This window comes from Aythya marila (genome assembly GCF_965140915.1).
Source record: "Aythya marila genome assembly, chromosome: 17".
Classification (NCBI taxonomy): Eukaryota; Metazoa; Chordata; class Aves; order Anseriformes; family Anatidae; genus Aythya; species Aythya marila.
In genome coordinates this window covers 9,171,380-9,292,868 of record NC_139058.1, presented here as the reverse complement: position 1 = coordinate 9,292,868, position 121,489 = coordinate 9,171,380, and the positions used below count along the sequence as shown (strand labels likewise).

The following is a 121,489-nucleotide window of genomic DNA, read 5'->3' as shown; positions in this document are numbered from 1 at the left end:
CTGAATGGGCAAGTCCTAAAATTTTCCTCACTGCATCTCTGCTATGCAGCAGTGGTTTCCCTACCCCTGGCACAATTATTACAGAAAAGTAATTACTGTGTGGAAAAATACCACGTAGGCAGTAGCACTGTATGAATTCATGGTTACCGTGGCTCAAGATCATCCCTTAATAATGAGATTATGTCTTTCTGTAAATTGACCCTGAAATCTAACAGCTTTCCTGGGGTATTTCTGCTGCTGCTTTCCTGGGTTTCAGGGGAGCTTCTGTGCCAGCAGCCATCCCCTGCCGGCTGCCATGCCCCCTCTCCGTTCTGCCTCTCTTTCTGCAGTCAGTCTCTCCTGGAAATCCGAGTCCAACCTTCCTGCTGGCTGCTTCACTCGCTGCTCCCCATGCCAGTATTGTCCTCGCTGGCAGCACTGAAGGCCAAACAATTCCCCCGGCAAGGCGAGCAGCTCTACCAGTTTTCATTAGGGTTGTCGGTAGCTGTGGAAAATGGAAAAAAATCCCGTCATACAGGGCCAACCTTCACCACAGGGCTGTACCTCGACACCATGACTTGGTAGCCAAGGCGGCTCGTAACTTTTTGCTGTAAACCATCACAAGGAGCCTCCCGGCACAGCACCTCAGCTTGTGAGAAGCCCGAGTCCGGTGCCAGGGGCACTTCTGCCAACTTCGGAGCTCAAATCCCAACGTGGGGGCGACGATATTTATACGGGACGAGACAAGAAACCCTGCAGCTCCCATTTCTTGGGGGCGGGACGGGGAGGAGCGGGACGGCGGCGGGGAGGAGCCGCTGCCCGCTTCCCCGCTCCCCGTGCCCGGCTGCCGGCGCTGAGGGCTGTGTCGCCATGCCGTTCGTGGAGCTGGACACCAACCTGGCGGCCGAGCGCCTGCCGCCGGAGCTGCCTCAGAAGCTGTGCGCCGCCAGCGCCGCCATCTTAGGCAAGCCCGCTGAGGTGAGTGCGGGGCCGGGGGGCGGCCGGGAGCGGCACCGGGACCGGGACCGGGACCGGGATCGGGACCGTGACCGTGTGTGTGCCGGCAGCGGGTGAACGTGACGGTGCGCAGCGGGCTGCCCATGGTGGTGTCGGGCTCGGCCGAGCCCTGCGCCCAGCTGCTCGTCTCCTCCATCGGCGTGGTGGGCTCGGCGGAGCAGAACAAGGCGCACAGCGCCCGCTTCTTCGACTTCCTGACGGCGGAGCTGGGCCTCGGCACCGAGCGGTGAGTGCGGGCTGTCCCCAAGCTGTCCCCAAGCTGTCCCCAAGCTGTCCCCGGGCTGTCCCGGCCCATGGGACCGCTCTGGGCCCCGGGACATGGGGCTGGAGGCTCGGCCCCTTGCCCCGTCCCCACATGGAAAGGAACATTCCCCTGGCCCTGGGGTGCCGTCAGGATGAACACCCGACAGGATGAGAGCTGCTCGGGTGCTTCTGAAATGGACGAGACTCTCGTAGGAGTTCAGTCTGTGTTTGGGTCTGTGCGGGTGAACTCTGGCACCTGTTTGTACTCTGCCCGCACGCAGCCTGCCTGTGCTTCTGTTAAATTAATGCCTGGGGTGGGAGCCTGCTGGAGCTTAGCGGAGATTTTCTAGCTTGCTGCAATCCGGGCAGGGATAACAACTCATTGTAAAATAATATTTTTTTCTGTCTGATGTGTTTTTGCTCTTATGCCTGATAAGGATTGTCATCCGCTTTTACCCACTGGAGCCCTGGCAGATCGGCAAGAACAGGACGGTGATGACTTTCCTGTGATCCCTCGAGCAACCTGTGGGAACGAAGCAATGATGAAGACAACCTAGAGGTGACCAGCTCCACTTAACTTGTCTCCTCTTGTAGCTCTAGTAGTCCGGCACTCTCACCTGTGTGATTCAATTCTGTCTTTGCAGCCTGTGCCTACAAAGCTGAAGACTGGTGCAATCAGCTGTACTGATGTTATTAGAATAATTTGAGGTCTTTATCTCAAGCCTGTCCTGTAGCCCAAAGGCTCTCCAGCTGTCTGTTGCTAACCCCGTGGTTTTGCCATTAGCAGTGTGGTGATGGCCATGCTTACCAGACCTAGACAAAGCTCCTAGTAGCAGTGCAAAGCTTGTTTAAATCCAGAACACATCTGGTTGTGTTGAGAATCACAGAGGTTCTCCAGTTTATCCAGATTTCCTCATACTTAGCAATGCAGAAAGATCCTACTTTCTGTTTCCCTGTGGCAGCAGAAGGCTCTCAGGCTGGCTGAGGAGACCTGGGACATCCCTTCAAGTTCTTCTATTTTTGGGCTTCCCAGAAGCCCTTTCCAGAAAGAGATGTGATTACTGGGAGGGAGATTTTTGCATTTATTTCATTGTTTATATAAGGCTCACATCAGATCTTGTGGTCTGCCACTGCCAGCTGCCAGTGACTGCTCCCACAAAGTTTCATTTGTCCACAGAATTTTCATGGCTGAATGTTTGTGTGGCAATGGCAGTGTGCAGAGGATGCAGCTGCTTGTGAAGAACTGCACTGTGCCACGGGAAAATGTTTTGAAGGTTCTGCTACCATTAGATTTAATCCCTGTCATTTACTCAGCTGTTCAAAATACTTTTCCTTGCCCCACTGTTACAGGGAGTTTAGGGAAGGTACAGCATCTCACTGTGCCCTGTGGCTGAAGTTTTCAGCCCGCTGTCCTCTGTGGAGGGGCTGCTGTAGCTGTACACAGGTGACAGCACAGTGACAGCGCTCTGCCTATTGGGCCTGGGCCCTTACAACTTCAGCTGTTGTTACACTTCTCTCTGAATGGAAGCGTTTTGGTTTGTAGGACCTGCATGCTCCATCACTCTATAACTGGAATGTGCATAGTATTTTATTAAAACAAAAGCACAGTACTTTTCATGTATAATGTTATCTTGGCCATCCACTGATAATGAAAACTTTAATCGGTTTCCCTTCCGCTTTGTGACTTTGTCAGGTACCAGACATGGAGCCACAGAGGAGCTAAGAGTGTGGAGGTCTGTGGAAACACAAGGCTGAAGAGTACTTCTGCATTCCTTCATAATTCTGAATAGATTTTTATTTGTTTATGTCTCAAGATAGTTGAAAATATCCTCTTTAATTACGATTAGAGGTTAGCTATTCCCTATGCAGCTTAAATACCTTCTATGTTTGCAAAATCTCATTCAGGGCCACTGGGGGGCCCACACCTCTGATTAATAAAATTTATCAGAACCTCTTTTGGTAAGCAGCAGTTATTGGCTTAGCGTTGCTTTCGTTTTCATATCTCTTAGTGCTTAGAGATAGATACTTGGCTGCCCAGGTCTCTGCATTTTCTCAGGTCTCTTCAACTAAATGTTTTTGAAACTAGGTAATAAACAGGTGAACTGAATATGAAATACACGTAACTCAGATGTACTTTGTTGCAGGGAAGAAGGTGGGCAGCCCTGGTTATGCCACTATGGTGTAAAAGAGCTTGACCAGCTTTAGGTGAATACTCTGAAATGCAGAGAACTATGCAGCTTTAATCCTGATCCGCAAACGCAAACTGTTTGTTTCCTGGAGGTACTTCTGTGCCTTGAAGGAGCAAGCAGAAATTCTTGCGAAAGCCTTAATTTTCATAACAGAAACTTGTTCTGACCTGTACCCCAGCTCTGCTTGTTTGGGCAGTGTTGACCACGTTGATTACTGCAGGCTTTGTGCCTTCCTCTCACCGTCCACTGTGCCCCGTGTTAGCTGTTGCCCTGGGACTTGTCTTTCCCAGCACTGCGGAACTGACCAGGCAGAGAGAGATAGAGGGAAAACTTGGAAGAGTACACCATGTAAAGATGTCTCAATAAAAGGATCCTCAGAGATTAAATGTGACTTTCCTACCTGTTTACATGTCATAGCTGCATTCTGGCATGTCTGACAAAACATCCTGGAAAGATGTAAAATCACAGTGGAAGTGCTGGGTTAATAACCAGCTTGACAATTTTACATTTCATAGAGCTTTTTTTTATGAGAGCAGTTAAAATATTAATCAAGGGAACAACTTTGGTTACAATTTTTTTTTTGTCTTGGCCTGAGCCAATTTAATACTTCTGGTGCTGGGGACTGTCAGTGCAGAAAGAGATGCTGATAGTCTATAAACTTGCTACTGGCTGTTTTCTTTCATGAGCTGTTGGTACTGAGTATAGTTCTTATGTTCATGTTGATGTAAATAGGTGGGCTATTTTTCTTACACTGAGCTAATTTTAGATTAGCTTAGTGTATTATTTTAGGCCTTTAAAGATACGCTGAGGGGAGTTATGTGGGCTAGAGTATGCACACAAGCCTCTAGAAGCAGGAAACATTTTCTCACATCTCTGTTGCTTATGTTTGTTGGTTAGAGTAAATTAGATATACCACTCTTATCCATCATTCAAAATTAATGTTATAAAATCCCCTTCCCTTGAATGCTACGTGCAGATTGTCCTGCTTCCATGGTATGGAATCTGCCTGTCATCTGGATTTAATATCTCCCAGCCATAGTAAGTTTTTTTTACCGTTGTACTGACATCTGTAACTTCCCAGGCTTAACCTTCTAAAACTGATAAATATCTCTGCTCCCAGAAATGGCCTCCGTTGGTTTGTTTGAGATCACTGTGTAGGCATGTTTGCATATTCAAAGGTAATGACCTGGTTTTGAAGACTGTGTAACTATTTCTTAGCATCAAGGCCTTTGAAGCAAGGACAACCTTTCTGTGTATTTACACAAGACAGAGGACCAGTGACACCCTGAAGGGCACTTCTGTCAGAAAAGTATTACAAAATCATGATAGCTGTTGAAATTACTCTGCAAACACAATGGCGTGGTACTGCAATGTATGTGGATGGCAACCCCATTCTTAGATGGAAAGATGGCCAGTATTTTCTCCCACAATGCATATTTCAAGTATATTTACATACTCCTGTATGTAAAATTTCACCCCAGCCCTGAGGTGTTTCTTTACAAAAAGGGAGATTACAGTACAAAAACTTGTGAAATGCTTCAGTCTGAACTGTGTCAAGCCAACACACAGCTTCTTCTTATGTTATGTGCATATTATGGGTTTCCCCAAACTGATTTTCCTGCTTATGCAGTTTGTAGCTAAAATTAATGATGCTAACCACCCTGCCAGACGTCTAATGAAAACCAAGGGAGGTGCTAATTCAGTGAAACGCTTGAGATCGTGTTTAACTTGAGCAGTGTGGGGTGGACTCATTTTAACAATCAGTGACTTTAGACGTGATTATATGCCACTAATTGTGTGAGGCTTGAGCGTGTTCTTCACAGCCTGTGCGTGCTCAGGTGCTTTCCTCACAAGGAGCCTTCGTGAGTGCTGTAGGTAATACACCTGCTCTCTGAAATTGATAGCAATATCATAATATTACTTCTAAATATTTTTTTCCACAAGCAATTGGCTTAGCAAACTGTTTGCCTGAAATCACTGCTTCACATCATCATCATGCTATCGTACAGGAAAACCTCCCCTATCTCAGCCACGTAAAAGCACGCTCCCATCTCTAGCTATCCCCACACGGAATCTGAGGCAAAACCGGGCACTTTGGGCGGTTTTCTAAACCCCCTAACGGCCGCAGCGCCCCTCAGCCCGTTCCCGCCCGCCTTCTCCCCCCCTTCCCATTGGTCGGCTGAGGGAACGCTCCCTGGCCCAATGAGCAGCCGCTTTGTTGGCGACGGGTTCCGGGGCGGTTGCTGTGGAGATCGCTGAGGAGGCGGCGGCTGCCGCTGTCCTGAGGGAGCCGCTCCGGGAGCCCCGCGGCGGCTGCGGCCCGACGGCTGCTCGGGGCAGCGGGGCGGCCCTGCCAGGTGAGTGTCCCCTCCGCCACAGCCCCCGGGGGCCGTGAGGGGCTGCCCTGCCGTGCCCTGCCCTGCCCAGCCCGGCGCTGAGGGCGGCTGAGCCGAGCCTGGCCTGGCCCGGCGCGGCGGGGCCTCTCCTGCCCCGCTCCCTGAGGGCACCCTGAAGGTAAACGGGGTCTCCTCCCCTCCCCCGGCCGCCTCCCAGCCCTTCCTGGGCCACCCTGCGGGCAGGGGAGTGTGGCGAGCAGTGGGAGAGGTGTCCCCGCTCCGGTTTGCGGAGAGTTACCGCGTTTCAGTGAAAGCGGCTGTCGCTAAAATGCGGCAGAGGTGAGCTTTGCGGTGTTAAAACAAACAGAAAACAAAAAATCACCAAAACCCCAAGCCTTCTTTAAACAAACACGTATTTACAGTGTATAATTTTGTGTACAGCAACAATAAAAGATGCCAGGAAATACCAGGTTACTCCCTTTGTTTCTGGTTTCGAAATAAATAATCACCCAAAGGATGTTACAGATAACTGGGAACGAGAGTCGCTTGAAATTTTTACCTAAGTTTTAACCTACTAAGGGAAAAAGAGAAGATTTTAAAGTCAAGGGGCTTTAATGGCTATTGTTGCCTTTTAGAAATGCGTTCACTTGTAATAACCACAGTTTAATAGCAAAGACACTCTTGCAACTGAAAGATTTCAAACGGATTGTAAAGTTTTGTAGTTTGGACTGATTGTTTTTCCCCGCCTAACTGATGCCGCTGTCTTGCTCCGAAAGTTCTTATTGTGACTTAAGTTTATTCTGAGATATTCTGAGGCTGTTGTAACTCAGTCCGCAGTCAGGATAACATGCACATCCAGTGCCTGGCTTAAAAAGCCCCAAACCCACTTGCCTAGCATAGCAGTGTAAAAGCTGTGTGAAGGTTGCGTCTTTGTCCTGTTTCCAGCGGCATTGCACTCTGTTTGGTTTTGTGGTCTCAATTTGTGACCACCAGAGAGAAGAGCTGCTAAATATTTGTCACAAACGTCTCATTTAAACTAAAGTAGGATTAAAATTGTTTCCTCGCCTTTTCCGTAGTTGCAGTCTCATTGGCAATCCAGCCGTGGAAGTAAACTACTGATTGTAGACTTTCCTGTTGACTTTGGTACAGTCTTAAACAAGACTATGTGATTCAGCAAAGGCATCGAATGCGTTTCTGCAGATGGGCGTATTTGTAAGTGAACTTAAAAATCCTCAGTTTAAATATCTAATTGATTTGATCGTACAGCCTTATTTGCCTAGATGTCATGTCTGCACTTTCTGTCAAAACCTGGGGCGTTCAATACTTTTGAAAAGAGATACCATTAGTCTCTGCATGTATTTTCTACATGTGCAATATAGACAAGGGATTATTGTCTTTGATGTTTTATTAATGTTCAGTGAGTGACTTAAAAGGAAAAATGCTTTATTGCTGTGTAGTTGTCAGTCTGATTTAGCTGCAGGTAAAGTAAATAGTGTGTGAGCAAACAAAGTACCTGCTGAACTGATGAAATTAATGAAAAAGCACATTTTTTTCTACAAGCAGAACTAATCATGATAATGTATGAATTCAATTTATACTTCAAAACTCCCACTACTTCCTGCTGCGGTTAATTTTGGAATTATTCTTCTATTAATGTGGTCTCCAATATTAAAGACAGTTTTTAGCCTGTTCTGCATGTGTCATCTCTGTTTCAGTTGATGGAAAGGCTTTATACATAAGAGTGAAGCTTTTTTTTCTTTAAAAAAAAGCCACACAAAACTCCATAGTGTTTTGCTTTTGCTAACATGTTTCAAGCAGTTTATAGAATATAAATTTGGGTTTAATTCTGTGGAAAAACAACTTTCACACTTATAATCTGTATTTTCCCTTTCAAGCTTCTTATCAATGGTAAAAAGACTGAAAATATTAGTAGCTCTCCTGCAGAATGAAGAAATACTAGTTAGTAAAAGTTCAATTTCTAGAAATGGATAAAAATAAAAGGTCTAAGTGCGTATGCAGTGGCTGTGACTTGTAACAGGGATAGCAGTAATAAAAACATTTTAAATCAGAATAATTTCTAGGTGCAGACAGTATTTCGAGTAATGAGTAGCCACTGTGATCTGCTGCAAAGTCAACAGGACTTGGGTGGCTTTTCCATTTTTTCATTTCCTGTTCTAGAAACCATGGCACTTGCTGATTCTTAGAGACTTGAGAGAGCACTGTGCTTTGTGTTGCAGATGAAAGGTACAGGAAAAGTTCTACGTTTTTATTTTAATTAATGGGAGAGAAATTTCATAAGCTGTAATGATTCATGCTCATGTAATGCCAGTGTACACAAGAAGCTTTTCCTTTGTGAGTTTTTTGTCATTTCAGGGATTCATGTTTTAATGTTGCTATAATGTGGGTTAATTCAATATATGCTAACCAAATAACCTTACAGCTTTAACTACGTTGCCAATGCTTCCCCTACCCCATCACCACTAGGAAAGCCATCCTGAAGTAATGAGCATGCTTAACTTTGTAGTTTATTCTCTGTCCTCAGTTAATTTTAACTTTAATGTTGTTTTTACATGGTAGGGCAATTTGTCTCTTGGCATGGGGGGGCAGGGTGACGTAGGACAGTTAATTGGTTATTGCTTAAAGTAAATCTAGCCTGTCTTTTACTTCTGAATGCTTCCTTTATGGATCGAATAAATATTCTAATCCAATTTGCTTTCCAGACTTTCTAGTGTTTAGCACTCCCTGCTAATCCTGGAGAAGGACAGTGTGAATATTTACAAACATGGTAAGGGCTTATTTGACATGGTGTTCAAGATGTTTTGGAACTTGAAAACTTTCTCTTTCTGAGAAATAAGAAAGAATAAATTGTTATAATAAGAATGTTGGTTTCAGAGTGATTGTAGCAATTTATAAATTTAAGAAATTGAAAAGCATCCCTGTAATATATTTTGTGCTTTCTAGGGAAGCTATTACTCGAAAGACATTTGAAATTTTAACTTTGTTTTTAGCTGACTTTGGGGAAGAGATTTTGATGTATTATCATTTGTATATATTGTATTAGTGACGCCTAAATTCATTGCAGCTCTTGTAGCATTATGCAGGGACCTCACAATATAGTGTGTTTGCCAAGTAAAGTGTTTTTTAAAAACCAACCAACCAAACAAACAGTTTGCAAGAGAAACTGAGACTCGTGTAGATGTAACGGTTCTTGTGGAATCTCAACTGTCATTCTAGATTAGAATTGCAGCACTAAACGCAAGCTCCACAATTGAGGATGACTATGAAGGTACCTTCAAAAGTCATAAAACACAGACAAAGGAAGCACAAGTAAGTAAACGCACAGTTTTCTGAAGTGACATAATGGGTGGGAATTTTGTCCTCTCTTGTTGAAGAGGTTGTTTATCCATAATTTTTTGTTCTTAAGAAAGTTTTGTTAATAACTTACCTCTTCAACCTTCCTTTATCAACCTAAATTCATTTGAGTTGTACTGAATTAGTAAGGCTAGTGTTCTTTTGGGTGAAGACTTAATATGCAGTAGTAAGTACTATTAAAGGCACCGTATCTTTTCAGAAGCTAGTCTGAAAAATGGTGAAATAAAAGCATGAAATAATCCAATTTTGCTTAAAAATAATAATGTTGTTGTTATATTTGATAAAATTACCCACAGAATATGTTCTAACTTTTTAAACTACAGGAAGCAGAAGCTTTTGCTTTGTATCACAAAGCTTTGGACCTTCAGAAACATGACCGGTTTGAAGAGTCTGCTAAAGCTTATCACGAACTGCTTGAGATTCGTCTTTTGCGAGAGGTCAGTGACCTTCAGAGAATGAAACTCTATAAACTGTTATTATATTTTGTATGACTTAATTTCTTACTGGCTAATTACAAATGTCAGTGTTCTCACTTGGCAAGTTTTTTGTTGCTATTTTTAATTTGACTAATTCCTAATGCCCATGTTGCATTTATTTTACTGTTTCTAGGCAGTTCTTTCTGGTGACGAGAAAGAAGGGCTGAAACATCCAGGCTTGATGTTAAAATATTCCACCTATAAAAACCTAGCACAACTGGCAGCACAGAGGGATGACTTAGAGACAGCCATGGAGTTTTATTTGGAGGTACAGTACAGCTGAAATAAAATACTGGTGCCTTGATGTTTGCAACAACTTGCCAAAATACAAGTGTACCCGTCTCAGCACACCTCGTTTGTATATAGGTCTGAGTTCTGTGTGCTTTCTGACTTTATATGCTCACCATTCAGTCCCCAAGCCAGTAGTGCCTCAGTGTAAAACTAAAGCAGGGACAGTCTCTGTAAACAAGCAGTTATGCATGTGACCAATGTCACATCTGAAATGTGACCAATATTGTCTGTTCTGCTTTCTAGGCTGTAATGCTAGACTCTACTGATGTCAACCTATGGTATAAAATTGGTCGTGTGGCAATAAAACTCATCCGCCTACCTTTGGCTCGTCATGCTTTCGAAGAAGGTCTCAGGTGTAATCCTGATCACTGGCCTTGTTTAGATAACCTTATCACAGTCTTGTACACACTCAGTGACTACACAAGTAAGTACAATAGAAATCCTTTAAAAAAAAATCTGAAGAAACGTGTAATTTCATGTTAAAATATTGTAACACAATGCAATTGTAAATGAGAAAAATATATCTCTCATAGGCATGCAGTATGTTAGGATGTGGTGAAGATTTTTACTTCATGATAAGTGATGATTTGTATGAATTCTGGTTGTCCTACAAATAAATGCCCGGTATGGTGTTTATCAAGAAATATGAGTGGATCTGCATTTTGGTGTTGGATCTCTGCTTTTGGTGTTAAAATATCTTTCTTTAAAACAAAAACAAACTCCACCTCCAAAAACCAACAACAAAAACAAACAAAAAACAACAGCAACAAATACCTAACTAGCATGTTTGTTAGTTCAGTAGAGAAAATCACGAGTGGTGTATAAGAGGAAGAGGAAGGGGAATGAAAACTGTCAGACCTCTGTGTTCCATCAGGTGTCAAGTGGGCTATTTTTCACCAAAGGATGTGCTGTTGACATGTTAAGTGTTTGATATGGACTGCAGAACATATTGTCAATAATAAATGAGGTCTGAATTAAGGGTATTTGAATTTTCTACTCCAGAGTCCGTCAGCTGTTAGGTCTTCTGTGACTTGCTTGGCTAACGGGATTTGATCCTTAGCAAGTCATGTTTTGACTTTGAGCTTTGGACTGTGTCTTCTGTAGCCCAGACCAGTCAATAAATAGTCTTTCAGTTCTTAGAAAGAATCACTTCACTGTTTTCAGAGTAACTGTATTGTAAATTCACTTTTGCTCCAGAAGAGCTGTCTGTCAGTCTGGAAGCTGTAAAACCGAATTCTCTTTATGTAGTTTCACATGTGAGCAAAAGCCTGGGAGGGATTCACTGCTTATTGCAGTAGTGGAAGACATTTGATAACCATGAACATGGTAAACATTTGTGATTCCATTTTACAAAATTCTAATACTCTTTGTGCAGGACTGGGAGTCTTAAAAGTAAACAAAAAATGTACAGCAAGTGTTTAAACAAAATTAATGTGCTTTTTTTCCTAGATGTAATACTTGAGAAGAGGTAATAGGTTGTTTTAACTGTATTTTCATGGATGTCGTTATCTGACATGTTACAAAGCTATTGGTTTCTCTAAACGTCATGTTCAGATGGAGTTTAGTGGTATATATGAAGCCCAGAAATGGGATCGTTTGAGTGAGCCAAAGTAGCAATTGACCATTCAATTTTCATTTCTCTGTCAGCATGTTTGTACTTTATCTGCAAAGCCTTGGAAAAAGATTGTCTGTACAGCAAAGGATTGGTTCTGAAGGAGAAGATCTTTGAGGAGCAACCTTGCCTCCGGAAAGATTCTTTAAGGATGTTCCTCAAATGGTGGGTGTCATCTTAGAGTCAGTGCTGAGTTTGGAGTGTGAATTTTAGGCTCAGGTAGTTCAGAAAAGCCGGTGTGATATAATGCTTTAAGCTATAACAGTGTCTTGCTGACACTTTTAAACACTTATCTTTTAAATTAAACAAAAAACAACAACAGCAACAACAAAAAAAAGCTAAATGTTGCAGGTACGGACAGGATGTCAGAGAGAAAGTAGAGGCCCATAAAACTTATGGGATCTGCCCAAGGTAACTGAACTTTTATATTCTAACATCTGAAATGTGAAAACAGAGTATTTAGAGTGAAGATTTAGAAGAGAATGCATAACTTCACAGAAGGTTCTGTTTACTTAAAGAGATCCTGATTTATTAAGCTATCTTACGTCTGGCTATTAAAATTAATTGCATGCTGAATTAAGCCAAGGCTTTCAGCCACTTGGCTTTTGTTTCTGGATTGTGGTATCTCTGAGAGAGTGGACTATTTTTAACTTTCAAAAATTCATTCCTAGACTTGCAATATACAAGATGATTTTCAACTCCAATTTTTTTGTGGTTACGTGAATTGTTCAGAGTAGCACTTTGGAACGAAAGGAGTTTCTCAGAAGTACATTTTTTTTTCTGAACCATGAATTTCTAAGTTATCACTGTTCAAGAAAGAAAACAGTACCTACCGCTTTCCTTTCATTTCTCAGTATTTGGGAAACAGAGTAGGACAATCTAAACTTATTTCTTAATTTTTAACAGAGCAGAGATTTCTGGTGGTGAACACTTTTACTGTAGGCTATAAAGTTTGCAAAATAATGTTTCTTTAATGCATGTTTTAACCCTTTATTTTTGTTACATTATAGGAAAATATAAAATGAATCTGTGTTTTAAAAAATCAAACCCTTTTCTTCATTTCTTAATATTTCCTAGTGACATGTCTATCCATAATGTAAATGTGAGTACAGCTGAAACAGGAAGAATCATAGATGAAGCACTGGAGCTACGTAAGAAAAGACAGGCTTTGCTAGTGCGAGACAGAGAACCAGACCTCAGACTGGTCCAGCCAATTCCCTTCTTCACGTAGGTCTTCATATTTTCTGTTTCTAACAGGTTTATCAGAAGCTACTTATGCTGACATCTGTGTTGCACTTTAAGCTTATTCAGAAGGCTTTTATTGCTTAAAAAAAAAAAAAAAAAAGAAGAATACTTCCATATGTTACGAGTCTGTAGGTTGTTTTGGTCTGCTTACAATTTTATTGTAAGCCACATATCTATCAACTTTCAACCTTTGAATTAGAACTTCGGACTGATGTTAAAAAATCTTAACTGAGAATGATTTTGCAATCATTCCAGCTGTATTACTGGATTTTATGTTTGACTAGTTTGAACAAGAACTTCAAAGTAAGTTTAGGTTTTAAAAAAACATTTTTTACTATTGGTATGCTGAAAACTTGTGAACAAATTGCTGTTCTTTATTTGCAGCAAGATATAAGGATACTATTAAGTTGTTAAATACTTCTTTATTGAGGTATAAAGGGTTATTTTTTATTGCACATTTTCATGGAACATTGATGGACTCTGCATGTAGGTTGTCTTGCAGAGAAGCTATGTCTACTTGTAGATAAGGGTGATTTTTTACTGTTGTTGATTAAATGCAGAATCTGAAAATGTTTCTTTTGACACTGCTTTCTTTTTTTCACAGTTCAGTACAGAGTAATTTAATTTCTTCAGCAACTACTGCATAGATCTTTTATTCATGAAAGACATTTTCTGAGACTAGGCACACTGACTGACATTTCCTTCCTACTTCAGCTGATGCACCAGTTTCCTCTGAAAACTTTTCTCTGTTGCCATATTTTGTTCTTTGTTTTATAGTGGTGCATTCAAGAAGCAAAGATATTAAGGACCTCTCTTCCAGGCCTGGAACAGTCAATAGTCCATATGACAAGAATACTGGAAGATATTCTCCAGCCTCTCTAGCTGTGTAACAGATTTTGACTCTCAGATTACATGTATTCTTCTGAAAAAGCTGTTCTTGCTACCTCTAATTATTAGGGAAAGACAATGTTGAATGCTATTAGGCTTGTAAATACAATTTAAGAAATAATGTGACAGGAACTAATGAAGTTATGATACCGTTGTGTTTTCATGTGCAGATGGAAGTGTTTAGGAGAAGCTTTACTTGCCATGTATCACCACCTCACAACATGTGATCCTCCACGACCCAGTCTGGGAAAGAGAATTGATCTGTCAGAGTACCGAGACCCGGTTCAACATTTGATTGTTTCTCCTACCTCTACTCCTGTCAGTGTTATTCAGCCAACTCCTGTCAGCACTAGTGCAGTGGTGACAGTTGCAGACCCTGTGTTATCTTATACTCCAGCAACAACTAATTTTCCAAGCCACAGTCAGAATGTATTGGAACCAGGAGCTACTGTAGGTGAGCAAGGTACTTCAGTTTAAGATTCGTGATTTTTCCTACTTATCTGGGTACTAGAAGCGCTACAGAAAAGCACTACAGAATACACTGGGAAATACTGTCTCTGAACTGCTTGTTGGTGGATTCAGAAACTTTTTAGCATGTGTATAGCATAGAACACAACTTCACTTTTTTTCTACCATATAAAGTTATCTGTTATCTGTTTGAACTGGAAAAGGTAAGCCACCTAAACTGTCTGAAAATCACTGACTGGCAACTCAGACATGGGATGGGTGTTCAGGGCAGTGGACTTCTTTCCTATCTAATGGATCTGGGAGTCAGGTTGGTTTATTTTTAATTGTTACACCAGTGCAGGAGTATCTAACCCCTCCTGTTTTTGTTCTATTGACTTATGCTTCTAATCTCAGACTGAAAAAAGGAAGAATCATATCTCCTTTCCAGCAGTGTTGCATATCAAACTGCTGATGGTGTAGAGTCTTGGATTCCTTAGAAATGAATGAGCAGTTGCATAAAAAGATAAGACTTGGTTATTCTGCTTTTATGTGTAACTTTAAGGACCTGAGAGAACCAAGCTGTCAGCTATATTTATTTGAAACTTGTAGCAAGAGGTTTGAATATTTTATTGTGTAGTTGTATTATGTATTTACATATCTAAAACTCTCAGGGAATTACCAGTATTGATATTCATGGGAATTTACAAGTGGTGTTGGAGGTAAAGGCAGACTCCTCTGATTCTCATTGCAGAAGCTTCTTGAGACTAAAATAATAATTTCTAATGAATAATGAAATGCAGAGTTTTCAGTAAGAAGTCTGCTTTTTGCTTCAGAACAGCATTTTTAAGCAAAATACCATAGCCAATTTATATTCTGTTGTTTTTTAAAAAAATTTATGCTGTTTTCAGAAGGAAAATAGAGTATTCTATTCTAGAGTACCTTCTCATTATTTTTTTCTAAAATGGTTATCCACTTCTTTGTCAGTTTAATCTGTCAGTATTTATTTATTTATTTATTTAATTTCTGTTTTTAGGTGATATATCTGCAGGAGATAAATCCAAGAAAGGGGTGAAGAGAAGGAGAATTACAGAAGATAGTGGTGAAACAGCAAAACGGAGATCTGCTAGAGTCCGAAACACTAAGTGTAAAAAAGAGGAGAAGGTTGACTTTCAGGAACTATTGGTGAAATTCCTTCCTTCCAGGTATGGTACAGAAATAACTTACATCTTGGGAGTATCAAGAGCTAATTAGAGGAGGCTGTTTGGGCTTCAGGTTGGTTGATATGGCTCAACCTTAAAACCACTATATCCATGCTATTTTTTAAAGGACATGTAATGCAGTTTTTCATAAATTTAATAACACTGTTTTTAGTGAAAACTACTACAACCTAATTTACAAACTAGAAAGCTTTTGTTAATGTGAAACAATTAGAAAACAATGCAGACAATGGTTTAGAAGACAATTAGAAGACAATGTCAAATTGGGCAAGATGAACAAACAAGTTGTTCTTGGTTTGGACAAAATTTGGGAACTGGATGTAAATCTGAGTGTGCTTCGGTTACTGTGCTTTCACAATTAAAATATGCACAATGTGCCACGCTTATGTTTGATTTATTCGTGAAATAAAGAACGATGACTTTGTTGGTATAGTGTTTTTTGCCCCACGCTTTTATACAGGTTAAGAAAATTAGATCCAGAGGAGGAGGAAGACCCTTTTAATAACTATGAGGTGCAGTCAGAGATCAAAGAAGAGAATTTCCAGCATGTTGGACCACATAGAATGTCATTTGATTCTACAACTTTCATGGAATCTGGTAAGGATTTCATTATAACAACCTTTTCTCTGTTGTTTCTTTCATCTTGTATGCTTTATTTTCTGTATTTTCCTATCTTACATCTAGAAGATGCAAATAAATATGCTATTTAAAAAGTATAACTTCATGGCGAGGAGCTATCTTGGTTGGTAATGTAATTTTATTGAAGTCTTGGAGACTCTTTATTTACTGTGTGCAAGAGCTGTATTGCATGGAGTCTCCCACTTAAGCATATTAGGATACTTAGTTTTGCATTTATGCAGTGCAGGAGGACTGCTGTGGCCTTTTTGTAAGCTTAGTGCAAAATATGCTGTTGAAACTAATTTGTTTCAAATCATGGTTTGTCTTGACCTTAATCATGTTTGGCTTTGTGTTTATGTGCTTTCTAGAGAAACAGGATGTTCATGAATTCTTGCTGGATAACCTAAACAATGGTGGGATCTTGGAACTCATGATGAGATATTTGAAAGTCATTAGCCAAAAGTTCCTGGTGAAGTGGCCTCCTGGCTTGTCTGAGGTGGTCCTTAGCATCTATAATAGCTGGAGAAAGCACAGCAGTAGTCTTCCCAATCCATTACTGAGGGACTCAAGTAATCAGCATATCAAGGTAATGAAACATTTTTCTGTATTACATTTTCTGTTTCGTTGCCACTATGTTTCTCTCTGTGCACTGAAAGTACCTAACCAAAATCCAGCAATTAGCTGCAGGCTTTCCTTAGCTCTTTCTGGGGAGCTGCTTGTGCTCGCTGTTGCATCTTCCATAAACTGTGGTATACCTACTGCAGCTCATGTAACTGTTTGTTCCTGAGCTCCTGAACATATCTGTGTGATACTGCATGTATGAATACTCTGTATATAGACAGCATGTGCGTATATAAGCATATAGATGTAATTTGTATGTTAGATACTTAAATAGTTTTTATTCCTTTATTCTGTTGTAGATCTTTCTTTTCCTTCCCTCCCTTTGCTTCTGATATGACAGAATTTTGTTTTGTTCACATTGTTTGAGGGTCAGCATTTCTGCTCTAAATAAAGTTAAAAAAAAAAAATAAAATGCAGGCTATATTAGAAGCAAGCTACAGTGACAAATGGAAGTAAAATAAATATATATTTAATATCAAGTGTTTCTACTGATTTTTCTGAAAACTGTGCTCCACTGATTTAGTTTAAAAAAACAAACAAAAACGTATTATTTAGCAGATGTTAAAATTTGTATACATCTGGTATGTAACTATTGTATTTCTGTGTATTTTCATGTATACATACCCTTTTACTGAACAAATTTAAATGTTTATAAATGTGTTTATTGGGTTGTCACTATGATTGCATAACATCTTGCTAGTATGTAACGCTTCGTGTTATGCCATTTAAAAGAAGAGAAAGCATGAGGACAGTGACTTTAATCCTTGGATGTATTTTAAACTCATTCTCTAAACTATCCTGAGTGAGTTTGGGGTTTTTAAGGCTACAAAGGGCTATTCTGGTAACATGCACTATGGACCTTTGAAACTTTTCGTAAGCATCTAGATTTTACAGACAGATCTGTAGCCCTGTGAATGTAATCAGCAAATAGTGTATTCTTCACTGCACAAAACCACCTGGTAGATATCCATGGTGACATGATTTTTATCATACTTCTGAACTTTATCCATCAAGCATTAATAAGCTGGTAAGACTAGAATACATATTCAATCTCATGGAGATGATGACTTTTTACATCTCAAATGTCAGTGCTGCTACCATATTCTGAATTATTTGTTTAATATCTTCGCACTTCTTTTGCAGGATATGATGTTGATGAGCCTTTCCTGCATGGAACTGCAATTAGATCAGTGGCTACTGACAAAAGGAAAGAGCTCTACAGGTGAGAGCCAGGTGTTTCTTTCTTCAGAATAAAAATGCTATAGGTAAATGAAGAAATTTTTCTAGGAATTCACTGGATTTGGGAGTTATCTTTTCTTAAAATACAGAACTGAAAGGTGCGTATTATAGGTCTATCAATTGTTTGCCTTCAAGTAGTACTTTTGAAACATTTGTATGTGGGACTCTTTTCATGGGATGCTAGTAACCTTATCATAAAACAATTGATTTGCAGTTGCTCCCCGAAATTGCCCTGCTGCCTCTGTCAATGGAAAGTTTGGTCCTGACTTCCCAGGAATTCATTTCTTGGGAGACCTGCTTCAGCTGTCATTCGCATCCTCACAGCGAGATTTATTTGAGGAAGGCTGGATGGAGTTTGTCACTCGGGTGTATTGGCTGAAAGCTCGCTTTCTAGCACTTCAGGTTTGTTTTACGTGTGATTTAAAAAATAAAACTTCTCCCAGCAATTAAAAAGTAATGTTGTCCAGAAATGCTGCAGTTGATTTGGAAAATGAGAGTTATTTTAGGGCTATTGCAGTCTTTTCTTCAGATACACTGAGTTATCTTCTGCCTGTGCAGCTTGCATTTCATTTCATTTGTGACCACTCAACTTCAGTATGTACTTCAGTTGGACAGAGCAAACGGAGTGCATTCACCTTGCAGAATAAAAGAATGTTTCTTGACTCAGTGTTTTGATTTGTACAAATGGAAGGATTATTTCCACTGTTTTATGCTTCTGTGTTCTTAAAAGAACGGTATTTTAGTCAATCTAAATTAATCTTTCATATTCATGCAACTTGAATTCTGTTTCTCTGATTTGTTTTAACTCCTATGAAAGTCACTGCTAAGATGCATTTTTTTCGGTTTGGTTTGGATTTGTTTTCATGTGGGAGGATATGCAATAATCAAACTGGCAGTGCCTGCACTGAATTTATACACTTTGTACGTGTTTGGAAAACCTTGCTGCAGACAAAACTGTTGAGGTTCATTGTGTGTTTTCTCTTTTTTTCTCTCCCCACTGTACTGCTTCTGTAGGGAGACATGGAACAGGCACTTGAAAACTATGATATCTGCACTGAAATGCTACAGAGCTCCACTGCAATGCAAGCTAAGGCTGACAATGAATGCATCACAATACGGTTACCTAATCTACATGTTGATTCTGTTGTTTCTTTAGAAGAGGTAAGAATTGACTTGCAGTGTTCTACCCCTTCCAGTTTCAAAGGTCATCTATGAATTAGCTCTTTTGTTATGGAAATTTTACCATATCTGTTCTAGATTTTTTTCTAAGAGTGAAGGAACAGGTTCATAGTTTAATGATGATGTTATGGCCAACATCTTTTCAAGCAGATGCCTTTTGGAGCTGTTTATCCTGTACAAATTAAAATTGATTATATGCAACATATTTCTATTAGAGCAACTGTTAGGTGCAGCAAAAAAATATTAAACCAATGTTTTATTTTCTGTTCTACGAACACAACTTTCACTGATGGCTAAATGAGCTTCTTACTTCAGCAGTCAATTTTTTCCACATAATAATTTGCATATATATTTAAATAAAAGGTTGTCCATCTTCTGTTCTTTCTGTTGCTGTTTTGGGAGATAAACTCCAACCCAGGTTATGCCAACTTCACTTTGAAGTCCATTTGATGGATGTGTATTTGCAGTGTAGAAATGCATGATTTGGGAATTTGAAACAAAAAAATATAGTCATTATAGCACTATAGTCATGTACTAAGTAATAATTTAAAATATGTGGAACAGCTTAAGTGTTACACAGTAGGTGTTTTCTTCCTGTTTTATGTTCCTGGATGTAACTGTAGAGTTAACATAACTTTACAGCTAAACTGCTAGGTAAAATGCCACTAGTCAAATGTACGTAAAGACAAAGGTTGGATTGTGCTATCTGTGATGTTTACAGATTGATAAGAACCTAAAATCTCTGGAGAGATGCCAGTCTTTGGAAGAGATCCAGCGACTGTATGAGGCAGGGGATTATAATGCAGTGGTGCATCTGCTTCATCCAACTTTATGTTTTAATGGTTTTGGAAGAGCAAAACATCTGGAATTTGTAACATCCATACCAGAGAGACCAGCACAGCTGCTTCTCCTACAGGTTTGTTTTGTCCTGGGAACAGGATGAAAGGATTTCTAGAGTGGATGTTAATGGTTAATGAGTCTTATTTACAAAGCAGAACGTGGAACCAAATCTGTAAATGGTCAGAACAGCATAGTTTTATCAACATCATTAGAAGTATGTCAGTTTTTGCTAACTGCAGATACAAGACATCTGATGTCTATTTGAAATGGCCAGAAAAATTCTAAATTCAAATAAACTTGAATCATTTGCAGAAACATCTAGTGTCTGGATTCATGTTATCTACATCTGCTGTGAATACTTGCAGCTTTTGTTATTGTTGACTGTTGGTGATTTACAGCTGTTCTGAACCTGAAACTTAAAAAGCTATGTAGCATATAAATGATTTTTATGATCTAGTGTACCTGTCCTGCATGAATGACAAAGTGTTAATACATATATCCAGTATAATGGCTATAGATTCAGTTCATGTGACACTGAAAATAAGTGTATGAGTGACCTCAGCTATTGGAATAGTTTGAGCCTGTCAGGTTTTCAAGGGGGGGGAAAAAAAGGCTGCACAAAAAAAAAAAGGACTGATTTTTAGCTGGACTGAGCCAAATCTGACAGTTTCCATGCCATCTCATTTACCCAAACTTGGCAGAGTATAAAGAAGCAGGAGGATGTTGATACAATGCTGGCCTTGTAGTTGCCGCTTTGATATTTATAAAGTTATGGTAAAATGGTTGCCCAAGATCATAAACTGTATATGGTTAGAATTCATTAAGCCTGTAGACATCACCTTCTTGAAAATTTGTATTTCATGCCTCTCTTATTCTAGCAGAAAGATTCAGTGATGATATTCAGAAATTTAGATCATGTTTGTATATTTATTGTCCAGGGCCCGTGCACCTCCTGTTGTCCTTTAATGTGAAGGTGTTTTCTTAAACTTAGTAGAGTAAGCACCTTACTTTTATACAGCGTATTGCTTTTCTCTGCTGTGTGTTCATGTTTTAAAATAAACCCTTCATCCTTACAATAGACTTCTTCATATTTACATTCCCTAGGACTCCCTACTCAAACTGAAAGATTACAAGCAATGTTTTGAATGCTCAGAAGTTGCCTTGAATGAAGCAATTCAGCAGATGATGAATATGACAGCAGCCTCTGCTAAAGAAGAGTGGGTTGCTACGGTAACACAACTGCTCACAGGAATAGATGGTTCATTGTCGTCAGACAGCAGCATCCTGAAAGATCCTTCTATAACGCCAAGCCTCGTTCGATTAACAACCAACCTGATTCAGGTAACCTGTTCACCTGTACTTGGAAAGAGGCACTGCATGATACAGGCCTTAGATGTGATTGTAGCTTCTGTCTTAATTGCCACCTGTTCACAGTGACATTTTGAGTTATGTTTTTGTTGGGGTAGAAAGGAAGATGAACATTATCTTCAGTCTTCATTTTCATTTCAGTGTGTTAGGCACTGAGCACACCTGTTCTAGAATCTGTAGCAGTAGGTACTTTCAAATGCAAAGCTGACTAAAGTAATCAGCAAGTGGTAGTAAAATAACCCAGGGAACAACAATTTTCATATGCTCTGTTTGTAATGGTGATTTAGCTGTCTTGGTTGCAGTTTGTAAGTTATGGTGTTATCTTGGCTGTACATGTTTTGGGCTAGAAAACAAGATCTCATGAGCCTTAGGAACATGGTAGAGTTGCTTGCAAGTGCTGGCCAATCTAAGGGTTTTTCAAGAAAAAAAAAAAAAAGATGCAAGAGAATGTCAAGGTAGGGGGGATTCATATTCTACCCTCCCCCATGCCAGCTGGTCTTATTTATAGGACTTCTTACTCCTATTCACTGCAAAAAACTGAGATTTAATTTTAGATTATTTCCTTAGGATAGAATGCGTTACCATCTTTGGGTTGTTTGAGAAGGACTCACACCTGACTCTTAATTTGTATCATTTTGTGTGTGAAATGCATGCTTCTTTATTAGATCATCGACTGCAGCATGGCAGTCCAGGAAGAACCAAAAGAGCCATACGTCTCCTCAGTGCTTCCGTGGATTATCCTACACAGGATCATCCAGCATGAGGAAGATGCTTTTCGGTCCCTTTGCCAACAGCAGCAGCAGAACCAGGGAGAAGAAGGTAATGTAGTTATTCACTTTTACATATTGGAGCTGATCTTCTCACTGTCTAGCTCTGGAGTGTAAATAGAAAACCCGTAAGTTACCTTGCTGACTGATGGGAGTAGAGGGATATACAAATGTCACTTTCTTATCTCAGATGAAACTTTTTTTTTTTTTGCCAGATGAAGCCTTGGCTAGTTGGTTTGAACTCAGTTCTGTTCTACTAAAATATTTACTAACTCCTCTCTTCCAGCGAGTCCTGATACACCTATGCTGCCTTCTTCGCTCATGCTGCTGAACACTGCTCATGAGTATTTGGGAAGAAGATCCTGGTGTTGCAACTCCGATGGTGCTCTTCTCAAATTCTATGTAAGTGTTAGCATTGTAGGATACTTTAGCCTGGAAAGAAGCTTTCTAAATCATCTGGCCAACACCCATCTCAAAACAGGGAACAACTTCAAAGTTTATTAGATTAAGGTGTTTTTTTTTCCGCTTGCTAGTGTCTTCATGTTAAAAATACACTTTAGATTCCACTTTACTTCTAGCTGCCAAACACATGAACATTTTAGTAGGTTTAATCTGAATAGCTAAGGCTTGCTTCCCCAACCCCAGTACATTTATATTCTTTCTATACAGGAATTATTGTCAGGCAAGAGATGGCTTTGTCAACCACCTTTGTACTATAAAAAACATCTTAAATGAGAATTAGTAAATGGTCTAAGCTCTGACATACCTTGTACGTGTTATCAAAGATGTCAAAATGGATGTGGATAGCTGGCAGCAAAGCTGAGCAACTTAGTTCATGTAAACTCAGTAAAGTAACACTTGCAGTGTTACTTTACAGATGCTGCTTTAAAAAAAAAGTAGGATTCCGTGTTCATCATAGTGATCTTAAAAAGTTGTTACTAAATTTACAGTTGCTCACATCACAGAACCAATATGTAAAGTTTGCACGCTTTTCAATATAGGTAAATACTCTTTAGTATTTAAAAGAATGTCTTGGATGAAAATTCAGTTTTGAATTTTGCAGTTAAACTTGGTTATTTGTTTCTTCTAAATCACAAGAGTAAAGATTTGTAGGGTGTGGTCTATCCCCAGTTATGCTTCTGGAGTGCTAGTGGTCCCTTGAAAGGCAGAGGTGTTACCTGAATTTGGTCCTGGAGCTATGACGTTTTGGCTGTTTTGTTATTGATAAATTTGAGTATTTTGATTTATACCTGCTTTGATTTATTTACTGCAGACAGAGAAAAGTAGTAATTCTATTGTCTTCATGTTATGAAATAAATATAAATTCAGCTTATGCAAATAGATCTAATTTATTGAACAAAGACGATGGAATGAAGAGCTAATTCAGTCCTTCTCCTTGTGTCTGAAGGCTATTTTCTGCTCTGTTGTTTAGATGAGTGCATTATAAAATCTAATGTGCTTGAGAAACGTGTGTCTGGGCAGTAATGCTTTAGCATTATTAGATGAAAGGAGTTACTCATTCATTGACTTTTTCAAGAAAATTCCTTGAGAAGTTTCCCATGGTTGAAGCAGAATATTTCTGTGTATTGCTATTTCCTTACTTTTTCCCTTAGCTTAGAAACTGAATCGCAGTCAGCTTTTCACCATCCAGAGTAGCAGTCTGGGATACCCTGGTTGTTGGCAAAACCCAGATAATACAGTACTGTGCCATTCATTGGGTAGTGCTCTACAGGGGTATTTCAACTGCACTTCACAGATTCAGCTTGACTTCACTGAGCCTTATTACCTTCAGCCAAGAGAAGACAGTTATTAGTTCTGCATAGAGCTACTCTGGAATCTCTTTGTTTCCCTCCTCAGCACTCCCTGGACCTTATTAGCTGCAGCCTAGTGCCAGACTCCATCTACCTCTGCGTCTGAGCAGTGCTGTGGCCAGGCCAGTAATTTAGACAGCTAGGAAGGATGGTTTGGAGAGCCTGAGGGGTTCTGCAGGAGAGAGTTCACCCCAGCAGGGCTGGAGCTAATGAACAGTGTTTGAGCTGAGACTGATTCAGTGTAGAACTATTAGATTATCTCTGCATCCTGCTCTCCTCAGTCTTCCTGGTATTAGGAGCATAATGCTGATACACCTGAGTTGACTGTGCATGGATTTGCCTCTGGGGCCAGGGGGCTTGTTAGCTCAGGCACTGTACTTCATGAAAATAGATAACCTATTTCCAGACTCAGCCTTACCCTGAGTGTAGTACAGGTGCAGTGCTCCTAGGTGCTGAATCTAAATCATGTTTGAATGGTGTGCCCGTATCCATAGCCTGATGAATCTGATAGTATAGCCTGGGTAAACTACAGATAATTAACTGAGAGTTCTGAATGTATTTACAGGTAGATTTTTGCAAATGTCATCAGGTACACTGAATGAAATCTTCAAATTTCAGTCTCAGAATCACCCACTTCTATAGCTAAAATAGGATATGGTATTATTTAGCACAGGTATTTAGTTTTCAGAGATGAGAGGGTGTCAGAAAGGTAAGGAATGACAAAGATAAAATGGGACAAATAGTTGAAGGCACCTTCAAGAACATTTTACAGAAGTGCTTTTTATATACTGGTGTTAAATGGTATTAAATGATTGCCTTGTATAGGTGAACTGTCTGTTGAAGCTTCTTTTATTGCTTGTAGATCAAGGAGTGCAAGAAAAAACATTGATACATAATTAACTCCTTTGGTGGTAGTCTTAAGTCTGAACTATTAAAATCCAGTTCCAGGTTACTGCTTAACAATTTGAAAGCCACTCAGGTTGTTCTGAACACTGATCAAGCAATAATTATGTTACAGGTGTTAGATCTGATTTTGCTTGCAGCAGTAGGAGCACCATGCTTCTGTTAGTGTTCTGTGAGGTTTGCATCTGCCTTTCAACTTATTTACCTCCACTTTATTAAACTTCAGAAGCTGCTCGAAACTTCCACAGGAAAAATAGTGGAAATAAGGACAGCTGTGATTCAGAGTTGATTGCTGTCACTTGAAATTTCGTTGAAGTGCCTTCTAACAATCATCCTTGCTCTACTCTTATTTTTTCAGGGTTCTGGGTCTTAAAGCAAACAGTGGTACCTGGGCTCTGGCACAGATCTCCTTTTTCTGACAAAAAAAAAAATACAAGAGCAAAACAACAACAACAAACTCAGATTGCTGTTGAATGTATAAGATGTTATAAATGTAATTTCCACATACACCTTTCATTTTTTAATTTAAGTTTCATAGTATAACATTATTGGAATTGATTTTTAAACCTCTGATTGTGTTTGGTGTTTTTTTGAAGCAAAGATTCAGAAACCTGGTGTACAGATTACTCTTGATGAACATGTTTCTATTAACGGTGAAATATTGAGATTCTTCTGGAATGTCGTCTTTTTGTTTTGCTTTTTCAGGAAGCATGGTGAAAAATTTTCAGTAATTACCTTCTGTCTTCTAACAGCATTTTCCAAAGTGTGCCACTGATGGGTACTTTTTCTTGTAATGTTGAAGTTAAAGTAGCAACTTGGTACTGTGTTTAGTCATTTGAGATTCATACAGCCACTCTTTAGGTTTAGCCATTGCTCATACTCTGCGATAGTGTCCCTTGTAGGCTGATCTTCATTAGCTGATGCTTCTTTTTCTGCAAAGGCCTCACCATTCCACATTTTCCATACAGAGAAAACTGATTTTTGTGAATTAGTGTAGGTGTTCTTCCATGCATTCTCCTTGTGGTAGCTGGCTTATTCAAAGGACTGACAAACTATAATGATTATATTTACAGAATTCACTTGGTGTGTAGTGGGAAACTTCGATCAATCTTAAGTCTAAAACATGAAGTTTTAATCACAGAATCAGAAAGTTGATTAACAAGAGTTCATGAGTTAATGACAAAAAAAGTAAAAACACTTTATTGCAGTTAGTGCTACTTAAATGACTTGTGTGAGACTAGTTTACAGAAATATGGGGAAAATTTGGTTATAATTTGGGAAAAATGTGTAGCTCCGTATGCTGTTTTCATCACAACTCCAGACAACTAGATGACTTTTTTTTTTTTTTTAATATTTGTGCTGGTGTAGGTTCAGGTACTAGAAAAAGAACTTGCAGCATCCACTTCTGAAGATACTCATCCATACAAAGAAGAGCTGGAAACAGCCTTGGAACAATGTTTTTATTGTTTATACGGCTTTCCTAGCAAAAAAAGCAAAGCGAGGTACCTAGAAGAACATTCGGTACAACAGGTAAGATCTGTATTGTTTATTGTTAGTAAAATATTCTGAGGTGATGAAAGATGTACCCTTGTTTGATTTTAATGGACCTTAAGATATTTATGAAGAAGATTTTTTCATTTATTTCCCTGTAAATGTTATGTATTTTACATATCGTAAAAAAATAACCTGTTAAAGGGTTCCGCTTTTCTATGAATATAGAGAGTAAAATGTTTGAAATGAAGTGTTAGTATAGTCTTATGCATAGTTTGAAACTATCTACAAACTGATTTTTATTGAGCCATGACTTTCCTGTTTTTAACAGAGGAGGAGAAGTTCGAGGTTGAGAGCAATAGAGAGGAAAAAGTCAGCTTGTGAGAAGAAAAGATTTAGCAACCAGTCTTGCAGTTATTGAATATGAAAAGTGGCACTGTTAAAAATGATGCAAGTAAATTACACTATAGATTATTCTATGAAATTCATGATGAATGGTAGCTGTTTATTAGAAATGTGTGATTCAGTTGAGTTTGGGAAGAGAAAAATACTTCCATGGGAAAGAGGGCTGTAGTATTAAGGGACAGAAAAATCAGGTCAGCAATCCTCCACCTGAAAGACTTTTTGTTTACAAACCCCATTACCAAATGCAAGTGATATTAAATCATAAATGAAAAAGTTTCATACAAGCAAAAAGTTATCTTGCTACTTTGAAAGGACCTTTAAAATACACAAATACTGTTACTTTGTTAGTTATTGAGTATTTGTGAATTTTCTCTATCAAACTTACCTATTAGAAAATTGAGATAATGAGAAGATGGGAATAATTAAGAAAAAGGAAAAGAAGGGTAAGGAAAGTACCTTCTCCCCAAAACACCTGTTACATTTGTGCAATTCAGGATGAAAAAATTCTTACTGAAATTATTTTTAAAATTGTCTTTTTTAGTAATGCAAATTACCTGTTTTCAGTACAGACGCAAAATTTACTGTAGGAATAAGTAGAGCAATAAAAGGAAAAAAAATCTTGGTCTAACAAGAAGGAAATGGGGAAAAGTAAAACCGAAAAAAACAATAAACAAAACAAAGAACAATTTTATTTAAGGAAGTAGAATGACTTTACTTCTCAGTAACATACACTAAGTTACAGACCTATATGGTAGTCTTTTAATCACTGAGCAGTATGCTGCATTTGGGAACACCATATAATAATGGTGCCTTTAATTGCTCTTTTTCTTGAGAGGTTTAATCTGTTTCCTGCTAGAGTAGTATAGAAAAGTCATAGAAACTCACTTCTAGTAGGTACTTTAGTTTTGGAATTTGAGCTAATTTTTTCCCCTTTCATCTGCCTCCCTCTTCAGGTGGATCTAACGTGGGAAGATGCTTTGTTCATGTTTGAGTATTTTAAGCCTAAAACTCTTCCAGAATTTGATAGTTACAAAACCAGTACTGTTTCTGCTGATTTGGCCAACCTTTTAAAGAAGACTGCTACAATTGTTCCTCGAACAGACAAGCCTATGCTGAGCCTAGATACTGTTTCTGCCTATATTGAAGGAACATGCAGCAAGGTATAAGTAGTTGCTTTAAAAAAAAAATAAAAAATAAAAAATTACTGTTTTCTTTGTTGACTTTCAAATAGTTAAGGGAATGATTTATTCAATAATACTGTATTTCCTCGGATAATTGCATTTAAATGAAATAAGAATGATACCACCGAAGTTTCTGGTATTGAAATGGCAAGATGTAATGTCGATTAATATGGAATTCATATGTGATGTTCATTAGTGCTTCTCAGTGCTCTGTAAATCTGTGGAATACTTTCACTATCTTCATATTCAATCCTTCATATTCTGTGATAAAAAAGACTACTTTCACTACAAGGAAGAAGCAAACGTTCATCTCATTTAACATGTACATTTTATTCATTTCCAGGCACCATCTCTCCCAGATGGGGCAGACTATTCTCCACCGGTGGTGACTGAGTTGTATTACCTTCTGGCAGACTATCATTTCAAGAATAAAGAACAGTCTAAGGCCATCAAATTTTACATGCACGACATTTGTATTTGCCCAAACAGGTCAGTGATTGTTTTGAAAGTAAAACCAAAAAATGAAAGAGCGAGGTGAGGAGAGGGGTAAAGCGAAGTTAAAATCAAGATTGACTAAGAGGGGTGGGGGCTGAACCAGTCATGCTCTTTTACACCTTTTAGTCTTTGGTTTTGATGTGTTCATACATGTCAAAGAATAAAAGACTTCACTGTTCAGAGGTGTAAGGGATACAAATAGCAGTCTCTGCTGGATTAGCTGTTTAGGCTGACCTCTTCTGGAAATTGTTTATCTTGCTTAAATAGTTTATGTTTAAACTAGTTTCTTGATAATTTATAGTGTACTGAAATACCACCAAGGTTAAGCTCTTTCATCTTAAAAATTAAGTATGTTTTGAATGAATTTTCTAAAATGAACTGAAGCAATCTTTAAGCTTATGGATTAAATTTAGGGCTTGTGTGTTGGATGTTAGCAATCATTTCAATTCTCATTGAAGTTGATAGACCAATGTCAGTGACAAAAACCCTAGTGTAAACGTCTTGAGAAAGAAAGCTATTTCTAAATCAGGTCACATAATAGACAAAATGGAAGGTGAAGGCACAAAGCAATTTAGCATGTGAAATCTACAGAGGAAATAGACGTATTTCCGTGTTATTGAATCTTCTAGCCTGGGAACTGATTAGCAGATTGCTAGAACTTTAGTTTGGAGCCTGATAAATTACAAAAAAATAAAATAAAATAAAAATTCTCTAGAGAATTTTTATAGATATCAAATGATAGTGCACTTTGAATTTATTATGTGTAGTTCTGTTGTTCTGAAGAACATACTTTGTATGGTAGCATAGTATTTTTACCCTAGTCATCTTAGATATTACTTCTTCAAATGTCTGTATTATCGTTTCCTTAGGGAATCTTTCTATTTCACTTGACCCAGAAATGAGGTTTCAATTGAAATTAGCAAGAAATTAACAAGCGAAACTGTGAGGATATTATTTTTCCTTTGGAGTTATAATTGTGGTTAAAAAAAAAAATTGAGAACTATTGACTTCAGATGTTAGTATGAAATTAAGAAATAGGGAAGCCACTCTTCAGACTGTGTTGTCAGTGATCTAACTGGATGCTGAACATTTCCCTCAGAAAGCAATCTTTTTGTTTATCAGAATTTTCTTATATGAATGCACTGTTTTTTGTGATTTTTATGTTGGAAAATAATAGTGATGATAAAGACCATTCACAGTTCAGCCCAGTAATACAAAATGCCACGATAGCTGCTGGGCTACAGAAGTCAAGGGTGACAGTGTTTGGACAGGATGTGATGGCTACTAAGAAAAGAAATCAATGGGAATGCAGCCATTAGATATTGTACTTTTGTGTAGCAAATAAATCCAGATATTTCCCGTTTTTTCAAGTGAGAGAATTATTGGGCGTGGTGTTTTATGAGGAAACAATTTTTAATCAGTGTGATTTAGGTTTATACAGAGTCTTTTTGACTATAAGAGGAGGAGATGCACAAATCTGTTTTGAGAGAGCACATGACGAAAGAAAGAAGAAGTTGTGAATATAATGAAGTGGATCTTGTCTTTGCCATTCAGTGTTACGTGTGTGGGGGAGATTACTGATGTGTTTTTTTCTTGCTTGCATAGGTTTGATTCATGGGCTGGCATGGCTCTGGCTCGAGCAAGTCGTATTCAGGACAAATTAAACTCTAATGAACTGAAAAGTGATGGCCCCATCTGGAAACACTCTACTCCTGTCTTGAATTGCTTTAAGCGAGCCCTAGAGATTGACAGCTCTAATCTCTCCTTGTGGATAGAATATGGCACCATTTCCTATGCCCTGCATTCTTTTGCATCCCGACAGCTTAAGCAGTGGAAAACAGAACTCCCCCCTGAAGTTGTGCAGCAGGTGGGATTTAACTTAGAGCAGTGTGAACTTTTAAAATGTTTTAAGTGGCCTTTCCTAACATAACTTCTTTAAAATTAAATATTTAAATGCTATACACCACCTATTAGACTGTATAGCTACTTAGTAGTATTGGAAATTCTAATTTTCATCCATATAAGCATCTGGCATCAAACACTGTTTAAAGGGGTTTGTTTGTGTTTTCCCTGCATAAGATTAATTTCAGCCTGATCTTTGAATAATCTTTCAAAGATTATACAAAATGATGATAACCTTTTGGAAAGGGAATTATTTTTTACCTTACCTTTCTGTAAATGTCATACAATGTTTCCAGGAAAAGTTGAAATGTATACATGTTTAAGTAGTGAAAAGATTAAGTATTACTCTGGTATCTGCTGTTCATGAGTCATCTCTTGAATCTAAAGGTATCTGTTTTCTATGTTTTAGCGCTATTTACTTAAACAAAATATCAGAATAAGGAACTTAATATACTTCCATAGACAAAAGTTGTTATAAAATTGTTAGTCTTTCATATGTAATAGCTATAACATATATATAAAATGAAATTTATTGCTGAATCAAAATGAGCAATTCCTGATACTCTCTCTGACCTTAGAGTTGCTGGGAGAAATGTTTCATCTTTTTTGACCAGTAAACTCAAGTTCTGACTTAGTATTTCTGAGTCAGTTATGTAGTTCTGTACTTCATAGTTATGTAGTGCAGAACTAGAAGCAGAATGAAAAAAAAAAAAAAAGTGCTGCAGTGCTGCTAGTGAGGGACTGTTGTGATTTATAGAACTTAACAAGTGTTCAAAATACAGACAATGGTAATGGTAATTCAACTTGCTGAAGAATTCCAGGGATAATGCTGAAGTTATTTCACATTGTCAGACAAAAAGTACAATAGGGGCTTCATCTTAAGTTGTGGATTAAATCAGAATTGTTATTTGTTTTGTCTTCTTGAACCTGCTTTTTTCAAGCAAATTTATTAAAAAGGCATACTTTGTTAACAAAAGTTCTATTATATTACAAGATAAATTTGAACAATGTAATCTTCCTTCTGTGAATATATCTGTTTGGGAATGTGTTCCTCATACACAAAAGATTGAAAACATTTTAAATGAGGTACCTCATTTCTGTGCTTTTTTGTGCAGAAGTGTATTTTTAGCATTTTTTCTCTCAGCCACAGTGAACTCATGTATTCTCAACACTTCACTCCATCACAGATGGAAGAACGTCGAGACAGTATGCTGGAGACAGCCAAACTGTGCTTTACGTCAGCATCTCGCTGTGAGGGAGATGGCGATGAAGAAGAGTGGCTTATTCACTATATGCTGGGAAAGATTGCGGAGAAACAGAAACAGCCTCCTGTTGTCTATCTGCTTCATTACAAACAGGCAGCTCATTACCTTCATGAGGAGGCTGCCCGATATCCAAAGAAGATTCACTACCATAATCCACCAGAACTTGCCATGGAAGCATTGGAGGTAAAAGAAGAAAGTGAAATACCTAGACTTGAAAGCATTGTGTTCTCTACAGATAGCGTAATACCAGTTATTATTGATTTATATTATGAAGCATGCAGAGCATATATGGTGCTCTGCATTTGGCAACATTTACAAGATCAACTCGGAGAATTAAGTGAAGTCTTCTACTCAGGTTGTTCCTGTTTTCAAGACAGCTTACGTATATGTTGGACAGAATTTCCACTTCTGGATTTTTCTGCACGCAGCCCCTTAGGCAGTTTTTACAGAAATCAAGTGTGGGTAGATTTCACAAGTTTCTCGTACCTATGAGAGTATAAGTTTATGCATGAGAATTAGAACAGTAGTCATAACACCTTTGCTTTTACTGTGTTGTCTGGTTTAAAAAAAAAAAAAGTTTATCTGGATCATACCCAGTGGTGACTAGTCCATGTCTGCTTTCACTGTTGTATTCCATAGGTTGCAGTTATAAATTTTTTACAGTTTTCAGATTCTGTTATTTGCAAGCAACTTACAAAGGCAAGAAAGATCCTTTCAAGGTAAGTTTTAGGTACCAGATGCCTGTCTATACTAACTCATGCAGTTTCTACAGAGAATGGTCTATTTGTAATTATTTGCAGAGCTGTGTGTTCTCTATTGACTAAATGGACTTCGGTGTTTTTTAGGTGTACTTTCGACTTCATGCTTCTATTTTGAAACTTGTGGGGAAACCAGACTCTGGAGTAGATGCAGAGATACTAGTTAGTTTCATGAAAGAAGCTTCTGAGGGACCATTTGCCAGGGGTGAGGAGAAGAACACCCCAAAAGCTGCAGAAAAGTGAGTGCTGATTTCCAGGAATACCATCTGAAAGCAAATTTCCAAACTACTGAATAATAACCTGTTACAATGGGTTTGAATGAAGTATAGGCCAATAAAGTGACTAGAATTAGTTCTAGTGTTTGCAATTCTCAGCTACTGTGTACAGTTAAAGCTCGGTTAATTGTCACAACACGGACGGGAAGGGAACAAATGCAACAATTTTGTTCTTAAGATCCATTTTGAAACAGCTATTTTACTTATTAATAAAATTGCATTTGCATTTTTGATAGTTGATTAAAAAAAAAAATGCTTTCATTTGGAAAGTTAAGAGACTTTAGTCCTCATAATTTGTCATCTTAACAACTGTAAGATGAATGTTTTACTTCCAAACAGTGGGGTGGGCATGTGCTCAAAGTCCATCATTTAGAATTTGTTAGTAAGATTTGATTACTGTATTGGAGACGCCATAAGAACGTGTCATCTCTTTTCATTCTGTGTATATGTTACTAGCATATTAAAGTGTTTTTTTCTCCCCCCCCCTCCCAGAGAAAAAGCTTGCATGATTGATGAAGACTCTCACTCTTCAGCTGGAACAGTGCCAGGCCCTGGGACTTCCCTCCCCTCCTCCTCCGGTCCAGGTCTGACATCCCCACCTTACACAGCCACTCCAGTTGACCACGATTACGTCAAATGTAAAAAACCCCGTCAGCAGGCAACGCCGGACGGTACAGTCCCTGTTCTCAATACTGGCAGCACAGGGAGGTGCTCTAATCATGGGGGGTTTGACCAGGAATGATCAAACTGCTCATTTCAAGGAGGGTGATGGGTCTGTGGTAACACGGGCAATATTGATGCTTTTTAAATTTCAGTGCTTTAAATAGAATCAATGTACAGTTGGTGCTTTAAATACAAAATTGAGTTGTCACCTGCCACCATTGGCACTTGTCACTTAATCAAAATGGGAATACTGAGGGGAAAAATATGCAGTTAATTGGATTTTCGGGGAGCTTTTTTATTTTCTTCAAAGCTAAATGTCTGAGCTTATTAGGAAAGATGTGGATTCAGACTTCAGAACACCGGACACTGTTTCAGTGCCTGTGTGAACTGACCAGGTGAAAATTTGAACTGTGGCTGAAACAAAACAAATTGTTTAAAAAGCAAAACAAAAGTGTTATTCATTTTAGGAGGAGGCAGGTGGCAACTATTTTGAATATATTGTGTATCAGCACGAAATGATTTGCATGACAGTCCAGTAGACTTCATCTTTTGAGTTTTCTTTATCATTGACAATGACAGACTATGAACTCATCTTTGTAGGCTCTAGACTGATATAAAGAATTGGCTTATAACAGTAGAAGGTAGGGTGGTATCATGACATAACTGAAGATTTCGCAATGTGTAGAATGTAATAGAAACAGAATTACTGTTCAAGTAACTTGACGCTATTATTGGACAAGAAATTTTATTCTTATTCTACTCCTCTGGCCATTTGTTTATCTGTAGCTCTCAAGAAGATGTAAAATAACCTCAATGTATAGCTTAGTGTTGGTATAATGTGGCAGGACCCCATAGAAGTGCTCTGCTTGATATGAATTTGTTTGGGGAGAGTGGGCTTCTTCCTGTTGTCAATTTCTGAAGAACAGTAATTTGTAAATACCTTTGACACAATTTTGAAACAAATGTTCACCTGCCTAGAAACTCTGCAAGGTGAATTTCTTTTCCCACAGAATAATTCTTGGTGAAACTGACAGAAGTTCCTTCATTTCTTCCCCTAAATTGAATGTAGAAATGATAATTTTATCCAAGCTTACATTTAAATGTGAAGTAATTCGTTTGGCTGTTTTGATCTCATATGTAATGTGTTAGTATACTGGTCAACTAACATTTGATGTCTTTCTGAAACAGTAAAAACAGAAGGGTGCAAATATTTCCTAACAGTATTCCCTGTGAGCAGCAGTTCTGCCTAAGACTACATCTGCCTAGTTGCTGCAGACAGTTGAAATGTTCCCAGAAGGCAGACAAGTTAAATGAATCTTCCAGTACATGTCATTAGTACGTTCACTCAGAATAAGATATTATGAACTTCGGCAGGCTAACTGCCCAATGGGGGCAAAGCTGGCTGCTGAGCAAAGCCTGGAGGTGCAAGCTAAGGAATGGCTGCACCTGTCAGGGCTGAAGCAGCACTTCTAGGCTCTGCCAGCTTAACCTAGCTGGGACTTAGCTTTGCTGCTGTCACAGAAATTCAAAATATTATCTTCTGAAAGAAGCAGAGTTAGGGTGATCTTTAGGAAGGCGGTGTACATTTATGACAAGTAGAATTGGGAAGTATGGCATCATTCATAATGTTTTGTAAGTTGCTGGCAAAACTAAACTCTGGATACAGCATGTTGAAGAGCCCCAGGAAACTGAAATATTTGCCTTGGGGCTGTTGCAGATGGAAGGAGAGCTAACAGGCTGAGCAGCGCTTGGAAGTCCTCTACTCTTATATTACTACATGTGCTGTGCTCCTCTGCATGCATTTGCATTTTACTTACATTAAAATACATACTTGTGAAGTAAAATGCTCTTGACAGCTTACACATAATCACATCACTGAAGAAAACTGGTGCCAGCATTTCCATTGTACTGTTCCTAAAAATAGCAAGAAAATATCCATCATTTGACTACTTATAGAATTTTTTTACCTGTTCTGACAGCAATTGGAACTGTCTTTATTATTGTTCACCCATTGGATAATTTGGTCTAAACTCAACCCAGATATTTATTCTTCCTGAGGCCTCACAATACTCTTATTTACTTTTATTTTTCTATTGGTATCATTGATCATATTTGACAAACACAGTGGGAGCGTTATACAGATTTTTACCTACAAAATTTTCTTCATATGTTACAAGCAAACGTACTTAGTTCAGCAATGATAGGGATCCTGTGAGACCTCCCTTTACCATTTTTGGGTGCTACACATGAGCCATGAGGAAAGAGAGAAAGAACTGGGATGGTTAGTCTTGGGACTCTTCAATCTGGACACATAAAAAAAAAAAGTTAATATTTGGAAATAGTAATAAAATAAAATAAAATTAAAACACTTTATGTTCCTGGGGATCATGTAACATTGCAACACTTCAACACTGATGTCTTGAAAAAGTGGTGATAGAGACATCTGCCAGGAATGGTGGTTTAATTTATCCTGAGGGAAAAGGAATGGACTAGCTGAATTTTTGAGGTTCCTTCCAATCTTTATTTTTCTATGAGTTTTATGTTCGTAGTTTTTTTTTCCTTAAATGATAGATCCAACAACATGCCTTCTAGTGCAGTGAATTCTCATTACAAGCGCAACAGAATTACTGTACAGCCAGACATCCTTTCTTGAAAATGTTGGGACTCAGATCTCCAAGCATTTATCTGTAGATAGGTGAAGTTGTGAGGGCAGGCTTGTTTTAGATGTGTGATACTTAAATGTGTCATTATACTTCTGAAGCTCTCCAGCACATTTTGATGGTGGAAAAAGGTGGTCGTGATATGCAGAAATCGCTGTTACAATTGAGTGCATTGAAGTGCTTTACATCTGATGGTGGCTTAAAGGTAGATTTAATGGAAATGGGAGAAAGGAACCTGCAAGTACAGCCTGTGAAGTAACTGAACTTTTTTCCTCATGGCAGCTGCTAGCACAGATCTTCAAGGAGATAAGTATTGTTCAGTTGCAGCTTTTATTTGCTGGCTGACTAGCTGCTGTCATGTGTAAAGTAGGCAGCTTCCTTTCTACTTTCTTGTCCTTTTTTTTCTTGCTCCATTCAGGAGCATCTTTTCCTTCCATCTGTTAATCCTGTCTTTTCTGTCATCACCTCTACCTGTTGCTGTTTTATAACTCTCCAGAATGAAAACTTACATTTGATAGTAGAAGCCTGAGATTTAGACTTCTTTTTTATCCAAGAGCAAACTAGGAAGCAAGAAGAACTCAGCAAGGGCCTAGGCTCAGTGTGTTTACAGAGCTAAAAGGCCAGTGTTATATATCAAAACAGACATGCTCATGGCCCTCATTTATGTGGCCTGGATGTGTGCAGTCATTAAAGACCTGTCACAGTACAGACTTGAAACAGTTTAGTGAGATTTTGTGCTAAACATAAGTTAGTTAAGAAAGCAATAAAAACAAACAACCCAAAAAAAACAACCAAACAAAAATGAAAGAGAACTCAGGTTCCAAAATGTGCACTAGAATTTGTGTGGTCTGTCTTGCTGTAATATGCCGTTGTGGTGTTGATATTCAGTTACAAATAATTGTGGTGGTATGCAGATGATGTATTCAGTACCCATTGCTACTGCAGTGTTAAAATGTCTTATTGTTTAAGTCTTCATCCATGCCATGTAGTATGTTACGTGTAGTTAGATGTAATCATCTTTTTTGTGTTTGTCTTTGCCTGATTGCTTTTGCAACCAATATTGCCCGTGCTGCCTCTAACCTTTATACAAATCTCTGTTCCCCAGGCATTCTCTTCCTGCTTTTACCTGTCACGGCTTGCTTTTAATAATTGGCAAATCCTGCATGATAAACTCACTGGGAAAGGCTACTTGCTTCATGCTGTGGGAGAAGTCTCCCTTCATAGTTCGTTGGTCCTTTAATTCTGCGAATGTTATGAAGATGCACAGTTTTTTGTAAACGGGGCTTCTCAACATCCTGATGAGACAAAGGTGATCTGAGAAACATTTTGCACCAGGTTGTCACTCATGTCAAAGTAAAATGAGCTTCAAAGATGGAGTGGTTATTTCTGTGCAAAAAAGAACGTACGTAACATTACAACAATCTAACCCTTAATTCAATCTCTCCTAAATGAGATCTTCAGGTCTGCAGTACATACCCTATCCCAGCACATGGTGCTGGATGTTTGTGGGGACTGCATACTGGACTACATGAATAATGAATCAGATCCAGTTTATTGCAGTATGCTCCATTTTTACTTTGCTTCAATGTGACCTCTCTCTGATGAGTACAAGTAGGGCACTGACATTCAGTGTGACATTGTGTAAAGAGGATTTGACGGAAGGAATGGGACACTGATGTTTTGCTCTGCACTTGAAGAGAAAACAGCAATATGGAACGCAAGTTACTGCAACACATTCACTGATCAGTGTAGATGAATGAAAAGAACGTACTCTCATCTTTGACTCATTTTATAAGAGAACTCCCTTTATAACTTCAGAGGATTTGCTGTCCTCAAGAAATTAACCTGCCCTCATGCAAATCTTTGCAAGTCTTTTGTTTTTAGTAACGTGCAAATGCCTTTGCTGCAGAGCTCAATGTTGTCTTCCATATGCGTGGAAACTGTGTCAAGAATTGAAATGGTATGATACATCACGTTTCTGACCACGGACTGATAAAGAAAAATGTTCATACATGCAAGTGAAGAGAGCACAGGAGATACAGTGTCAATATCCATAGTCAGGCAGGATAAGGAAAGCATGTATAGCCACAGCCTTTGGAGAACCCACATGTGTTTTTTTCATGAGAAAATAGATATATTTTTAATACATAGTCAATTATCTATAAGGCATGAATTCTGCTGCAGGATTTTTCTTTACTGTAAACTGAGTTAGTTCATATATATATATACATATATACACACGCATGTAGCTTTTCAAAAAAAAATTTCTCTGCCACTTGTTTCTGACTTGACTTGCAGCTGACGTTTTGGATACCTTCATTATAATAAGTGGGCATACTTATTCCTTCAGATATTTCAGACAATGTTATTCAGAAAAAGTGCATTATACCCTCTTGGGTTTCTAAGCCTGTTACCTTCCCCCACATACGGATGCTTCAGAGGTCCTCTCCCTGCTTATTTTAATTTCAGAGAAGTTTCAAGGGATGGAGGACAGGCAAAACAAGTACAGAGCTGCATAGTAATTAATCAGCAAGGGTAGAATACCTTATTTATATTTGCAAAATAAAGCTGTACTTCAGCTTCTGAGAATAAATTATGTAAGTTTGTACCATGAGCAGATTTTATCTGGTTAGCATACTTGGAAGAGCTGTGTCATTAGGACTATATGTCTACCAGTTCAGGTCACACGATAACACATTACTGCCTCGTCTTTTCATTCTCTCAGCCATGTGAGTGGACACAGTTTAGGTAACAAGGTGTGTGGTGTGTAATCCTTAGGGCTAATGATACATGTGGGAGAATGCTGGCACAGAATAATGGCTAGCAAAGTACTGAGCCTTTTTCCTATTGTATTTTTAATTTAAAACCAAACAAATGACCAAAACAAACAAACAAACAAACAAACAAACAAAAACCACCACCACCAACAGGCTCCACCCCCTTGAGATTCCCCAAAATTTAACACAACTTTTCATGGTTGATTGGTAGGCATGCAGATGTTGTGCCTGAATGTTAATAGTGCAAAGTGATGAATACTTTTTGTGGTATGGAGGAATAGCACAGAATAGGGGCTTAGAAGTCAGCCTGGTAACTCTATTTCATTCAGGATAAAATTAGCCTTAAAATGCTCTTAAGAATAGAACTAAATCAAATGACAAAAATATTTTTTCAAATATCTTAGCTGTGTTTCAGGGGTTATAGCTACTTTGTTAGCCAAGTGACTAAAAGGATTTCACTGTGATACCATGAAGTTCTTGACAGTGCAGGTGAAAAAACAAATTCTTTTTTTTCCCATTTTCCCAGTAATGTTTTCCTAGTTAAAACATACAGTAATCTCTTGGAAAGTTACCAGAAGGTCCCTTCTCTTCCTTTTGACCTTTTCACATCTTCTGTCCAGTACTGCTCTCTTTTACCTGTTGACACACTGGATGCCATAGTCTGAGATAGAAATCACTGAAACGTCACAAGTTGAGCTCCTGAGAACGATATATTGTTAGTCTTTAGAAATAAGCATACAACACAAGGTTACATGAGATAGGTAATTCAGTTGGTCAGATTGTTGGATCACACCTAAGTTTTAGAAAGATTTCAGAGTAATAAAACGAAATATATTAATACCAAAGAGAGAATCCGGTATCAGGATGTATTTTAATGCAACTCAGTGTTTCATTAAGTTGTCTTTAATTATAGCAATAATTATTAAAAAGTAATAATGCTCTTCTTGAATGTGCATCTTTCAAATGGACAGATAGCAGCAGCAGTTGGGAATTAGCAATTACTTGTCATGTCTCAAAGACTGATGGTTGGACTTGATGATCCCAAGGGTCTTTTTCAACCTAAATGAATCTATGACTGCAATGGCTTTTGGCTTGTAGGTTGATAACACTAGTGAATATCTCTCAACTACAGGCAACTTTTACAAGATGAAGGAAAAGGTTTATAACACAATGGTTTTAAAACTATATATGCTAGACAGACATACAGCATATATGAGATTTTTGAGTTATCTTAGAAGAGCACTGATGTATGAAAAATAGTTTTGTTTTTAAGGCAGTTGCTACTAGGTGCAATTGCTGTGAGTTCTGCATTATAAACTGTAGCATTTAGGTTATCGTCAGAGCTTTTTTTTTTTTTTTTCCTGTTATAAGAAGGTGCATCTTGGGTAACCTGGCTCTTTGTCCACCTGTCATTGAAATCTGTAGCAATTCTGTAGGTTCCCTATGCTATTTTTTAACTGTATGTAACAGTTAAGTTTGAGATTAGGGAAAAATATAACTTTCTTGTTACCTATTGCCTTTTTCTCTGTACTCAGTGAATAGGAGGAGCAATTATTTTGATTTTGCCTAATTTTATGCATTTGAAAATTCTCCCCTAATTCTCTTCACACAGAGAAAAATTTCCCTGTCGTGCACGCATTTGAAATATTCCATGCTAAGTCAAAATCACAGTCCATCTTTGCGTGCTGAAAAGTTAGTGTAATCTCCTAGCGATCTGCTATTGCTCTTGAGTATTGGTCTAGCAGTTCTTGGTTTACATTCCGATGCTTCATTTATCACAATCCACACGTTAGAACTGACCTACATGCTTATGGCAGTATTTGGAAATCTGCAATTATTTTTTCCTTCCCTAATGAGTAATTAAGCCTCCTTGCCATAGATGCAGAAACTTCCTTTAAAAAAAAAAAAAATCAACATTATCAACTGTAAATGTTTGTCTGATACCAGCTGGGAGTTCAATAGTGCCACAGAATGTTATTAAAGCTTTATAAATGAGTCATTGAAGGCTTGACTGACCTCTCCTCAGAATCATTCTTTTCCTATTCTTCCTAATTATATCTTTTCTGTATAAAACTTGTCATCATCAACCAACCATAAAGCTTCCAATTAAGAAGCAAATACGCTTCCCCCATTCTTTTTCAATATACAGTTATATTAATATCCCTTAATTGAAAGGGAAGGATTTCTTTGTGTTTTAGTGAAAAGCCTGAGGATTGCATCAAATATGGTTTAAAGTTGTTGGAATCCTAATAAGCAGAACCTGATCTACAAGCTAAAGGTCTGCAGAGGGATTTATATTGATAAAGTACATTTGTAGGAGGCCCTTAGCTCTCTCCTGAACGTGTGCAAGTTGGATGGAACAGAAGAAATTTAATTAAATAATCAGCTCATCTCAAGGGCCTTTTTTTTTTCTTTCTTGATTATATCAAGAAACTTAATGAATAAGAATGCCATGGAACTACCTAGATAATGTATATAACTTGCCTCTTGGTTAAGCTATCCCTTTATCTTAGGCAGGAAATTAATCTTTTGGGCTATAGATTTAAAGAGAATTGCCTGTATCAGAATTTTGTGTAGGACACAATTATTACAGAAAAATGCCAGTTTCCCATCTCAGTAGAAACGTGTGCATCTTTCTGCCGGAGATAAGAAGTTGCCTTTTTTCAGTCAGGCAGGGTTGTCTCTGATAACCCCTGATGTACAACAACTTGGATTGTATCAGGCTGGTTTCAGACATGGGTGGAAGGTTTTCTCTTGCCTGCTCATTCTGAGGTGTGAATTTTATCCCGCACAGTTGTGATATTGTATAACTTGTCTTGTGCTGTAACAGCTATAAGCAGATAAACAACTTAATTCTGACCCTAATGTGGTCAGTAGTCACCATACACTCCGCTCAGGTATAATCTGTCAAGGCAAAGTTGCTTCTGTTCTTGAAGTCTAAGAAGTTTGTCTGCTGCCTTGAAGTCTAAGCGTTTTCCTGTCTGAGACCTAGCTCTTTGATGGGTTGTTTATGTGCCATATCAAATCACCTTTCAGAGCGTTTGGTGAACAGCATCTAACACCTGCAGGATAGATGGCACCACTGATCATTCCTGTAAGTCTTTGCCCACGCTAATGGTGTACTGGATTTTTTGTCCTTCACAAGTAATTTTTATCATTATTGTTGTTCGTAGTTTTCTTTTATCAACTGGGTTTTGGTTGTGTCAGACTAAATCCTTCTGGGTGCTTCTCAAGGCACATAGCGAAGTAAAACTGCAAAATTTTGTGGGACCATACAGCAATTAAAATCTTTTGTTCAAACTAACTGCTTGTCACAATTAAGCATAATTTCTTTTGAACCAAATTTCAGGGTTATATTCTAGGAAGAAATGTGGTGGGGCAGGGAGCTCTCTATTACATTAGTGTTAAATATTACCTAGTGAAAGAACGCTGGGGTTTTCATTTCTTTGCACAAAGAGGTGAGATGAAAATGATAAGTTGAAGTAGACAAGTTAAGAGAAAATAAATACCTTTTAGACAACAGAATTGATGGTTGTTAAGGATTCTGTATTGCATTTGAAAGAAGTTTGCAGAGTGGCTGCAGTTTTATGTTACTGTTACTAACGTGCAAGTAGCAGCTTGATGGGTATGTAATACTGTATTCCTTCTTCATCTCTTTTGCAGAGAGGAGTCAGGATAGCACTGCAGCAGTGCTGTCTGATTCCAGTTCCACGCAGGATATGTTTAATGAGCCTGCCAGTTCTCAAGACAGCCTGAGGAAGACTTACACAGAGAAGAGGATTTCTACTGCCTGTGCTGATGCACTGATGCCCAGCAAAGAGACCCTGGGATCTACAGAGGAAAAGAGTATGCTCATTTTAATAGATAATGTCAGCTGGTACATTCTCATTAAAATGTTTCTTCTGGCATGCAGAAGCACTGAAATATGCTGCACTGTGGCTGAGAATGTTAACTAGGCATTATTGCTGCATATATGTGTGTAGTTTAAAATTAGAACCGTGCTTTGCCCATGTGGCCATCATCCCAAATCGTAATGCCTGTTAGACTTCATAAATCAGAGAATCGTGATAAACTGCCATCCGCGGTGGCCCTGTGACTGGTTTGCCTTCTCTTAGGTTATTACTTAGAGATATGAAACACCGAAGAAAGACTAGGTAGTTGAGAGTTGTTATTTTAAGGTAACCTCGATCACAGGATTTTCTCTTTTCCCCAGATGTAGACGCCCTTTCTGTTCTGGCCCAGTAACAGCTTTATATTCAGTATTTTAAAGAGTACAAGTAGTAGAATTAGATGTTTTATTCCATTGGATACTTTATTTTGGTGGAGAGTGGAATTGCTTTCTACTACATTTTTCCATATATAATAGAACTAAGTCTTTTGTATTCCACTGGAAAAACTGTTTCAGATTTTTTTTAGTCTTTATCCAGAAGCTGGAATTTCCTTCTCTGTTGTTTTGCACAGTTGGATATGGCAGTAGAGAGGCTGGACTTCACTAGGGAAAGAGACAAACCGGATGTATTAATTTTGCCCACCTTTCCGGGTTGTAGGCCCTTTGTGTGTGAAGTCTTTGCCAGTTCAGACCGTGCTGTACTCTCTTCCAGTTTCACAGACCCGCATAGCGTGGGATGTGGATATCCCTAATTCACTTGACTGATCTCACTCGGAGCAAGTGCCCTCAAGCCATCTTTATGTTCACAGACTTTGATATCTTGCTTTCTTGTTTTTAATAATATTTTACTTCAGTCTTGCTTGAGCTAGGGAAGTCTGCGGTGATGCTTGCATCAATGTGAAGTAGATGTCAGTTCCTGGTTTTGTAAAATAGCACTTATGCAATCACTAAATCCAGTAACCTTTTGAGTGTTGGACTAAAACCATGACTCTTCTTCAGGCTTGCAGTGAGTTAGTTGTGTTATTGTCATCAGTTGTCTTTCAGGAAAACTATTGAATCAATTCTTGCGTGAATCAATTCTTGCATTACTGACATTTATTAGAACAAATGTTGTAACTGTAAAGTAGCTTCCTGACTTACTCTCTCCCAAGTCCTATTCAATATCAAGGTTTCTTAAGGCTTTCTAAACATAAATGATACTTCTATGGTTTTTATTCATAATGTGTGTTTTACTTGCACTAGATGGAACATGCTTTCATTCCCTATGCTGTATGAGCTAATATTTTTCCAGTTATTTGAATCATCCTCAGCTTAATTAAACAAAATACAAAACCAAAGCAAGCTCTTTTTAAGTGAAAGGTCCATAGACATGCCACATAAAAAGTATTTGAAAAAAACACTGCCAAGAAATGCTTGAGAAAATGCACCATAAAGCTATTTTTATATGAAAATCATGATGGATACATACGTTATCCAAATAAATTGTGAAAAAATTCTGTTCTGGAAAACAGACTTGACTTGACGTTCAGCTCTATTGGAGAAAAAGGAGCAGCTTCATACTTGAGTACGAAGTATACTTTAGTAAATCTCTAGGCTAGAGATGAGATATAATGCAAGAGGCTCTTTATCTTAGGAAAGGTAAGAGAGTAAAATTGCAAGCTCCTGTTGTCACAGATCTTTTCTGAAGTAAGATTTGATATCCTTCATGAAAAGATAGACCAATTATGAGTTACCAAGTTGACTACAAAAATATTTGGGTAAAACTGTAGGTCATGCAATATCCAAAAGGCCAGATTAGCTGCTGCTAATTGTTCTTTTTGTATTTTTAGTGGGGACTGCTAGCGTTAGGTCAGAGGTTGGACTCGATGATCTTGAGGTCTCTTCCAACCTAGAAATTCTGTGTCTGTGTGTCTGTGTCTATTTTGGAATTGTGTTCTTCTAGATAGATTGTTAAGAATAATACGTTTCACTTGGCAGGGTGGCTTTAATTTTCTGTTCCTTTCTTTGCAATAGAATTTCACTGAATTTAGTCTTACTGTCTTCCTCTGCCACCACCCCTCCCTCCCCAGTTACCTTCCAACACAGTATACACTGCACTGTGTAAGGTATGCTGAATTCTTACTACTGCACAGGTAAAAGGCCCAACTAAGACTATTGAGAGATCAGTATGTAGCTCTGTTAACAAGCTGAAGATGTCTATTCTTAATGTTTAATAAGTCGTCATCTTTTTTCACTTGCTAATTCTGTCTGTGCTGTAATGAAGAAAAGGAGTGTCATTTGTTGTAGTTCATTTTTGTCATTTTGCATAGGTCATTTGCCATTTTATCATTTTCATTGTCATTTTTTCTTCTTTTAATATTTCAGTGGCAGGAAAATCAGAAGAGCTGCTGGAAAGCTCAGAATCTTACCATCCTGCTGAGCCTACTGGCCAGAAAATTCTGTTAGATCCTCAGCCTGCTTCTGGCAATCCCACCAAAGCTGCAGTCCTCCTACCATCACAGTGGGACTGCAAGAAGAAAGCTGAACCTTGTGGAGATTCATCTGAATTTCCTCAGGGTCTTCCAGCAGACCTTGAGGAGCAGCGGAAGTTCCTGACAGAGCAGTGCATCGCCTCCTTCTGTTTGTGCCTCAGCCGCTTTCCTCAGCACTACAAGAGTCTCTACAGATTGGCTTATCTGTACACATACAGCAAAACACACAAGGTGAGCAGGCCACTGATAGAATAGCTGACTAGCTGCATTTGTTGTAAAATTTGTGAATACCGTAAATAATCTGTGTTACTGTTTGTACTGATTCAGAAGTCAGTGTTAAAATGTAGCAGGTAAGTTTAGTTCAGTTTGGACCGGAACTGTACTTCGGGAAGTCTTTGATTCCTAGATTGTTTTATTCGTGTGTGTGAGGCCATATGAGTACAACGTGCCTTTTTCATTGATGAACTAAGTTACTTTGTGTCATTCACCAGAAAATTACCTTTTAGATATGTCACATAAATGAAGATGTTCTTTTAAAATTGAAGATACTTGCTGCTTTTACTGAGTAACTGGACTGAAAAGTTACTTGGAAGCAGAAATTCATGAGTGTTGGTGTAAACACATCACATGACAAAGATAAACTTTCTGGGTATCCTAGGTCTTTGTAGAATGAAAGTTTTCCCAGTGTCGGAGCGTGGAGATCGCTAGCAGTTTGGGTCCATGTTCTGAACAGCACATATACAATTTTTTTCTCCAGCTCCTTTACTTTGTATTTACATCCCATTTAGTTCAACAAAATTATTTGCTGTTTAGAAATCATTGAATAAAATTCAGCTGGAGATCCTACTGATCATTAGCTGATGATTTTGGGTTAAATGGGCATAACAATGTCTTGGTCACTGTAGTATTACCAGTTTCAGTTTAAAGTGAGGGTAAAATAACTTCCTTCCAATATCTTTGCATGTTCTTCATAGTAAAATTAATTTTGAAAGCCTTGAGCTACAAGTCACCACTATTTTGATTTAAAATTTTATCTTACTTCTGCATGTTTCTGTTATTACATACTTTTGTTATTATAATCCTTTGTCTTTCTGAAGTATGCTAGTAAAACATGCATGAAAAGTAAGCAGAAATTATGAGAGCTGTTTCACTAATTGTCAGAATGAAGGTTTGAGCTCACAAATTTTGTATTTGGAAAACTTGTGCAAATGCTGCAGTGCATCGCTTCCCAAATTATCTTTCCCACCACTGAAGCTTTTGTGAATTGAATTTCCAATGTGTTGTCTAATAGGGGCAGGAAGGTAATGGAAACAACTAATACTGTTTTCTTCGTAGCAGAACACCCGTTTACAGTACTGCTGCAAATTGAGCAGTAGCATGTATTAGCAGTCTATTGAAAGGTGATGAATATTTCATTTGGCTGTAGAGTGATTATCCAGAAAAATATGACCGTTTTTTAAAGATAATATGTTTTGAAAACATTCTTATGCTGTTTGTATGTGACAGTTGTTAATTTTTTTATGGAGCTAATCATTAAGAGGAGCTGCAGATTCATGCAATCTGTCATTACTGTTGCTGACAAATGATTTTATATCAACATTCAACAGTGAAAGGCTGCCTGTTTTCAATTCATTGGTTCTAGTAGCATGTCCTTGCCTGAGGAACTACTTGCCAAAATATCTTTTTTTTTCCCCAGTGATGATGCCTCTTCTTCTGCTCTTTGTATCTCTATATAAAATAACAGCTCAGTGATTTTGGATGTTTTTCTGTATGAAATGCACAGTGTTGTCTAAATTTATCTTGTCTTGGAACTCAGAAAAATTGAATCTTGCCTGTTTGAGCCTGGTAGGTATCAGGTTGGTTTCAGCTAGTATTGTTGCGTTTTACTATCTGTATTTATTTTTTTAACAAACAACTACTCAACACTGGAAGAAAAAAATCTTCCTACTAGTGTATTTAATCTACATACTTTCAGGAGATGGTAATTTTTTCTTAGACACCTCATGTGAATTCTTCTGTAGAACAATGTCAAATATCTGTGTGTTAATGGTACGCTACTGCATTTCTAGTGGAAGTTTTACTCCTGAGCAAATGTAAAACACAAAATGTATCTATGCATTTGCAGCAGCAATTGGAGTAAGGAATATGCTTAGATATCCTGGTGATGAGCCTGATTTAAAAAAAAATAGGTAAATTAGATCAGGTTGAGTTGTTGTGGGGGCAGACTAGGTTACTGGTAAATTTTTAGAAACATGAGGTTAATTTTAAGTATATAACCATCTTGGAAAATTCAGCAATTGTGTGCCAGTGCCAGAAATATGTATGAAAATTTAGACTGATGGCCAAAATTCATGTTTGGCCAGGAAAGGAGCAGATTGGCAGGCCTCCATAGTGCACAGAAAAACAAATTTTCCATATGCAATCTGTTTTCTCCCATTTTACAGTATTACTGGCTTTGCTGTTGCAAGATTAGTAAAAATAGTTGAGTGTGTTTTTTTTAACATCCTTTTCAAAATCTTTCAACATTATTTGGCTATGTAGTCTATTGTTTTTTCCTGCAAAATTCCTGTTTACTCTTTGGAGGCTATTTATTTTATTATGTTATCACAGCAAATTTTTACATAGATGTTTTTTATTGGAACAAATAGACAGGAACTTAAGGGTGAATTTTCAAAAGTTACTTCATTGCCAGTTTGGGCAATAGTTTTAGTTTCCCGTTTGCATTGTGTCTCTCTTGAAGAGAAGTTTTCATCCTTTGTGATGTTAGGATTTTACCTCCACTGTGGCTGTTGGCACAGTTGGGAAGGGCAGGAAGACAGAACTTGGCAAGAGATTGTTCATCACTGTAACTAAAACACTTTGTGGACAGTGAGTAGCTGCGTTATGGTGTCAGGGTTCAGTGTGCAGAAGTGGCGTTCTGCAACCAGTAGATTGTCAGAAAATAAAAACACATGCTTTTTTATCCTGCATTAAAAAATCCTTGGTCTGCTCACAGATGCTGTTTGTATAACTTTAGATTTTTTAATATCTTCTATTATGTCCGTTATTAACAGATCTTGTAATGCTTTTTGACAAACGTTTGCTACCATCATGGTGAACACTGTATATAAAATACTATTAGTAATTTAAAGCTGGGATACTTGACAAACTGTTGCAGTTCAGTACCTGATCCTCTGTGTATTCACTGAGGAAGTGTGAAAGTCCACTTGTTTTGTGAAAGATACTTTTTTAAAAAAATATTAGCACAGCTCCAGTGTCATGGTATGCATTTACGACTGGCTTAGATTATTTCTAGTGAAATGTCCTCTGCTACATTTTCGGGATGAGGTTATGAATTTTTGTTCAGGAAGACTATGAATTCACTGTCATATTGTTCTATCCCATAGATTTTATAATATTACTCATCCATCAACTGGGTAGAGACATAGTAATTTATGTACTCTAAGGCTAGTAATACCGAGTCCTTGCTGAGATCCAATAACCATGATCCATTTCACAACAGAGACAATGCGGTCTGCCTGAATGTACTGATGAGTTGTGTTTTATGTTCTTTCTGGGAAGGTAACGGTGGATGTGCTAATAATTAGAATTGTTTGAGTGTCTTTCTGATTTAGGTGTCGACTGAAGAAATTAATGTCAGATATTGTCGTATGTTACCAACGTGATAGTCAAAACAGGCATAATAAATATATGCATGTATAAATTACAAGATTATATGTAGGTTTAACATACAGACAGGCATAATCTGTAAGTTTAATATATCTAAGCCTTTCAAGTAGCAACGGTTTGTAAAAGTTTGTTTAAAATGCTATCCTGCAAGGATAGCATTTTAAAATAGTCTTTTTATTTTTCTTCTATTTGATGCAGTGACGCTATGGTGTGTGTTTGGTGTTGTTTTGTTTTTTTTTTAAACAGAGGGAAGGATTAAAGCGTAGTAGGATGTTCTGTACACCTCTCAGCAACACTTCATGGAGTTTCCAAGTTAGGAATTAGTGGTTTTTGACACCCTTGAGCTAAAGGGTATCTGTCTCTGAAGCGCCTCAGATTTCCAGTTGGTTGACCATAAACGATTTTTCTTTCCCTCTTGAACAATGCGGTAAACTTTTCTGCAAGTTATTGTACCCTGTCAGTCATCTTGGCTTTGAATCTTGGGGTGATGAAGATGTGGGAGGCAACAGCTGAACCGGAAAGAATGCTTTGTAATTTCCCTGAGTCAGAAAGCTAAATCCAGCATTTCAGACCAGCAAGCAGTGTGCCAGGAGGAATAAATCTCTTTTGCTATGTCCTGAATCCCTTTACCCACTCCTAATAACTTCATCAGCCAAAAACAAAGCAGAGAAGAGTCTGTGAAATCTAATGAGTTAAGACCTGTTCAGGCATATTTGCTGGGAATCACTGATCATGATGATTTAAGAAGAAGGGTAGTGGAGAGTCTGTAACTACATCTTTTATTCCCATTAGTTTTGATTGTGTGAAGTTACCGTATAATTGCACCATTTGTCTGAATGATCTTTTTTGCTCCTTGCTAGGTTACTGTCATCATATTCAATAAAAGCCTGTGAATTATATGTCCCATATACATGCCTGTGAATGGTCAGTATAATGTGCATAGCAGATCACCAGGGCATGACACTGCACTTAATGATCTCTTTCCATTTTCAGTATAAAACTAAGATTCAGGATACATCTATAGCTAAAATTTGTTTAGACTGGGATTTGGATTTTGTTTTCCTTTGTTTTTTATGCAGTGGTTTTAACAGTAAGATCACACGGCTAAAAAATTAGGCAATTTTTTCTTTTGTTTTTCACACTTTGAATATTCTTATGCATATGATGACTATGATTGACATAAAATAAAACATTTATGTGCCTGGCTCATGAGAGTTACGGTAGGCTTATTTTTGCTGGATTCTGATTTCATTCAAAACAGGATGGCTTTCGTGGAAGACCAAGCTTTTGTAGGTTCTTTTTTTGTTGTATTTTCTTCTTTATGTATCTCAGAGTATTTTATAGTCATAGGTCAATAGAATTACAGAAAGACATAGTACAAAAGCAGTATGGTTTAAAAAAAAAAAAAAAAAAAAGAAAGAAAGAAAAGGTCAGGTTTATATACTTTGCTTTCTTCAATCTTAAATTTGACATTATTAAATTGAGTGGTCACCCTGACTAGCCAGGAAGTACCTTGTGATATTTGTGAATGAATGTGTATTCGTCCCTTACCAGAGGGAAAGCTACACAAACCCTTGACAGTTGTATGTTGCAATTAGGAAGGTCCTGTGTAAGTACTCTATATCCATTCTCTGAATGAAGTATTTTTGACATCCGTAAATATCTGGTTAATATTTCCAATGTTCAGCTCTCTTGCACATGAATCCATAACAATCCCTTTAGCATTTTGCTAAAATGGATGCTTCAGTTCTGTAAGATGTTGGAGGTTTCTGCATGACTACTGTCATTAGGACCAAGTGCTTATGATTAGGCACGGCTTTTACTGTTTCACCAGAATCTTATAAAGAAAACCATCTGGAAAACAAGCTAAGATTTTTGTTAACAACAACAACAAAGTATTGAGGCAATTTTACAAGTGGAATATACTTGTTGGATGGGCATGATTAAATCAAATTTATGATTCACAGAAGCGTATCTCCAGCCCACTGACAACAAATCAGAATTCACCATTATAACTTGCCTCTATAGAACCAAACAGCTTCCTCTTTCAGTTGTTTGCTCTGTTAAGTTGTAAGGAAAACAAACAAACAAAAAACCACCACCACCAAAACAAGACAAAGCACAGCCTAATACTATTTTCTAATACCGAAAGAAATAAAATGAAGTAAAACAAACCTCTGTCAGTAAAGCCTTATGATTAATAATTGTCTCATCTGTTTGTAATCCTAAATACCATGTTATGCCTGGAGCCAACAGCTGTCCCTAGTTCTCCACTACACAAGAGATGTTCATGCATTGAACTAGTGCTTTTATGAATTTTTGATTGTTGTCTATCATTTATTCTCCTCCCAATGCTTTCTTCATGAACTCCTTGAGCACTTTTAACTAAATTCAATGACAAGCATGGAATTTTTCAAAGAGATTAAGTAAAATTACATGGAGGGCAATGGCTGATTAGAAAGATAAAAGGCCTGAATTAACCACCCCAGTAAAAGAAGGCTGCAGTTTGGGCTTACTAGTTACCTCTTCTGTTTGGTGGTAGAGCTGGCGTGTACTCTTAGCTGGTGGCTAGCCCTGGGGAAGGGCTAAGGGAGGTGACTTTGAGAGTGTGGTGGGGCAAACTGGAGGGTCAGAGGGTCAGAGAAGAATGGCAGGGGTGGTGGGGTGGGCACAAAGAGCCTGGAGGAAGGCTGTGAGATATCCAGGACACTGAGCTCCACAGTTTGGTGAGAAACTGTATTTTATGTATAAATTATTTCATATTGTGCTTTAATTCATCTTTTAACAAAATTTTAGGTGTTCTAAATATGCTTATAGTGCAGTTTTCTGTAGGTGACAGGAGACAGCAAGTGGATCTCAATAAACGAAGACAATTTAAAAGAAATAAAACAAAGCAAGAAAACAAAACTTGTTGGTATGAAGCTGGATTCAGCAGCTGTAGGGAACTGACTAATCCTCTACTGGGGCTGATCAGTCCTCAGTGCTTGCTCTGAGAAGCAAGCTGGCTTCTGCTTCCCAAGGGATGTCATCCCCAAGTCCCATGTTTCTACAAATACTGCTGGAACAGCAGCTATCTGGGAAATGAGAAATCACAATACAGGGTATTCAATAAAAGCAAGTGAGCACTTTTTGTACTTCTACCCACAAGGACATTATCTGCCCCTGCCTGCAACTCACCTGCCCCATTTCTTCCACAGAACCTGCAGTGGGCCCGCGACGTGCTGCTGGGCAGCACTGTCCCCTGGCAGCAGCTGAAGCACATGCCTGCACAGGGCCTCTTCTGCGAGAGGAACAAGACGAATTTCTTCAATGTAAGTTTATACCATTGATAAACAGATCTTTACTTTCTCAGCCATTGTTTTAACACCTGTTTCTCATTTGAAAGGCTTGCAAAAGGCTGTAAAATTCAGCAAAGGCACATTAAATGAGCCACACAATTAGCGAAAGGAAAACTAGAGTTCTATTATGGAGATATTTTTTGCTTGGGTTTTTTCCTCTTGGAGGGAAACACATTAGAGGGTTTATTTCTGATGAGCTTGAAAACACGGGAAGGCATCAATGCTTCCCAGTTACACATCATTTACCATATAATTGGTGCTTGAGACCTTTATAAAATTTATAATGCTGTTCGTCTAAATCATGCTGCTGTTTAATCTTTCTCAGCTGGACTAGTAGTTCTCTTAAACTAGTTGCCCTAAGAAATGTCAGGATTTGGAAGGAGTTTCCTTGTATTCAGCTTCTGTAGTATGGCTCAGCAGAAAGTTTTTCCAAGTCACACAGTAATAGCAACACTGTCTTGTAGGCTGTCCCTGTGTCTGTGATATCTTTTAGGCCACAGGATTGTCTGTGCCCCTCTCAGTAACGTGGGACACAATACTTTCAATACTTAGATGAGCGCTTATTAAATTCCCTGCTGTGACTGAGACTTAAGTGCATTGCTGTTGTCTTCAGTATCTTTGGCTTCTCTGTGATATGTTCTAGTTTTTTGTGCCTTCTCTTTCATGAATGAATTCTGTAGCTGTTTTGTGGCTTATGATGTGTGAGAAGGACCTAGAGATGTTTTGTTTCTTTCTGGATGATGTATATGTGATATGGTTGCCCGTGACTACAGTGACAGAATTTAGTCTCTGTTTCCCCATCCAGTGCTATGTCCTAGCTCTGTTTTAATATCGTAATTCTTCTGTGTTGTTTTTTATTATTTTGTATCTGTTAACATCTGTCTTCATCTTTGTTGTATGTTGTATTAATTAGTACTTCTGTGCATACTTCTCGGTAAGGATACAGTTAGTGCTTTCCTCTGATTATAATCCCTCAGCTGGGCTGAACAGCCAAGGAACACTGACTGGTTCAAAATTGTGTCATGGATCTGTTTGCAAAAAGAGCGATGTCCTTCCATCTTTCTGGAAACAAGTCTTGATTAACCAATACCATCAGCCTGGCAGGGTGTAGACCAAAAAATTGTGACCTGGTTGATGATTACAGGGCTTTGTTCTGGTTATTTCCCTTTAATACTTGTCTGCATTCTCCCTTAAGAATCCTGCAGTGTGATTAACTCTTCAAGCTGGTGAATGCCTTGGCTGTGGTCCAGCTAACCAAGTATCCTCATAGATGTTAATGAAATTATTCAGCATGCTTAAAGTCAAGTGTGCGCTTTGCATGATCAAAGCCGACTTGTTCATCATCGCAGGGTTAAGCGTCAAGAGCATCCTGTATTTTCATGTATGGAGATGTGCAGTGGGCAACTGAGCAACATGGATAAGGGAATGTTTCTACTTGAAAATGGGAATTACCACATTCAGAGAGATCACTGGCTGACCTAAATCGTGTCTAGTGTCTGAATGCTAATGCCAGATAATTTAATTGAAAGGTAGATTCCATTGTATCCCTAGGTGGATGTTCTCCAGTGTTGTTTTATAAAACAATCATTCCTTACTTCACATATTGATCCTTTTGTATGCTGAAGGATGGAAAGTGCTTGTATAGATACTAGATAGCTGCGTAATAATTCTGTTTTGTAAAACAACAACTTAATTTGCATAATTTAGTGTTATTAATTTTATTTAATAACAAATTAAACACTTTGAAATAAAAGGTAATCTTAATGAAAGGTATATGCTTGTACTGTCCCAGCAATACTGTTAGAACAGGGAGCAGATGTGTGAGAATGATGACCTCAGCTTGGATTTAGGTTTGCCAACAGAGGAGGACAATGTTAGTCTGCAGTCATCCAGGTAGAACACTGCCTCCAGGCTGGAGACGTTTCAGTTTGGGTCTCAAACATTGCAGTGCATCTCAGCTGTGATGACATTGTAACCACAGAGTGCCTCAGATGGACAAAACTACTTGTGGAGGCCTTTGTAAATCTTTGCTAATGTCCTGACTTATTCCTGCGGGCATGTAGGTTAGACTCGCTGCTAGCAGGTACAATATACGTGATAAGCTAAGCATGATTAAATATTTGGTGATGTCATTTTCTACCAGCTATATTTTCAAAATTCTCTTCAAGTAGCACTCTGTGTAGAACGTGTGGCAGTAATCCAGTACAGATGACACAAACATAGCATGGTGAGAAAATCCAGATCCAAGAGAGAAATGGCTACAAGTACCATGGAAAAAAAAAAAAAAAAAAAAAAAGAAGCCTGTTAGTGCCTCTAACGTTCCAGAATTGGACAAACCGAAATCTGTGAACAGCTTGGAAAAAACCTCTCTGCCACTGCATTGATTTTGTCTGGGTTAAACCTCAGCTAACTAGCTTGTTCTCATGCAGAGCTCCTAGCCAGGCAGCGGGTAAGCACATGGGCTGCACCATCTGGGTCAGCGCTCAGAATGCAGACTCGTGTGTCATCCCTTGCGTACAGATGGTGTACAGCCCACTGTCCCAGCTAGTGTCTTCACAGAGAGTCAGGTGATAAAGCAGAACTCTGTGGAGCTCTATGCAAGTAAGCAACTACGTGTAATCTTAGAAATTAAATGGCCAACCTTAAGATTTCCTAAGCTTGGTAATGCCCTCTGGGGTAATTTCAACAAAAACACTTTGCTGAGGGTGTTTGTTTACTTCCATATAACATGCTTGGTTTTGTTTTTGAGAACTCTTTAGCCTGTGGTAGAAAAGAATTAATGTCTGAGTGGCTTTCTGTATATATTTTACCGTTGAAATACCTTTTTCCTGTGGAGCAAGTAGCGATAGTTTTTAATCTTTTGTACAGAAGATTCAGGGTTGTTGAAATTATAGCTGACTCAGTTTTACAAGTACAAACAACAGTGGGCAAGGGAGAAAGCTGAGCAGCTCAAAGACAAGTAGGGACTGTGCCAGCCGGTTCCTCCCAGACGTTTTATAAATCATGCATACTCCTAGTAGAATTATTTATGAAATGTTTATGAGAGCACTGTATGAAAAGAAAGAAACCTGGGTAAAGCTGCCTCCCGTTAAATTTTACTGGGGGTTTGCAGGTCTGAATCTGTGTGTCACAGTCTGTTGGCTAATTTGTTAACTGTCACTCAGCTGCGTCTGAAATCTCTTTGAATTTATTTTTTGCTGTCTTCAGAATGAGCAAAAAAGGCACATTTTGCTTAGCCCTGGTTTCCTCATCTGGCATATTAGGAGAGTGTCAGGATGCAGAGAACTCGCCTTTCTATGTTTTATGTAAAGCATGCTCACTGTGTTGTTGTACTTTGCTGCTTCCCAAACAGAAGAGAACAGCCCTGATGTTCTAGGGTCGGTGCAGTGATTGTTGCAGTTAGACTTGCAGGAGCTTTAGCAGTGTTTCCATAAATGAATGTCCTAGTCTTTTTTGTTGTACTTTTCTCTGGAACCTGTGTATAAAGGTTTGCTCCAGCTTTCCTCTTCTATGTGTGTGTATGTGTGTAAATATATAGCAAGACTCTTCTTGTTTTAATTTAGAGGGCTCCAGAATGGTTTCTATAGTAACTAAATTAGAAATTAATTCACCGGAGAAAAAAAACAAACATAACATGGCTTTATATAGTAGGGTACTTTTTTATTTATTCAGATTTCATAGCACTATTAATAAAACAAAGTTAAACTTTGTGCGCAGATGATGGGTATTCATCAGTCTGTGGGTGGGTGGTGATTGTGGAAGAAGCATTTTGATGGTTGGGCTCGGTGTTTCAGTAACTTCTCCATATGGCTTAATGTACAGTATTTGTATTTTCCTGACACGCTTTCCTGTAATAAAGGTCTTGATGTCCATCTTTGGTAACTGGTCCCCATGTAAGGTATATATGGAAACCATGCATGTGCACAATTTTACTATAATGCAGACATTCGTGTGCATTAAGCCTTGCAGGGCTGCAAACCGGTAAGGCTAATTGCTCTATTTCAAATTCCAGAAGAAATGCAGTATTTTTATTCACTTCTGTATCCCCAAAGCTCTTTGTTCTGTGGTCTGAGTGAGCAGGGTCAAAGTAAGGTAGAGTCCACTGGGAGCCAGAAGCTGAGAGAGAGCAGTGGTTTCACTTTAATTGCCATTGTCCTACTGGGTGAGAGCAGGCGCTGCAGTAGACGTGTGCTGTACAGAGCTGCAAGATCTGGATGCTAAGCAGCTGAAGAATAAAGCCTTAAAGTTTGGTACTGCAAGTTTCTAGGGGCGGGGCAATAACCAGCAGGCACATTGTTAATTTCTTGTAGCAGGTTCTTTCCCAGGCTGTGTTTCAGGTTCTGGGGGTTACATCTCTGTCTTTCCAGAGGAAAATTGATTCTGCAAAGTGGGCAAGCTGCAAGGACTGACTCTGCTTTGGAGTTCTGTACAACGCAAGCCATGTGGGCGAATTTAAGATGTAGGAAATAGAGATTTCATAATAGCCTTCAATATAAAATCATGGAGGTAAAGTTGATCAGGATTATTGGAGGGGAAAAAAAAAAAAGGCAACATGCCTCAGCTTTCCTAGAAGCTGGGAAGTTCTATCAAGGAAGTTTCATTGTATGCCTCAGTTGTTTGTGTATCTTCCCTTAGTCGTATATTACTGGTCACTGTCAGAAATATGGCACTCAGTATATGGGCTTTTCTTTTGATCTGATGCAGACCTTCTTTTGTTTTTAACCCATCTCCTGAAGTATGACCTCAGCATTAATTTATATTCCCATAACTTGAATTAAAATGCAACATTTGCTACAGAATTTAATGCCTGTTGGCCGTGTGATGTGATAGAGATAACTGTGTGTATATCATCCAAGGGAAGAGTGAAATCTGTTAGGGTGCTCTCCATTATGAAATGAGATCTGTTTGGTCTCCCAGGCATTGTTCTATCCAGCCTGAGTTTGCTACTGATATTGACCTGAGGGACACCAATGGGCCAAGGGCAGCTCTCCAAGGCTGATTGTGGAGCTTGACTGGAGCCTCAGGTTGCTTGTTTCTTACTGTGCATTGGAAAACCCTGAAACTGGAGGCAACAGCTGACTCAAATCACTGGCCCAGAACTTTAACTGCTCTGCTTTCCTTCCTGTCCTTGGCTGGTGATAGATCTGGGTTACTCTTCTCCTGCTCATCAGTTGTGTGTGTGTCTTTTCAGTTGGCAAGTGTGCTTCCAGCTCCTAGACATCTGCTGTGTGGAAAATGAGTCTCCTTAAGAGAACTGGTACCGTTTGAATTAGATTGGGAGGAAAGGGAAAGAGCTTGAAGAAATGTACCGTACATCCATGTGAGTTGAGACTGTGCCTCAGCATGGTGGGATTTTGTGCCCAGTTATTTATGGGGGCTGTAGGAGAATTTATCATTATATTTGAGCTTATTTGTGATTGCTTGCAATTTTTTGAAAAAATGTTGGTCTTTTTAGCACTTCTAACACCTCATGTGAGTATGAGAAGATGCCAATTCAGTTTTTTAGAAGTCACAAGTGACATGCCAGAAATCACAAGGTCTTAGTTACTTGATTTTGCTTGTCTTGCTTCTGAGTGTTTTGGATGCCATTTTTAGTGTTTTGTATGTCATTTTTATGCAACCACAAGGAAACAAATCATAAAGGAATCAAGGTTTAATTTTAAAAAAACTTCTGATTCCAGCAGCTAGCTAACACTCTAATTAGAGTTAGTACCATTTAATAGGTGCTACACAGAAAAAGTGTCTAGAAAAGACGACCTCCACCATTAGCACTGACCTTCTATACAGCTGGATAAAACAAAATAATGATAGTATAACAACAACAGATATTAATAGTACAATATATTTATTCTTCTTTATGGGGTGGGCAGATAGAGATATCTGGTTAAAGGATGGATAAGTCCCTATGTACTTTAAAAGACGGAGTTGTTCTTAATCTTTTCAGGAGATGGCCATATTCTATCTGTGCAATATCTGTTTTCACTCTGCAGGCCCTAATACACCCTAAGGGAGAGTTTTTCTACTCTGTACAAGTGCCGTTCAGTAAATGCAAATTCTTAATGCCAGCTTTCTGCTGATTATGAAGTATTCAGATGTTAAGTTCAGTAAAAGACACACAGTTTCTTCCCCTGCTAGGAGAGCCAGCTACTTGATGAAATGGTTGACAAGTTAGAAACGAGGACTGTCAGCAGTGCCCTGGAGTGCTGTTAGCAGACTCAGTGCTGCAGGGAAGCTTTGCTGCGAAGGTGCTCGTGTGAGCCAGGGCTGCTGGGCTCAGCCAGCACCCCTCCCTAAGACGAGACAACTGGTGGCCTTGCTGTACCGTGCTGGGGATGCAGATGAGCCACCATGCTGCCTGCCCAGCTTGCTTCCCCTGAAATTTTAACAAGTACTTCATTGCTTTGCCTGCATTCCTGCCTAATGTCATTACAAAGCTATTGTTCTTCAGCTGCGTGAGAAAACCATTTCTGGTGTGGGTGAGGAGATATTTGTGTAGAAAGCTTCCTCGGAGTAAATAAATAAACCCTCCAGGAGTCCCTTCTGAAGCAAACAATTCCATAATCCTATGACTTAATTTGTAAATGAAATCAGCTATATAAATGTCAGTTGTTTTGTCATTATGGTAGAAGCTAAAGTGTGGAAGATGGAAGAGTGAAACCAAATCGGTGTTTTTCCCATCCTTTGTTCCTTGATTTTCTTCCTTTTTGGTCTTTGTTAGTTTCCTCAGTTTTCCTTCAGGGTACCCTCTGGGGAGCAGTACCATGGCACAGAAGTGGACGCTCAGTTCTGAGCACCGGTTGTTTGAATGTCCACTGAATCACAAGGTAGAGGAACTCGTGCTAACAAATCATTGTGCAGGTGCAGGAAGGCATGTTTGCATCAGTTAAATATGATTCATATTTCTGAGGTTATTTTTGCATCAAGCCTATAAACTTTTTTTAATGAAAGCTTGGATTTCATATAGTTTCATTAATTAAAATGCATAATGAGGTGGCAACCTACCCTTTTCTGAGACTAGGACTGAAAGTCAATTTTGTAAAGTGTCTGTGTGGAAGAAAATCACTGTTTTCTCTTACTCTTTTTAAAATTTACTGTTGTTATTGTCTATATCAAAAGCAGGCAGATCTTTTCTACGTAGAAAAGGTACCTTTTAGAAAATCGACATTTTAGTCAAATAAGCATATTAATTTCCTTTTTTTTTTTTTGTCTAGCATGACAGATGGGTTCTACTGGGGAAGGGGAGAGTGCGAAACTGATACTAGTTGCCTCCATAACGAGAGTTAAGATTTCACAATTTCTTTTCTGACAGTTGTTCTGCCAGTAGCTAGCCATTTTCCTTCTTTCCCCCATGTTTTTTTTTTTCAGTTGTAAAGTTAATGTGATTCTACTCATACGCCTCCTGCCCAGATTTTCTAACATTTTAATTGGAAGAATGCTTTTAGTGGGTGCAAAGGAGTATTTTCTCTTGTTCTCTCTTGCTTGCTCTTCTGCGTGCTCGCTCTCTCTTGTGCAATCTTAATACCAACTCTGCAAACAAAGGTAAGCAAAGAGTTAACTGTGCAAGTGAAACTTTCGTAGTGATTGGACTAAGACCAGAAAGCCAGTAAGCAATGAAGTCTTAAAGTTGCCTATAAAAAGCTAGATAACTTTTTCAACCTCTGCCCAACATGTTATTTACAGTTCTTCACTCCATCCTCTTGGAAAAACAGAACTCATCAGTGAAAAATGTCCGTCGTTCACAAGGTTTTCTGTCTCAATATATACACACTGTTCTTTCTGGCTAGCTTTGCAGGCTTCCAAAACCTCGCTAGCACAGATGCCAATAAATCTAAATCCCTGGAGATACAGGCACGGGGTTTTAAACTGTCGTTTGTGCCAGTGGATATTAAACAGGGTGGGTTTCTTGTTTTTTGTTTTTTGTTTTTCCTATTTTGTTTCCCTAGGAAAAGTTTCCTTTACTGACTAGATGAATTTTTAGACGAAGGTGAGCTGGAAAACAAACAACCCTGAAAAAGTGAAGATAGGGCTTTATAGCAGAGCAGTTGTCGTGGAGGTTGTAGTGTGTTACAGGACATAAAGCAGTTAGTTTTTAAGCTGGGTCCTAAAAGTTTAACAGCAACCATTTTACCCTGTCTAAACAGCATTTGAAGGGTGGGTGCTGGTTTGCTGGGATAATGTGTGATGAGTGTCCTTTTACATATGTGCAAGGAATAAATCCATAATTTGATTTTGCCATCTGTCAGCTTTGTATCAGATATGGATGGGAGAGTGACCTTTAGACGCTTAACAGGGTTTGTTTTAAAGTAGTGCTAGGTTCTTTCCCTTAAAAGAAATATATATATGTATGTATTAAAAAATCTATTGAGGATTTATGAATACAGTAGGACATGTAAAAAAGAGTTTTAAGGCAATGAACCATGAAAGGTCTTTAAAATGCATGGTTTTATATGTCTAATACCTGCTTATTAGACTAGTTCTTGTGGCTTCTTACTGTCAGTCATTTATCCTACTTTTATCATAGAAATAAATGGCAAGAACTGTTATTCCAGTGTAGACCACCACATAAACAAAACAAAGCAAACAAAAGCAGAAAACAGTAAATTAGGAATTTTAGAAGCAAACCTAAGACACAGAATTTTAAGTTTAGTTAGCTGGCGTTGGTGTTTCACTTTTCCCAAATTCTTACAGCCTGGTACTGAAAGGTTTCTTCTAAGTCCTGTTACTATTGAAGTGTAAAGTTCGCACAACAGTGCTGAAAATAATGTGTGTGTGTCTGAAGTCACACCTCAGTTTTTTAAAAACCCTTTCCTTTTGTTCTAAAACAGATACATTAAATGTATTGCCAGGATCAAAACCTTCTCAAACAGAGCAATTTTGTAAAACACCGCTTGCTTAGGTGAAGCTCTGTATGACATATCCAAGATGAAGTGTGTTTTTTCCACTGTATGTTTTTGATGAGCTCTTTCTGCCAGTTGTATGTTAAGAGAATTCTGTGGCATTAATCAATGCAATTTTCTCTACTGCTTCCGTATCTTTCATTTTGAAGATGTTCCCGGGGCTGCTGTTGCGGTAGATGTCAGTTCTGTATCTGATCTTGCTCAGTACAGCACTTGCCTGTTCCATATTCCAGATATTGCAGTGAGGTTTTTTCATTCCTGTATCTTGCCTGTATAAAAAGACCAACCTTACTGCGAAGGTTAAAGGAGCCAAATGGCAGTAAGAGAATGCAAAACCAGCCACAAGATGTACAGCTCAGTAACGTTCTAAAACTTACAGTGATTTATTACAACTTTCATTGCACATTAATAGTGAAAGTAGATTTATTATTTTTTTTTTTATTAAAGCAGCATATGTCATGAGAAATATTCCTGGAATTAAAGCTCTCGGCAGAAGGATCTGAGTGTTTTTCATGGCCACACATTGCCTCAGTGTAAAAATGAAAACAGGAGAGTGTGGGATGAGAGCAGTGATACAAGTCTGTGTGTATGTCTCTGCAAGTGGAGAGTATTTATAGATAAATATTTTAAATTTAATGGATACAGCAGGATAAAACTGGCCAAATTAAAAGGTTAAGATGGAGGCGAAGAAGTAAGATGGCAGACTATGATAGGTAAGGACATGTTTTGTCATTCTGCAGTAGTTAGTGCATGAACTGTTCGTGAGCTGACTGCAGTACCACTTTGCAGAGCTGAGATGAAGAGTTTGAAGCAGGAGTTATCTGAGTAACAGTACTCCGTCTTTGGCAAAATTCCTCAAGTTAGAGGAGTAAAAATCTTGAATATTGTGTAGTGTATTATTATTCCAGACTCTTTGGCTCCTGTGGAGGAGGTAGGATTTCCTGGCATAACATGAACACTTTTTGGTGTTTGCATGATAGCTAATATGTAAACCTGCAAGTGTTGAGCACTTAAACGAGATGTCTCATTCTCCTAAAGGTGTTAAAAGAAAATGTGATTGGACGGGTGACTGAAAGTAACGATGTCCATGGTGGCCAGTGTTCTAGCTTGCTCCTCTGAGCACCCAAATATATGGCTGTGATCCAACAGGGGAAGCTCCTGCAAGAGCTTGAGTGAAAAATAACTTATTTCCAGGAGCTTTATGACCTTTGTTCATTTCAGCTGACTTCACCTCCACACATTTGATTACTCGCCTCCTGTCAAGAAGCAGTTTCACAAATTTGGCTTTTATGAAGTTGTTTGGTTTTGCTGTTCATACTTTTTTTTTTTTTTTTTTTAAGCTTAAAGGAAGCAAACTCAAAAAAAAAAAAAAAAAAAAAAAGTGCAAAGCTTTCAGTTGAAGCGCTTCCTAAAAGCTGTCCAGAATGAGTTGCAGAATTTGCTGGCTATTTGGTTTGACAGAGAATAAAAAATCAAAAATTGAAAACTCGTGCCAGGTCATTTTCAATTTAAATCTCTATCGCTTCATAACCACTCCCTGTGTGTATATTCAAAGGATACCAGCACTTACACTATGATGTACTGCTTAGTAGGCTGGAACTAGTGTGAGTCATTAAATTAATGGTATTTTCGTAAGTATTCAGATGTTTGAGATAATTTAATGAGCTTGTTATAACAGCTTAAATGATTTCTCTTTATGCATACCTAGTTTGTTCCTTCTGACAGACTGCTCAAAGGGTTTAAGAGGATGTGGTGGTTTTTCTTGTTTGTTTTTGCATTCACCGTATAACTATCAAATACAATATTTCAGGGTCACTGGGCTCCGCTTATTCTAGTGATGCTGATTCTTAAGTAACTGATTATTTCCAGTGGGAAATATTTGGTCAAATTTGAAGATAGGCCATTGTGCTGTCACCTTTAATGTCTGTTTAGCTCATCTGTGGAGAAGTGTGTAGCTCTCCCAAACTCTGTGACACTTTAAGGCTATTCTTCTGGTATACCAAAGCTGGGGCTTTCCATGTGAATGCAGTGCGGTGATTTCAAAAGCATTTTCTTTGTCACATAAGAGAAAGTACTCATAATAGGAGCGTAAAGAAAACATTAAGATATAAAAGTTTTAGAAACTGATGAAAATTGAAATTAACAATAGCGACTTTCTTTTTTTGTGTCAGAGTTGATAGGAGTGAAAAAGTAAGCAACTTTGGCTCAGGGAAAAAGAAAGATGAGAGATTTAGAAACAGTTGCAGTTCTACTATTATATTACTTGTAACTCAGGTAAGGACATGTTCCTTTTGAACCAGGTGGATCGATTTCCAAGCATTGCTTTAAGGTAGCCTGTTCTGCAGTCATGGCTGCAGTAACATAGCCATTGTATTTTTAAAGATAAACCAAGGAACAGTGTTTAAAACCAGGATTTTCAAAAGAAGGTTTTTGTGTTTTTTTTTTTATTCTTTTGTGTGTGTGTGTGTGTGTGTGTGTGTGTGCATCTAACTTGAGAGGTATATTAGTGTTCAACGCTTCCTATGATTGATTACCTTCTAATTTCAGTTTGGGGTTCCCACAAGAAGCCCTCGCATTTAAACAAAAACTCTGAAGCTTTCAGTGATTAGCTTCACTATCCAAAATTGGTGTCAAATTAATTTCGGAAGCATGAAGAGTAACGTTTGATTGGCACATTCATTCCATGTTCATTCTTTCTTTGCACAAATCTTGAAGTAAACATGCTGCATCTCTGTCACACCTTCTGTAATGAGATGTTCTTGCTGTTTTGCTTTTTTTCTTCATTTGAAGTAAATGAATATCCATCAGTTAGTGCCACATACAGGAGTTACTCTCTAGAGTTTGCCCCCATAGTTCTTGTGGTCGTTGTATGAAGATTTCTTTACACCTTAACCTTTTAACAATATTAACCTAAAATAATCATATAGAAAGAATCAAGAAATGTTTCACCTTTTCATAACTGGTCTGCAGTCCTTGAGCACAGTGGATCCGTATTTGTATCCCAGAAAGGAAATACATCTTTCTCCACTGGGGGAAGAAACCCCAAACCAGAAAAATGCTTTGTCATCAGCATCAAACAGGATTTCTGCAGGCAGTGAATTCTTGTCTTGCAGGGATCAAACAGGAGCAAAGACTTCTTGAATTTTACTCTGCATGTGTATGCATGTTTACCTGTAGTTTAGGGGAAAGAACAGTTAAAATGTGAAAGAACAAATAGACTTTCTAAGGGGAGAAAGAAAAACTATTTTGAAAGTCACTAGGCAGTAAAGCTAGTCTTAATAGGAAAGAAGTGTTATCTTGAGCAATAGCTAGCTGTCTGAAGGACTTAATCCTACTCCTGTGACTGACTGAATTCCAAAACTAAGATTTTAGTGGGAAGATAGTAACATAATGAGATTATAATGTACTTTGTGTCCTGTTAGTTTATTCACATGTCTTATAGACGCATCAAAGTTAAAGAGAATGAAATAATACTTCTGAAGTCCAGTTACAGCTATTTCCAATCGCAGAGAAAGGAGTAGAAATAGCTTCAAGACTAATTTGCTATGCTTCTCCACTGATGAGGGGCTGCACAGCAAATGTGTTCGACGTGGAGGAGTCTAATGGCTCTTGATTAGAAAATGGGTTTGGGTTTTCAGCATTGGTAGGCTGGGATGCAGAATTTCATGTCAAGAAATTTCCAAAAAAGAGTCTTGACTGCTTTTGAGATCATCAATATCTGGCTGAGTAATTTTGGAAAGTCCATTCCCATGCTGAAATTCAGAAATACCAACATTGTCATAAAAGCCGTGATTTCAGCTTGTGCCACCTGGCACCCAGGCACTTGGAAAGCAAAAAGGTTTGAATTAGGGAAGAAACGAGAAGACCAGACAGAAAGGACTTAACTGCCTTAGATACTTCATGTCCAGAGAGTTCTCAGCCTAGGATTTAGACAGTCATGGTTGACGCTGCTGAGAAACTGTGGGAGAGAAGGGAAGAATCATTTTAAAAAGGAGGGAGGGATTCTTCTTTGTAAATTAGGAATCAGTGAGTATTGCTTGCCTAAAATCTTTGCTAGAAAGTAGTATATTCTGGGCACAGCATTACTGTGACAATGTGGGTAGTAAACCATTCACATGTAGGCCTATTTTCTGGGTTATTTTGTCACTGTCTTTTCAATATGTCACTCTTCTTCCTTCAAAATCTGACAAGTCTCTGCTTGCTTTTTTGTGAATAATTGAGCCAGAATAAAATTTCCTGCCTCTGTATGTTCTCAGATCAATAAGGTAAAGCAAAGCAAAGTGTCTTTCTTCCTGAACACTTCCATCCTGAGAGCTGTCTCCAATGGCAGCCTGGAGCTAACAAAATGAAAGGCCCACCAGGAGATGAGTCTGAATCTGAAGTCTTTGAAGCATGTGGACAGCAAGGTGAAGACGGCAAGATGACGTACCACAGATTTCTGTTATAAAGCTCCTTTCAGTTTCTCTTATTCCTGTTGCTACCTTTTGACATATTTTCCATTTGCATTTTTTCTTTCTTACATTTACCCTCTTAACAGCAGCTTAAATGTAATGTGTGGACAAGTAGTCAGGTAGCTGAGTGTTTGGGTTTTTTTTGGTCTCCTGTTTTGTCTCCTGGCTTTTGCTTTTGTTTTGTCTGGCTTTTTGTTTTGGTTTTGGTTTTGTTTTTTCTCCTGCTCCAAGGCAAAACAACATGTGGTCCATATTAAATCCCCCAAATTAAACCTTCACCCATAGAAGTTCCTGTTTGTTAGAGGAGATTCTAGTTCGTCAGATGAGGTATAAAATGATATCAAATTATTTAAAATGTTCTTTTACAAAGCTCTCATTTTCAAGTAGCAGTAGTAATTGTCAAAAAAGGATCAAATCACCCTTAGTCATTGAATATCAAAAAGGCACAGCTTTTGAAAAGGTACAAGTCTTTTGAAGGCCCAGGTTTGACACTTGTGGGTCCAACTTTCTCTTTGAGATTCAAAGGGAAGTAAAATGAGTTCTTATCCAAGAAATATAAAGCTGCGTGTAAACAGGAGATAATCTTTGGGTAACAAAGTTGGTATATTTTCAAGGAAATGTGAAAAACATTTTTCTTCCCTCCCTTCGCCTCTGTCTTTCTGCTATCTGCTGCTCACTGTGCAGGTTTAATTTCAGTGCAGGTGTATTGCTGTTTTCAGTGACAGCAGCCAGTTCTGCTGCTCTGCAGTGGTGGTCTCTCTGTAGTAGTCCCAGCACTTTTGTTAAAGAGAAATTGGCCTTGAAAATAATTACATAATACCATAACAGTCACCGCTTTGGATTAGACTGGTTTTTAGGCAAATACTCTGATCTGGTAGCTATTGTTACCCGACTGTTTGCAAGAAGATTAAAAAAAATCTGGTTTAAAGGAAGCAAATCCTGCTGCTGAAGGAAGAATGTTTTAGAGTTCCTGAAGGACTTTTGTTGCCCTGAAAGCTGGAGATTACCTTTCTCTCTGCAAGAAAAAAAAAAAAAAAAGTCATCTCCGAGTCAAAACAATATCCTACTTCCTTTAAAACAAAAGATGAAATGTAGTCTTCCGAAGTGGAAATAGAGTTCACGCAAGGATATAAAATGCGTATCCTCTGAAGAAAAGCACTTAAAAGTGGAACAGAATTTCAAATATACACACACCTTAACAAACCTGTATGCTGTGTTTGCATGGAGAGCTAGCATCTTTGTCTACAGTGCAGAGAGGTCTGCAGCATTTCTGGACATTTATTATTCACCCCAGAGCATTTCATCAAGAAATACCAGTGTACAAGAGTTAAAAATGCTTAAAAGTTGAAAATCACTTTCCTCTAGCTTGTAGTATCGTGGCACTGGAAAGCACATGCTAGAGTTCATATCCCAGTAGGTGATTCAGGCTGAGATCTTCCTCAAACTTGCTTTGATTGTTGTTGATTTAAAGATACAGAAGATTTTAAAACAAACAAAATATTTGATGAAATGAGACTCTCAAAGAAGGAAATATATTTAAATATAACTTGGTCACTTGTAATGGTCTGGAGTAGTTCTCTGCTCTTTTCCTTTCTCCTCGTAAATAACTAAAATGAGTTTAAGACATGGTCGCTGAGGATTAACAATTGCACCTAGAATGATTGTTCTTTCTTGTAGACTGTTTGCTGAACTGAAAGTATTCATTATGAGCATTTATTTTTAAAAGGACAAATGTTAAGTCATCTTGTTGACTCTGGGCATGTTTCAAGTTCCCTGTAATTGCTCTGTCATTCTTTTTCCCCATCCATCTTTCTTGCCAAAATGCATAAAGCCACGCTGTTCTGTTCCTCCATCACCCAAATTAAGCATAAAAAGCAGGAGCTGTTAGCTGTTCATGCAGCCCTCATTTGCAGTGTCTCCCAAGTCATTAATTAAGAAAAGTCATAAATTAGGAAAATACCATATCATCTTTCACCCCTAATCAGCCAGAAGTCTTGAATAGCATGTCCCAAATGCTGTGCTGTGTAAAAATAATTAATGAAAAGGCCTTTGATATTACATAGTGTGAAGTCTGAAGCAGGAATGTGGGCGTAGTGGTGCCAGCCATCTTCTGCAGCAGCCATTTCACCAGCGAGCCCGGAGCAGGCTGCGATGGGAGCAGAGCTGCGTAAGCAAGAGCTGGAGCTAAGAGGTGTGCTCATGGGTGGACCTGAATGACTCCAGGTTATTGCTGGCCTGAGCGCCCAACGTTAGCTCCCTTTTGGCAAACGCCAAGTAAATCGTATCATCCGCTTTTTGCCACACGACTACTGGATTTGTGGCATCTCTGTAATGTATCCCCGAGATCTAGAGGGTGTTGAAGTCCCATCGTATGTTGCTGGTTTCCATTTGTAGAAGGGACCAATACTGCCACTTATGCTTCACTGAGCCTCTATTTTTTAATGTTAGGTTACTGAATTTGAATGCTCTTTCTTAATAGCACTGTAAGTCACAGACACCTACACGTGGAAATAGTGCAAAATTCATTCTGCTCGTGATAGTTCAGACAGATGGATGTGTGATGAGGCGGTGCACAAGGCAAACCTAGCAGATTTCATGGTGATTGATAGAAATGCTGATTGACGGGGAAGCAGATAGGAAACTTTGGGAATTGGACAGAATTGAAGATAATCTGTGGTGAAAAATATATCTTTCTAAACTTCTGAGAGGCAAACTTGTTTCTTTAATTGAAGTTGGTGATAAACCTTTACTGAATAATTTTTCTATACAAAAGCAACAATAAATCAGACATATAATGAATATTCCACCTAATGATTTTTTTAAAGTTTTGCTTGTTTGTAAAGCAGTTTGAAATCTAGGAGCTAAGCATTCATGTTTACCTTTTATCATCACTTAAAGATGTTTGTGTTCTTGCTGCTTTTATGGTACCATGACTGTTCATTGCAACAGCCAGAGTATTAATTAGAAAACAAAATTCTTATACTGCCGTACTTATGGCTTAAAGGCATTTAGCTGTTCAGGGTTGTTATATGACATAATTTCCAATCTAGTGAACACCCAGTCCTTGGGCTATTAACTTTAAACATTTTAAGATGCATTTAATTCCAGGTACAACAACTACTTAATCTACATAAATACATAGGAAAAAAGCTCCAGTGCAATAGAGGGGATAGGAGCTCTGCTGCTAACACTGACTAACGGAGCAGATTAAAGATTGCAGGTCAAAAAAAAGCCGCTTTGCATTAATACATAGAAAGTAAGTATTCATTTCAATGCTGTAAGTTCTGTATTTAAAACATTATTCAGTCAAAAGATGAAAGGTTAATGGATTTTTGAAGTGTTAGTGCCAGACAGCATTGTTAGTATGGCGTGGGTTACTGCCTGTGGTGGCAAGATGTACGAGGTGGTGAGGACATGGGTTAGTCATGGTGTGGCACTGTCCACAGCGGAATTTTAGCATCAAAACCAAAATGCTGGCTTTTACTGTGTAAGTGGAGAGAGACGGTGTAGTTCATTAATGTAATTTATGAAAGATAAATTAGATAAGTCAGTGAGTCTTCAGCTTCTTTAAGGATTCTGTTAAGCGTAAATGTGTTTTATATAAATGAGAAGGGGCCAGGTATGTGGGGTTTTCAGTGAGAAGCTTAGAATTGATGCCATGAGGAACGAGAAACACAAGAAATTGACTAAAAAGTGGCTGAAACGCTAAGAAAGGGGAGATATTAGCAACTGCCTGCTGCACAGCATACAGGGACTTCGGCAGTGGCGGAGCGGGTTGTTAGACCTGGGCTGTTAGTGAACAGGACCGAGTTCAGCAAGGTGGGGAGTTCAAAGCAGGTGTCCCAGGAGCGAGGGGAGGATGAGGATGTCCCGTTAGGGCTGTGGCGATGAAGGCAGGGGGGGAGCAGAGCCGGGCCGGGCCGCAAAGCCCTGCCCGGGGCTGAGGAGGGGGCGCGGGGCCGGGCGGGCGGCGGGAGCCTGAGGGGAAAGAGGGGCCGGGGGGGGCAGCACCTGAGGGGAAGGCGGCACGGGGGGAGCTGAGGCGGGGGGAAAGGGCTGGGGAGGGAAAAGGGGCCGCGGCCTGCGCTGGGCCTGGCTCCTGCGGGCGGAGCGAGGGGAAAGGGGCTGAGGGGGGACAAAGGGGGCCGATAGGGGCTGGGGGGGGGGCGAGGCGGCCCCAGCAGGGCCGTGCAGGTGGGCGAGGGGCGGCGGCTTCGCGCTGACGCCCTCCGAGCGCCGGCAGCAGCTGTTCGTGCCCCCCCACACCCCGCCCCGGCCGCAAGGCGGGCTGCAGAGAAAGGGGAGGAAAAAAAAAAAAAAAGAGAGAGAAAAGAAAAAAAAAAAAAAAAGCGGCGGCAGCAGGAAATCTGAGGTCGGCGGTTTCCAGAGGCTGGCCTCGCTCCGGTGCGAGAGGAAGCGCGGGGCGGGGGCCGCGCAGTCAGGTGGGGGCGCGGGGGCGGCGCGGCCGGGGGGGGCCGGGCCGGGGAAGTTCGGCGGAGCCAGCCCGCAGCCTCGGGAATGGTGAGTGCGGGGGCGGCCTCCTCCTCCTCCTCCTCCTCCTCCTCCTCCTCCTCCTCTCCGGGCAGCCGGGGACCGCGGCGGGGCCGGCCCCGGTGATGCCCCGGGGGCCGGCGGGCAGGCGGTGGGAGCGCGGCCCTGTGCCCCGCCTCGGGCCGGCAGCCGCAGTAAGTTGGCTCGCCCCGAGCCGCGGGGAGTCGCTCGCCTCCGCTCCCCCGAGGGCGGCCGGCAGCGAGAGGAGGGGAATCCCTCGCCCCCTCGGGGCTGCCGGAGGGGCCGGGAAAAAAACCCCGGAGCAATGGGAACGGGGGAGCCGGGAGAAGTTTGGCCTGGGAGGCGAAGGGCTGAGGGGTTCCCGGTGCCTTCTTCGGGGTTTCGCGGTCTCTTTCTTCTGCCCCCCTCGCTGGGGTGAATTATTTCGCATCCTCGCTTTCGGTGCAGCCTTCAAGGGACGCTTTGGCGTTGGAAGACTCAAGAGGTGGTAGGTCTGTAGGAATCGCGTCTGGCACGGAGCGAGCCAGCTGCGATCCGTGCTGTGCACTCTGCTGGGCAGCCTCTGCCAGCCGGGCTCACGCTGGAGATTCCCCTTCGTACCGCTGACCTGACGGGAGCCTGTTGTTCAGTATCTATTTTGCATGAGCTACTATTGCTGTAGCACCCGCTGCTTCATTCAGCTAAACGGAGGGGATAAGAGGATTCCAATTTAATTAGCAGTTTGTTAAAACCGGTCAGCTTTGTCTAGTCACATGTTTATAATTTGAGAACGTATGTCTTAATTGCAGTAAATTCTGATGTGCATAAGCCCGTGCCACGCGCTGTTTGCGGCATTAGCTGTGGCAGCTTCATGTTTCTGGTTTTTTAATTTACTGCAGCATGTGTTTATTTGTGCAACGGCAGATTTTTGTGTGTGCCACGGGTAATTTGCATGAAGCAGATCTAGGAATTAAAGCATATGCTGTGGAGGTTTTTATTTCCCTGGAAGCTGCAGGATGTGTCTTTTGTATTGGAGCATATTCAGGTTGACATCTTGAATCCCCAGAAACATAGTTGGTTTCAGTAACGTGACTTTTGTGTGTTTTTAGCATCTGTATCAGAGCCTGATATGCTCTAAATAAATGTTGAGTCCTCTCTCCTCCTCCTGAGTAATTAATCAGGTTGTTCTCAAACAAATCATTCCTATCTCACAATATCCCTGAAATCAAACCCCAGCGGACTCTACACTCTCTTCTGCCTAGCTAACTGAGTCACTGCTATGCCTTGTGCTGGACTAAGCTATTGTAATAATGCTGCTGGTTGAATATTGAAGATCCCTTGTGTATATTGTGATTTGCATTATTGTAAATAGGGTAATTGAATTACAGCTTCCCTGCGATGTCATGTTCCTCTGGTGTTATCAGGGATCTGCGACTTTAGTTGGGGTGCTAGGCAGATGGCTGCCTAAATGTTTACTTGAATTAGACATTTCCACCAACTCTTACAATTGGATAGAGAACTTGTTTACTTTTCTTTTCTTTTTTTTTTTTTTTTAAAAAAAAAAAGGCCAAGGGAGCCCTGGGAGTCTTTGAAAGCACAACAACATTAGATGCTAACCTTAAAAAAAAAGTAAAAGCTTGATAACAGAGTTAATGAAATTCTCTTTTGTTATATGAATTCCTCTATTAGAGGAGAAAAGATATTCTGAGGTTAGCTATGGGGTGCATAACAGTAAGAGAATTTTTTGCCTTTTATAGCAGTCAGGACTTGTTCAGAGCCTCCACTTGCTGGACAGAGAAGGGAAGTGTTCTAGGGACGCTGGTGTAGTGGGGGGAGAAGAGATGGTGAAATGTGAGTTATCTGTCAGCTCCTAATAACTTCATTTGAAGCTCTTAATTGGTGAGGATGAAATGTGCAAACTCCCGTAGAGCTGACGTTGTTTGAGAGGAGTATGCATTCCCCAAGAGCTGACACCCTTTTACCACTGCCTATGTCTCTTTCCAGTTCCTAGTCACTCACACAGGGTGTTTGTTTTCTGTTACCTGTTTTAAATAAGCTGCTTCCTGTCCTCAACTTCAGCTCACAGCCTGAAATCCAGGATGTGTACTTTTGTCATTCCGATGCCAGTATGAAACCTTAGACAGAACTGTGACATTCAAATATGAACCAAGCCAAGTATTTGCAAACACGTATCTTTATAAAACTGGCATTTAAAGAAAAGGGGTAGGGATCTCTAGTCAGGTCTTAGGGGATTTTGATTTGAGATTTAGAGGCTTTCTCACTAGTTTCTAGTGTCATTTTACCCTGTCAGAACATTTGAAGTGTTTAAATTTTTGTTCATTTTTTTTTTCCCTTTTTCAACATAGATGAAAGGTGCAAGTATTTCTCTGTGCTTCCAGATTGTGTGGATATACCAAAATGCCACCTGGTGATGGAACATGCCATTCTTGTTGTTTTCCAGCAAGCCTTTAGAGTTTAAAAGCTAATAGTAAACAGTCGAGTATAATCTTGTTAGTACAATTACTGATGTGTTTGGCATTTGGTATTTTCTTCTAGTTGAGAGCACTTATTTATATTCACATTATTAAAAAAATATTGACAGTTCATTACATTCCAATATGCAGTTCTCTTTCTTTTGTAAATCATTTCACAGCCTGTTCAGTGAAACTTATTAACATTTTCTGTAATCTCAGCTTGTTCCTAAATAAGCTACAAACTCCCACCTATGTATATTTTGAAGGCTGTAGCTCGTAAGCTACTACACAAGTCTGGTCATAACTACTCTATAACAAAAATCTGCTATACCATCACCAGTACCAAACCACGGGCAGTCATTACTCTGTTTTGTTATGCCACCTCTTAATGATGGCATGGCTCTTGCTTGCAGTATGTACCATACACTAGATCTGCTTGGGTTTGTGTTGCATCACCTCAGAAGTGTTCTTGAGAGGCAGAGTAACCACCTTCTCATACTCACCAGGTCAGTTGTGAAAAGCTATGCCCAACAGATTATGGAGAAGTGTCCCCCAAAGTTTGATGACTTGGCTGACATGGTCTGAGATAAGAGATACCCGTGTCTGAAACAATGCATCTTAGTCAAAAGGTACCAATAAGGAGAATGTTTCTAGGTAATTTAACGTTAGTGAAAGTGAAATTAAGCTGAAGGCTATTCTGTACTAGGTAAGTAATTATCACTTGATCTGTATTCTGTGGGTTGCCACATAGTACTGCTTTAGAGGGTTTTCTCTTTTCGAAGACTGTGATGGAAACCAGTAGAAAGTCTCCTCCGAACCTTTGAATTTATGTTCCCTCAGACTTAAAGATCACTTTCAGCAGGGTCCTCTAGCACCATATTATTCCCATGGTTTGGTGCTGACAAGAAGGAGCAGGTCAGGTGCCTGACCAGTACTTTTTTTTTTTTTTTTTTCTGAAGTGCTTGTGTTTTTCTCTGTAGTACTGAGCTAACCTGATATGCTCTAGTTTTTGGTATTATTTGAAATTTTTGAGTCTAACTTGTCAATATATTTGTAAAACATTCAGATGGATGTTGCTACTTTTCCTAAGCATTGTATGAATATGCTGAAGTGTTTTTCAAACAGTTGAATTTTGTAGCTTCTCATCGTGGTATTTCAGTGTGTCATTACACAGAAGAGAGTCTAAAAGCTGGGAGACACTGTGCTGTCAGTGCAGAGATTCTGGATGTCAGCTGCAGGAGTTAGGCATTTTGTTTGCTTGCAAGGAAGGGATGTGGGAATGAAGAGCAATTTTTGTTGGCATAAAAATGTGAATGTCTTGGTAGCTGAACTTTTTAGCACTCTGACAACGTAGTTTAAAATTCTCAGTATCCATTGAGTCTTGTATTAAGGACTCACTAGACTATTAAAAGAATTGTCACTTACGCTTTGTGTACTGGGTACCCAGTAATAGTCATGTCTAGAACTTGGATGTTTCAGTAAGTGAGTAGGTGAATATGTGTTTCTTCAAATCGTGTGAAATCCTCCAAGCCTTCTGAAATACTAAAGGCGTCATCCTGTACAAGGAGACCCTCACTGCAGTGCTTCAGCATTAAGGATCTCTGAGGAGCTCATAATTTGCCATTAACAACGTGCTGAGTCTCGGCGATTAGCGTACCACTCAATGTTATGAAGTTTGTGTCCTCTTTTGCTTGTAGTGTCATGTATAACTCACTAGACGATGAAAGTGAATCAATCCAGGCTGTTGGGAGAAAGACACCGTTAGGTACCTACCTGTAAGAATAGTGTCTGAGATTTAGCATTTTTCCTTTGCTGCACACCTCCACTCACCTTGAAAATCAGCTGATGTTCTTATGAAAAATCTGTTGTCTTTTGCCTGTAGCAGCTGCCTTGCTCTTGGTCGGTTCCACAGATTGCATCATTCTCCACATCTTTTTGAACATCTGTCCAATGTTTAACTTGCTTTTGCATTTAAGCATTACCCTGTTGTTATTCTCAGGGGAGTGGAGAGGCTACCTTTTGGAGAGAGGCATTTGAGACTTAGCTCCAGACTTCTACTATTCTGTCCCTGGATTATATTGCTGATTATTATTTTTAATCTCTCTTCATTCCTAGACTTTGTTGTGCTGTGCTACTCTTGCATTTATTTAAGGCCGAATGTTGTCAGAACAATGCACCAGGTTCACAGACTCAGGGTGTTACCACAGGTAGCAAAATTGGTTGTTCTGTGGCCTGAAGCCATTTCTGAGGTACAGATAAAGGCTGTTCACATTAGTTTGAGGTAACTCTCCTTTCCCCAGTTACAATCTAACGCCCGTTAAAGTGCATGTCAGCTAACAGCTGTTTACTTTGTAACCTCTAGGGAGATGGGGACAGTCACTCTAGTGACAGCAGTGTACAGGTCTAGGTGATAATCTCAGTCCTGAAACTTCCCATCTCCCTGTTTGGAACTGGGGAATTGCCAGCTTCTTCCAGCCTTGTGTCAGCCCCAGTTTTCTTCTGGTTCTGCAGCAGCTCCTTTAGGAAGAAGAATGAATAGGGACTTGACCTCAGCATGCTACTGATAGAGACCAGAACCACCTGTAGACTTGCCAGTTGGGGTTTGTCGCCCCTAATATTTGTCTTTTATGACCTGTTCCTCCAGACATCCTTTACAAACAGTGAAGACAGTTGTTCCTAGAGTGTAGCTCATCTCATCCTAAGCTAGAGCCTACAATAGCTCAGGTAAGCCACACACCCCCAGATGCCTTTTTCTCTCTGTAAAAGGTTTCAAGGCAATATAGCCATGTACATTTGACAATATCATAGACATCTGAAGTTAGATTAAATTAATCCCATGTGCTGTTGAAAAATGGGAGTTTGATAATGTCTGCAGGGGACTAATGCAGGAGCTTGCCCCCTTCCAGGGAGATGGACAGACTGTACCAAGCTTTGTTTCATTAGAATACCATTTGCATCTGATGCCAGGCAGTCTCGTTGTAGCAGATACGCAGGAAAGATCTAAGCAGAAAAATCCTCTTAAAATGACAGATTGTCTGTTAGGCAGAACCAGAACCCCTGTCACTCTTGAGATGTGCTCTGCTAACTGTTTATTTTGGTGGTAAAGAAATCTTCCTGCGTCTGGCCCCTGAGAATGCCTAAAGAAATGCAAAATCCTGGTAAGGAGCTTTTTTATCAAGGGTTTCGTATCCTCTCATTAGAATCATAGAATATCCTGAGTTGGAAGGGACCCTTAAGGATCATCAAGTCCAACTCTTGACACCGCACAGGTCTACCCAAAAGTTCAGACCATGTGCCTAAGTGCACAGTCCAATCTCTTCTTAAATTCAGACAGGCTCGGTGCAGTGACCACTTCCCTGGGGAGCCTGTTCCAGTGTGCAACCACCCTCTCTGTGAAGAACCCCCTCCTGACGTCCAGCCTAAATTTCCCCTGCCTCAGCTTAACCCCGTTCCCGCGGGTCCTGTCACTGGTGTTAATGGAGAAAAGGTCTCCTGCCTCTCGACACCCCCTTACGAGGAAGTTGTAGACTGTGATGAGGTCTCCCCTCAGCCTCCTCTTCTCCAGGCTGAACAGGCCCAGTGACCTCAGCCGTTCCTCGTACGTCTTCCCCTCCAGGCCTTTCACCATCTTCGTAGCCCTCCTCTGGACACTTTCCAACAGTTTCATGTCCTTTTTATACTGTGGTGTATATTAGGTTTCTGCATCAAGCTATTTGCTTATTAGAAGACCCAGAAACATTTTTGGGGGGTTTCAATGCTCTATGCCCTCCCAAAGAAAAAAATTCCAGAATCCTTCAAACAGGGACAGGACATAAACCAAAATGTACCCCCAAAAAGATATTGAATTAATAGAGGCAGAATCAGAAATTCCAAAACAGGTGACCAGACTCCTTCATTGGTGTTTTCTTTTGGATGGAAATGCCTGACTACATCTTTGGATGACTTCTGCTCATCTGCATCCCTTTTACAAACCTCTTTCTCTTCTTTGAAAACCCTGGATGGGCTGCAGGACCCAGTGGATGATCCTTACTGCTGATGATTTCAGTCCTATCCTAACCAGCCCATCTTTCTCTCATTCCTAAAATATACCTGCTAAAAGGAAGCAACTTCTGGAGCAAAGCTGAAGAAAAGATGATAAACGTGCATAGTTCACTTGTCCAAAAGTCTTCTACCAATAGCTGTTGTCTCAGCTTGAGGAGTTGTCCTGCTATACAAAAGGAAACCTTTTTTAATGTAGAAAAAAAATTGTTGTTCTGCAGCTGTATCTTGAAATCCACGTTCCCTTTAGCACCCCAGATTTGCAGAGTAGAGAAGTGCTAAACCAAAGAATCGAAGGATTGTCTCTTGGAGTACTCTGGGGAAACATGCTCCACTGGCACTGTCAACATTAACGTGGAGAAGTAGCAGGGGGAGCAGGCTTCATTATCCAGATGGTGATGCACGATGCGCACTCCTCCTGTGTTCCCTGGATTTTCAGGTGGGTGATGTCTGCCTGAGGCACACTGTGCAGAGCTCCTGAGGCATCGCAACCGTGTCACTTCTTGAACAGGATTGCACCTTCAAAGCAGGGGTTGTGAAGACAGTGGCCTGTTGCTCCTTCTCACTTTCTTCTTTGTATTTCTGCTGTAGCCACGGAGTGGAATGGATGCTTTATTTCTTGTTGTGTCTCTGTGTCTGTCTGTCTGTTGCCATCATTGTGCAATCAGGTGGTACATGGGAAACATGAGTAAAAAAAACTCCTTGAGCCTCTTGAACAAGCAAACGAAAACCTCTAGATGCTGCCTGGCAAACGGCCAAACCCGATGTTTTGCAGAGGCTATCTGTAGACCTTGGTTTCTGTTTCACTGATTCTACCTGAACTTGTAACTTGTCATCTTAACAAGGCACTTCTGGTTTTAGATGATCGCTTATTCAGCGAGGAAATGACTCCCTTTCCCTACCTCATCTGTGCGCGTCCCTGACTCATGCTCACCCATAATAGTCTCTCGAAGTAGGTACAACTCAGGTGTTCTTTTCATAGGGTTAAAACCAATTCAATGTCATGTCAATTGTAGAATGATTGTTCTAGAAATTGAAAAGTCTTAAATTTGAGGCTCTGAAAATGTTATAGTTTGTAGAGAGAAATGAGGAGTGAAAATTGTCCATTGCGTTTCTTTATCAGCATATGATAATTGGAGCATGCGGAGCATTTTCATTTGTCACCATTTTTCATGCTGCTATCTTGCTGAAATCATGCTGCACAGTTTTGCAGTTCTGCCAGAAAGCATACATCTTGTTTATTTTTCGTTGTGTATATGGTTTTTAAATATATACACACATGTAGCCTAGGAATTGTAATCTTGTTCTGCTTCTTAAAAGTTGCTGCAGTTTTGCTTTATTTCTTTTACATTTTCAGGCTGAAAAAATGTCATTTATTTATCATTATACTATTTTTGTTAGTTTGTTACTGTGCAACGTGGACAGGACTAACAGCAGAGAAGAAGAATGCTCTTTAAATGCTGTGAAAGTTTGTAAGATTTTCTGACATTGTCTCTGTAAGTTACTCACAGAAGGCTCCTCTTTTTCCTTGATAGTACAAGTCCCTGCAGCTAATAATAATTTTAATATTGTGAATACAACTGCTTTAATTTCTTAGTTTTTTGTATCCACCTGCATTCCTGCTCACAGAAGTGGAATTGTTCCACTACATACTGAATAACAATGAAGAGAAAAATTGAAGACGAATAATAGAATTGTCTGTGGAAAAGAAGAAAAGCCCAGATCAGGTGGCAAAGTAAAACAGCAAGAGAGATGGAGCATGCTAAGGTTGGGTGAAGAAAGTGGTTTAGTAACTTGCTAAACAGGGGGGTGGGGAGGAGCTTTCAATGGGAGCACTCAGCGCTAGCAGGAAGTCATGGGCTGTCAAGCAAACACACTCGTACCAAGCTGAGCACTAAATAAAGCAGTGCCTACAGAGGGGAGTGGGGGTTTTCTTAATTGAGGGTCTGTGCTCTGCTTTCTTGGCTGAAAAGAGTCAGGTTTAGACTCCTGTATGCAGAGACCATTCATCTTGAGCCATGTTCCTTCCCTCTTCAGGTCCCCAGAGCAAGATCTTATATTGACCTAGATGGAAATAGCCTCTAGTGCTCCAGTATGCTGTGTTTGACCCTGTTACATAGTTTGAAAAACGTTTATCTTTCGGAAAGTGAGATTTCCAGGAATTATACAATTGTACTTAATTCAACTTCTGATTTTAAAATATTGTGTAAGTTGTTGCGTTATTAACTGGTACATTAGGATGTTACTTAGACTGACAAATATTGGGTCAAAGAAGAGCTTGAATTTGCTTTGGTCACTTAAAGAAGGCAGCAGTGGAGTTGTTTGGTGTAACCAGTGCAACTTGCACTTCTGGGAGCCTTTTAATAAATTGGGAGTTGAGTCCTAAGTAATGGGAGGTCTTTATTTGCAGCAGTAGTTGTTCCATGGGTTTGCCTGTTACATGGGAATTAGATCATCTGAGTTATGACCAGCATTACTCCATTTCATTGAGAGAAATCATGCAATGTTGAGAAAGTTCATCTCTGCTTAGAAAATGGCTTACTCTAAAACTCTGCAGTGTCAGCGGCAGCTCTCTCCAGAGAAGTTTGGGTTTTGCTAAGAGCTGTCAGCTTTTCCTCTTTGGAGAGGCATTCCTAAACCCTAGGGAATCCCCTCCCTTAAGGTTCTGAAGTTAGCAGTGTAGAGGAATAATAAGAACTTCCTTCCTTTCTATTTTCAGTGACTGAACTAGAAAGTATCCACTATTGCTGTAACATGCTCACAAGACTCCATGCAGCATGGTCCTCTTGTTACCTTCCTCCCCAGGTCTGGATTTCTGCAAGTGGAAGTTGTGCAGTAAATTTCAGGCTGTAAAAGTTGAAACAAGTGTCATGAGGAATATCCTGTACCGGGGCGTTCATTATTCAGCTTCGGATTTAATGTAAAGTTCAACGTGAAGTCATCTGCAGAATTTTCCCTTACTCCCAGATGTATTTTTTCTAGCAGTGCGCATCAGGCTGGCTTCCCCGCCCCCCACTCTTACAGAATGTTTGCTTAGCCAGGAAGGCATGGAAAGCAGTTTGACGTTTTGGATCTTGAGAGGCATTTGGAGTTGTTGGAAGCGGCTCCCTCGCTCCTTCCTCTAGTTTCATGTAAACAGCCTTGCTGGCTGTTGCAGAAGGGAGGAGAACCTTTCAGCTGCAGGAATGGCGGCCAGCAAACAGGAGCTGCGCTGCGGAGCGCTGCCTTGGATGTAAAATCCATTTGGTGGCTAGAGTTGGAGACATTTTGTCAAGAGGCCTGAGTGGTAACAATCAGTAATAAAAGCACTCTAAGGAACTGCAGAGGCTTGTCGCAAGGATCTGCACGCCTGTGCGTTTGTACTTTCAAGGGAGATACTTTGCTAGCAAATCTGAATTTTAAAATGATGATATGAAAACTTCAGTCAAGCTGAGTAACTTTTTCCAGTCTTCTCCCCAGTTATTTCATTTCAAGCTTTGCATTTGTATTTATTTCTGAAGTTCTGTTTTAAAAGCTGAATGTTTTTAAATGGCCTAGGCCATTAAAAAAAAAGGTTGCAGAATTTCATCTTAATTCAAAAATATTCTTCATGAAGGCTTTTGATACTTGGTAAGGAAGAATATACGCCTGGTGGGATTAGCTAAACCTCTCTTTGGCAAAGGTTTGGATGAGAATGTTTCTTTAGCCTCTGGCTCAAATTGCATTCTTGAAAAGAATTCAATATCGCTTATGAAGTAGATTCTGAAAAACTCACTTCGCCATAATTGTTTTGCATATTGCTTAATAAAATCACAGTGGGTGGAATGAATGTTGTTCCAGCTCCTAATGGCAGGTTTCTTTCAGCTTTTGGCTTGAGGATGCACATGAAACGGGCAGGTACGTAACCTAGGACAGGAATCTTATGCATTGCTGTTTTGCATTGGTAACACTGTGAGTCAATATGTGACAAGTTAGTGACTTTCCTTTTAAAATCAGACTTTCTGTTGTACAACAATGTTAAAGTAAATTTAAAATGTGAGTTTTGTTTAAAACTCTTCCACTGTGCCTGGTGTACTAGAAGGATGGAAGAGCAGTGGGCCCCAAAATAGGCAACTTGCCTTCTCTGTAGCAGATGAACTTTGTCACTTGCTGGGCTTCCTGGCTGCAATTTGTATATTCCATCACTGCAAACGGTGTTATTGCATTGTGCAGTTTCTGTGGTAGCAGAGGTGGGAATTTCTCATGTAACAGTATGTATCTAGGTCTATCAAAATTGCCTCATAAACACACACAAGATACATCTTCGAGTTAAAGGGAAGGGGATTTTGAGATTGCTATAATCATGGCTAATATTGTTGGCACAAATGAAATAATGTGGATTGTGGTAAGTTTACATGAAGAGCCTGAAGGCTTGAAGTATGAGGAGGCTCACCTTTTTCACATGGAGTTAGTCCTTTCCGAAAGTTTTTGTTGGACTAAGTCTGTTACTTCAGAGCAGTTTCTCTTCATTTTCTCCCTCGTATTTTCAATTTAAACAAAGAAAAGTGGTACGTGGAGACTTCTAAATCAATAATCTTTGGTATGTGGTGAGTTACTAAAATGTATACATGGAACATGTAAGTGGGATCTGCAGAATTATTTTCAACTGATTCCAGAAACGATATCCTGAAACTTACTCCAAATGATCTGCCTAATTCAAATAAAGGATGAGATAATGCTGAAAAAGACCAGGAACCTCTGCGCTGGCTGTTTTCCATTCCTTCAGTATGCATCTAAGTCGACCGTAAATTGTTTTGTGTAGTTAAATTGGCTAAGTAAGTTGTTGCATATGGTGCCATTATGAAGCATTCAGTTGTTTTAGGATTTGGCGGAAACCCAGTTTACATATGTGCAGACAAGCAAAAAAAAAAATCAGCTCTAGAATGTGCATGTTCATCTGTAGCCTAAAAGTAAAATCGAGTAGTTTTGGGGGAGAAAAAGGCTCTTTAAAGTTTGTGCTGCATTACAGAGCTGTTTCCTCCAGGGTCTGTACCTAGGTGAGAGCCAATAAGCTGCTTGAGCAGATAAAATCTTTGCCACCAAGCCATGGAAGGTACTTGTGGGTGTTAGCAGTTGGGGATGGGAAGTGACAGTTGTGCCTCAGGGGTCAACCACTTCAAGGTTTTAGGAACTTCGTGGAAAAAGAAAGCTGCAACTAAATTGTAAAGAGAGCTCCGGGGAACAAAGAGGAAAAATGGGTGTCTCTGATCACTAGGGAGTAAGAGTTGAGAGCAGGAAGAAAAGCAAGATTAAAAAAAAAAGTTGGCTGAACAGTCTGTGTTATATTGAGTTGAAGTAATTGTTTCCTATTGTTTCCTGTTTTTCCTGATATTTGTACTTTTTTTTGTGTGTTTTTTTTTCTGTTGTGTCCCACCTCCCCACATTCCTATACATACTATGGAGCAGAACTACAGATTCTCTGAAGACATAGGGGGTTTGCAAGCAGGCCATTTATGTACCTGCTTCTTTTGTGGTCAAATGTCACTTGTGATTGCAGTATTCGTTTTCTTTGTTTCCACATTGTATTAAGTTCTGAAGAGTTCTGCTCACACTGAAAGTAAAGCTAAAAATACCAAAGCAAGACCTTTAAACAAGGATAAAAGAGTAAATATTTGTATATCCTGCTCTCTGACCAGGCTTGGAAAGCAGTTCTCATTTTCAGTCCAATACTCTTATCAAGGCGGCTATTCTTTCCTGCAGCGTCGCAGAGCGGTATATATGACCAGAGGGTTTTCATCTTAAAGAGCTGCTACAGGAAACATTTCAGAACTGAGCAAAGTGAGCAGAGGGTTTGCACTGATGTAACAGCATTTTTTTTGTTCATGGCCATAATACAAAATACAAAGCACATGCCAAGATGCAAGCATAATATTATTTAAATTGTGTTCTTCAGATATGGTTGACTAGCAGTTGGCAGCATTCTTATGAAACACCTGGAGAAAAACACTGCTTAAACCTATTAGACATTGCAAAATCTGAGCTGACGAACCATAATTAAATTGTGTTCTCTATCCATCTCCAGCCTTGCTCCCCAAAGATTCCCTTGTCCCAGAAATGTAATTAGGAGGCTCAGGATGTATGCACAAGTATTTGAATGTCCCACTGGAAAATGGATACAGCCAAGGAGTCTGATTCTTCCTATCAGGCTGGTTACTGCCAAGGTGAACACTGATGGTATCAAGACAGTAACCAAGCTCCTAACACATTTAGTTACAGATTTTTGGCTGGGCAAGAGTTGCAGGTTTCAGGCATGGAAAATCTGTGTTAAGTTACTTGTTTTTTTAATGGTAGCTGAGTTTTAGCTTAAGGTAGGATGTGTGTTCGCAGGCATTTAACAAAAAAGCACATTATAATTTAGGCTTTGCTTGATTTTTTTGGGGGGGAATAGTTCAGAGTCATTTAAAAGGTGTGTTGAGGCTTCTACAAGACTCCCTCTTTTGCTACTAACAGGAATTAATCAGTTGCCTTTAAGTCCACATCTCCCTATTTGTCCTTTATTCCCCTGATTCTCTGAAAATCTGTATGCTGAGGAACCAGGTGCACATTTTAAGCTTTCTGTCCTTTTCATCTGGATCTTTCTTTAGGGTTTTCCTCTTTTCCTCTCTTTACAGGGAATCTGGCGCATCCCCGTGGATGAAATCGACCGTCCGGGCAGTTTCGCATCTCATATGAACCGCTCTATAGTCTTACTGCTAAACGTGCTGGCACAGCTGAAGGATTACAACACCTTGCTGAAAGTCTCATCTATGCTACAGAGGACCCCTGATCAGGGAAAGTATGAGATACTTCTTTTAATCTGTTACTTTGTAAAGTTTTGCCTATGTTTTGTTCTTTGTGTAAGTGTTTTGGAGTTGATGATCCTTGTGGGTCCCTTCCAAGTCAGGATATTCTTTAAATAAAAAAGACATTCTTCCTTTAGGAAACAGTCTGTAGACAGACTTCCATGGGAATATAGTGGAGCGATGGTTAAATTTTCTCAGGGTTATGATTCCAGAATAGAGCCTGGAGTTTCTCTGCGTGGCTGCTCGGAGTTTCAAGAGAAATGAATCTGCCTTAACCAGACTTCCAGAGGCTTTCTATCCTGTGAAGGGATTCCCTGGTGGAACAGAGCATTGCGACTTCTGCACCCCTCTGATGGCCTCTTGCATAAGAGTCTTGTCCAGTGAGAGGTCACGGCCCAGGCATCCTGCCTTCCTGTAATCCCTGACTGACTGAACAATGGTTATGTGGCTACGGGCAGCTGATGCTATTTAAAAAGCTTGTGCTATTCAAGGGTGATCTAATTTTAATTGTATTAACCCTAATTGAGAAAAAAAAAAAAAAAGCCATTTAATGTGAACTATATACAGATTTGTATCAATGGGAAGACAAACTTCTACAGAAAATACTGAAGCAATCGAGGTAAAATTCTAGTTATTCACTGAGTGGGAAACATTGAAATTAGTCTCTGGCAAATGCTTGAGAAATTGACCTGAATGATTGATGGCAATAAGTTGGAGGCATTGAAGGTTTCTTAATGTATTTTTCTCATGTGAGTGCATGTGAATTTGCATAGATCATAGTATATCTGGGAATGTGTCACCACATGTTCAGCAAACTTGAAGCCAAAAATATTTGACTTTTAACATATCAGAAGAACTGGACCATAGAAGGCTTAAATTCTGCTCTAAGCAAGCCCACAGTTGTACTAAAAATATTATGTTATTTATAAGTCTAGACTGAATTTAACAAACAAGTAATTTGATGTTTTGGATCAGCCAATGCCAGCCATGGTGAACTGCAATCATTACAGGAACTTACAAATGTTCTGGGTGTGCCTGGTATGCGCCTTTAGCAACCCTACCTAAACAACAACAACAAAAATCAGAATTAATGATGAGTCAAGTTTTTCTATCTTTTTTCTGAAAGAGAAAGAAAAATTTTTAATTTAATGTAATGTTGTAGAGAGAAAATGTTTATTAAAAATGTCAACTTGCTGACTAAAGAGCATCCTTCAAAATTATTTACTTGATTTTAGCCCATTAAAACTATCCCATTCTGAAATACAAAACCGTTTTTCTATCAAACTCAATTGGGTAGTGTTGATTGCTGGAAATGTTTTCCTTGAAAGTGGTCTAAAGCATCATAATGCTGTGAAGTTGCCATGTAGTAAATTAAATGAAGCCGTAGAGTAAGCTCTACAGTTAGAATGTCAGGTTTTTACAGTACTAAATAGGAAAAAGGCATTGGCACATCAGTGTTTTAGCTCTAAAAACCTCGATTTGAAATTAACCAATATGACCAATGAGAAGAGGGATTTGCTGATATCCTTAATATCACATGCCCAGTTTATCCATAACATGAAAATCACCTGGCGGTTCAAGATAACGTTGTGTGACTAATTCTCTTTTTATGAAGGTTTTGAATACACAGTTAGTATTTGAGGAGTACCAATGGCTTGATAAAAGAAAACTATAATCCTGGTTGTCTCTTTCACTCTGTAGTTTTTGCATTTCTCCCCTTCCCTCACCTACACTTGTAGGTAGTGCTATCTACCTTTTACTTCATGCGTGTCTTTGATTATTATGGGGAGAAGAGAGGTGGAGGGAAACATAGTTAAAATGTTACATTTTATGAGTTTACATGTACACACCTCTGTATACAATTTTCATGTATAATATGTTTTGTTTGCTTTCTTCTAGCATATTTAAAATAATTTTTGTTTTAAATCCCGGTACTTGCTTTTAGTCACCTAACCTTTTGGCAGTTAGCTTCATTTATGTTCTTTTACTGTGGCACAGGAAGTACTTGCGTGATGCAGATCGCCAGGTTCTGGCCCAGCAAGCCTTCGTGCTTACAGTGAAAGTGCTGGAGGAGACGCTCAACGATCTGACGCAAGTAAGGCAGCAGTGTGTGTGATGCTCATTGATTTAATGATTAGGTTTTCCTAGATTCAGTTTACTTGTTCTTTATATCTACTGAAGTTGAAGGGTTACGTTTCTATCACTTCTCATAACTTCTGTTTATATGCAGTTACACAGAAAACTGTCTTCCAGCATTGTTCTTTTTTTGATTTTTAAATTCAGTAATAAATATAATGGTTGAGAATGGATTACAGTAAGTTTGATTTGACTACCTTTAAATTTTGAATAATAGTAATTACATGGGATATAAGAACTATTGCATTTTCAGGTGGAGTCTATTGCAACTTTCATTTAAAATGATCTACAATTCCTCTTACAAAACAAAGCTAGACAATTGGATTTTGCATGCCTGCCAATTTCTAAATGTCATTTAGAGACTAATAAGTTTACAGATTAAAATAACTAGAACTTTGATTTTTTTTTTTGTAAATACATTCAAGGAAGGACTTGTTCCTATGGGTTTTCCAAGTTAGCAGTGTCTTAAGGAACTTAAAGAAAATGTCTGTAAGAAATTGTAAGATCAGCAATATTTGAACAAAGGGATATGGTACTGAGGTTTTCTATCTTTAGTCCATTACAGATGTAAAGGTACAAAACTGAAATATTATAGCAGAGTTTAGCATACTTCATCTAGTAATAATGTTATGCAAGAGCAACCAAAGGAAAGATTCTGGTATTTGAGGTTGATCTGCAGCTGCCAAAGGAACAGATGCAGTTTTGATTTTAATACATTAAAAATAAAATTTGTGCTACTAAAACCTTGGATTTCATTTAATGGGATTCCATAGTGTTGACTTCAGTTTAAAAAAAAAAAAAATCATTGCAGATTTGGTTCAGCCTGTGCTGTTGATTTCTCTGTGGTGTTTAACTGATTAAAATACTTTAATTATAAGACTTGTGGCTTGGATTAATTAATTCTCAGGAACAAACAAGAATGAATATGAAGTAATATATTTTCTTCAGCAGAGGCAGTAATGTGAAGGTTCTTCATGTCAGTAGTCATGGTAGTATAGCTGTGCTGAAATGCTTTTTGATTTCAATAATAACAGAGAAGAATGACTTCTTTTATTAAGGTTTCAGAAGATCAGAGTTCCAAGTCTTCTAACCTTGCTTCAGGAAGGATGACAACAGACGTTTCTAATAAAACTAGCGCTGAAGAGGGCAAAGATGTCCTTCCCAAAAAGCAAGCTTTATCGGATGGAGTAGTACATAGTACTGAAAATGGAGTAAAAGAAGTGACCCAGGGACAAATTCCTAATGCTATGGACATATTGGAACATGATGACAAGAATGACAAGGAAATTAAAGAGCTCCCTAGGCCTGGTTCAGTTGAGCCTATGGATTTCGATGGATATTCCAATGACCCTGAAAAAATTGATTCTTCATGTAAACGCGGTGAGCCAGACCGTATTCAGGCTGGCAGGAACTCAAAAGAGAGAGCTCAAGAGAGCCGGACTGCAGAACTTTCTTTGGAAGAGCTAAGTATCAGCTCAAAGCAGCAGCAGGCAACTAAAGGAACGGTTCAAGCAGTACCTACGGAAGAACCTGTCCAGAGATCCAGCAGGAAGAGGAAATTACTTGAGGATGTAGATTCTGGGAAAACACTTCTACTTGATGCTTACCGGGTATGGCAGCAAGGTCAGAAAGTTATGGCCTATGACCTGGGTAAAATTGAGAAGATCATGTCTGAGACGTACATGCTGATTAAACAGGTAAAGCATTCTGTTGTTCATTGTAATTTCTGTTGGTGACCTTAGAGATTATTAGACAGTAACAGTAATCGCCAAACCAAGCAGTATAAGGTTGGCCCTGTATCTGTTCAAAAGGTGGAGATAAGTGTCTCCCAGAGAACTGCTCTCTACAAGAGCGCTGTTGGGAAGGGCGGGGTAAGCCCCTCTGTGTTTTGGAACTCAAGAACCCAGTTCTAAATTGCTGAAATCAGTTAAGAGCCCTACTACCAGTTCCGTAGAGTTTGTTCATACTAAATGTTAGTTTGAGTTTAAAAAGAGTTGTGTATCTTCAGTTACTCAGGATTATACGTTTAAAGATCACTTTTCTGCCGTAGGAGTGCTGCTTCTCCCACTTACCATGCTCCGCATCCCCATTTCATCTGAATGTAATTGGATTTGTAAATGATCTAAGTAATTATGACTTCATTAATTGTGATTCTCTATTCAGGTGGATGAAGAAGCAGCACTTGAACAGGCAGTCAAGTTTTGCCAGGTGCATATGGGAGCATCAGCACAGAAACAGGTAAGCTCTGTGAAGTCCTTGTTACTTGTAACATGCTTTTATTATATTGTCTGTAAAGTCAAGTCTGTGGCTGAGTGCTTGCAGAAATTAGAAATACCTACTTCTCTTGTACTGTTGTCTAAGGATAAGTGGGGCCACATTACTGGAGGAAGCTCATCCCTTTCATTAGGGTCATTACTACTGTTTGTCTTGCTTGAAGTTGAATTTGCGTGCCCAAAATCTTTTCTTGAAAGCATTAAATAATCTTCAAATTGAAATACTTAAGGCACACTATGATTTTCTGAATGTCCGCATCATTCCTCAGCGTTTCATGGATGGTAATTACTTCTCTCTGATCCCGTAAGGGCTAACAACCTCATCAGTTCTTTCCTTGCTGACATTGCACCCTGCTGCGGAGGTACCAAATGTCTTCTCTTTCAGCTTGCAACAATAACTCTGATTTTAACTCTTGTATTACTCAGTTTGTATTAGCTTGTAGTATCTGGGTTTCTCCAGCAAACATCTATAGAGCTTTAAAGGGATGATTATTATCAGCCTTTAATGGGAAATTAAGCCTGAAATGGATCAATAGCATGTTTAGTGGTTCATTTTGCCTAATGTTTCAATTTGCCATCATCTCCTGTAACTTCCTCTTCCCATTGTGTATTTTGCACAGTAGAGGTATATGAGAAATATACCTCTGGTATATGGCTCTGACTGCTCTAGAGATAGCAACGTAATGCATTGCAGATTACCAGCTACCAAAAGAAGTGTTATGGTTGCAGAAGGGGGAGAACTGTCTGCTTCTCCATCACTTGCCTGTGTGTTAATTTTCATAACAATTGAAGCACAACAAAAGTCTTTGAGAATTTCTCTTTTCGATTTTTGAAATTTGGCAGAGGTCTTTCTTTTGTAAAATACAGCTGTCTCTGCTTTGCAAAAACATAACCTTTTGAGGAGGCACATCTCATGTCAGCAGTTTAAATATTGTCTTACTGCGGAATGGATTTTAATACCTAATTCACCTGTCTTTCAAAACAAATACTTCTGTTAAACTTTCAGATAATTCTTCTACTTCACAAAGCAAATCTGATATACATCACCAGACACTGCCTCTGTTCTTTAAATCTATTCAACCTAGCCTCAAATAACGTATGCCTTCTGGTCCTTCCTCCAGTGTGTTCTGGAAATGTATTTGTCATATACGCTAACTAAAGCACAGTAGCATTAGGGATGCTGGTTAATAGGAGGCAAAACTTGCAAGGTGAACTTCCTATGCTACCTAGAGTTAAAGGCCTTCCTTTTAGGATTTTCTACCTATTAGAGCTGCAGGAAATTGAGGCCGTAGGTCAGCTCCTGCAGCAAGGTTTAGACTTGTCTATTCTGCAACTCTGGGAAAATCAGATATTTCTGTGCCTTCTGTGAAATACCTGAAACCCTTCAGAGTTTTTTTTTGTTGTTGTTTGTTTCCATTTAATATTTGCCTTCTGTTGGAGCTTGAACCTTGTATTTTCATGCATCATTCTCTTGAATCTCTAGGTACTTTTTCTCCTCATCTCATTCTGATGAATATTGTTTTACTGGTTATTACTGCCTTATCGAGGAGGCTAGAGGAGGTTCAGGCTCTCAGAGCAGACTCTATTATTCACCATTTGTTCTGTACAAGATTACCTGCATACTAAATTTCTTCCTGAAATGGTGTCAATTTTATTTGGTAGGAGATGTGCCAACCTGTCTTTTTCTCTGTACTCTGTAGAAAGTCTGGATCTTGAGTATCTGTAAAGGTTTCCAGTTTTTAATACTGAAGTAAAAATTACCGTAGAGTGCATCTAATTAGAATGTGCATTTAGACAGTGCATCTCCTAGCAGAATAACAGAAGAAGATGTAAGAGTAAAGGGAGTTTTTCTTCATTAAGATTTTCATGGAGGAAACATTTTTCTCCAGTTTTTGCCCCTCAGGAAACAAGTAACATTTTTCCATTGAACTGTAGAAATGAACAGAAATGTCAGGAGAGGTGTTGTAGTGAAAATCTTTCTTTGCTTGTCTTCTGGTATTTAACAGTGGTTTGCTAACAAAGAAATATTGGCTCAGAACGTTAAGATGTTTCTTAGTCTTAATTATTTATCTTGGGGAAAAATAGGAGACATTGCACTGTTTTATGATTTTAAAAAGGAGTTTGCCAATAAGCTTGTTTAAAAAGTAATGTTACAATTTGCTTTTTGGATGTATTTACCTTTTCAAAAACTGTGCGAAGCTGTGTGTATCAGCCAAGTTCCTTGCTGGGCCTTTGTGAAGGTTCTGGGTATGTGATTGCTGTGCCAGCTCTTCCAGCAAAGTCCACGGTTCATCAGGCATGTAGCAAAATGTTAGAATGGTGAAAAACCTGCACACAAATTAATCTGGAAATAGATGCAGTAGGTGAGCTAGTATTTAGCTGCACTGGAGGCAATGAAATTTCCTGTTAAATCACTAGAAATAAAACATACTTCTTAATGTGATGCACTTTGAAGCCTGTAAGCAGTCCCTTTTAGGAAGCAGTCCCAACTAATGAGATTATCACATTCTGCAGTCTCCTTTTCGTCTATTTCTAGCAGATCTTGTTAGCGGTGTGAGGCTGTCCTACTGTTGCTAGTATAACACACTGAATTAGTGTGGAGACACAGGAATAGCCGCTCTTGTAGACATCTGTCTGTTTTCAACAGACTGGATCCTGTTTTATTTAAAATTGGCAAGTATTCGCCTTCTGTAAATAAATGATGTCATGCATAAAGCTGCCGCAGGCCAGAGAAGTGCTTTGTTATTGGATGGTTTGAATAGGTTTACAGGGCCTGTGGTTCTTCAGTCTCTTATCCCATGGAATTGCCGGCCAAAAAAACAAAAAGCAAGCACAAAACCCATCTTGATATATGTCTTCCTCTGCTAGTTGTTGTATTTTGCAGTTCCAGACAGTATATGGTTTCTTTATGAAAGTTTTCGCTTCCTACTAAATTAGGAGATATTTGAATTACAGCATTTCAGCTGTCTTCCAGACCAGTCAAGGTTTTTAACCTAAATATTTAACAACTCTGTTGAAATCTTTTTATATGCCTCTTCAGGCACAAGCAGGAAACAATACGGCAATCAGTAAACGGAATTTGATGAAGTGGGTTATTATACTTCTGTGATGAGATCTAATCCTTTTAATAGCTTGACAATGCTGTGACACTTTCAATTCATTTCAGAAATCCTCTGTGGTCTTCGTGACTGAGGTAATGTTAACACATTTTAGGCCAATGGGACTCAAGTATCCTCTTCTACAGAGTCAACCTAATACCTGGGGAAGTGGCTTATAAAGGTTGGCTCGCAGCTTTGAAGAAGGCAGAAAAGGAAGGTGGTACAAAGCTTTGCCATGCAAAGCTCATGTGCTCCTGGAGGCTTGTTAGAATGGAAGTATTCTCTATTGAAAATTGACATTTCAACAGAGAATTTAGGTATTGTGTCATGAGATCATGCTTGGTGTGGCAGCATACCCTGCTCACATCAGGGACAGAAGACTCCATTTCAGCCCTTCAGAGAATTCAGTTTTGCTGCTTGTTGTGTATTTAACTGCTCTTGTTGAAGTCACTGAGCCTTTGTGTGACTAAGTGAATGTATGCTGAGGATTTAACCAAATGTCTTCTCAAACAATCCCATTTTGTAGTATTGACCTAGTACTCTTTAGCCTACTGCACTATTTTTAAAAATAAAGTAAAATAAAAGTCAAGTTCCAGAGCCTGCTTAAATTTAGTTCAGACCAACCTGTCAGGAGTGGGGTTGTGATCCCAAAGACATTTAATTTTTTATGCTACTAAAGTCATGGAGGGAATAGTCAAACTGGAAAAGTTTGGACTGTGGCAGCATTGGCTGTGTTTGTACAGTGCCTAGTTGTTCTTCTGAAGCTGTGCACCATGCAAACCTTGATCTGAAAGAGGAGCAGCAGCAGGGATGCCATAGTGATGTGCAACTGCATCCTTGAGTAGGAGTTGAATGAGAGGAAGAATAAAGAAAACATGAAATGCTCCATTCCACGTTTTTGTTTTACTTTGCATATTGGGTAGACTGTGAGCAGGTACTGAGCCAATTTCATTTTGCAGTTTCAGAAGTTTCTTTGGTTGACGGGGGGTGGCCAGATTTTCATTTTGTTAGGGGGCAAATGGGTTTTGTTCACTTGCTGAAATTTATTTTTTTCTAGTCTCGCCTGCTGGGCTGTTTTTATCTGAGGGAAGAAAAGAAGTAGTTCTGGCTGAACTTACGGGTTATGGTGATGTTGGGGTTTTCTGGATTTATTGTTGTTTAAAATAATACCTCCGGGAGACATGGCAGTGAATCACAGTGCAAGAACACAGCATAGTTAAATCAGCACTTCTAAACGAGAACTGCTGCTAGAAGTGAGCCTGATTCCTCGGTGGCTGCTGCTTCCTGTGCCATGGTGTGTATGGAAGCGTTCCTCCGTGCTGGCATAGCTGTCTGTGAGGCTGTGCAATGTGCTGGGTTGGAGAGCAGGTGTGACCGAAAGTCTTTCTTTTTGTGTATTTCCTTTTAAGTTCTTATTGAGAGCAAGATCTTTGACAGAAAAGTATCAAATGTATTGAGACTGCTGCCCAGTAACGGTCACTGTGTCATTAGTATTTAACTTACTGAAGTTACTTGAGAAATTATTTGACCAGTTCATGGTCAAACAGCATTTTGAAGGATGCTTGTTCTTTTATTTATTTATTTATTTTTATTTTCTCAGTCTGAGAAAGTTATTAAAAAGATTTGCAGAGATCCTGAAAGCAGTCAGCTATTGCTCTGAGTTATGAGATATATTTTTAGTCTCGCCAACTATGATTTTCATATGAAATTAATGGTCCCTGGAAACTGAATACCTAGGAGGCCTTGGTGAGGGAGAATGAAAGGTTGAGGCAGACTAGGTTGACCTTGACGTAGCATTATCCTTAAATGTGTTGTCCTGAGGACTGAGGAGGGCCAGCAGAAAAGAGTTTTGAAGCTTCCAGATAATTAGGGAATTTCTAATAAGCCTTTTCACTGACTGCCTAAAGTCGGTCATATTAAATTCTTCGTTTTATGTATAATGATGATGTCTGATGCCATTAAAGACAAGTCTGTGTGGGAAAGTTACTGCAGCACGAACTAGGATGAAGATTCATAATACACAACGTATCCCATTAGTGCAAGTGGAGATACTTCAATCTAAGAACGCTTTTTTTTTCTTGACTTGCAATTTGAAAAAGTATTTCTATTACTGCAAGCTTAATACTGAGTGCTTTAACGCTAAAATTACAGCTTTCATCGGTGTTGAAACTGTCATGACAGGTAGTCTGAAGAGAAGAGGACAAGTGAAACTTCTGTGGTCACGCGTTAGGGTATACTGTGCATCACCAGTCCTGAGAACTGCATTCATATGGAACAGCTTTAAAACATTGCAGACATCAACATTGCACATGGATTTAACATCTAAAAATACAGTAGTGTTCAAAGGCAAAGTTCCAAAATGCCACTAAGTCTCTAGTCCTGTGCTCTGACCCTTGAGAATACGGAACTGAATGTAGAAAGTCCTAGGAAAAGCTAGCGTTGTAGAAGCTGAGCGTTTCTATTGGCTCCTCACCATATAGTATATCATCTAAATGTCATGAGAAGGGACTGTTTCAACATTGCTGAGTTATTTAAGACTCACTGCTGCCTTAGCCAAAAAATCCTTGCTCTGGGACCAACTCAATCCCTGAAGAGCAAGAGAAAAGAAATTTTCAGCCCCCCCTTTCCTACTCCAGCTGCAAAACCTCGAGCTCTCCCCGCGCTGTTCTGACGGATAAAATCCTGCCTTTTGCCCATAACTCTGCTCTCCTTTCCCAAAGTACCACATCTGCGACCACCTTCTCCCTCTACTTGGTGCCAACCTCTGAGCGCTCTCCTTGCTTCCCCTTTCTAAACCTGCAGTCACAACTCCAGCGATTTTTAATATCGGATCTAATTAAACATGACGCTTCATGAAGAAGCTGCCACTAGAATCAAAACAAGTAAATTTGTTATAAACACAAAGGCACAATCAGGTTATGCAAATCAGCCGTGTCTTCAGGCTCCTGGCAGGCTGCCAGCATGATCTTTGCTTTTACGAAATTTTTGCCACCTCCGTAATAGAAAGGCAATATTTGTGGGAGAAAGGCAGCGATTTAGGGCTGCTGCTTCCACCCTTCTCTAGTTCCAAAACAGGTATCGGAGGTCTCGGTTTCTTCTTTTGCCGGTGTGACTCTCCCCAGTGCTGGCTATGGCTGGTTTTCGGCTGGTCCCTTGCAGTGAAGGATTTTAGGGAAATGCAGGGAATGGGCTTGGTGTATGGAGCCTGTAGCTGGAACTGCACACAACCTCAGCAGCAAAGTGCTTGGATTGACTCCTGACCACCAGCCTAGTGAAGTTACAGTCTCTGTGTTTGACCTTACAGTGAATGTGACGTTTTGTTTGGAACAGAATAAAGATCGTCTTCTGTGCGTGGAGCTAGAGGGCACTTCAGTGGATTTTTCCCCTGCTGCTGTGGAATGCAGCCAGCGTTGCAGCTACAGTCTTTTAGGCTTTTTTCTTCAGGGAGAAAACTTGCAAGTGACTTGTTTGAACTGCCTTGAACGTCTAGAGCATTTTCTTCTCAAATTCTCACTTCAAAAAAAAAAAAAAAAAAAAGCCATAGCAAGCTGTTCTCTTCGAGAAACAGAGCTAAAAGCCCTCTGTAAAGGCACTTCGCTGGGGATGGGAGGAGATAAGTCAAATATTAAATAATTAGAAAATAATAATCTCTAGTTCTACCTCATGTGTTTCCCCCCTTTTGTTCCACCCACATGCTGCTAATTTTCATCTTTTCTTCCTGCACATCAAGACGTCAGAGACTGCTTACAGTGAAAGTTGTTTTTCCTGAGTTGTCTGCGTGCTTTATTAATGCAGCAAAGATGACAAAGGAGGAGGAAGGCGGAGGTGAGGATCGAGGGGACGAGAGGACGAGCTTTTTCATGGTCTCACTCCTACCAAAGGGTGACCATTTTGTTCACTGTTGCATTTGCCAGTTGCCATGGCATCCCCCTCTCACTCTATCCTGGAGGTGTATTCTTGATATAATTAACAGCTCTCCTCCTTCTGTCTGCTGCAGAAAGCAATCATTAAGTGAACATGAAGGAAAGAAAAGTCACTTTTTATCTCTTAGTTTGTCTATTCATATTTTTCATCCTACTTCCTTATCTTTCTCCGTCCATAATAATGCTGCTGTTTGTGTATGAAAGTATTGCCAGAATATTGCTGCCTGGGTAAAACAGGACATTAAGTCCCAGATGCATTTGTGCAAATGGGGGATTTTCTTAGGCTGGAATGCAGTCAGGTCAACATATATGAAGTTCATTATGCTCCGTGTATAAAACAGTAATCTTAGGAAATAGAAGGTTCCTCAGAATCTGGGTTATGGATAATGGATATTGCAGCTCTAATGCACTTTGGAGAAAACTTCCAAGGGAGATTTGTTTCAAAATATTGCCATAGTGAGATCAGGAGGAAAAATATGAAAAGACATGGTATAATTATAACAGTGTTGAACAGAAGCTGGAGCAGTAATGCTGTAGAACGTGGCCGGCATATCAGTCAGACAGTTCATGCGATGGCTTCCAGGAAGGTGTCCTTCTGAAAAGGTGTACCTGTTGTTTGGGGGGTTCTGACTTCAGTCCTGCCAGGATGCCACACTCAGATGTGAGACTAGTTTAAAAACCACCACCACCAAACGTTATGTAACAGTTGCAGTGCCAGCATCTTTCATTAGGAAACTCCTGTTGGGAAGCCTGTTGCTTTCCCATTTTATGGAACATTTGAACGTTATTTTTTCCCACAGCCACAAAGCAGTGAAGTGTTCCAGAGGCAATATAGTAAGGTTCCTGTAGGATTTATTTGTTTTTCAGAACATGTTGAAAACAACAAGGCAGAAATATAACCTTGCTCAGGTTGTCACCTCCTGCCTTTGCAGACAGTCTATAAAGCACAATTTTCTTATGACTTAATGCCCAATTTTATTTTATTATTTTTTCGTGCTGTTGTTTCATTACTGAGCTGCTTCACTGGGAAATAATAGGGAGCTATTTTTTCCAGTAACATCTCTGAAAAAAATTCTTTTATTTTTCACTACTGGTTTTCCTAGTGGAAGGCTGTTCCAGGGCCTGTTTTCCTGCATTTTATTTACTTTGTTTACATCATTTTTCAACATGAGATGGGTTTGCCCATAGCCTCCCTGAAGCTGAATCATCTCTCAGAGAAGTATGTTGAAATAGTCAAGGTTTGAGCAAATAAGGAGATGATTTGGATCCCTTCATGTGTTTAAGTTAGAAATAGTCATAATCCATACAAACATGCATGCTAATTACTCATTTGAATTTTGGCTTTATACGAACTTCATAACAAAGAACATTTTTACTAGATGGTTTAAAGAACAGGAGATAAGATGGTAGATATTTATGGAAGTAATGAACTATTTTTCTCAGTCTGTGACACATTGTTTGGATATTAATGTCTTAAATGTTTCTTCCATCCACTTTGATAGTATGGTAGTCGAGACAAAAGTAGAACTTCATGCTCTTCAATAAAAATCCAGAAGAAAATCCAATCTTGACTGGATGAACCTGTAATTTCAACAAAAGATATAAGGAAGGCAGTTAAATAAGTTTTCATCTTATTTCGGTTATATGCGCTTGTTCTGTGAGCATCATGCCTGAAAACAGAAGATTCCCCTCAGTAACTAAAGCCACTTTATGATAAAGCTGCTGTAGATCAAAAGCAGCAGTGATAATAGGGAAGCTCAGCAGGGTGAGATGGGTTGGAGGGGTGAGGGAAGGAGAATTTTTGTAATTTTAAAAGTGCCACAGCAAAGCAGGCATTAAGAAGAATCCCTGCTCTATGAGAACAGCCTCAATGAGGAAACATAAAACACTGTTAAAGGATTATCAGTGCTACTCTGTTTCCTACTTCACATTTGTGCAGGATAATCTTTATTGTGCCTTGTGTTGACAGAGCAGTAAGAATAGATGAACATAAAGTGGTTTTGGCAAATGCAAGACTTCCTGTAATGAGTTTTTCTAGGTTTACTTTTCAAATGTGGTGTTACAAGGTGTTTTTCTGGAGGCAGTCACCTACATGATGATGATGGCGTGGCCCCATAACTCTTGATGAACAGCATAGTGAATGACATTGCACTAACCTGGAGTTTGGGAGTAACAACACTTAACTGATCAGAGGTGCTGAAATTCTTGCCCTTAAATTAAAAAACGAATGTCTTAAAGAAGAAGTTCTCCTAGCATTCTGTACACGACTTTTGGATTTTCTCCAGTTTCTGGGTCCAATAAAACCTATAAGCCAGGCTTAAATCCCTTTTTGTTAGGGCTATGTGAATGACAGAATGCACGGTAGCTTTTTGTTTTGTTTTGTGTTTTTATGCTTCATCTTTTATTTAAAGATAGCTTTTCCTCCTTTTCTCCCACCCCCACGCACTGTTTTGAGAAAAGAAAGTCACTGAGAGGAGTTGTTGTGTTTTTTTTTCCTCCTGTCAAGGTCTGTCTGTTTCACTGGGTTGAAAAGAACATAATTCCAGAATCCTTCGACAGCTCTGTACCAGGTCACATCTGGAACGTTCCCTTTAAAGCCATAAATATGAAAATCTTTGGTTGCCAGGCTTTAGTATATGAGGCTGTACTATTTGACTGTGCATTAGGAATCTTACTGCAATTAACATTTGGATAAGGCAGGTTAATTTTATATGGGGAAAAAAAAAAAAAAACTTGCCCAAACTGCAACTTCACCTGGTAGGGAAAAAATGAAAATGAAGGAAAAAAAAAAAAAAAGACTTTTGCTCCTGATAGCACATCCTTATTTTGAGAGAAATTTAAATATGAATTTGTTCTACTTATGTACACCTATAAGGGTTATTTCAGTCTCAAGCTTTCTTCCTTGTGTGCTTGGCCATCCACAACTTGCAAGGAGGCCTTGTTCTCTTCACCGTTTGTTGTGTCCCCGTGTGGTGGCTGACCACTGGGCTTCCACCTGGCAGCCAGTTCCTGGTGGCGTGCCTGAGGGGCTCGTTTTGGGGCAGCATCCTCTGTAAGGCCCCAGATGGTGGGATGGAGTGAAACCTCAGGGAAGTCAGGAATGCCACCAACTTGGAGGCCATGGTCAAGAAGATGGAGAATGGAAATTACTGTTCAGAGGACCTTCGCTAGGCTGGAGGATAGCATCAACAAGAACTTCCTGAAGGCTCAGCAAAGAGAAATGCAAAGTCCTGCATCTGGAGCAGAATGACCCCGGTGTAACACATCTGGCTGGGGAGCAGCACTGGCAAAACAATCTCGGGGTCCTGGTGGACAAGGAGTTGGTTTCTGGTCACCGGTGTGACCTTAGAGCAGTGAAGTCAGAGAGAGGTGGGTTGCTTCATCCTGGAGAGGAGAAGACTACTGGAGGGCTGGGGGGTATTGAATTGCTGTCTTCAGTAGAGAAGAAAGAGCCAGATGAGAGGCACCAGTTACAAGTCGGAGCGAGAGAAATTTGGCAGAAGTGATAGGAAAAAAAGTGTTCAGTGTGAAGGTGGCAGAGCATTGGAACAGGGCCCAGAGAGGTTATGGAACCTCCATCCTTGGAGATACGTGGAACTGGGTTGGACACTGGCCCTGAGTAACCTGATCTGACTTTGAAGCCAGCTTTGCTTTGAGCGGGGAGTTGGACCAGAGGTCCCTTCCAGCAGGAATTACTCCATGATGCTGTGTTCCTTCTCTCAGTAATCATTTTTTTTCTGAGTGCCATCCCAATCTTGCTGAGTTACTTTCCAGATGTCCTCTTTCTGTCTGTGGTAATAGCTGTGCATTTTTATAGAAATGCTGTTTGAGATGCAGATGTATTTTTAACAAATGAGTAACTAACTAGTAGTATCCTCATATATTTCTGCAGAAAAAAATAGATACAATATAAGCATAGAAATTTCAGGTTCTACATAACGTGTTATGTGAGTTAATGAAGTGCATGGGTGTGAAGGGTTTTCCCTCTAAATCACAGCTGAGAACATTTCCTCTAGTGATCTCACTTCTGGCGTGAGGCTTTCTTCTGCAGCTTAATTTCCCTCAGGTTTATACAATCTTATTTGTGCATCTTGAGACCTTTAGTTTTGGAACTGATGGCTTTACACATCACAAACTTGCTGTTTTCAGAGGTAGAGTAGACCTTATTTCATCCTACACGGCAATTGTTTTGACTATAACTGCTATGTTTCATTTCTTTTGTGCACATAAAATGTTGCAGACTTTAATCACATGTTTTAGCAATTGATTAATCAAGTTCAGGAACTTTAAAATACGTTCCACCATTTATTTTCAGAAATGTGTTTGTATGCTTTCCACCGTGGAATTTTAAAGATGTAATTTCCCCAGCTTACTTTATTTCTCAGTGAAATTCTGCTGAATCTTAAGGCACGGTAATAAATCTTTGGTCATCTAGGACATTAGGGACCAATTTGATTTTACATCTGACAGCAGAATTCTTTATTTCTATTCCAAACACTCGTACTCTATCACCATGGTTAAAATGACTTTTTGTTCATTCCTGGCAGAGGTATGAGAGGTAGAGGAATGAGACAGGCAATTAAACAACTGAGGTTCCACTCAACCATATCTTTTATGGTACAGTAAGTCTCCATTAAATGAAGACTGTAAAGAACATGAAATAAAAACATCCTGTGGCCCCACAGGCAAGAATATTTTATTTAATTACTGATAAAAATTATAGCGAAGATGCTCATTTTATGGGTGCTTTTATTCCCTTTGGTGAATTTTTGTCACCCTTCTGCCTACATAAGTAACAGCACTGCATTAAATTGTTAGCTTGGCCTTTGGAGAAAAGTGTTGCTCTTGGTGCCATTTTTAACTTCTACAAAGGCAATGAATTCCCGGAGTGTTGTTCCAAATTGAACACCGATGTTATTCAGTTCTGCAGATATTGGGGACTTATGATTTGGGGCTAGGCTGATGATTTATTTTTCAAGCAAATACGTGTTTCTGTTTTCTCCATTTCTTCTCATATCATCTACTAAAAATCATTTATTTTAATAATTTGCAAATTCTCTTAAAGCACTGTGTATCTGTTCATTCAGGCCAAGTTTGTCAACACACCTTTGCATGAAATAAATTTCTGTTTATAAGAGTTTGTAACTTGTGCTTAATGATGGAGCTCAGGAAAGTGTTATGTTGTGAGGGACTTGTTAAATAAAGCATTGTAAATGTGAATATGAATAAGTGTTCAAGTGCTAGTTTGATAAGTGGATTGAAAGGAACAGGAAAATAATCTGTAAAGGAGAAAGATTGCTTTATAATAATGTTTGATTTTTTATTTGTTAGTGTTTTCTGTCTACAAGAAGTTGTACTGCCTGCGGTTGTAACTGAAGCAGGTAGCAGGTGCAGAATTACTGGCATGTATTTCTCACTGTCTCTGCCTTCCCTTTTGTGTTTTATGCAGTCCACAGCAGAAATGCCCACAACCCCAAAGCACACGAAGGACACCAGAGAGAGCTTCTTCCCAGTAACACCAGCCACGCTGCATCCTGCCCCAGTGAATCCAGACACTGTGACTCCTGAAAATCTCCTGAGACTGAATGATCTTCATCCCAAATCCAAACCAGCCTCTTCCTCTTCATCCTCTTCCTCCTCAGCATCTTCTTCAGTGCCTCCCTCCCAGGAGTCACACAGGGACACTGAGCATCTCCGGAGTCAGAATGCAGAGACTGCTCCCAGCATGAGTGATCTCGCACGTGGTAAGTCTCAGGGAGACAGAACATCATGGCACGCTCTAATCAGTTTGCCAAGGCCACGTTGTGAGTCAGTGCCTGAGTTCTGATTCTGTCCCACTTCCTGATCACTTGGCCATACTCAAAAGGTTACACAAACAGAGGGTTTGTTTTGGGACATGTATAAAATTATACGTATTTTAATTGCTAGGATAGAGTAAAGAGCTTCTAGTATGCACTGCATGTAACTTGCACGTGAAATCATGGAATAGCAGCCTAAAAATAACATAATATTTTAAATAGATCATTTAAGTCTGAAGTGGCATTTGTTTTTTCTTAAAGAAAGTAAAGATATGGTTCTTTAAAATACTTCAAATGCTTTTAAAAAGTTGGAAGTGATTGAAATTGCAATAAACTGATGGATAGCCTACATCTGACTTGTAAGTGCCAGATTAACATAATTAGATGCACAGATATCACAGCCATGTATATGTGTGTGGAGATACGTAATACTGTGAAAATTCCAAGCTTCTGCATAGCTCATAAGTTAGTGTACCATCACCATTATGTTTCACATTTGAGAAAAGAAGCATCTGGCAGGACTGGAATGTTGGAAATATATTTATAGTCCTAGTATGGTTATGTGCAAAGTTGGAGTACAGAAAAGGGTTGAAGAGGCAAAACAAATGTTACTTATTCTGTAGCAAGATTGTGTGATTTGGTTAGGAATGTGTCATATACTTGGTCCTACACAGATTGCCTAAATGAGGAAAGAGTTAATTGAGAGCGCCGTCTTTTTCTTTCCTGCTGTCCTGGCAAGCTGGCGTTGTTAGCAGTAGTAAAAATCGCTGATCCACTTTGGGAATGCAGTAGGATTAGACCCAGTTTCAGACTTATCTTGGGTGCCCAAAGACATGGCTGTGCTTATTTGTGGGACACTGTGCATGTTACAGTGGTAGAGCACCTGTTATGGTGTGTACTTCCTTGCAACCTTAGCAGGAACACTGTCTGAAAAACCTGCTGCTGCTTGCACTCGCTCCATCTGCTCGCAAACTTGAACTTTAGAGCTACCCATAAAATGCCACAGCAGAATTAATAGGAACCCAGATAGAGTTATGAATGAACAACAAACATACAGCTTTGGGGGAAAGTGACAGACAAGGATACAATGGGAATAGTGCCTAGATTTGTGAGACTTAATGATAGCCTACTCATTAATGGGTATTATGTATCATCTAGATGTTTTGTGAAAGTAAACTCGTACTGTGACTTCTATCCATACACTGCCTTATGTAATCAGCCTTGGCATCTAAACACACGCAGTCTGCTGAATTCATGGGCAACAAAGAACAAGCGAGGGAGAAATCAGTTTTCCCAATTTGCTAATCTCTGAGTACAGGACAAAATTGAGATTTAACATCCAGTGTTAGGAGTTGCGTTATAATCATCTCATTTTCCTTTTTCACAAAAGTAGGGAGAGAGCCTCTTGGGAGGGAGAGGAGGGGAAGGGAAACGATAAGGAAGGGAATGGCTGAGTCAGTGCGTAAACCACATTTGTTATTCTCCTTATGAAGCTGAAGAATGGAGTTGCACAGTGTCATAAGATATCTTTGCAGGCTTATTCAACGGGGAGTAATTCAGGTTTGTGCCTAGACAACAGGGGAAAAATCCTCTATTTTATGCAGTTGCTGTGCATTTACTAAGGAGACTGGTAGGAATGACAATGCAGATAAGAGGTCCCAGATTCTTTCAGTTTTCAAACAAACTCATGAGCATTTCTGACATGCTTTCCTCTCAGCAATTTCCCGGGCTGCCTTGCAGTGATTAGAACGTTTATTTTAATCTTTTGACTTCCTAGGCTTTGTTAGGGTGGTGAAGTTTCATATTGTTCGTTGGTCTTTTATGCTTCTATACCTTATCTTGGTCGAGGGAGATGGAAGGGCTAGCTGCCAAAATTATAACCCTGGATCCCTGTGTCTGAAGATCAAGAGGCTCTCTCTGCAAAGCTCTTGTTCCAGTGCTGAGTGTGTGTGTGTTGTATCTGGCTTTCTGGCTCTCAGACATACCTGACAGGTCATTTTTCTAGCTGAGAGAGACACCAATTACTGCTGTGTCCTTTCCTTTCCTTTTCCTTTCTTTTTGATTCTCCTATCTTTGCACCCACCTCCTTTAAAAAGTACTATTTATAATCTGGTTTACCACTTTTTTTCATCTGCCTCTCATTAGCTCTGTTTCTGTTTTAAAAATAAATAATAAAATCGGTTCCCCCATTTTCAGAGTAATCTGTTTTCATCTTTCTCATCTCTTGCCATGTTTTGTAACCTCCTCCTGTATCTATTTGTTCATATGAGAGTATTCAGTGTCACAGAGGATTAGCTGCTATTGTTTTCTGTGGTTTCACTCAGAAAAAAAGAATGGCTTTAAAAGCGAAGTTGCCACTCATTTCTTATGTGGATGTTTTCAAGAGATTTTGTCTAATACGACTAGTATAGAATACAACATGATGAAATCCAGCAGCAAAGTAGTGGTAGTTTCAACACGAGAGCTTCCTACATGTAGGAATGTCTGTGGACCTATTAGTCTTTTTGGCTCAGCCTATAATTTTCTGTGGGGAAACTAAAATAGGACAATTAAGATAAACCCTCTGCAATGTGTCCCGCTGCTCTGTTTTTACACTGTTCTAAATTGCTGCAAAATCATGACATTTTCTTTAACTTCAGTGTCCTTGCCCAAATAACGATTCTTATAATGAATGGACAGGAAAACATTCACATCTGACATCTGACTTTTCGTACTGAGGCTTGTATAGTTGGAATTATTTAATGTTGTGTTTTGCTTAAAACCAGCTATTCAGTTCATTGGAATATAACATAAAGGTGGAAGAATGAAAATTCTTCTCCCCTCTCCATGAAATTTACATCCATTCAAGCCTAAAGCATTTCAATACAAAACAAGGTCATGATACAGCTGTCCAAGCTTAGAAATTCAGAGATGAGGAAGTCAATCAGGTCTTTCTCTAGTGTGCAGAGGAATTGCAGCCTATAAGCCATAAATAAATAATCCTGCTATGATTTCAGATGTTTGTTATGTAGGCACAACAGGGCAGGTACAGGTGTAAGTGTGCTTCAAGCTGTAGAACTTTGACTTCAAGAAGCAGAAGAAATAAATGCCAGTGAAGAAGGTTGCATGGAAAGGTAAACAGTAGTATGGTGAGAGTGAGAAATGAGGCTAAATTGTTTTAACTTTATTTAACCTTATTTTAACTGTGGAATTCAGTTTGAACATTCAGTTTCTTTTTTAAAGGACCTGAAGTAGCAGCTCAGCCCTCCTAACCATGATCAGTCTCATCTCTTGGTTTCTCTGCTTAATTCAAAATTGTTTTGAATTTGTATTGTTCAATTGTTTTGAACTGTGTTGTTCAGAGTTGATCCCAACAGATGGTTCAAGGAAATGTGAAACACAGAAGTTTAGCCTGGCCACGGACCTGTGGCCTCATGTGAGTCTTCGTATCGCGTTATTCCTCGAGCAGTTACCCGGTGTGAGGGTTCTTTCCTGTACAGACAATATGACTTATCCTGGTTTTTGACAGCTTTTTCCCTCAGTCTCCAAGGCTGAATTCCTCCAAGGCTTTAAAAGCTCTGTTCAAATACCTGTAACCCCACGCCTTCTGTAGCACCCTGGGGTGGAAGCTCCTTTCCACCTGTTAGTGACTGCGAAGTTGCCTTTAGAAATCAAGCAGGCAGCCTTTGACTAACTCCCCGTTTGCTCTCTCTAATCTCTCTCTGCGTCTGCCTCCTGTGTTGGCATTGGTATTCTCACTTCCACCTGTCTGATCCTTCCTTTTCATGAAGCTTTTTATTTTTCACAATGGGTGCACTCTGAAAACAACTTCACTGCTGACTGCCAGCAGGGGGTTTCCTGTTTGTGAATGACTTCTTAATTCCCTTTTGCCTAATGCTCAGGCAGTACCAGTCAGCTGTGTCTTTTCCTCTTCCCTTTGGAAGCACGCTGATTTAGTATCTATTGCAACAAACAGAGTTTTTCAGTACTGTTAATGCCTATTTCTAATTTTTACCTTTTTTTTTTTCCCAAGTTTTATTTATTCAGTCCAACACTGTGCGGAAAATCCTTTGAAATTAAAGCTGTTGTTTATATGTGCCCAAGCTCAATCAGTAAGAATAAATAGGACAGGAACAGCAGCTTCCAAACTGTGCCCTGTTAGGTGGTGGGAAGAGCCAGGGGCATAGCATGGACTGGGCAGGCTGAGAGGCCAAAGAGGCTCTCTGGATCCCCCTGAAAATCCCTGTAGCGCTGCCCTATGGATATCTTGCAGTAACAATGCATCTTCTGGAGACCACAAAGATTTGTAGAAGAGCACGATGACAATGCTGTATTGTTTCAGTATGTTTGTTTCACTGGCCTCAGCTTGCTGCCAGCAGAACATTTTATAAACTGCTGCACAAATGCAGACTGAAGAGAGATCTTGTTGTAAGCCTACTGCACAGGTATTGCATGGTTTCCAAAGTTCTTGGAAAAATCTCTCTAAAGAATACAACGAAACCCTTAGCTGCTTGTGCTAATTTGTTTTGGGCTTAATTGGCTGTCAGGTCAAAGAAGGATGAAATACTGATGGGGAAGGAAGGGTCTTATGGCTTTCATTAGGTAACTAGTATATAAAATTCACAGGGAGTAGACTGCAAACGAGAGATTTGCTATCTATGGTTATTACTAGATGATGTTCTTCAAATGGTGTGCTCTTGCTAAATTGAATAGAAAAGAAACAATTACTATTTAGATAAATTTTTATAATGCCATTTGAAAGTTTGTATCATTCCATACAAAACTGTTGGGCTTTTTTGATCTTGGCCTGTAAATTTCTTATTGGAGGGCATGGGTTGTTTTTTTTATTTATTTTTATTTTTTTATTTTTGTTTTTATTTGTTTAAAAAGAGAGAAAGTTAGTATTGTGCTTCAGGGCTTTTTTTTTAACCAAGGTACCAGTGAGGTCTGCTGGCTGTGCCCCAATGTGGCTCCCTCAGGGACCTGGGAGTTTGGGAATTAGGATGGGCCAGGGACTATTTCCAGGAAGCACTTTCCGAGCAGCCACCTGTTTTAAGCTTTCCTAGCATGAATGTTGTTCTGTGACAGCTGACCTCAGTGTTAGGAAAGAGTTTGGGGTATGTCTCACGTAATTGCACAGCAGACTCTGTCGGGACTCTAGTGATAAATATAGCAGTATGCCACGTTACTACAGCGTGAACTTCTGTTCAGCAGACTGCTTGACTTTCTTTCATTTCAGGGGGCCACAGAACTTGTGTTCTGCAGCTTTTCGCCTCCAAAATTACTGATGCTTAATTTTTAACACATGGCTTTGTGTGTCAGCTTTGAATGTAATTTCCTGAATTTGGCATTTCAAGGCAAATCTGTGTTTCTACAGCTATGACTTTTTTTTTAATAAATAAATAAATTCCATGCTAGGATACTGGGAATGAATGTAGAGCAAGAAAATGTGTAAGGAAAGGATACCAAGGATACCTCCTGCATCCCCTGATGGACTAAATACACCTGGTCTCTCTGCCTGCTGTGGTGTACCTCATGGCAAACACAGCATGCAGTTTGGGGCTGGATGCCACTGTTATTTCTGTGGGTCAGCATCCTTAACCAGCCTGTGTTCAGCTGAACCAACCTGTGTTCCAGCCCAGTCTTTCCGTTGACTTGTACCACAGTGTATGAGGAAACTCTGAGCTCCTTCAAATTCAGGATTTCCATGGCCTTTGCAGCTGCTGTATAGGGGGGGGAAAAAAAAAGCTGTATTAATTCCCAGCACGCCAGAGGGTAAGGCAGATGGAATACAGAAATTAATTGTTTACACATTAGCCACTATTCTTTGGAAATGCAGCAAGATATTTACTCCATTGTGTCAGGGAGCAATGGATCAGACCCATTTCCATCAACATGGGGAAAAAAAAGCATAGCATCTACCTAGTATGGTAAATAAGTAACGATGCTGTGAAAACCTGTATGTACTCTGTGTGGTCAGTAAAATACAAAGTAAACCAGTTGTTGCTGGAACAAATAGCACAGGTATTTCCTAGTGTCTGCAGGCACACAGGATGTAGCCCTTACTCTTTTGAAGTGTTTGGGAGGCTCAGTGGTGCAGATTTGCCAAATCACAGTAATGTATTTTCAGGCTTTTTGTCTGACACAGAACTGCTGGGGAAGGTGCTCTGCAGAGGGATGAAGGCAAGCGGTGCAACTGCTTCAGTGAAGCACTTGAAGCTGTTATCTGTTCATTTCTCCAAGCATACACTTTTGAAATCATGTTAGCGTTCTGTCCTGGAGTTCAAAGCTCAGTTTCTTCCTTTTTCCTCTAACGAAACGATGTTTTGTGCTTGCACTGTAAGTTACTTGTAGCCTTTAGCATATCTGTGCTTTAATACTTCAAACCACCTCCCTCAGCAAGTGGAAAACATTTTTTCCAGGTGCCAGTCACATTTTCTGGGCTTGTCTTTCACTCTCCATGTAACATAATAGGTTTACTGCATGACTAAAGGATTTTTTGAAATTCCAGCTAAAATGTCTTAGATCACTAATGCTGATGTCTCCTTCCACCTGGCAGCACAAAGAAACTGGGTGATGAGCACACGGTGCAGTGCACAGGGACTGGAGCAGCTGCTCGTTGTTACACTGCTACTGCTTTGAAACTTTCTCCGCATCTGCAAATTGCCAAGGGAATATTTTTTGACGTGGCTGCGTCAGAATAGCAAATAACTGTCTTACTGGTGTAAAAATGGGTGCAGGAGTTGTGTAATCTGTTTCTGGTGTGCGGCTATGTGTATATAGTGTTTTCCTTGTATAAAGGGAGATGGTGAGGGAGAATATTAGCTGTGATGAAGTCATGAACCCCGGCGCCCGCTATAGGCATCTGCAAACACTGGTTTCCCTGGCAACAAGTGGAAAGAGGTTGGAGAGGAAAGCTGGAGTAGGTTGTTGCATTGAATTGTTTTCAGCTTGTTTCTTCCTCACTAAAGCAGGGAGATGTTGAAAGGTATGATGTCCCTCTTTCTCTCTGTCTGCTATTTTATATATATTTAGCCAGTTGCTGGGAGAGGGAAGGCTGAGAAGGATACTTAGAATTCAGCTCGATCGGAGAGGAACTTTTCGGTACCAATATTAATAAGATGCATTGCAAATCTGTGCTTTTTCTATATGCTTATTTTTTTTTGTGCTATGTTATGAAGTGAGAGTGCTAAATAGATCTCCAGAGCACAGTATCTGTCCCACTGTCAGCCTGGAGACAAGTGACTGTTGCATATTACGTCTTCACAAACTGATTTTATTTTAAACTGGGTTTGTGCAGCTAATGTTTGAAAGCCTGCAAGAACCGCACAAGTACTGCATATTACCAAACAATTTGTTAACTGAGATTAAATCTGCGCTTCCGAGCACCTTCAGGATGTGCTGTTAGTTGTATTCTTGTGCTCTTGCACTTGTGCAGAATATTGTGGCTCATGAGTTAGTGGAGTCTATACCTCCCTGGGGAAAGTTTTTATTAGAAAAACTAGGACATTATGTTCAGGGCTATAACAGCATCGTCCACAAGACTAATATCAAGATACTCTCTTCAGAAATGTGTTTTAGACGAATAATAGCAATTCAACTGTGTATTTCTTCATGATTATCCTTCTGTCTTTTTGCCCTTTTTATGTATTATCAATACTTCAATATAGTGCACAGATATTAAAGTATTGATAATACATATTATGATATATACACCTGAAATAACCAGTTCTTTATCAAGAAATAAAAATATTTTGCTAATTAACATAATTTTTAACTTACAAATAATATCACTCAGGTGACTATCACCAAAAAAAAAAATATATTGCTCAGTCATAAAAGAATAAAGTCTATGACCTAATCAGGGAATAAAATTCAGTCACTGTGTATTTAATACCTGACAGCAAAGGATTGATTAATAGATGGGGGTTCTCGATGTCACATAGTGAAAGAAGCAGCCTGATTGAATATTAACAAGTGTTGTTTCCAGAAGTGTAGTAATAGAAATACACACTTGCTGTGCCAAGCTCCTGCCCTTGCGTTTACAGTTACTTCTTTGAAAAAGGGCTGACACACAATTTTATTAAAATTAATTTTACTACGCTACAAATCTGCATCTTCAAAAGTAAGAAACACAGACGTGATGTGGAAGATGGAAATGCATGCAAGTAAGCTGATTCCTCATAAAAGAATGCAGACTTACATCTGTCTTGTAGCATCTGGCTAGAAATATGCTGCTCAAAAGAGCTTTGTCAGTGGGGCATAATTTAGTTAAAGCAAAGCACAGCAAATCAGCTTATGCAATGATATATCTTATAATTAAACAAAGATTATAACCAACAAAAGAGGTAGGGTTTAGTCATTAAGCAATAACGCAAATCTGAGCTTTTGTTCTGAATGGTGAACTATTAAGTCCCCAATGTAATTTAGCAGTTAAGTACATGCAAAACTGTTCTCAGCTAGCAGCATAGTTAAAGCTATAGGATTTCCAGTTTATGTAGTATTGTATCTGTTAAATTAATTAGTGTTTTGTATCCTTGGTTAATAAGTGGATAAATAAGGTTCTGTTAGTACTTACCCTGGATGTTTAAGACTTGGGGTCTGGCACTCTGGAGTAAGCTAAAGGGAGCTGTTGCCTTGCAGGGTAATCGGAAATCATAATTTTCATCTTGCTTTTCTTCAAATGTCGATGTAATGTTTCTTTCTATCTTTGATCAAGTGTCTTGTAGACATTTCGGCATAGGAGTCTTCTGGGTTTAGACTACAGCTTATTGTCAGATGCTCGCAGTGTAATGGGATGTGTGTGTATTGGCTTCAGGCCACATTAGGGCTGATCCTTCTTTGTATGGTCCCTCGTACTTGTCAGCATGCGGTTAAATCATACATGTATCTGATAGAATGAGCAGGCAAATACACAAAACAATCTTTCAGCTATCTTCTGTTTCTCAAACAGGGAAACAGTGAATTGTGATTTTCCTAGTTCAGATTCCTGTTGTATAACCACTTCCTTCTGTGTTGTTTTTAAGCTGATTTGGTCAGATGCAACTTTTTTTTTTTTTCCTACTTCCAATGCTAATTTTTGAAGTATCCGTACAAAGATGTGCAAGAAAGTGCTGAGAAAGAGAGCTATTCTTCTGCGTTAGACCTTCCCATTTTGTGCTTGATAGTGAGTGGAACATCACAGAACAGAAGCTGCCTGTGATTTGTGCTGTAGTGTGCGACCTTTTCTTTTTTGGTAACTTGGAGAATTCTCTGCAAGCAGACTCATTTATCCTGAGGCTTGTGTTGGCTATCAGCTACCCGTTTAGGTAATGGGTTATTTTATTTTACCAATGAAAATTAGCGGATGAAGGAACTTATAGCCTGCTTTGGCAAGCTTTTTCTATACAAAATTATTTAAGGACCCTAGGAATCTAATTCATTTAAAAAGTTGTGTCTTTCAAACTGCATCAACGTGGATTTTACCAAGCTGTTAAGCTGAGGCATTCTCTCAAGCATTTTCTGCAAGGGGAGCTGTTGGACAGGAAAATATTACCATGGTAAATTTCAAGTTCTTATCAACAATGACGAAGATGGAGAAGTGTTTTCAACATATAGTGAGGTGGGGGGGGGGGGGGGGGGAGGGGAAGAGTACTTTTCGAATGAGGAAAAGTTGAAAAATGTATTCCTTCTTAAGACACTGCTGTCAAAATCCTAAATTGATTTAGAGCATGGACATAGGAAGAATTTTAGAGCAAGTGATGCTGTGAATATACATTGCATCTGCTTGTCTGCACTAGCTGCCTGTGCACACCTTACCCTGTGTAAGCAGAAGATAATTCAAATTTTCCTCAATAGCCCTTTGTATTTGAAGGATATGTTTGACTTCATCAGAAAATAAGACCTTGTTTGTGTGCCTGTAGCATTGAAATGCCAGCTGCTGTTTCAGTCTGCCCTTCCCAGAAAGGGCTGCCATTAATAGTTCTCAGTAGTTCAGTGAAAATTACTCCTGTTAAGTACAGTATGCAGTACAGTGTGCAAGAAAACTGGTTTAACACTGCATTAATTTAAAAACAGATACTGCTGATTTGTAATGAAGAAATTGTGCTCACACATGGCAGGATTCTGAGTTTTAAGCATCCCAAATTCTGGAATAACAGAGGGTGGGAATACTAGACCAATGCATTTATAAAGGTTCGGTAGGCATATCACTGAAAACTGGGCATTTAGCATAGCTTCATATTGATTACATTAAAAAAAAAATCCCTGTTGCTGGATGTTCACAGTAATTAATCTTACTTCCCAGTAAGTTGCAGTTCAGTGTAGCTTGTACCTGTGGTTGCAGATCAGACAGGGACTCATCGATCACAGCTGGCTCATCATTAAGGGTGATGGATTTTGCTTTGCATATATGACAGGTGATTCACCCCTCACATCTCCAAAGGTTAATGGTCAGTTGCATGTATTTGTTTATTGAAGGTATGCAGAGATAACAAAATGCCACACACCACATATTTTTCTTCACTTTTTTTAAAGAGCAATTTTTTTTTACGAGTTTGAATTGATGGCACCAGGTATGAAAAAGTTGTGGTTGCCATCTTGCCTTGCCAGTATTTCATTTTACACAGTCATGTTATGATTTAGAAATAGAAAAAATATTAATTTATTTTTTAAAGAAAGCTTCTACCAGTTGGGTAGACAGCAGAAGGACTGAAGCTTAGGAAAGAGAGCAGGATGTCTGTTAATCTGTGAATTATGTTTCATTAATAAAGAGGAAGAAGAGCTTGAAGTGCCTTTGGAGGGGCTTGGATTTCAGCAACAGGAGTCACGGCTTTGTCAGCAGATGAAAATGGCTACTGTTGCACCATCACCAGAGCCTGTTTGCTGGCAAGTGGAATCAGTGACAAGCACAAATTCGGGACATGTTTGTACCCAAGGTAGGAGCTTTCCGTGCTTCAGTGGAAATAAGTGGTTATCTGAGTATCAATCTGTAGGGATTGATTTACAGGATAGTTGCAACACGTATTCTCCAGCTTCTCTGCGGCTTGCCTTCCAGTAGAGTATTCCAGAGTTTAGAGGCATTCTTGGCAATGTCACAGCTTCCTGGAGAAGTGCCTTGTAGTCCCTTAATGGTTATTCTTTTTGGTGCGTGACTCACATACAAAATACTATGGCAGCAAAGCCAAATAAAAGACATCCTAGTACTAGGCTATCGTGCTATAGTCTGTGTTTCTTTGGAAGTAGATTTTTTCTTTTAATTGTAATCTTGCACAGGTCAATATGACTACACTTTGGATTACACTACTGGAATATTTGGCAGAAGGAAACAATTTTTTACAATATTCAGAATGAGTGAAGTTAACAAAATCCAGCATTATAACAGTTAATGCTGTCTATCCCTTCTCTGCCCTCTTCCCAAGAGAAGGTGTTTTAACTGGAAAGATGTAAAACTTGTTTTTTCAGGCAGGCATAATGTAGATATTCATGTTGAAGGTATCTTTATTTTCCTTATTTATGAGTCACATTATCCCATGTCTGATTACTGCAACATTTCTGGTACTTGACTCTGAACTGACTGCGTGCAAACGGAGATGGGTCACTGACCATGATGGAAAGCCTCATCTGTTGTGGCAGTTCTTACATTCTTGTATACTGCTGAGAACATACAATTCAATTTTACATCCCTTAGTAGTCAGTCTGCTGTTGTTTGTTTTTCAGGATAGCATCAGGGAGCTGGCATTTTGTTTTGCTGTGCTAAAGTAGCCCTGTCAGTTCCAGAAACCTGCAAGAGATGGATTTGACTAAGACTAAATACGAACAAAAATGTGTATAAAGACATCTGTCATTATTATGCGTCTGAGACACTGGTGTTTTTGCTTGTACAACTTTTTTTTTTTAATTTAACTTCACGTGAAGCATTGTTATTAGTAAGATATCAAGAAATCTCTGTTCTCAGTTTTGAATGTGAAAGCATTGTCTTCTGCTGACTATTGTTGCATATACATTGTTTTGTATTGTGATGGAGCATAAGGGAGGGCCAGATCCCTCTTCAGTTCACAAGATGAGCCACGTCTGAGCAAGTTTGCATTGCACAGGCTAAAAGTATACTTGGGGAGTATGTGGAAATGATGTGATGGTGCTAGCCCATATGGCAGACAATAGCATGAGCATACCAAGGATCTTGTTGCTTTTTTGGACATTACACCAAAAGAGGTTGTTTGTTGTTTTTTTTTTCTTTTATGGCAGGATTTGAAGGGAGTAATGAGGAAGTGTTGACAGGCATTACTATATATTTTTCTTAACTTGTGAGGACAGTTTAGTGGAAATTACAAAACTCCTGTTTGAAAATGTAGCAAGTGGATGGTAGATCTGGACAGTATTAATTGACAGGAAGTAGGAGCTGATGCTTCAGTTACTAAAGGGACAACGCTGTAGTGGAGGAAGTTTAAAAAAGACTCACAAGTAAAATGAAGTATCTTTTTGCTGCATTATGGAATGGAAATACAGTTAAAGAATGCAAACATTAGATGATTTCTTCTGAAACAAGTTAAAGATGTTTGTGGTAGCCTTCTAACTAGATGTCGATGGGCCAGTGCAGTGCTGCCACTGTCATGATTGGTGCAGACAGGCTGAGTTTCTACTGTCTAGAAATACTTTTTTTTAATTATTCCTAGTTGCCATTTTAGAAACTTAAGGCACTTTCTTCTTCTGTTTCTGAACCCTAATTAAAGCTTGAAGAAAGGCCTTTTGAGCCAGCCATATGTCTAACAATCATCTGTTCCCTCTTCTTTGACATGTGAAATCCTTGATAACTTCCTAACATGTTTTTTCTTATTATTTTCTGTTTAGCCTCCAGTTCCAAGCCTGAACTCAGCTCCAGTTCACAGACTTTGGGAAGTCAGCAGAACAAGACAGATGGCACCCGAGTAAAAACTCGTGTTCTGCCCAACATGCCAAAGCTTTTCATACCTTCATCTGTCACCAAATTTCCACCTGAGATCACTGTCACTCCACCCACTCCCACCCTCCTTTCTCCAAAGGGCAGCATTTCAGAAGAGACCAAGCAAAAATTAAAGGTAATAAAAGGGAAAAAATAATTATTTAGATTGTTTTCATCTTAATTGTCCCCTCAGTCAAATACTTGTGCATAAGGAACAACAGTTCCTGTCTCCAGTTCATAACCAGAGGTAGCATAAATAGCGGAAGACCCATGCCTGTCAGTGTTCAAGAGGCATTTGAATAATGCCCTTGATATGCTTTAACTTTTCGTCAGTCCTGAAGTGGTCAGGCAATTGGACTTGATGATCCTTGTAGGTCCCTTCCAAATGAACTATTCTGTTCTTTTCTAAGATATGAGCTGCTGTCAGCAGGAGTCAGTTTTTAAGAACTGGTGAAATATTGGCCATGGGTGACATCACAGCTATTCTAGTCCTTGTCCTTTTTTTGAGGGAATTAGAAGAAATTACAGAAATGGGAGAGTTAGTGCAGCAATTGCTATTCTTATATTAGTGGAAGCTACTAGAATATTAACTGTGGGGAAGCCTACTGGTTAATGTTATGGTGTTTCACATTAGGATGCCATATCTTTTATAAAAGTAAGAGGGCTTTGGAATGTGAAGAAGTAGCAACCAGTTGGCTTTTGTCCCTGTGATCATGGGTTTATCCTGACTATTTAGCAATATATTCTCTCTCTCTCTTTTTGGGATCAGTCTGCTATTTTGTCTGCTCAGTCTGCAGCGAATGTAAAGAAGGAGAGCCTTTGTCAGCCAGCTTTGGAAATCTTAGAGACCTCAAGCCAGGAGTCCTCACTGGAAAGTGATACTGATGAAGATGATGACTACATGGACATATGAATGAATTCTGGCCATCATCAACACCAACCATATAACCATTCTTCTTGTTGCCTGCATCTCTGGCAGTCCAAACATCTTCGTTGGCATTACTCACCATTTAATCTGCATCATTATGTTCTTCACTTTCATTACCTTTGTTATCACCACCACCACTTGTATTGCCTTCAAAATCTTTGCCATTCTCTCCATCATGGTGCTTGATGGAAAAAATGATTGTTTACCAGGCAGTTAATTCATTTGGACCACGACGTCACCTTTAACTTCAGTAAACAAAAGGATGTTTTGAGCTGCAACTTGCATCTCTCTACTGTTTCTGCTTCTTCAAACCAGAGCCTTGGGATTCACTCTGACAGCTCTTTTCTATAGTGTTTTCTTCTTTTTAATTGTCTTTGTATTTTTGCCATTGGTTAAGTTTTTCTCCCAATAATTCAGCAACCTAATCTCTGTCTAGTTATGCCATGTTAGTCCAGCTCCTATTAAGGTGAATGGATTAGGAAAAGTTTGCTGAGCTGGTAGAGGTTTTGATTGCATCAAGAAAGTCTGCGGCTTTGCTGCATGGTGAGAAGGGTGAGTGAAGAGTGTCAGCTACTTGGCGCAGCTGTGTGCTTTGTTGGAATTTGACTCAATGGCAATAGGCAAAGAACCAGCTTTACTAGGCAGACAGAGAGGTTGGCCTCCTGTTTGTGCTCATTTCACACCAATGTATGAGGTCCAGCAAAAATTACCTACCTGAATGTTGGCTTAACAAACTGATCTTTCCAGAATTGTCTTACAGTCCTTTCTCTTCTAATGCCTTGGACAAGCATTTTGAATTGGGGGCTAGATGATATTTTTATGGTGGTATTGAAAAAAAAATAATTGAGATTTCAATGCCATTTCAGTAATGTCTGTTTTTTACAGAATGACACGAAAAGGTGTTTTTTATCTATCTGCAGAGGGACTGCTCACAGTTATTTATATGGGAAAATAATGGTAACAAAGACCTTTTTTTCTACTGAATGTTAACTTTGTAAAATAATGAATGCAAACCATGCAAAAAAAGTCACAGTATATATACACGCGTGCGTTCACACATATATATGTGTATGTACATATATATGTATGTATATGAAAAAATGCATACAGCTTGCCATGTTGGATTTCTTTGTGTTTGGGGGAGGTGATTTTCTGTAAAATGCAGAGCTTTGTATAAACTTTTGTTGTTGTTGTTTTTTTCTAATAAAGCTGAAATGTACCTATTGTTGCCTCTGTTCGTCTGAGAGGACAAGATGCCATGGTCCTGGAAGAAGTAGTACTCTTCCCTTCCTTTTATTTCTTGGATGAGGAGGTAGTGCAGGAAGGGAGCTGGGGGAAGCCTCTTTTTCTGAAGAATGTCAGATCTCTTAGGATGGATTTGGTCTAACTAACCCCCCAGAGCCGGGTTAGTCAGTGTTACCAAGATGGCACACAGTGGTTTCACTTCCCCCGCTGGTACGTGATCTGAGTTTTTTCACCTGAGTGTCTTTAAATACTGATGAACAACATAAAGGAGAAGACAACATGTAGTAAATGTGACCACATAGAAAGAATATTTGGCTGAACAAAGTAGCAGTTAATCTGCTGGTACAGTGGTCGTTCATTCAGTGTAAGAATAATAAATGGACCCTGAATAAAAAGAAGCAGCATTGAATTTAGTATTGCAAGTTTATTCTCATACTCTGGGTTGTTTGTTTTGAACAAAATGTAATTTGTAAGTAAGTGAGGATGTCCATGTTGGGCATATTAGCAGTTGTTCGTGTAACTTGTTCACTTTCTACAAGTGATAGGTGAGCTGGATGCAACTGATGTGAAAAAGATCAGGGTAACTGATTAGTAAAAGTATGTGGATCTTTTCAGTAGTAATAATATGTTTTCAGTGTTTGTTTGCTCTTTAACTTGGTATAAGTTCTTGTAAATACAATGCATAGTATACTTTCTAGTCATTGACTGGCTTTAGGGAAAAAAAAAATCAAAGCCAAAAAACAAAGTTTTAGAAAGCTTTGTTTTTGCAAAAAAATAGCATGGTAAAAAATATATATATTTAATGAGAAATGGAAGACAGCTCAGAGTAGCTAGTTCTCAGTAGTGGTCCTTCACTCGAATAGATTTCATAAGCTTTTTGGCTGATTTATATTTTCAATGTATGGTTAACTTTATGACCACATTTAAGTTCATAGACTGAATGACTTCTAGCTTGAGTGTGAGGTATGATGACTGAGCATTTGATTGTCTTAATTGAATTTGGCCATTGAAAATGTTTTTCTTTATTCTTCTTAAGAATTCTTTGTAGTTGGGCTTTCTTTCCAGCTTCCAGAGCTTGTTAAAATACCTGATCTTGAACTTTCTTTGATTTCTAGTCCTTTTTTGCTGGTGAAGGAAAGTAAGAACAGTAAACACAACTGTTCCCATCAGCAAAGAGAGCTGAACATTGCTGATCTGCAGTAAGCTTGTTTTAATCTTCAAACTACAGAACCATATAACTTTTTTTAGTCCTATATTCAAAACTGTTATATCTTTTCCCCTTGTTTCTTTCCTTTATTTTTTTTAATCTATAATTTTACATTCCCGTTATATTGTTGGGTAGCTCAACGGCTTTTTGTCAATCTCAAGAAGTTACTGAGATTAATGTAGATTAATGTGAGATTAATCTCCTTCAAATCCCATTCTTCTGCTAATGGCTGAACAGTGCACTGTTTGACTGTGAGCCATCTTCCATAGTGGGCATTGCTGCTGACTTAGGCTAATGGAGCCATTCTGTATGTGTGAAATCCTCTCTCTGTAAGTACAGTTTATATAGTCCTTCAGTACAAGGAACCATATTCTGGAGAGAAGATGCCAAGAATATGTTTGTCTGAAGCATCCTGCCTAAAGGTATTTTGGAGCAAGAACTTCAAATCCTGTACAAACAGAAGCATTCACTTAATACGGCAGCTTCTAAAGCCTACCAGGGTAGTTTTGTGGGATTTTTCAAGGGGAAAAAAAAATATGCCTTATGGTAAAACTGCACTTAGTGATGAGTTTACTTTGAATAATTTATTTGATTTTAGTCTAATTCTAGTTGCACTAGCTTGACATCCAAGTATAGGCAAGATCAAACTTACCAACTCTCTCCTTTCAGAGTTGAATATCAAATGTAAACACAGCATCTGTCTTCAGGATATACCGGATAACCATTGGTTCTGAAATCTCTGTTCCCAGATGTCTCTGTAATGTTGTGCCAGATGAATAAATGGCTGCTGCTGAAGTATACTGCTCCTGTATATACGTTGTTGTTGTTTTTCCCTATGAGGCTATAGGGAGAGGAATGTCTGGTGCCTAAAGTAAACTTAAAGGTAAGGTCTTTGTTTAGTCAGCTTGTGGATTAAGAAGCTGTCTTTATCATGTGCAGACAGAAATGTATTGAAAGATGGTATTTTGTACCATCCTTACTGCTCTGACGTAGGAAGAGCTTTAAAAACAGAAAACAATTTGCCAAATAAAGTACATTGTCCAACTCAAATGTCATTTTTATCCCGAATACTTGGAGCTAGAAAACTGGATTTTATTAAAAAGCAAGTATTTTTGGCTACTGAAAACCCAAACAGTTGAGACATCCAGGCAAATGAAAAAAAATTACTTTTACTCAAATTTTGAGAATAACTTGTGTATAGCTCTTCTGTTGTTTGGCATTGGTTTTACATGTTGTAAAGTGTCTTTCACTGATCATCATCATTCCAGTATGTAGTACTGGATTTGTCTGTGTTTAATTTTCATCTAAATTTCGTTGTCTGGCATAAAGATTGTGTAATCTATATGATTGACACTATCGAGAATTTCTGTGTCTGAGGTAGCGGTTAGTGTGTTGTGAAGACTTAATTTTGTTGTAACAACAGCTGTTGTTAGTGACTTCTCCACACTGCCTCAGAAATGCTGTTCTTCAAAAACTAATATTTCGGTTATGGAATGAAACATTACCAAATCAAGGAAGACAGCAAATACCTTCATTAGTTTTATCAAACTCTAGGGTTCAGTACTTGTTCTTTCTCTCTGTTCTCTCTCCCTTCTCGTTCTCTTCTCACTCTCTCCTCATCTCTATTAGAACGAGACTTTCTCATAAATAATGAAATTAATGTCTTTTGCAGCCCAAACAAACACCATATGGTCAGGGAGAAAGGGACCAGGAAAAGATGAGGAAGGCATGGCAGCTGAAGCTGATTAGGAGACAAAATGCACTGACTGGCAGCAGAGGGGCCAGGTGAGAATAGACAAAGTCTTATCATCCAGGGTAGGATCACACTTGTTAAATTCGATGTTCTAGTTTGGGTAGTGGCGATAACATTTCTGGGGAAGGTGGAAAAACCTGTGGTGGATGTAGCTTGCATGCAGTTTTACACACAGCACATAGCTCGTATACTTTAAGGAAAAAGGTGGCAGAGTAAATATGTTGGAGTTCTCAGAAGAAAAGGCAGCAGGCATAATTACTATGGTTTCTTAGTTACATAAAACTGGAATGAAGGAGCTTTGCTCTTGCCTCTAAAGAAAATGGTGAATATGTTAGTGTAGATGTTGAGTGCTAATTGACACCTTTCTTTCCTTCCCCTCTCTTCTAGCTGATGACTAGGAAGCCACTAATGCTAAAATCATAGAATTATTTAGGTTGTGAAAGACCCTTAAGATCATCAAGTCCAAACATCAATCTGTGTGTTAGTGTTTTGGGAGTAACCTTGGGGTACTGTACCACAGGCTGTACGAGTCCAAGTTAAGCCTCTGTGAGATCTGCCTTGTGTGACTCTCAGCTGTCGTTGCAGGGTATGGTACAACAGCACTGTGAAGGGTAACAGGCCAGCACCTGGGGTTTGTTGGCTTCTGGAGGATAACTTTTATTCATCTTCACTTGAATGGCTCTTCAATGTTAATATGTAGAGACTCCAGGCAAATCTCAATAGAGATTTAAAGACACGTCTCTCCTTGGATAGACAATTTTATACCTGCTGCTGATTATTTAATGCATATTATGGGGTCACCTTATCAGCAAATGTTTGCTAGCCAGCTCCAGAACCTCTGTACCAGTCTTAGAGCAGCATGTTGTCACCAACATCTCTGCAGCTTTGTTATGGCAATGTGAGGTTGCTGCTCTTGATTAGATTTGTCCATAGCTGACCCATAAAAAGAGTCAGTCTTAGAGTATATATGTGTGTATATATTTTTATATATATATATATATATACACACACACACACACAACACTCATGCTTGCTTGATTTTTTTTTCTGTACTTCCCACAAGCCTTCTATATATCAAGCACATGAACTGTTTGCCATGTATTAAAGGAGTTCATTGCCTGCAGAGGTTCAGATGCAACCTCACAGCACAGTAAGTAGGACCTCATCAAGGGGCTGTGCTGTATGTTAGCTCCAAAATATTTTCTATCCTATGGATGGATTTATCCATAATAAAATGTTATGTAGGAATAAGAACAAGGTAAATGGCAAACCTGGCTGGAGGGCTGTCTCAAGATTGTGAGAGTATATAGCCATGCCCAGAGTTCATTCATCCCATGCTGTTTGGAAGTTACACTAGCTGCTGTAATAGCGCTAGAGGGTGCCCTAGGACAGGAAAACAAATAAATAAAATGGATGACCAGGCTCTATCTTTAAATTTCTGAAAGACTGAACTATACTGCTGCTTTTAATCTCACTTCTAAGAGGCTTCTGCAGTCTTACTGTAACGTATGTCTTTTTCATACTTCTATAGTCATTTATAGTCTGAATCAAAACAAAGGGAATGAGGAGAGAATTCTCATAGTCAGTTTACTAACTCCCACGTAGCAAAACAAACAAAACAATAATACAGCAGCAACAAACGCACAAAGGTGTGTGCTCACTCCATTATTAATCTGACAGCGCTAGCATAAAACGAGACATACTCTATGCTTCCTTTTCATATAGCTTTTTTTAGCTTTTTTTTTCCTTTTCCCTTCCCCCCTGTAAGAAACCTACTGGGTGTTTTTCAATGTCTTGATATGCAGCATATTATAATGGGGGAGGGAAAAAATATTTTTTGACAGTCTTGTGTCAAAGGGCTCAAATAGTGTTTTCAGCTTCATCATTGCAAATCCTGATTAATTCCATCTGGTTCATTGCAGTGGCATGGGGTTTGTGTCAGTGTAACCTGAGTCCAGCGGTAAGTGATAAATGGATCTGTAAACTGCTTTGAGTTAGTTTCATTAAGGCAAATTTTAATTGGGGATGAAAATGTATGTGCGGATGAGGAAAGAAATACGTAACTTTCAAGCCTAAAGAAAAATCTGGTATAATTTCTGTTACCTAAAGTCACCAGGAGCTAAGATCAAGTACTGTACTTACCTTGCAGAAATGCACATGAAATAGGGTAGTGAGATGTAGCAGAGGCTGTGAACTGATTGCAAAATCAGAAAACCAAAGTCTCTTCTACCAAGGGAAAAAGTAAAATCACACTTCTGCCTGCATTTAGGATTTATCTATGCAATTAAATGATTGTGTATATAGCTTAGTACAAGAGCGTTCAATTATATAATCCCAGTGGGAAGAACACTTCACAATGTCTAAGTACGTTGTCATATTAAAGGAAACTGCCTGTCTAAACTAAGTCAACATATGTGTTAAAAAGGAGTTTTTGCTATGAGATCAGACAGTGATATATCCCCCTTTCAGTGTTTCTCAGCCTATTATTTCTCTCCTTTCCTTTTAAAAGACTTTTCAAACAACAGTGAATTCTGGTATAAGTGGAATATAAACAAAGTTCATATATGGAAAAAGCAGATGAGAATCAGATTGGGATTAATTTTATTTTAGTTAGTGATACTACCCTAGCTATAATTGAAAGGCCAAGTATCAGTATTTTAGACATAGTGCTTCATGTGGGAATGCTTAATTGGTATTCTTCTAATGTATAGCTCCATTTAGCTTAGGAACCTGTCTATGTATTCACCTTTTTTTCTTTTTACTTCTCAAAGGTGTTTGCCACATACGGAGGGCTGTTCACAAGAAACAATTGGCAAATGAACTTTATTTGCAAATAGGCATTGCATGGAGCATTATCTAATATGGCACTGAACACATACTGTTCAAGTATGATACGTGAGCAGAAAAGCTTCATACTTTACAAGAGAATCACAGAACACTTCTAATGTAAGTCACACTGGAGATACAATTTCCTTAAGTTGCACACCCAAATGTATGAACAGTCACATTTTCTATTTTAAATGTGTGCATATATATCAAATGTAACTCCTTCAATAAGATTGCAGTGATCATTTTCTCTTTTCCTTTTAGATATGGCACTAGATGAATTCTCAAAGACAGTTAACTTGTTAATTGAACCAACATGTAAAAACACTATGCTATATAAATGTCAAAAAGCAGTA

At 39.2% G+C, this 121,489-nt stretch overlaps 2 protein-coding genes and 1 long non-coding RNA gene across 6 annotated transcripts; all 3 read left to right on the top strand.

The window, feature by feature from the left end:
- The first annotated feature begins 797 nt into the window (after window positions 1-797).
- Window positions 798-3,833, top strand: DDT (D-dopachrome tautomerase). Its single transcript, XM_082774457.1, has 4 exons — window positions 798-957; window positions 1,047-1,222; window positions 1,677-1,798; window positions 2,933-3,833. The coding sequence occupies exons 1-3, from the start codon at window positions 850-852 to the stop codon at window positions 1,747-1,749; spliced, it is 357 nt and encodes a 118-aa protein (XP_082630583.1). The 5' UTR covers window positions 798-849; the 3' UTR covers window positions 1,750-1,798; window positions 2,933-3,833.
- A 1,860-nt stretch (window positions 3,834-5,693) lies between these two features.
- On the top strand, window positions 5,694-117,320 carry CABIN1 (calcineurin binding protein 1). Of its 4 annotated transcripts, none has more exons than XM_082773758.1 (39): window positions 5,694-5,785; window positions 6,841-6,976; window positions 7,943-8,008; window positions 8,485-8,549; window positions 8,999-9,091; window positions 9,460-9,573; window positions 9,746-9,880; window positions 10,147-10,327; window positions 11,551-11,680; window positions 12,593-12,742; window positions 13,819-14,102; window positions 15,129-15,297; window positions 15,773-15,909; window positions 16,299-16,516; window positions 17,695-17,773; window positions 18,005-18,192; window positions 18,805-18,951; window positions 19,691-19,885; window positions 20,914-21,150; window positions 21,843-21,996; window positions 22,231-22,346; window positions 26,027-26,188; window positions 27,508-27,714; window positions 28,079-28,224; window positions 29,836-30,097; window positions 31,320-31,580; window positions 32,243-32,394; window positions 32,923-33,101; window positions 42,194-42,376; window positions 44,784-45,121; window positions 51,757-51,870; window positions 82,878-83,041; window positions 85,047-85,143; window positions 86,243-86,881; window positions 87,348-87,422; window positions 99,928-100,222; window positions 111,007-111,171; window positions 113,084-113,310; window positions 113,944-117,320. In XM_082773758.1, exons 4-39 carry the CDS (start codon window positions 8,547-8,549, stop codon window positions 114,085-114,087), a joined length of 6,540 nt encoding a protein of 2,179 aa, XP_082629884.1. In that variant the 5' UTR covers window positions 5,694-5,785; window positions 6,841-6,976; window positions 7,943-8,008; window positions 8,485-8,546; the 3' UTR covers window positions 114,088-117,320. The 4 variants fall into 4 exon arrangements, with proteins under 4 accessions (XP_082629884.1, XP_082629885.1, XP_082629883.1 ...); XM_082773759.1 differs by having other exon boundaries at window positions 13,819-14,111; window positions 32,923-33,014; XM_082773757.1 differs by having other exon boundaries at window positions 13,819-14,111.
- Window positions 117,321-118,270: 950 nt separating this feature from the next.
- On the top strand, window positions 118,271-121,208 carry LOC309884841. The gene is made up of 3 exons (XR_014318700.1): window positions 118,271-118,339; window positions 120,230-120,267; window positions 121,079-121,208. It is a non-coding gene; the product is annotated as an uncharacterized lncRNA (long non-coding RNA).
- The last annotated feature ends 281 nt before the right edge of the window (window positions 121,209-121,489 follow it).

Excerpts from the sequence above, each read along its gene's own strand:
- CABIN1 (XM_082773757.1), top strand. Across the intron at positions 18,952-19,690 it reads CTGTTGTTTCTTTAGAAGAG|ATTGATAAGAACCTAAAATC; the intron begins GTAAGAATTGAC and ends TGATGTTTACAG. Across the intron at positions 28,225-29,835 it reads ATTTGTATTTGCCCAAACAG|GTTTGATTCATGGGCTGGCA; the intron begins GTCAGTGATTGT and ends TTGCTTGCATAG.
- DDT (XM_082774457.1), top strand. The coding sequence starts at position 850 with ATGCCGTTCGTGGAGCTGGACACCAACCTGGCGGCCGAGCGCCTGCCG. Across the intron at positions 958-1,046 it reads TCTTAGGCAAGCCCGCTGAG|CGGGTGAACGTGACGGTGCG; the intron begins GTGAGTGCGGGG and ends GTGTGCCGGCAG. Across the intron at positions 1,223-1,676 it reads CTGGGCCTCGGCACCGAGCG|GATTGTCATCCGCTTTTACC; the intron begins GTGAGTGCGGGC and ends ATGCCTGATAAG.